At 41.6% G+C, this 144,179-nt stretch overlaps 2 protein-coding genes across 4 annotated transcripts in view; both read left to right on the top strand.

Annotated features, from left to right (window-relative positions):
* The first annotated feature begins 43,694 nt into the window (after positions 1-43,694).
* MINDY3 (MINDY lysine 48 deubiquitinase 3) lies at positions 43,695-121,824 on the top strand. 3 transcript variants are annotated; one of them, XM_024208855.3, is made up of 15 exons: positions 43,695-43,993; positions 49,575-49,654; positions 52,522-52,579; positions 53,010-53,183; positions 57,682-57,733; positions 59,781-59,895; positions 64,344-64,417; positions 64,939-65,018; positions 74,845-74,915; positions 77,314-77,394; positions 110,610-110,682; positions 111,804-111,876; positions 116,176-116,263; positions 118,700-118,771; positions 120,750-121,824. In XM_024208855.3, exons 1-15 carry the CDS (start codon positions 43,897-43,899, stop codon positions 120,897-120,899), a joined length of 1,338 nt encoding a protein of 445 aa, XP_024064623.1. In that variant the 5' UTR covers positions 43,695-43,896; the 3' UTR covers positions 120,900-121,824. The 3 variants fall into 3 exon arrangements, with proteins under 3 accessions (XP_024064623.1, XP_024064625.1, XP_024064624.1); XM_024208857.3 differs by lacking the exons at positions 43,695-43,993; positions 53,010-53,183; positions 57,682-57,733 and having other exon boundaries at positions 49,638-49,654; XM_024208856.3 differs by lacking the exons at positions 43,695-43,993; positions 49,575-49,654; positions 52,522-52,579; positions 57,682-57,733 and having other exon boundaries at positions 53,100-53,183.
* Positions 121,825-143,947: 22,123 nt separating this feature from the next.
* ITGA8 (integrin subunit alpha 8) overlaps positions 143,948-144,179 on the top strand; it is a 170,758-nt gene continuing 170,526 nt past the window's right edge. The window contains exon 1 of the mRNA XM_024208854.3: positions 143,948-144,179. This exon is cut by the window's right edge and continues 21 nt beyond it. Within this exon, the coding sequence (XP_024064622.1) occupies positions 144,022-144,179 (158 nt within the window). The 5' untranslated portion in view covers positions 143,948-144,021.

The raw sequence follows: 144,179 nt of genomic DNA, 5'->3' as shown, positions 1-144,179 counted from the left end.
TTTACACTGCCTGAGTGATGCAAAGGGAATGAAACAGAGCAGAAAATCTGTCCCAAAACAGTGATCACGGCCCCAGGATGGTTTTGAAATATGGTCAGGGCCGGCTCCAGGCACCAGCTTGGCAAGCAGGTGCTTGGGGCGGCCACTACAGAGAGGGGCGGCAGGTCCAGCTATTCGGCGGCAATTCGGCAGACGGTCCTTCACTCCCGCTCGGAGCGAAGGACCTTCCGCCGAATTGCCGCCGCAGATCGCGATCGCAGCTTTTTTTTTTTTTTTTGGCTGCTTGGAGCGGCCAAAACCCTGGAGCCGGCCCTGAATATGGTCAACCCTCAGGCTGAAATGGTTGGATACCACTGATATAGGGCATCTGCTCTCCAGCCTCTCTCCCTTCCTATCACCAACCGCCTTCTCTTGCCCAACTCACCGACCCTCAAATGCACAGAATGGCTGCAGAGGTACTTCAAATGGCATCTGGGGAGGGGAGAGCATGCTGCAGTGGTAGCTCTACCTCCTTCTGCTCTTCCCAGCTCCTTTTTTGTCCCCTTCCGCAGCTCAGAGTGGAGGGGAATGGATACCCCATAATACTGAGTTTGTGGCATTGCATTTCCATGGCAACAGACTTTTGTTATATCACAAACACAGGCTTATGATTTCAGAGGGGGACAAAGCTGAAGGAAAAGCTGGCCTGAAAGAAAAGCAGCTCTTCTCAAATGCAGAAAATAAGGGAAAGGAATATGGCTAAATAAATAGCTGCTTTTACAAATGCTCTTTTTCTTTCAAGTGTGCTTCAGTGTGAAAGTCCCTCTTTAAAAGACTCAGTATTCTGGGTAATGGAGAATTTATTCAGAATCGACTCTTTCTAGTTCATTCCTTCTGGCACCTCTGAAGTGCAAGGTTGGATAACACAAAATAGAAATTCTTATGAGCATGTTCAGCAGTAACAGATGGTTATAATAATGGTCCGAAACTCAGTAATACAGTTATTCTATGATATTGGGGTTTTCCTGGCATTAAAGGGATTAAGCTGCTCTCTTAACATTGAGAGCTTCATGTGAACCTATCAAAAGTGTACCTGTAATGCGGTTTCTTAACAATTATTTAAGATGCATCCAGAACTCTCAATTTAAAAGAAAAATGTAAACAAAAAAAATTGCTGTGTTAAACAACTTCAGGGCATGTTAATCAGAAGGCTCAGTTTTGGTTCACTGTTGCTTAAAAGAACTTTAGAGGCAACTAAAAGGAATTTTCCACCTTATCTACACTAAATGAGAGGACAAAAGGGAGGATTGTCCAGAGTACAAACGATGACCTATAAGATTAAAAAGAAGTCTCTTTGTTGCAATTTTATCATCACTTGTAAGTGACAAAGTACCAAAAGACAGGGTTGTGGCAGCAGCAATATATTTTCTTCAGGGCAGTAAAATCATCAGCGAGGTGGCTGTATATGTGTAGCACTGCTTGAATATGAAAGCAATTTTCTGTAGCCCTGTGGCTTAATTCTGTTGTTTTCGTCAGGAACGAATATTCTGGATCTCAATTTGCAATGACTGATAATAATGGTCATGACTTGACAAATGGATGAGCAAGCTCCCCAAATGATTGCTGGTCAAGGCTCCAGTACCATCGACAGCAATATTTGCATTTATCTAAAAAGAGATTAAATGCTAACGTGGCTTCAGTACATTTGTCTGCCTGGCATCTGTGCATGGCTTTCCCATTAAATTAAAGGTGGGGGTGGGGAAGATGGGGTAGGACAGTATGGGAAGGGAATAAAAAGAAGATGAAGAAAAAAAGGAAGGCATATTGCATACAGAATGCAACTTTAACCTCCCATTTTCTAAAGACATGCACTATAGGGTAATGTCAACTGGAGGTACAGGAGTACAAATAGCAATATATCTGCACTATCAAATTATTCCTGGGTAATGCAAATCACTGAATGTTCTGCTACTAATCTACTAACATATCTTTAAAAAAAATCAGATTTTGCACCCACCTAGTATCCATTCTTAATATCTCCTGAAAACCTCTTCCCATATGTGGCGGTAGGTTTTCTTGCAGCAAGATCAAACCTTCTAGCATTGGAGGGCAGCATAAATTGTAGGCAGCTTTAATTACACAATTCCATCCATCCTTGGCTAGATCCTTCATAACCTTCATATTGAGAACTTGCACTGACTTTTAAAGAAGACTTGCATGTACAGGATTGGGCCCCACATAAAAGCTTAGAAGAATTCCATTTTAATTGGCAAATGCAGCTAGTTGTTGATGTCTGCCTCCACCCAAAATCAGCCAAAGAAAATTGCCATTGTTGTTCCAGAGATAGGATGCTAATTAAAAATATGGACATATTCATCACTTAAGAGCTAATAAGAGTGTATGAGTTTAATCCTGCTCCCACTGAAGTCAATGGCAAAAGTCCCATTAATTTAAATAAGAACACGAATGGACCATTTTTGAGTGTCTGACTTGATGCAAGAATTCAGCATTTGGGTCTTGATTTGCAAGGTGCTTAAACTTAACTCATGTTCATGCTTAACTTTAAGCGTATATGTAATCTCATTAAGATCATGGCATTTTCTTTGGCTGGTTTTGGTAGAGGCAGATGTCAAAGCAGTGAGAGACAACATGGTGCAAATTTATGGTGAAGTCAACTGGACGACTCACATGTTGGAAGGTAGGCCCTTAGCATCTAGCTTAATCAGGCTTCTATGATATCTGATAATTATTTAAAATGAAATTGTAAGGGATTAATATGATGCAATATGATTAGCAAATATTATGATTCTGTATCTGATTCTGTTGTCAATCTTGATTTCAACAGACATTATATTTGGAATAAAAAGCAATTAGGGTGTGTGTGTGTGTGTGTGTGTTATTTATTTCCTGCTACTGCAAAAAAATGTAAACTGCTGAAAACAAATCAGGGAAATGTTCTTGGAAGTAAATGTCAATATTATTCAACAACATTTTTTTAAAAAATGTGAATCCTTCCAAGTCTAATAATATGTGCCTGGTTGATAGATCTGTTGTGTTGCAGGAACGCTTCTCTGCTGGAGTTGAAGATTGTCGCTTATTGGGAAACTGCAAAAAGATTGCATACTTGGGGCCAAATTCTACCCTTGGTTATGCACTTGCTACTCTCATCCATAGAGTTCAATAGAAGATGCCAATTCTTACCCAAGGAGGATTTGCCGATAGTTCTCTGTTAGTGCTTTCCTTGAGTAACAAACTGTCACCACTGTTAGTTATCAATGGGGATGATATACAGGATCTTTTGCAACAAATAGGCAAGCTGTTATTTTTTGAGCTGAAAGAGAACTCCACTGGCTATGAGAAGACAGCAGGCTGGATAGTTATTGGAAGGAGACATGATCTAGGCCACCAAGTATATGAGACTTGTTGGCTAATATAAGAAATCCTCTTGCCTGACCTCCATGAGTGAGCATTATATTCTGTCCCCTATGCCCACACTAGAAATGTATAAATAACAAATAGCTGAAAACAACTATCACAAACAAAGCTGTTAGTCAGACCAAATATAACAGAGGAAACTGACTAAACAAGACCCCAGTCCTGCACATTGGTCCGTGTGGGAGGATACCCCTATTTAAAATCAAGGCATCATATAGGCAGAAAGTGCATTTTTGCTGATCAACGTGCAGAATCAGTGCCTAACTGACCAACTGCCTGTATGAGGTAAATAGTGAAACTTCTCATGCACAAAGTAAACAAATGGAAAGAAATGACACATTTTTTCCTCTAATTCCTATCAGTTACAGTAATCTCTGATACTGCTTGTAATAATAGTAGTCTTAAAAAATTACAGAACTGATTTTCATGTTGACATTGTCCCTGAAAGTATGAAAATGAATAATGAATCAGCCCAGTATTTCTGTTGTTTATTTTTATTCTGAATTCAATTTACAGTAGAATCTCAGAATTATGAATCCCAGAGCTACGAACTGACCAGTCCACCAAACACCTGATTTGGAACCGGAAGCACACAATCGGGCAGCAGCAGAGACAAATACAGAACAGTACTGTGTTAAGCGTAAACTATTAAAACTATAATGGAAAGTTTAAAAAAAAAAGATTTGACAAGGTAAGGAAATTTTCTGTGCTTGTTTCATTTAAATTAAGAAGTTAAAAGCAGCATTTTTCTTCTGCATAGTAAAGTTTCAAGGCTGTATTAAGTCAATGTTCAGTTGTAAACTTTTGAAAGAACAACCAGAACGTTTTGCTCGGAGTTACGAACATTTCAGACTTACGAACAACCTCCATTCCCGAGGCATTCGTAACTCTGAGGTTATGCTGGCTGTGAAGGGACACGTCCTCACTCAGGCAGATAGGAGACTAACAGGCTCCTCTGGGCCTATTCAACGCCAACTAGGTGCACCTGCACAGCTTGTTCTGCCTGGAGAGGGGAAGCTTAAAAGGGAAAACCTGCCATAGGAGGGGTGGTGAACAGGAAGAGGGCTGCCTCAGGCAGCTGAGACAGGCCCACTGAGAGGGAGATAGCAACAAGTCTCACTGCTTCCGAAGCCGCAAGACCCAGCCTCAGAGCAGTATGCCCCACGAGGAGGGGCTGGAGGTAGAACCCAATTTAGACTAAGGCCAAAGGGCTGACCCAGCAAGCCTGCCTGGTATCCAGGTCACCCTTACCTCTCTTGATTTTCCTATGGACTCCCCTCTCCCATAAAGGAAGTAAGAGGGGGAGAGGACTTTTCTTTTTTTGTTTTCCCTAAGAACCCTGTGGGCATCTGCTGAGGGGGGAGAGAAAGGCATTATAAAGGAACTGAAATGGGGGTCTGGAGGACACTGAGCATTGGCCTGGAGGACACTGAGCATTGGCCTGCTAAACCCAGGGTTGTGAGTTTAATCCTTGAGGGGGCCATTTAGGGAACTGGGGTACAAATCTGTCTGGGGATTAGTCCTGCTTTGAGCAGGGGGTTGAACTAGATGACCTCCTGAGGTCCCTTCCAACCCTGAGAATCTATGGCACCCCACTGATCCATTCATTCATTTATTTTATGATGACTCTAAGCTGTCTGTGGGCCACAGATTATTGTAAAGGTAATGCATACCTGTATTTAGAATTTAGCAGGGAAGTTGAAAGTCCAGATGGGGGGTTGGCACCAGTTAAGACATGGGAGGCAGTTTGGGACTGAGGGATACGCACACTAGATGGATGTTCTGCTATAATGCTGAGCAGTGCAATAGTTAACAGTTGACATTTATTTAAATTGACATCACTAGGCTTCAGGATTAGCTCATTGAGATGTACGGTGGCATTTCATATCTCTTTTAGTAGTTAGAGCTGGTCAAAAATGGGGATTTTTTTCAGGAACAAATTTCAAAAAAGTATCTGTTTTTTGTGGGGAAAAAATCAAAAGCAGCTCTAGTTAGAGCTTTAGTTAAAGGCTGCGTGCAGACCCAGACTACATTGCATACATTCAGTTCTCATATGGAAGTTTTCTTTACAACTATAAGGATTAAAACTATTTTTTTTAAAGGAAAACTTAAGGTTCTGTAGTACAACAATGCAGCAAAGGATTCATTTTGCAGCAAATTCTACTGCCATCCAATCGCAGAATATACTGGCCCCTATATATACTCATGTCCTTATCTGACTACTTACATTTCTTAAATTTCCTCACAGGTGACTTCCTCCATGAGGAAATATAGCTAGCCATAACCCAAACCCATTACTAGATTATCCAGATAAGTCTCAGTAAGACCAGAGATTCTAGGAAGGAGTTCCAGAAAGTTCAGACTATAAGCAAGAAAAATAAGTCCATTATTCACCAAGATATTGGCAGTCTGTCTCTTCATTCAACTAATTGAACACTGCACACAAAAACTACAGTACTGAAAATATACTGTATCAGGGATGGCATATAGATCTATGAACAATTTGTCCCTTCTGTCATTGCCAGAAGAAACCTCACCGCAGAACACAAAAACACCAACAAAAAAGCCTTGCTAAAATATCACCTCAAGCAGGAGCAGCTTTAACTCACAATCCTCAATATTATGGGCAAAACTTTCAGAACTAAGCAAATTCAAAATGGTGTATACACAAGCTGCATATGAAAATATACTGTGCACATACAAATCAGGCATTTGTGCATGCACTTGGCCAGTTAGTCACTTCAGTAGCCATACGCACTTGCATTACGGTATTTAATAAATATTATTGAAATAATCATATTTATTACAGTAGTGTCTGAGGTCAAACAAAAATGGGGCCCATGGGCAGTTACAGGCAGAATTGCTTTCTTTTAGGGAAAGACATGTAAATTCCCAACGATTTCAAGTTGGCCCTTGAATCTTTAAGATTGTGGAGCTTCTCATCTGTCTTCTCTGAGAAGAGCATAGGACAGGGGTTGGCAACCTTCGGCATGTGGCCTATCAGGATAATCCGCTGGCGGGCCGCAAGACATTTTGTTTACATTTTCCCTCTGCGGGTACGGCCCCCCGCAGCTCCTAGTGGCCACAGTTCACCACTCCTGGCCAATGGGAACTGCGGGAAGTGGCACGAGCCACAGGGACGTCCTGGCCCCACCCTCTTCTCAACAGAGCTGACATAGCAAGTGAGGCCCCATCCTGCAGAGACTGGCAAATGTATTTAACGTCATGCACTCTGAGCAGTTCCACTGACTCCAATGGCACTCCTCATGTGTAAAGTTTAGAATGTAAATCTGTGCAGGATCAGGGCCCTACAGTCCCAAACTCATCTGTGATTCTGATGGGAAGCTATGCACTGCAGTGATTAGTAAATAATCTCTTCAATGAATTGTGCATTCAGGAACGTTTTTCATACACTAAGGTATTTCTTTATTCCCCCAAATAATCAGCACACACTTTCCTTGAATTCTCAATAAAAACAGTGGTCCAGATCCTCAGTTGGTGTAAACTGGCATAGCTCCGTTGACCTCAATTGAATTGTACCAATTTTCACCAGCTGAGAATCGTGTCCCGGTATGTATTGTATTGTGTTTACTACACTGCAAATTAGGCCATCTGCTCTCCTAGACACTCGTAACACTCAGAAAATGCCCTGGCTGAGGTGGTGAGCACTGTCATTGGTGGAGAGGGAAAGAGAGAATTTACCAAGACAGACAGAGAAATGGAAACAAGACTTTTTAAAAAAAGTATTTGGGTACAGATTTTAAATGCTTTCCTTGCAGTGGCTGGGGACTGCTTTCTGTCCATTGTAACCTCGTGTGGCTTGTGGGCTTACACAATCTATTTTACACTTTAAGTTTTGCCAAATTATGAGGGGTTTTTATTTCAGATTCTTTTGTGATTTTATAGTTCCAAAGCTGAGTCTTAACCTTTCAATCTGCTTATTAATACCCATGTCATGGCTCTTGTTGAGAAAAAGGTTTAGTGTCACTGTCCTCAATCAGTGTCCTTTCATTAAGAACCATGTTTTCCTGACAAAGGATAACAAATGGACACTGTTGGTCCCTAATGTGCTTTTTGACTACAGAGCCTATACCATTTCTCTGAAGCAATGGCAATTATTTGTCATTTTAATATGACTTGGCAAGGAGATCCAAAACCACAGGACCATTATTCATCAATATGTATATTTTGTGCTTGCATTAATATTAGAATATCATTATTATTATCCTGACATTGTATGGGCTAGATACAATTACCTCTTGTAAAAAAATGTATTAAACTATGTTCAGCTATATTCATATAGCAAGGCAAAAGCAATTTAAAGACCTATAACATTTCTGTGTTGAATGCTGCAATTTATTATGATTAGTGGTAGAGCACCTTTACCTTTTGTACTAATACAATTTATATCAATATTTCTCCACCACTAATTGGAAGTAGTATAACTATATGTTACAACCACCATCAAAAGGTACACCAGAGTTTCATCCATTCTCTTAGTTCCTAAAATGTTGTGACATCTAATATTTCTATCATTCTACAGATTAAATTAACATGTGATAAAACAGCAATTTTTATTAATATTGGAGCATTAACAAAATGCCACGTATCTGCAGTCTCTCTCCTGTGCAAGAATTTCTGACCTGGGTTTCTGAGTAGTACTTGGGTTCAGGGGTGTGGAAGTTGCTCATTATTCTTCTAGCTGATGCATTGTGCTTATTTAGCAGGATTTAGTTTAGAAATTTATTACATATAGCCATGGAGGAGCAGCTATTGTTCTACTTCTATGTAGAGAATTGTATGAAAAATAGTGGGGAAAACTTTCCAATTCTATTTTATACCCTTTCTTTATCACCCTTTTTTATCACTCCCTGAAAAGCAACATTAGCCTTCCCTACCCTAGAAAGGGTGGCAATGTAGTCTAGGGGCTAGAATTCTGGAAACGGAGTCAGGAGTAATGGGTTCTATTCCTAACTCTGCTACAGGGGAAGTCTTCTTTACAGAGTTAACTCGAGTTACTCCTCTTCAGTTAGTCAAGCTCAAGTGAGAGTAACCAAATGGTGAAATAACACTTGAGCTGCTGTGTCCACATTGGTATTGCAATCATTTGTCTATAATGCTAAAAGTCCTGGGACACATCCCATGGTTCTTAGTACTGCAGTAAGTTGAGCTATTCTCTGAATTCTTCCCAGTGAATTGTTAGAGAACTTAACTGTCCTTCCTGGACACATGATGTGAGTTGTGAGAAGCACACTGGAGGACTAGCAGCATTTTAGTGGAGCTAGTTTGCATCCACACTATGGAGTGGGTTTCTTAGCCGCTGATGTGTTGTGTTCACTTGAGTTTTAGCCTATACCCACTCTCAGGCCAGCCAGCTCGAGGTAAAAGCACCCCCACACTTGAGTGATGGGTTTGTGTGTGGCACTCAAGTTAGAGGCAACACTTGAGTTATAACTCAAGTTAACTCTGCAGTGAAGCCAAACCCACAGATTTACTGTGTGAGCGTGTGGCCCCTTAACTTCTCTGTGCCTCAGTTTCTGACTCACTAAACTCAGGATAACACCCACTTTGTGATCCTTAGAAGAAAGGAGCTGTTCAAATGCAAAGTATTATTATTAAGGCTAAGATTTTGTCATGGATATTCTTAGTAACAGTCACGGACAGGTCATGGGCAATAAAGAAAAATTAATGGAAGCCTGTGACCTGTCCCTGACTGTTACTAAAAATATCCATGACAAAATGGGGAGCTCAGCTATGGGGTCCCATACCCACCCATGGTGGCCAGGAGCTGCAGAGTCCCCCCGACGCCTGCAGCAGCTTGGGGCTCAGGGGCCCCGCGCCACCCGTGGTAGCCGGGAGCTGCTCCGCTCAGAGCCCCCGGCCACCTGTGGCTGCTGGGAGCTGCGGAGTCCCCCCGCCGCCTGCAGCGGCCAGGAACTGCAGGGTCCCGCCGCTGCTTGCAGTGGCTCGAAGCTCCTGGGGGCCCATGCCGCCTCAGGCAGTGGAGGTAACCCACAGCTCCCGGCTGCCACGAGCGGCAGGGCTCCCTACAGATCTCAGCTACCGCTGGCTGAAGTTACGGACGTCTCTGGAAGTCACGGATGCCGTGACTTCTGCTATCTCTGTGACAAAATTGTAACCTTAATTATTATTAATTATTTGGGTGGGTTTTCCTCCCCTTTGCTCTTTTCTCTTTCAACGAAAAATTAATATTCCCTTTTTCTGCACACCCTGGAGCAGCATCGCCTCCCCGTGTGTGTGTCTCTCCTGTTCGCTGTCCCACTTCCCCTGTCCTCCCTCATCTGATGTTGGGGAAACACTGTTCACGCTTCTCACATGACGCCAGTCTGCTCCTCAGCCTCTGGTTTGTTTGTTTGTTTATTCACACCTAACCCAAGCTCTAGTGACATTACCAAAGTTATAATGAGTAATTTGTGTAGATTCCCCAGATCAGGCTTACACACAGAGCACATACTCCATGCCTTACAGTAAATAATCTTTACCCCATCCCTTACTCAGATTAACCTCTGCTCTCGCAAAACCCCTGAAGCTACTCTAAGTTGCAGTGGGGATTTGAGGGGGCAAGGGAGAAGGAGGAGGCAGAAAGCTACCTTTGTTCCCACCCCTCAGGTGCACCAAGTGCGGCTCTGGTAAACATGAGGATCAGGCCCTTGGAATTTAGCAACCAAAATAATTAAGGCTCTGGAAGAACTGACTTATGAGGAAAAATTCAAAAGGACTACAGTCTGAGCAGTATGCATAAAGATTTGGAGGTGCTGATCATTGCTAGGTGCTCTGTATCTGCCTACAGTATACCCATTGAGATGCACTTATAACACTCTGTTGAGCTTGGGTTGCCATTCTTTGGCAGGAAGAAGGGTATGAGAGAGAACTTTACATATTGAGGTGTAAACAGACTTGCTGTCGCCTCAACCCCATCTGGAGATAATCTTCAAAGAGGGGAGAATGGTATAAGAATAGATAGATAACACACACAAGACAAATTACCCCTCTCTCCTGCTATCCTCTCTGCTCACTGCAGCAACAACACCTGAAGAAACACAGAACATGGGGAGTGGTCCTGGCCTGAAGGCTTCCAGCCAGTAAACACAGTAAAGAGCATTTGGTGAGAAAAACCTTTGCTGGCTAATTGGGTATTAATTTCCGTTTTATCTTTTTATTTTTCTTTGTAACCAATTCTGACTTTTATGCCTCATTGCTTGTAATCACTTAAAATCTATCTTTCTGTTTTATTGTTTTACCTAAACCATTGTGTTTGGATTGAAGTGTTTGGGAACTTCCACCTGAGATAACAGGATTTGTGCATATCATTTTCCATTGATGAAATGATGAACTTTCTATGAACTTGCATTGTCCAGGAAGGTGCTGGGCAGTACAAGACACATTTTCTGGGCATAAATCTGGGACTGGGAGATTGCTGGTTTCACCCTGTATGTTAATTCATGAATGACTGACCAGAGCATTCATGTAATTCATCTGGGAGTGATTTTATATGTTAGAGGCTGTGTGTGAGCAGGACCATGAGTGGTTGCTCTTACAGTGAAGCAGTGTAAAAGGCACACCAGGTTGGAGATCTGAGGGAACACAGCTGTTCATCTGTCCAGATTATACCTTGGGTAATGTTACAGATGTATAACACAATACATCTGTAAGCCAGCTGCTAAAGAACTGAATGTGAAGTGCTCATACAGATTTCAAATTGATGTGGTGAGATGAGACTTCTGCTTTTATGCTAAACTCTGCTCATTTTATTGTTAACTTACCCCATCGACAAATAATAACTCTGTTTGCCTGTTTTGTCTCTTACATCCAGCCTGACACCTAAATTTTGAGCTCTCTGGTACAAAGGGTGTCTTCTTTACTTGTTTATAAAGTGCCTAGCATAGTGGGACTCTGATCTTTGATTAGGGTTTCTAGGCACTACCATAAAAGAAATAAAATGTACTATTATTATTTTGCAGTGGCATGAAAAGCTTTTTACAGCTGCAGAGGATTCCATTTAAGATCATTTCTCTGTTTGGGTTTTTTCTTTTTCAAGTTGCAGTGTAAATATTTATATCTTTGGAGGTCAATGACTGGCAAAATAGAAATGAAATCTGCCACACCTGTAAAACTCAAATACATACTGCTGCATTGAGAACATCTTCAAACTTGCTAGCCAAAGTACATTCACTGTCCTCGACCTCCACATTCCCTGGGGAAGAGAGAGAGAATTCTGTTTTTAGCTTTTCTAAACAGCAGCAAAGTCTAATCAAACTGACTTACTTCATTTTATAGTGTGTGTTGCCTTATGATGAGGTCTGCTGTCCACTGGGAGCTTAACCCAAATCGAGGATATTTCCCATAGAATTTCTGATGGTGCTGAAATCTCAGCTCCAGTGGAAGTCCATGTCAAATAATTTTTAGCTGAACTGTGGCCCTCCAGATCTTCAAAGAAATGCAGTCACCTGTCAATCAGAACAGCCTGGCAGAATGGGAAATTTTCCAACCATAATCGGAAAGATTTTTTTTAAAGGGTCCTAATATCTATTTAAAAAAAGATATTGTTTATTGCATAAGAATGATCTTTATGTGCTTTCCATTATGTAAAAAGGAAAAAAAACTCTACAGTTCTTTTGTCAACAAAACTCCTGGTGTTCGCTCCCATTTACTTGCATGAGGACAAGTTTGGGCCTGATTTTAACACACAATTTTCTGGAGGACTCTTAAGTTATTTAGAGATGCTAGGGCGATTGCCAAAGATTGCTGCTTGCGATTATGACCAAGGACACCTTGTTTTCTTCCTGGTGGAAATCAAATAATTACAATCCACTCCACGGTTACTCTGCTACTATAATAGTTGCTTGTTGAGTTTCCCTCTTCAGTTCCAGATACTGTATTTTTAATTAATCTTACAGACTTCTAGACCATCATCAAGGATATGAAGTTGAGTTCTAACAGGTATGGAACCCTGTTGTCTAAGGAGGAAACATCCAAACCACATAGGCTTTCAATTTTATATATTTTATTACCTAAACAAAATTAAGTAAAACTATACAATTAGCTGGTTGATTAAATCATATCAAATAAACCAACAGTCCCTTAGAAGCTCTATGTAATAATCTGAGAAGGCAATAGTCTTGTTTAGCCATCAGCCCCAAGTCTCAATGCTAACCCATATATTTAGGTTCCAGCCAAACAGCTGATACAGAGAGGGTCAAATCACTTCCAGGTTGAAGCCAATGTTGAGACTACAGCTCTGTGCTAAGAAAGGTAACCTGTCCAAACTGCTGGTGATAGTGAATCTCTTCTCTCCCAACATAGGGTTACAATGAAACATTTCATTACAGCTCTAGATGATGAGGCTTCTTTCACTTCATATTCAAATGATGAAGTTAGGTGAAAATAATAGGAACTCTCAGGATCAAACATACAACTCCTAATCCATCAGATATATGCATGTGATGTTTTAGACAGCAAGTTTGTTTAACCTATGGCTGTCTTATGTATTTGGGAAACAATTCTATAGGTTTCAGAGGGGTAGCCGTGTTAGTCTGTATCAGCAAAAATGAGGAGTCCTTGTGGCACCTTAGAGACTAACAAATTTATTTGGGCATAAGCTTTTGTGGGCTATAACCCACTTCATCAGATGCATGGAGTGAAAAATACAGTAGGCAGGTATAAATATACAGCACATGAAAAGATGGGAGTTGCCTTACCAAGTGGGGGGGTCAGTGCTAACGAGGCCAATTCAATTAGGGTGGATATGACCCATTCCCAACAGTTGACAAGAAGGGGTGAATATCAACAGAGGGAAAAGTACTTTTTGTAGTGCTAATGAGGTCAATTCAATCAGGGTGGATGTGGCCCATTCGCAACCCATCTTTTCATGTGCTGTATATTTATACCTGCTTACTGTATTTTTCACTCCGTGCATCTGATGAAGTGGGTTATAGCCCACGAAAGCTTATGCCCAAATAAATTTGTTAATTCTATAGGTGCCATTCTAAATTCTGTGGATTTTAGCCAAACACAGACGTGCATGCTCTCGCTACCAGCCATCTGTTAAATGTTAAAAATAAGTGCAAGAATGCTGAGGTAGAGGTATCCCTGTACTAACAAAGATCCGAAAACAAAACCCTATAGGCTGACACTTATGCAGGATGGTTATTGTGATGCTTGTGGCTTCATTCAGCTTCAGGAAGCTGGTATGTGGTTGAAAAGATAAGCCAGTGATTGGCTCTGATGTTTAACACTGAAGATTTGCTGAGTGGCTAGAGGTTACTTCCTTGTAGATGTCAAAGTAGAGACACATGTTGTTGGAGTCCTTTACCTCGGTGGCCAGGCAGAAGGGTGCAGGAAACATAGGCTTCCTTGTCAGGCATGCTGGCATTGCATAGTCAGAGACCAGCAGCCAAGGGCCATAGGAGCAGCCACTGCAGGCAAACAAGCCAGAAGCAAGCTTCTTCCTTTCAGTTTTTGAAGATCGGAGGCTGGTTGGTTCCCCCCCCCCCCCTTTGGAAGGCCTCTCATGATCTTCTTGTGAAATCAGAATGGGGCTGCTATTTTCTGAGGTCACTGGCATCACCAATTGGCGTCCAATTAGGTCACCTTTATGCAAATAAAGAACTTCACCATCCCAGTAACTTTGGGCTCAGAAATTCCATGGATCCAACAATATACCCAATCAGCAGATCCATAGGTATTTGGAGACATTTGAAGTCATGGATCACTCTTCCGGCATTATTCCAACCCCCTAAAAAGTCCAAATTAAAAAATAATACTAAAAATGCACAGCTAGCAAAAAGCTGGAATTGAAATCTTAAGAAAACCCCAATCTGACATTCACTCAGCTATGCCCAGAAATGGACAGTACCTGTTTTACAGACATAGACTTATAATTTCCCCTTTATATTTGGGTACTCAGCAGCTCAACTTTGAACAGTATTTTTGACACACACAATCTGGGAGAAAGGTTAAGACTTAAATTCAGTCACAGTAAAAAATATTTTCCTCCTGAAATCACAATTTTGGTGTTCAGTTTTTATATGCAGTCCTATGTGCCTCACAGTGATAAAAGTGCCAGATCCTAAGCAGCTGCTAGGGGTCAAACCCTCCACTATTCAGTCTTAGGAAGACAACATATGTACTTAAGAGTTTTGCTTAAGTAAGGAATGAAAGCCTGATCCTGTTCCCATTAGAGTTGATGGGGATTTCACTATTAATTTTAGAGATCAACCACTGAGTAAGGGATGAAGTACTGGACCTGGAGGTGTGCAGCATATTTGTACTAAAATGCAAAATACAGGCAACTCAAGGGCTTCTACATTTTATTAATTGCAATACAGACCCTTTTCTAAGAAAACCCTTTCACTAAGGCATGCAAATGGTTTCAATCTGAAATAGGTCATTTTCCTCTGAATTTTTCAAGCCAAAATTAGGTCATTTTAAAAGCAAGGAAGTCCATTCTTTAAGAAAAGATGCGTCTTACTTTTGCAACATGCAAACATTCATATTTTTGGTGAAAAAAGATGAATCAAAATAACAAAGTGCAATCTGAAGGTATAAAAGCACAAAACCCAAACTGTAAATTTAACGCTGCCTCAGTATTCACCTCTATGTTTAGTAGTATTAAATCAGTTTCTTAGAACAGGAGAATTTCTTTCATTAGCTCTCCTGTTTAACTGGGCAGGTGGATTAGCTATGGTGGATTGATCTAGCGGACAGCACATAAGAACAACTTCTACTGAAGTAAGTGAAAGGGTTGCCTGTCTTACTGTAGTCAGTATTCCAAGTCATCTTCTTAATTCCCATTTTAAAACAATTGGTGAAATCTGGGCTCCACTGTAGTCAACAGGAGTTTGGCCATTGATTTCAATAGAGCCAGAACTTCTGATATATCTGAATTTGTTGAACTGTTTAAATTGTATACTGGAAATAAAGAACTAGGAATGCAAGCATTAGTGAAATCTACCCCCAGTTTAGATGGTGTAATTAGACAAGTGTGGGCTACTTGTCATTTTTCTGTAAATAAGATCAAGATATAAACTGTTTAACACAAATCACTGAAATACATTTCAGACTTTAAAGATGAAGGGGTGTAAACACTTCTAAGAAAAAACCTCTAACTATGACAAATTTACACATACAAAGTCATAGTCGAAATTATTTTCAGGAATATTTTGTGTAGTTGAGGATAAAGTTTCTTTTAAAGGAATTGTCAATACTTTCTAAAATGGACCATAAAAATAACATAGACCTCCTTTTGATCCTCACGAGTATACTTTATTTGTCCTTGAAAAAATATATCCAATGTACCTTTCAAAATGATTTATTATGTGTTATTGTTACAGTGTTCAATATTGTTCAATACTGAACTATTGTACTGATTACCACTCTCCCACTCTGCTTTAGTTCTATCATGTGCTTTTATTTACCTCCTGAGGCAAAAACATTTTAATTGGTTTAGTGAAGCTTGAACTCTCTTTTATCAATGACAGGTTTCATCAAAATGGAACTAACCCAGGAGCTGTATGTATTCTCCAAGTGTTGAAAAACAATGATTTGTTTGGGGGTTTTAAGGTTTAAAACTGAACTTTTGTAGTGTAGATTACTTAACAATCACTTAAATAACAAACAATCTCTCTCTTTTTTAATTCGGAGAATGCTTCTCCTAAATATCCTGGGCTAACTTCTCTGTGGTTTAACTTCATTGAAAACAAGTAAATTTGGCAAACTGAGCATACAAATTCATACTGCGATGTGTACCAAAATTCCAGAATGCATTGCAAAATGGTTTATAGTTTTGAAACTTATAAAAGGAATGAATAATTTATGCATTTTCTCCTAGTTTAATGGGCTTCTTTCCAAATTATCATTAAACAAAACGTACAGAGCACTGTGATCTGATATGCAATAATGTACTATTATTTACTATGGTAAAAACTCTTCTCACACAAAAATGTATCCTTTTAAAAGGCATCTGATTTTCATAAGGGCTTATTTCTTAGGACTCAAGTGACTTATGAACAATAGAAACTGTCTCCAGTCCTCCTATATGATTAAAATTGTTTGGGTAGGCCTGTACGACACCTGCAGGTCCTCTTTGTGAATCTTAACTTTAGAAAAAGAAGTACAAAACAGCAAGACCTAATTCCAAAGTATGTGTATTATTGTAACATATATTTTAAATATAACATTAAAACAAGGCAACAATCTGGGTGTTGGGGAGAAGAGAATTTATACTCCCAATCTGAGGGCAGGTCACGGGGTGACATAGCAGCACTACTGCACTCTCTGTTTGCTCCACAGAGTCTGCAGCTCTTTCCTCAGTCCAATCCAAGCTTCCTATCTCCTCCCTGGTTTAAAGTGATCCAGTGAGCAGCCCTTCTTCATCACACAAGGGAGAGACTGTCAATATCTGTCTGAGACACCATTTGCGGATGATATATAAAACCCCATGTGCACTATTTAAAAGTTCCCAGTCCTCAAATATGTTTTGCAATTGGTTCTTGAAAACCATTCCACATCACCGTGTTTTGTTGGCAGGTGCTGGGCTATGTAAATAAGAAAAAACATCTTTCAAATGGTTCTTGTAAACCATTTAAACCTTAGGTTTTGGGCTTAACCTGACTCATTATTATTTGTATTTGGCACATGTCCTACCATCCAGTGTTAAATACAGGAGAGGAAGATATTTTACTTATTAATGAGAACCATACTGGCCAGTAAGAGCTAATGAAGTGTCTATTGGAAATGTTAAAAAAAAAAAAAAAAAAAAAAAAAAAGCTGTAGCATTTTAGTTGAAAAATGCTCCAAAATACACATGAACAAAGCACACATGCACATCACTGGAAAGTATCCAGATGCAGTGAAAAGGGCCAGGTTTGCTTACACCCATTTCTGAGCTATAACCTAGTGTGACGGAATACACCTTTGTGTTCACACCCTACATGCTAGTGTAATAATTTCTACAAGGTATGCCTTCTAAGGCATCATTTGAAAACTCATAATTTGCTGGTCAGTATTGTCTGATTAAAATACGTGTGGTAACATTGTATGTAAAGTTATAAGAGTCCTCTGTATGATGTTATTAACACGTTCCAAACCCCACAGCCCTGCCCAAATAGAAGTCAGCAAACAGGTCTGTCCCAAAAAAAGGAATGTGTGCTTGCCTTAATTTGCATTTAAGCAGTAAACAGAGTCATCAAGCAGAAAGGAAAAACAAAAGAAGCTCAAACAGGTGGAAAAAAACAGTCGGGTATATCCTTCCACATACACTCTTTGTCTCATGGTTTTCAGCGGGAAATGTTTTTCAAGAGGGAGATTAAAACTATACAAAGGAGGAGCGAACACCCCAAAGCACCCCTGTTTTGCTCCCTGCCCACCTCATTCTCCACACCTGAGAAGACAAAAGGAAACAGCTGTTGGACTCTGGGGGAGGGGTCCTGACTTGAAAGTTTGGTCAGTAATCTGCTGGAGTATGTGGTGAGAAACTTTGCTTGAATCTAATATAGTTCAGTTAGGCACCAGAGAGCATTTTATCTTTATTTTTCTTGTAGCTATTTCTGACTTTTATGCCTCATTATTTGTACTCATTTAAAATGTATATCTTTGTAATTAATAAACTTGTTTTATCTAATCCAGTGTGTTTAAATTGAAGTGTCTAGATAACTCCATTTTAGGTAATAAGATAGTATATTATTCCCTTAAAGGAATAATGGACTTAATATATTTGTATTTATATAGGTTCTATCCAGGAGAAGGCAGGGAAGTACAGGACATACATTTCTGGGGGGAAATCTAGGACTGGGAATGTGTTGTGGTCACCCTTCAGGATAACTAACGCTTGTGAGAATCAGAGTGTAACCCAGAGTGTGACTGGCAGGCTGCAGTTACACAAACACCTCTGGGAGTGACCTGCATGCTTGTGGCTGTCTGTGAGCAGTCCAGGTTGGAGGCTACAGCAGCAAGGCATTGCAAGGCATCCTACATTAAAGGGCCGGGGTGACACAGCCCCCTTCCACCCACCCCCTGCCTGGTCTGGATTGTACCCCAGTGTGTCACTGCTATGTACACCATTTCTAAATTAGATGATGATTCCAGTTTACTACTGGTCTGCTCCTGTTTCCATCAAAGTCAAAGTCAAAAATTTACATCAGACCCTAATTCTGTTTGGAAGTCTAGAACATTAGTTTGTAACTGGGATGATATCAGAATTTAGCATGTGCTTAGGTCCATCTCTCTTCAGCAAAGCACTTAAGCGTGTGTTTATGTCCCACCAAAGTCAATGGAACTTAAGCATATTAAACTTAACCATGTTCTTAAGTGCTTTATAATAGGGACAGACTCATGCATGTGCTTTGCTGAATTGGGGCCTTGGAACCTAAACCAAAAATGAAGCTCAAAATAGAAAACTGTGCAAAAAAAAAATATCCTTTTTATTTCATGAAATCTGATGCTACAGGCCAAATTTCAGTACTTTATTGCCAACTAAGCTCCTTTCTTTAATGACAAACAGATTCTACCCTAACCCTAAGACTCGTATTCTAGATAGGCACCACGATTCCTTATAAAAATAATAGCTTGCTTTGATCTCATAGCACCAAAAAAAGTGGAAACCAATTTAGACATTATGATTTAAAGTGGTTTTTTTTTCAATTTTATTCACTATGTTGAATTATTTATATATAAAATATTCATTTCTTGATTTATTTTTTTGAAATGGTATACTATTTCTGAAATTCTTTTCTCCTTTCTTTCTATTTGTTTATTGGTTGCAATAAATTCTTATCCTTTCTCTTTTCTTAGTTTACAAGGTAAAAAATTTACTTAATGCCTTATCTTATGGGCAAAATAAATGGAAGTTGATGGAGTATATTACTGTAATTTATATGTCTTCACTCGGGACTATGCTTGTGAATGTAGTCCCCTTGCGAGACTATAATGTTTTTTATAACTATCATTTATTTCTGAATAAAATTATATGAAAAAAAGAAATATATAACCTTGAAAAAGAGAGCTCCCCAAACAGCAAAACAAGAAAGTTAAATGCTTCTCTCCTATCTATGGAGGCAGTAATTCTGTCTGGAATCAGACTTTAACATGGAGGATACATACTGGTACATACCAGGGAACTACAGGCCAGTCAGCCTCACCTCAGTCCCTGGAAAAATCATGGAGCAGGTCCTCAAGGAATCAATTCTGAAGCACTTAGAGGAGAGGAAAGTGATCAGGAACAGTCAGCTTGGATTCACCAAGGGCAAGTCATGCATGACTAACCTAATTGCCTTCTATGAGGAGATAACGGGCTCTGTGAATGAGGGGAAAGCAGTGGATGTGTTATTCCTTGACTTTAGCAAAGCTTTTGATACGGTGTCCCACAGTATTCTTGCCGGCAAGTTAAAGTAGTATGGGCTGGATGAATGGACTATAAGGTGGATAGAAAGCTGGCTAGATCGTCTGGCTCAACGGGTAGTGATCAATGGCTCCTTGTCTAGTTGGCAGCCGGTATCAAGCGGAGTGCCCCAAGGGTCGGTCCTGGGGCCAGTTTTGTTCAATATCTTCCTTAATGATCTGGAGGGTGGCATGGACTGCACTCTCAGCAAGTTTGCAGATGACACTAAACTGGGAGGAGTGGTAGATACGCTGAAGGGTAGGGATAGGATATAGAGGGACCTAGACAAATTAGAGGATTGGGCCAAAAGAAACCTGATGAGGTTCAACAAGGACAAGTGCAGAGTCCTGCACTTAGGATGGAAGAATCCCATGCACTGTTACGGACTAGGGACCGAATGGCTAGGCAGCAGCTATGCAGAAAAGGACCTAGGGGTTACAGTAGACGAGAAGCTGGATATGAGTCAACAGTGTGCTCTTGCTGCCAAGAAGGCTAACGGCATTTTGGGCTGTATAAGTAGGGGCATTGCCAGCAGATTGAGGGACGTGATCACTACCCTCTATTCGACATTGGTGAGGCCTCATCTGGAGTATTGTGTCCAGTTTTGGGCCCCACACTACAAGAAGGATGTGGAAAAATTGGAAAGAGTCCAGCGGAGGGCAACAAAAATGATTAGGGGGCTGGAACACATGACTTATGAGGAGAGGCTGAGGGAACTGGGATTGTTTAGTCTGCAGAAGAGAAGAATGAGGTGGGATTTGATAGCTGCTTTCAACTACCTGAAAGGGGGTTCCAAAGAGGATGGATCTAGACTGTTCTCAGTGGTGCCAGATGACAGAACAAGGAGTAATGGTCTCAAATTGCAGTGTGGGAGGTTTAGGTTGGATAGTAGGGAAAACTTTTTCACTAGGAGGGTGGTGAAGCACTGGAATGGGTTACCTAGGGAGGTGGTGGAATCTCCTTCCTTAGAGGTTTTTAAGGTCAGGCTTGACAAAGCCCTGGCTGGGATGATTTAGTTGGGAATTGGTCCTGCTTTGAACAGGGGGTTGGACTAGATGACCTCCTGAGGTCCCTTCCAACCCTGATAGTCTATATTCTATGAAATTTCTGTCTCAGGGCTTGCCTTCACTGTAGTGTTAGCTCAGCCTATAACTCGAGTGTTGCCTCTAAGCAGGCTCCAGTCCACACATACACATCTCTATTTCAAGTGAAGTGGTGCTTTAAACTTGAGCTAGCTAGCCTGTCAGGGGGTATGGGTTAGATCTCAAATGCTGCTGACACTCTAGCTAGTAGTAATGCAGTGGGGATGAAGCTACAGGCTTGAGTTAGCACAATTCATCAGCTGCTACACCACTTACTCTGTGCTGCTATTCAAATCTCACGGTGTAGCTCCAGTGTTGTTTCACAGGGTGGTCACTCTCATTTGAGCTAGGCTATTTCAAGTAGAGTAACTCGAACTAAATGCTGCAATGAAGACAAGCTCTCAAAAAACACTGACACCAAACTTTCTTCAGTAGCGGGAATAATTAGATACCAGAGACAGCTGAATGTAGGGTAATATGCTTATTAGTATAGGAAGACAATCCAGGCACCGACAACAGGATTGACATAATTTCTATATATTGCCCCTACAAGGCTAAACATTAACTGAGATAGATGGACATAATGCATAACTCTTTCACAGACTGGCCTACAGACTTATGCATCAGTTGAATGATTCTGATTAGATTGTCCAAATGAGATAAAAGGCTTGAGATTAACATATGGTTGGAGTAACCCAAGAGCAGGTGAGACAACAGGAAGGATTCCACATTTTTATCTATATTGGAAGGTACAAAACAGAATAAGGGTCAAAAGAAATGTCCAGCAGATAAGGAGGAGGAAGAGAGATGAACATGAGGAAGGAGCTGAACAAAACATTTTCTTATTTTGAGAGACCATGTATTGTCCATATGCTGACAAGTCTGTGTTGACTTCCTTTCCGAGAGACTATCTAGAGCTGGTCAGAGAAACTTCAATGGAACCATATTCCACTGGAATACATAGTTCTCTAAAAATCAAAAAACCGCATAGAACTGGGTCAATTTTGCCAGAATTTCATTTAGAAAAGAAACAGTGGGGAGTGGGGTCAGGGAAGAGTTCCAATGATGTCAAACATGCTATTTTGATATTTTTTTGAATGAAATATTTTGATTTTTCATTTTGAAATGACTTTTCATTTTGAATTTTATTTTATATTCTAAGTCAAAATCAAAACTAAACATTTCAAATTTGTGAAATGGTCTTAGATGACCTGAAACAAACTTTTTTTTTTTTAATTTTCCTTCACAGAGAATTTCAAAATTTTCAGTTTTCACTCTGATATAGAACAAAGTCAAATTTCAAAATCTCAAAATTCTTCATGAACTGGAACTTCCATCCTCTGCACAGCTCTGATAATATCCATTTCTTCTCAGTCTCCTCCATTTCTCTAGGTGCCATGACCTTTATATTGCAGGCTTTGAGGGCCATATTCTCTGACCTGCTCTTTTCCTTTTGTACAGCTTCAGAAATGCAAAGGGGGCAGTATCTAGACCTAAATGTCCCCTGCTGGGTACACTCACAGCACATGGCAGTCCCTAGCTGGGGTAGAGCTGGCTCCTACACTCCCCCTCCTCACAGTCTGCAATGCAGGGGATGTGTTGATGGCAAGGAGAGGGCATGTCAAGAGTGAGAAGGAGTTGCTGGAGCACATTGCACTCTGTCCATACTTGGCTAGCAAATAGTCTCTTGGGGATTGTTGCCAGGTGGTGCAAATTTGAGCAGGCCCCAGGGCAGAGATCTGGGAAGCCATAACCGGTTCCTTGATGGACCCTACTCCTGCTGAGCACAGCAGAGAATCTGGCCTTGAGTATTTATTCCCACACACATGCTCTGTTTTGGGGGGGAGAGCGGGGAGAGTGCATGTTCCAAAAGATGCTACACAGTGCAGACATATTGCTGAACTGCAAAGAAGACTCAAAAGATTAATTTGTTTTGTCAGTATGTCATTTATGCAGCTACTACAAACGCAGCACCTTAAAGATGCAAAACTTAGGGTGAATATTATAACTAATTACAATATGAAGGATCAGGCTTGTATGATGCAGTAAACCTGGTATGTCCAAAATTTATAAACAGATATTCTTTTTATAGCACTACATGAGAAAGGAGCTATGGAGAGAGCATGCATGAGTGATATTGTAGCACAAAAGCATGTCCACAAGCAGCTATTGACAGGCATTTGTTTTTCCTCTACAACTATCCTTGTTTAGAGTGAAATTGTGTAGTGGGGAGAGAGGAAAGAAGGAGGACATAGCTGGAAGCTTTATTTCTTATAGATTTTGCTGCCCAACACGTGGCTGGGGAATACAGTGAACCCACCCTAGGCACTTTGTAAAAAGCTGATGCCACTGAAAGTATGTTAATATAAATCAAGGCAACACCCTTGTCTCTATGTTTTTGTTAGAGTTAATGGTTAAGAAGGAGAGATAGATGGAGTTTGAAATTCATCCCTAAACTTCCCATTCTATACTAAGTGTTGTAGAATACTATTCTAGGATGCATAGGTCAAAATACAATACAATCTGTGATGCACTTCACTGCCACTCAGTCTCATACTATTCAATAGAAGGTATTTCAGCTCCAGCTATTTCCAGTCACCCAACGGAGTGTCTGAATGTCAGGCTCTTTCTCATCTGGTCTCCAAAGGACAGCTATCTCGGGGAAAGATTGCCATAATGTCTGAGTTTTGTCTTTTCACTCTTTTTCCTTTAGAATAGTGTTTGCAGTGGTAGCTCTGCAGTTACAGTTGAATAGACACTTTCCTTATAAGCCTCAGTTTCCAGGTGCTTCGACAGTTCTGAAAAAAAAAATTACCCTTTGGGCTGAAATTTCTCATGCTTGCTCTCAAACCAATGATGATTTCATTTGGAATGTCTGGTAAAACTCTGCTTGGTTGTGACACATGGTGTTTCACATTCTAAGATCACTTTGATTCTTTAAAATAGTTCAAATGTTTCAATAAACTCTTTTCACCCTTTAATCATTAATAATAGAATAGTAGAAACTGTCTGGGGGGCAGACTTTTATCCTGATTAAGAGTGAAGTACTCTGGAATTTGCTTTTATACAGTGTCCTTTATTTGAAGATGTCAAAATGTTTTTCAAACATCAGTTAAGCCACATAAAACACCAGAGTTCAGTAGAGAGCGGGATGTCTGTGGATCACTTCACCCACAAGTGAAACGTACTTCCCACTAGGGTGGAACCTGATTGTTGTTGTGTTATTGTGTTGCTATTAAATAACTATGAGCAACAGTCTGGAACAGGAGGTGAAGAACAACATATTCAGTTGAAACTTCAGGAGAAATGCAGGTAGACAGAATATATATGAATACAATGGAATTTTACACAAGACCCCTAGTTGTATTAAAACTGTTGTGGAGAGGGAGGTGATATGATTTTTAGACATACATTTTCAGAGAAATGAACTTGCATTTGTGTGTCTAATTGGCAGAGCATTACTGTCCTTATTCACACAGAGTAATTGTGATGGCTGTGACTTCAAGTCTAAATTAGACATAAAATTGCATACACAGTTTTTGAAAGTTTCTGCCTGAGTGATCACAAGTGATTAGCTTTGTCTCATTTGAAAGATGGATTTGACAATAGAAAACACACTGGATACAAATGAGGAAACTAGGAGTCTGGGTATCCTTAGTGCTAAACTCTATTATATTGTCTTTAAAGCAAGGTATACTGGATATTGGACATTGAATAAGGTTGGTCACATTAGAGTTACGGAAGAAAAGGAAAGAAGTTAATCACATACAGAAAATATTGAAACTAGTATTCTAATGTCTTTATAAAATGCCAATACGTGTGTATTGCATGTTACAAAATACATAGCTTAGAGAGGTCCCTGCCCATAAGAAATTTACAATCTACATAGATTGTAGATAGATAGATACAATACAGACAACAAAAAGAAGAGGCATGACAATAGAAGCTAACAAAATCGTAGTAAATAGGTATAGAAAACTAGGCAAAAACATGGGTTAATTGACTGATTTGAAGGAGAAGAGGGATGATATTTGCTTCACAAGACAGAGGCTGTTCCATGCATAGTGGGCACCATGAAAAAAAGTCTAGGAGTCTAGTGGGAAATGGTATAGGGTACTAAGCAGATAGGTCTGGGCAGAGCTTAGGGCCAGAGAATAGATAAAGGAGCAATATAAGTAGGATAGCAGTGTTCAGGTTGTAAATTGAAGTGTGTTCCCCTTTCATTGCAGTTCTAGGGTATCCTTCCCTGAAAAGCTTTTTCCCAAGAATACCTGATACTCTGTGAAGTCCAGTGTATTTCAAATGGCAGGAGAGCAGTGCGGAGAAAGAAAATCTCTTTCAGAAGCATTTTAATGAGGCCCAGGGCTATGCCGTCTCTGGCAGAGATGATTTTTCTGTATTCAAAGACGTGAACTCTATTGAAGGACATCATCACACTCCCTTTGGTCCAATGGCAGAATTTTAACCATGGTCCCCCACAAGAGACCCTTCTCCAGTACATCCTGTAAGGGGCCCCACTAAAAAGGCCTGATGCTAGTCTTAGACTTAGTCTATGCTGCTACCAAGTTTTGCAGGCATAGTTATGGTGGTTAGGAGTACGAAAAAATCACACACACCCAGCCAACATAGCTATGCCAGCAAAGCCCCTGGTGTAGACGCATCGATGCCAACAAAAGAGTGCAACAAAAAAGTACTCTTTTGTTGGCTTAGCTAATGTCATTTGGGGTGAACTCCTTATCTTATCTCCCAAACTCCTTATCTTAACTATCACAATGCAACCTAGGAATAAAGGTGAGTCCCTGTCTATTCAGGGCTTTATAGATCATAACCAGAACCTTGATGCCCACAAGCACACAGGTAGCTAATGCAGAACACAGGAGGGAAGGGGGTTGTTGTGGGTTTTTTTAAAGAAAGAAAACTAAAGACGAAAAAAACCATGTAAGCATAACATTATAGTTGGGGAATTTAAAAGTACCAAAGTGAGGACATTCAAAGCCACTGTAGCGCAGCCACATTGTCCGTGCAGTGCTACGTATATTAAAGGATAAAACTTATCAGCATATATGCAAACAGTATGTGCAAAGAAGCCAAGTCACAGCTGCTGTGGGAAGTCAGAACTTTGAAATTCTTTAATTTCTACATTTCAAATCAGATGCTATAAATTGACATAGCTTCCTGATCCTTAATTTCTTAACCACCAGATTGTGTTAAGAGAGACTTTTGCCCCGAACTAAATTAAATAGTATTGTTAAGGACACCTATACTAAGAACTACAACTCCCTCTACTGGGCAGAAAATTCTGACATGAAGAGGGGAAAATTCAGCTAATTTGGATGATCTGAAGTTACTGCTAATTGCACTGTTTTCAAAATGTCAAGTTTTAAGGTGTGACAGGCAAAATTACTGTCATATAAACTATGATAATGCATGTTCATAAAATACTGTGAGTGAGTTTATTTTTCTTGTGGGGTGATGATATTCCCCTTGGTGATTCAGCTCAGGATGGATAAAGATCAAAATGTTCTAACTGAAAAATGTCCAAAAATGAACCTTCTTTGCATGGCAGTCCCTTAGCTATCACCTCCTTCTCCACAACAGGTTCTCACTTTATGACTCCTTCCTTCCTGTGAACCACTCTAACTGGCTCATCATAATTAGGGCCCTACCAAATTCATGGTCCATTTGGGTCAGTTTCATGGTCATAGGATTTTTTAAATAATTAATTTCATGATTTCAGGTATTTAAATCTGAAATTTCACAGTGTTGTAATTGTAGGGGTCCTGACCCAAAACAGAGTTGTGGGGGGATCGCAATGTTATTGTAGCGGCGGGGGGGAGGGTTGCACTACTGCTACCCTTACTTCTGAGCTGCTGCTGATGGTGGCACTGCCTTCAGAGCTGGGCAGATGGAGAGCAGCGGCTGCTGGCTGGGATCCCAGCTCTGAAGGCAGAGCCACCAGCAGCAGCAGCGCACAAGTAGGGATGGCCTGGTATGGTATTGCCACCCTTCTTTCTGCACTGCTGCCTGCAGAGCTGGGCCCTCAGTCAGCAGCCACCACTCTCTGGCTGCCCAGCTCTGAAGGCAGCAGTGCAGAAGTACAGGTGGCATGGTACAGTATTGCCACCCTTACTTCTGCGCTGCTGCTGGCAGGGCACTGCCCTCAGAGCAGGGCACCCGGGCAACAGCCACCACTCTCTGGCTGCACAGCTATGAAGGCCGCGCAGAAGTAAGGGTGGCAATACTGCGACCCCTCTAAAATAAACTTGCAACCCCCATGCTACTCCCTTTTGGGTCAGGACCCCCAATTTAAGAAACGCTGGTGTCCTCTGTGAAATTTGTATAGTATAAGGTAAAAGCATGCAAAATACCAGATTTCACAGGGGGAGATCAGATTTCACAGTCCGTGATGTGTTTTTCATGGCCGTGAATTTGGTAGGGCCCTAATCATAATCCACCCTGTGGACTTCTCCCCCATAAATTATTATTTATTTACATTTTGGGTGTCATTGGGAAGGTTAGATGAATGAAATGGGTTTTAGGATAGATTTGAAGGAGGAAAGGTAGGATGTCCATCATATAGAAAGAGAGAGGCTATTCCAAGGTTAGGGAACAGTGTGACATAGGTACAGATTGACAGTGATGAAGGAGACAAAAAGATTGTTCCAAAGAGAGATTTGCACAGAATGTAAAGCACATGAGGTGCAGGAAGTGTCGGAGAAAACAAGAGCTGATCTGTAATTAAAACAAATGCTGAAAGCACAGAGTTTCCCATGATACAGAAATTCTCACTCCTGCACAGCTGTAATCAAGAGATTCCCTGCACCCCAAACACTAACCGAGGCCACTGTCTCTCCAGAGCCCCATTCTACACCTTTGATTCTCCTTGACAGAGTTCTAGTTTTTCATAGCTCACGTGCTCTGGCACTCCAATAACTTTGCTCTCACCCTCCTGGCAAGCTCCTTTCTCCACATTATCCTCCCTCCTGATGAACTTGCCTGAAAGAGTCCCAGCTCTCCATGATACAGTCACCTTATTACCTTCACAGATAGAATTCCAGCACTACATGAGCTACCTTAAAGTTATAGGCTCCTGAGTCCTGACTATTCAAGCCTGCTTTCCCCCCCCCCCGCCCCTTTGCAGACTTCCCACTGCTCTTGATCTTTCTCACAAACACCTCCAATGGGCTCCCCAAAAACCTCCAAGGTCCTGTAGCACTTCACATGGCCTCCCTGAAATGTTACCACAGTTTGTCTTCCCTCCCTATAAGTGCCCCCAAATGATTCCAGGCCCCTGTAATACTCCCTCTATGACTTTCACGCATTGCTATGACACATCTTCAATAAGCTCCCATGTTCTCCTACCTGTTCTCAGGCTTCCAGACCGCACAAAAAGAAGAGAAAGTAAAACTTTGATTATGAAAATATTCACTTCTCACTTAGCTTCATAAGAAAACGATACCAGAACCCCAAGTAGTTTTTAATGAGTTAAACTATATTCCAGGAAGTCTCTGGTTCTATTTGTATAGGGAAGCAACAGTAATCTTGGAAGAAACCTGGTGACATCAGTTATCACTTAGATATTCAACTTCATGCTACATAGACATTCATTTTAAAATTAAAATCAAATAAAATACTCTATATAGTACTAGTAACATTAAGATATATAGAACTGGAATGATTCATAATTCATTCTTATGAGAGAATTTGGCATGATTGCTTGCTCTCTTTATTTTTTCTTCAATGCAGAGTTACTGCAGGTAACTGGTGCAATTTGCTGAAGAGTATTGCATGCACATGAAGTTATTAGTTGATTCAACATCTACTAGACCTAAAACTTTGTCTAAGCCACCTGTAGTCAATGAAGCTGAACACACAATATTAATATTATTGGTTATACATACATTTAATTCTTGACATTCTTAACAATCAAAATTTTTACTTTTTTGGCAGTTATATTGTCAGTTTCTTTATCTTACCGTTCACAAGAATTGCAGTCCATAACCCAGGGCAATATCCGGAGTAACCATGTGACTGTATGATAAAAACTGACTCTAGAATATAATTTCATTTTAATTTAGTGACAGGACATCTCAACCTATGACTTTAAAACAAGATGAAGCAGCACTAAAAACAAAAAAACAAAATCCAAACCATAAGAAATCAAGGAACTGAAAACTCCATGCTTGATAACTGAAAAAAAATGTACAGCAAGTCTCTCATACATATGTCCACTTTCTTGTTTTCAGTGCCATATTTTTTTCCCTTTCTAGCGAGACATCTTGTATCATTCCCTCTGGTAATCCTCAGCATACCTGCGAGATTTTCATGTATCTGCTACTGTACAAATAGGGATATTAATTCTTGTCAATGTTTCTGCAAATGATGGAACTATAGTTGGTAGGAATCAATTTCAATCAGTGGTGCTGTAGTTTAAACTAAACCATTGTTGTTAAAATATGCACACACAAAAAAGCTGGCATTCCTACTTGGTTTGCAATTAAAATTATTAACTTTAATAGAAACTGAGCTATGAATCATATGTCAACATTTAGGAGTACTTCCCCCATCTGTGAGAAGGATGACTACCACTAATGATAATAGCCAATATACACATGCATCAAGGGAAATCAATAGGTTGTTTTATCTCCTTGATAGGTAACACAATTATAATTAAAATACTGGTGTATGGGTTAATTTTATACTATTTCCTATATTAAAAACAATTATTTTCACACAAAAAAGATTGCCTGTTGTGCTCTTTTGGTTTCCGCTAGACCAGCAGTTATCAAATTGTGGATACACATATAATGGTGCAATCAAGTGGAAAAAGAGTTGATTTTTCAAAGTAAGAATCCATTATAATTACACTGATTAAAATTATGAAGGTGATACTGCAGGTAAATTATGAAGGTGATACTGCAGGTATTTTTTAGGTTTTAGATATGGTACACTAAGTTTTCAAGTGTGAGAATTGCTGATCTATGTGTAGCACAAAAAATCTTTGCAATTATATTGAACACTCTTATCTTATTGTTCTCCCAGCTTCCAAAAGCACAGTCCATCTAGAAAGAGCTTGTCATTTACCTGAAATACTATTTTTTCTTAAATATACATTACTTAAATTTAAGAGGATGGAGAGATATGGTCTATCTTGCAGCCAGGGAACCAAGAGAGGTGATCAGATAATTACTTGCTGTCCAAAAGAGAATTGGGATCTCTACAGGGTAAATGGTGGGAACAATACATGAGGCGATTGAAAAGGAAGTGTTGAAACTGTATGAGATCTTGCATTGGGGGAAACATGGTAGTATGTGTATGTTTGTAGCATTACTAAGGCAGAAACAGATGCTACTAAATAGTCTCTACAGAGGAATAGTTGGATGAGGGTACTGGAGGAATTTCTACAGGGTGATTGTGGGATGAGAACATGAGGTGAGTTCAGAAGAAAATCAGAGAATCGCCCCAGAGTTTGAAAGAGAAGGCCAAGCATATTCCAATGGCATCAGCTATCTCCTGTAGCAATGTTCTTCCTACTGTATTTGGCACAATAATGAATGTACCAAGTGCTATGTCCTGTTCTTAGCTTTGAGACATTTGTGTATCTTTCATTTCCACATGCTTACCATCAGCAATTTTACAAATAAGTCCTTAAATCACTATATGTTATTTTAGTTTCATATTCTAGTGGTCCAGATAGCCAGTGGCCCTCATGCCACAGCACAGGTGAGTCAGAGGACATTAAGGCCCATCCTCTCCTTACACATCCCCATTCCGTGCATTGCCTGTCTGGATTTCAAGTCCAAGGGTGGGGGAGATAGGCTCCATGGGGCTACTACTCTCCTGTCTGTGAGCAAGTGGGTAGAGAGGGGCAGGGTGTCCACAGAGTGTAGGCTCTGCCCCTCCCTCCCATGGCAGCCATTAGAATTCGCCTGACGCAAGTGAGGAAGTAAACTGCACCTTATGAAAAGGTGATGTAGATCACTCCCCACCACTCCCCTGAAAGCAAAGGTAAAGCAGGGGAGAATTTGCCACTAAAACACCATTCCTTCCCAAGAGTGGTGCAGCTACACCCTACACACTCAGCTAGGAACAAAGGCCCAATCTAGCCCGGTAGCATTACTGTGCCACATTGAACTTCTAAACAATGTATTCTCAGTATAGACTTGGTCGACATTTTCTACTTCTTTTCCCTAGATAACCAAAGCTATGAAGAGAGTAAATAGGAATGGGGAACCATAGAAACCTTGCTTTGGAAAGTCGAACAATATAATACTTTATAGCTCCCCACCAATACTAGAGCAGCTGGCTACACAAGTGTGATTCCCTTCTCTGCTGTATGCACTGAGCAGCTTGGCATTTTCTTCATTATTATTATGATATTTATTTATGTATTACCAGAGCCAGGGAATGCATTTTAAAGACAAATAAGACAACACAATCTCTGCTCTCAGGGACCTGATCCTGTGAGGTGCGAAGTGCCCTTAACTCCTATTGAATGCCGGGGCCGTAACTAGGGCGGGGCAAGTGTGGCGGGGTGGAAAAATGGGGCTGAAAAATGCCACTCCCCCCAGCAGGGGGCGCAAATATGATTGCTCGCCCTGGGTGCTAAAATGTCTAGTTACAGCTCTGTTGAACGCCCCTGGGAGTTGACAGCCCTCAGCAGTTCACAGGATTGGGACATTAGATAATGCAAGCACTTTTCAGGATTAGGCCTTTAATTAGTCAGAAAAAGCAAAGGGAAGAGGACGTACACATACAGAAAGTATAAATTGTTTATGTTTTTCATCCATTTCTTATTTACTGTGAGGTAATTTTTGGTTTTTAAATGATCAGAGGTGAATACAGAAATATAAAGTAGTACAGAGAGGTTAATGGGGGAAAAGCAGATTGAACGAAGTGAGTTTGGAGTAGAGATTTAAAGGGGGAGAGTGGCTGTTTCTGTGTCCTTCTAAAAAAACAAAAGAGAATTAAAAAGCAATTAACTGTATCTTACTGGCAAAGAAAAAATAAGTTGAATAGAATTTTGTGTATTATATAGAAAGGAAAATAGAAAAATTGTGTATATTGAAAAGCAGCAGGTACATTGTAAATTAACAAGGCAAACAGCCACATGATGGCAGCATAGAATAAAAAACGGGAAACAGCTCCTATGCATTTAATAAAGAAATAGGCAAAAACAACTCAGATTGTCACCATAAAGATCCATCCTTTGTTAAGAAGACTAAATGTGCATGTTAATTTGGAGATATTCAAGCAATGCTCCAGAGTAACAAAATGGCATTTATTTCCACATTTAACTGTCCCGTTCTTAAATTATATTTCCCATGCTGAGTCACACCTTTTACACAGAGCAGAGGTCAGATTCATATTATATACAGAGATGTTCTATTTGTGTGAAGCAGTATACAGTTATCATTATAACATGCAGAGCAGTTGGCATACTAAAATTAAGTGAAGTATTAGCTTCTGCACTGGACTTCAGAAGTGCCAATCAGTATTCAAACGGGAAAAATAAAAGTACTGGTACATTCTTAACTCCAAAACAGAGTAATAGATTCCTACTCACCACCTAATCCCTTTGTCCACCAAGTCCAACCTCACTCCCTCCAGTAAATTTGCACACACTCACACACACACACCTCCTACTCCTCCATCTAAGTTGTAAATGCCAGTGAACAACCAAGACATCGTTCACTTAGCATATATTTGGATTCTTTGAATTTGGTATCAACCTTATTGCCCCACTCTATTAAAGGCAACAATATATTTTCTGAGTATCTTGACCTGTATTGCATAAAGTGGCATAAATCTTCTAAAATGCATGTGTCATTTTAGCCCCGTGTGACTATGCAAACACAACCAAGTGTGCACACAGCCCCATCACATTTATGCAGGCACTGGAATTTGTGAGTGCACACTTTTTAAGATAGGAATCAGTAATCCTTAGGCAGGCTAACTCAAATGACTTAGACAGCCAAGGCCTCACCGCTTTTATTTTGTATTCTGTGCTGTTGTTAATACAACCTACTATACTGATTGCCTTTTTTCATTGTTGTTACTGATACTGTGCACTGGCCTGATGATGTTTCCACAATAATTCCCTGATGCTTTCCCTGGCCAGTGTACTGGTTGATTGTTCTATTTGGCACATATTCCCTAGATTGGTTTCTTGCTCCCAGACTAATTATTTTGTATTTGTCTACAATGAACTCCATTTGCCATATACCAGCCTCTTCCTCTGCATTCCATGCACTAAATCAGACAAATTGGGGAGCACTCCTGTGATCATCCTTCTCTCACCCTTATGTCCAGCTTGAAACATTTCCCTCTATGCCTACTCTTTGCCCCCTCCTCTAAAAACTGTTTTTAATCCTACAGTCTATTATACTTGTTATTCCATGACCACAGGCACTTGAAAATTGTAAGGAAAGTGCATTACAATTGCAGGGAATTATCTATTTTGTGTAACATTGTAAAGCACCTCATACACTATGCATCATTGATTCAAAATGGAAAAAAATTGCAGAACAAGAAGGAAAAGACCAATTATTGTAAGAAATATGGGGTCTGATTCTGTTCTTATATTGCTCTTACAACAGTTTAATTCCATTAAGCTCCCTGGAGTTACTCCTGATTTACGTTAGTATAAGAACAAAATTAGGCCAATACTGTCAAGACACACAATGCCAATGCAGACAGGGAATTTGCCTCAGTTAAGCACCTTATGCAGTTATTCTGTGTAGAAAGACACTGATGAAATATCTTATTAATGTACCCAAACCAATATCAGAACTCAATGGAAATGTGGAAATGGCACTGTGCTGGAAAACTCGGACACTTGTTACTATAGCAGAAAGAAGTACAGCAGTGCCACCTGCTGATCACTCCTCAGTACTTGCACCCAAAAGAGAAAAATTCCAGCAAGCGGCTGCTGTACTGGTAAAACCAGAATAGTGGCAGGCTTGCAAAAGACACATAGGCTAAGCACACCTAGACTATCAATAAAACATTCAGTAGTAGTACTGGGTGATGACAAATTAGACAAGTAAAATATTACAACCCCATCTTGTCTGTCATCTATAAGCAGAACTTACATTGAAGTTTCTGTGGTAGGTCCATCCACAGAATGGTTAGAAAACTGGGCCCTTTAGTTTTAGCTTTTACAGAAGGAAGACAGTGTTATCAGAACAGTTTTGTTACCCAGGAATATAAATGATTTAGATTAACAGACTATAAAGCCAGAAGATAGCATTATCTTCTTTATGACACAGGCCATTGGTTTTCCCTGAATTAATTCTTGTTTGACCCAGAACATTTATAGAAAAAAAATCTGTCTTGATTAACAAATTTCCAGTGATAGAGACTCCACCACAAAACTAGTTTAAAACTAGATTGATTTTATTAAAGAATAAAACTATCAGCATATTGGTAAATTTAGACAATTAAAAAACGTGTCTCAAACAGAAGAGACACTGTTATTAATTTCAATAAAATCATGTAGGTCTTTTCATTTTCATGCACCCATAATAGTACAAAAAGGGTGCTTCCCAGCAAAAGAATAGTTCTGAAAATATTTTCAACAGTTTATATGAATAACCTAAGGAAGACCAAAATATTTTGCTAACAGTCCCTAAAATATATGCTGCACAAAGAGGTTAACAAGCATTCCATTTTGAAATTCCAGTGCTTCAGCCCTGTAAGGTTCTAGTAGTTAGGAAGGCTTTTTGAAATTTTCAGATCAGCTGATACAGTATACATAGAGTGTTCTTAACATTATTAGTGTGTTAACTTTTTCCTTATTTCGCAATTGGTGTTCTGGTATTTGCAGGTCTGAACTTCTTAACATTCTTCCTCTCATACTTTGTATTAAGTGCTGCATAGGTGCACCTCGCGTACCTTCAACCAAGCTTTGTGTGTTCTTTGTGAGCATACTTGGATCAATACCACTTTTTTATTCCATCACAGATCCTTGTAATAGTGGACTGAAGAATGTTAGGGAGAACCCTATCTTTAGAAGTATAGCTATCATTAAAGACTGCTTTTCTGAGTCACAACATTATCCCAAAATTAAAGCAATTGATCCTCAATTTCTGTGGAATGGTAGCTTTCTGACAAAGCGTGTGTGACAGGGTCTAGGCCCTGCTGTTTTCCAGCCAGCAGAGAGTCCACTCCCTGCTTACCCCTCACAGAGATATATAGCATGAACAAAGCACGGCTGGGGACTAAAGGTCTGATCCAAAGTCCACTGAAGTCAATAGGAGTTTTTCCATTGATTTCAGTGGGCTTTGGATCAGGCCTTAATGCCCTAAGGCAGAGGTCCCCAAACTTTTGAGGGTCGCACCCTCCTTACCCCTGTCTGCGCCCCCTCCCCCCTGCCCCTCTCCAGAGCCAGGGATCAGGAATGGGCAGGGATAAGGGGGCCAAGGCTGGGGCTACAGCTGGGGGTGGAAGGCTACAGCTGGGGATGGGCCTGGGTCTTGGAATGGGGCCAAGGCCAGGGGCTGAAGCAGGGGGCGGGAGCGGAGCCACAGCCGGGCTGTGGTGGGGGCCGGCAACTGGGGCCGTGACCAGGTACGGCTCTGCTCCCGGCCCTGGCCCCAGGCTCAGCCCCCGGGCCGGGAACAGAGCTGCTGCCAGTGGCCGAGGCGGGGGCAGGCATGGGGCCGAGAACGTGGCTGGGGGTGGGACGGGAGCAGAGCTGGGAGTGGAGAGGGGCTGGATGGTGCTCCCTCTGCAGCCCCCATGGGGGCTAGCCCAGGCCTCGCCATGCCCCCCAGATGTTCATCCACACCTCCTTAGGGGGAAGCACCCCACAGTTTGGGGACCTCTGCCCTATGGGAATACAGAAACACAGTAAGAACCATAGAAATGTAAGGCTGGAAGGGACCTTGAAAGGTTATCCAGTCCAGCTCCATGCGCTGAGGCAGGACCAATTAAACCTAGGCCATCCCTAGGTGTTTGTCCAATCTGTTCTTAAAATCATCCAATGATGAGGATTCCAAAACTTCCCTTGGAAGCCTATTCCAGAGTTTAACTACCCTTATAGTTAGAAAGTTTTCCTAATATCGAACCTAAATCTCCCTTGCTGCCAATTAAGCCCATTACTTCTTGTCCTACCTCCAGTGAACACGGGGGAAAAAAATTATCACAATCCTCTTCATAACAGGCCTTAACATATTTGAAGACTGTTACCCCCTCCCCCCCGTGTCTTCTTTTCTCAAAACTAAACATGCCCAGAGTTTTTAACCTTTCCTCATAGAGCAGATTTTCTAAACTTTTATCATTTTTGTTGCTCTCCTCTGGACTCTTTTCAATTTGTCCACATCTTCCCTAAAGTGTGGTGCCCAGAATTAAGACACAGTACTCCATATGAAGACCTCACCAGTGTTGAGTAGAGCAGGGCAATTACCTCCAATGTGTTACGTACAACACTCCTGTTAATACGCTCCAGAATATTAGCTTTTTTTGCAACTGCATCACATTGTTAACTCATATTCAATTTGTGATCCACTTATAGCCCCCTGTTCCTTGTCAGCAGTACTGCCACGTAGGTAGTTATTCCCTGATTTGTAGATGTGCATTTGATTTTTCCTTCCTAAGTACTTTGCACTTGTCTTTATTAAATTTCACCTTGTTGATTCTAGACCAATTCTCTAATTTGTCAAGTTCATGTACAGCTACTTGGTAATCAGAAGTGGGAAAGGCCTTTAAGAAATTAGGTGAGACTGGATTATGCTCCAAATTGAAGATCTTTATGTTTATTTTCTGTTTCCGTTAAATCAGTTTCTTTCTTTTTATGTGCATCATCCTTGCATCCTCAGAACAACACCTTCATTAAAAACCCTTTTTTTGTTTTGTTTTTTGCTGCTGAACTGTAGATTCTCTTTACAGTTGATGGCAATATGTATGGTTTGTTTTATTCATCTGCATACATCTCTATAATAAGCTAATGAGCTAAGACTTAAAATGTAAATCCTGAAGAGATCACCAACTGTCCAAGGAAGACAGACTATCCTTGTTGGGGATTCAATACTCAGAAGAATTGAAAGAACATTCTGCAAGGGATAGGTGGATAAAAGGATGGTGTGCTTCCTGGATCCAAGACAAGTACCATCACTCTAAGATTGGATAGGCTTCTGAAGTCAACGGGCAAGGATGCATTGGTGATGGTTCATATCAGTACTAATGACACTGTGTTGTGGGATATCTCACAGATAATAGATTACTTCAGGGAACTAGGAAGCGTGCTGAACAAGAAGGATGTCCAAGCAAACTTCTCAGACATCCTTCCTGTCCCACGAGCAAAGGAAGACAGAAGGCAGAAGATTCTGGAAGTGAACTGATGGTTTGGTAAGTGGTGGAGGATTTTGGTTTTGTGGAACATTGGTCCACCTTCTATGTGGAGAGGGGGCTGTGTAGTTGGATTGCCTCCACTTCAGCAGAATGGGAACCAATTTCCTCAGGGATAGTCTGGCTAGAATAGTCATGAGGGTGTTAAACTAATAACGAAATGGGAGGGTAAAAAGAGGAAAGATAGGAGCACTCATTTAGCACAATATCAAGACGTTGAGAACAAAATTAATCATGGAACCAAAGGACATGTAAAGAAGAAATTCTTGAATTGCTGATAAACCAATGCTAGGAGCCTGGGTAAAAAACAAGAGGAATTGGAATTGCTCATTTATGAGCATAAATTTGATCCAGTTGATATTTACTGAAACCCAGTGGAATGTTAAAATCAGTGGTTATAAACTATTTAGAAAGGATTGAGTGGGCAAAAAGGGAGGGGTAGTGGCACTCTATATCAAAAATGGCATTACTTATTTTTGAGTTACTGACAACTTTGAAGAAAATGATCTTGAATCATTACGGATCAAGGTCCTAACCTTGATAAACCACAAGATGGGGTATAAGTTGGTGACTACTACAGACCGTCAAATTGCACTAGCAAGCAGGGTGACTGGCTCCTTAAGCACCTATATATAGCATGTAGGAAAAAAACCCTGCATGACTATGGGGCACTTCAGTTTGAGTGACACAAGCTGGAGGTCTCATGATGCCAGTACTAAAACATCTTCTGAATTTCCAGATATGATAGATGACAATTTCCTAACCCAAAATGTGTTCCATCCAACATGCAGGAATTATATACACTTGTCCCCCTATATAACGCTGTCCTTGGGAGCCAAAAAATCTTACCGTGTTATAGGTGAAACCGCGTTATATCGAACTTGCTTTAATCCGCCGGAGTGCGCAGCCCCGCCCCCCCGGAGCACTGCTTGACAGATAGAGGACTTGATCACAGAACTAAACATTAATGGTAATTTAGGTGCAAGTGATTATGACAATTACATTTTTAATGTGCAAACAGAATAAAGTCCAAACCAGTAACATAAAAGGCCATTTCCACAAAGCTGAACACAATTATGAGCCAATTCAGCCAGGCTGAATTTAATCAGAAAAATATGTATGATCATTGGGAATTATTTAAGAACATTTACTAGATGCCCAAAATGCCACAATCCCCCCAAAAAGAAAGAAAGCCATACTGGTTAAAAAACTAACCTGGTTTAGAGGAGAAGTGAAGGCAGCTATAAAAAAATAATGTATAACAAATGGAAGAAAGGGGAGTTGATAGTCATGAATATAAATCAAAAGTTATGAACTGTAGAAAATTGATAAGGGAAACAAGGGACACAAAGAAATAAGGCCAAAAGAGGTAAAGATAATAAGAAGGTGTTTTAAAAGTATATTAGGAACAAAAAGAATCCTAACAATGGTATTGGTATTCTACTAGACGGAAATGGAAGAATTATCTATAATAATGCAGAAAAGGCAGAATTATTTAATAAATATTTCTGTTCTGTAGTCGGGAGAAAAAACAGATGATGTAGTACTATTATATAATGATGACACCCTTTCCATTCCAGTAGTATCTCTGGACGATGTTAAGCAGCAGCTACTACAGTTAAGTATCAGAGGGGTAGCTGTGTTAGTCTGGATCTGTAAAAAGCAACAAAGAGTCCTGTGGCACCTTAGGCCTGGTCTACACTAACCCGCCCACTTCGGACTAAGGTACGCAAATTCAGCTACGTTAATAACGTAGCTGAATTCGAAGTACCTTAGTCCGAACTTACCGCGGTCCAGACGCGGCAGGAAGGCTCCCCCGTCGATGCTGCGTACTCCGCTCGCTGAGCTGGAGTACCAGCGTCGACGGCGAGCACTTCTGGGATCGATCCGGGGCACTTCCGGGATCGATCCGGGACCGATTTATCGCGTCTTAACCAGACGCGATAAATCGAACTCAGAAAACCGATTGCTTACATCCGGACCCGGATGTAAGTGAAGACGTACCCTTGTAGACTAACAGACGTATTGGAGCATAAGCTTTCGTGGGTGAATACCCACTTCGTCTACTAAAGTTAGGTATTTTTAAATCAGCAGGTCCAGAAAACTTGCATTTAAAAGAGATGGCTGGACCATAAATGTTGATTTTCAGTAAGTCTTGAAACACTGGGGAAGTTCCAGATTACCAGAAGAAAGCTAATGTTTAAATTTACTTTAAAAGCGTAAATAGGAATGACCCAGATAATTATAGACCTACTAGTCTGTCATTGATACCAGACAAAATAATGGAGTGGTTGATATGGGATTTGACTAATAAAGAATTCAAGGAGAGTAATATAATTAATGTCAATTAGCATGGGTTTATGGAAAATAGATCCTGTGAAAGTAATCTCTCTTTTCTTGGTAAGATTCCAAGTTTAGTTGATAAAAGTAATAGTGTTGATGTAATTTACTTGGACTTCTGTAAGGCATTTGACTTGGTACCACATAACATTTAGATTAAAAAACTAGAACGGTACAAGATTAATATGGCACACATTAAATGGATTAAAAACTGGCTAACTGGTCTCAAAATGTAATTGTAAATGGGGTATCAGCACCATAAAGCAAGTTTGTTTGTTTCTATTGGGGGCCTGCACACATCAGGTCATGGTCCTATGCTATTTAACATTTTTATCAATAATAGGGAACAAAACATAATACCATCCCGGATAAAGTTGCTAAATGACTCAAAGATTGGGTGAGTGGTAAATAACGAAGAGCACACGTCTGCGATACAGAGCGATCTGAACCACTTATGCTGCATGCAAACAATACACATTTTAATAAGGCCAACCATAAAGTTATACATTTAGCAACAAAGAACGTAGGCCATAGTTACAGGATGTAGGACTCTATCCTAGGAAGCAATGACTCTTGAAGAAGAGTTGGGAGTCATAGTGGATAATCAGATGAACACAAGCTCCCGTTACAATATTGTGGCCAAAAGGGTTAATATAATTTTTGAATGTATAAACAGGGAAATCTTGAATAGGATCACGGAGGCTATATTACGTCTGTGTTTAGCACTGGTGTAACCACTGTTGAAATACTATGACTGGTTCTGGTGTCCACAATTCAAGAAGGATGTTGATAAACTGGAGAGGGTTCCAAGAAGAGCCACGAGAATGATTAAAGGATTAGAAAGCATGTCTTATAGTGATAGACTCAAGGAGCTCAATTTATTTGTCTGTCTCATCTGTTTATCTGTGACTCAGGAGAAGGCTAGGTAGTGACTAGATCACAGTTTATAAATACACGTGGAACAAATATTTGATAATGCACTCTTCAGTTTAGCAGCGAAAGCTATAATACAATTCTATGGCTGGAAGAGAAAGCTAGACAAATTCAGACTTCAAATAAAACATAATTTTAAAACAATTTAATTAACTATTGGAACAATTTACCAAGGGTCGTATTGGGTTCTCCACCACTGGCAATTTTAAAATCAAGACTGGATATTTTTCTAAAAGTTATGTTCTAGTAATTATTCTGCAGAAGTTCTAATGCCTGTGTTATACAGAAGGTCAGATTAGATGACCACAATGGTCCCTTCTGGCCTTTGAAGCTGAGTGATAATATCTTTACAGAACAGACTACAACCTTGTGACTAGATGTAAATTTTAAAAAAACATTCCTAGCCACAGCTTTTATTTGATCCTGTAAAAGCAACTTGGGCTCTACCAGCAAGTTACACACTCAAATAACAAATGGTGGGCACATTCCTTCAAACAGTGATTGGTATACAATAATCTGTACCTTATCACTGGTTGCTTCTTACAACCAAGTATCATTATGTCAGTTTTGGGTGAATTGAGCCTCAACCAGTTTACTTGCAGTCTTCCCCCAATCTCATCCACACATTGGGAAAGAGAGTCGCCTTCACTCTTTGGATAACTATTCCAGAATAAATCCAGATGTGGACACTCTTAATCTGGAATTAGTTTACTCCACTTTGAAAGTGCCTTAAAATAAACCAGAAAAAGGCACTCTTATTGTGGAATAATAGTGTTCACACAGGGAAGTATTCCAGAATAGATACTCTGCTTTAAATTCACACCCTATCTTACTCTGGAATAACTTTCAAATGTACACAAACCCTAAGAGAAAGCAATGGGCAGCCTTTTATCTTTCTCCATCCACAGCTGCCAAACTCCTCCCATGCTCTTTCCCATAATCCCTCCAAAACAGGTCTCCAAGTCTAGGCCATGTCTGCTTTTCACTTTTATCAGACCACAGTTAACACTGAAGCCCAATTATCACAATTTGAACTGCTGTATTAAAGCACTGCTGATTATTTTAGTAGAAATGTCCCGCTTTTGGGGAGTGAGCTGTGGGACAAGCATGGGCAGATTACCATCTCTTCCCTCCTTTGGCCCCAGACAGCCAGAGTACATAGAATAGTAGGCCACAAGTCCCCACAGCAACACGACCGGCAGCAATAGCTCTGTGATGTGGTAGCTGCTCCTGCTTGTCTCTGGGGTTGTTAACTCAGCCCTTTTCAAGGCACCCTGTCACCCAATCATGGCTATTCTGGGCTGGCAGGAGACCTCTGTTCCGATGGTTGGGGAGTAAGTCCTTCCTCCTAAGGCCTGGGCAGGGAGCCTGGGTACAGAGAGGAACAAGGCCCCAGCCTGCCCCTGGACTAGGACACTATACAAACTCAGAAAAGACAGCACCTGCCTCAAACAGATAACAATCTAAGTATGAGACAACGGATGGATAGACAGACTGATAGGGGAGTACAAGGAAATAGGACAATATTGGTCAGCAAGGCTGTGGTCTCAGTATACCAGGAGCCATATCGTTATCAAGTTTTTCAGAAGCATCACAGCAAAGTATAATTTTAGGAAGGGGTTTAAAGGAGGATAATGAGTTAGTTTTATGGACACTTAGGGGAACTCCTTCCAAGTGTGAGGGGCAATATGGTAGGTGTTTGGTGAGGGGCAATATGATAAGTGAGCAATGGAGATGGCAGGAATTGACCTTTTGACACTAAATGAAAGATGTCAGGGCTGTGAAGGGCCTTGAACATGAAGCTTGTTTGACATGATACAGAAGAGGGAGCCCATGGAAGGATGCAAAGAGTGGGGTGACGTGGCCAAAGTGACAAGCTAGGACAATGATCTTTGCAACGGCATTCAGAATGGATGGGGGGGGTAGGGGGAGGGGCAAGATTGTTTTTGTCAATGCCAAAGAGAAAGATGTTGCAATAACCATGGCAAGAGGTGATGAGAGCCTGGCCAAGTTTTAGCAGCGTGGCTGCATAGGAAAGTCTGTCAAGTGTAGCCGTGTTAGTCTGTATCCACAAAAACAATGAGGAGTCCGGTGGCACCTTAAAGACTAACAGATTTATTTGGGCATAAGCTTTCCTGGGTAAAAAACCCACTTCTTCAGATGCATCTTAAGGCTGAAAGGCTGTATCTTAAGAGATGTTATGCAGAGAGCATCTGCAAGATTTAGACATAGCCTGGATATGAGGACATAGAGACAGGATCAAGTCAAAGATGATGCCCAGGCTGTGGACTTGAGTGCCCAGCAGGATGGTGGTGGCCTCTACAGTGATCAGAGGAGGTAACTTTTTTGTTGTTGTTTTTTTGGGTGGTGGTGGGGTAGATTAAGAACGCTGTTCCAGCCACATTGATCTTGAGCTGGTAGCTAGACATCCACAAGGCACTGTCAAAGGGAGAGGCTGAGATTTGAGTTTGGGCAGGAGGCAGGTCTGGCACACTGGGAGATCTGTGAAGCACCTGCACAGGAATGGCAGTGGAATCTGTGGTGAAGATTATCCAAGGAAGGGTTAGAGGCAGGGTGATGCCCCGTTGTGCAAGTGGCCCCACAAGGGGTTATGCCTGGGCTGCCTCAGCCTGGCCAGGAGAGGGGCTCGGCCCCCAAGGGGGCTGTGTCTGGGACCTAGATCCGCTGCATCACAACCCCTTCCTGGGCCCACACAGCCCGAGCCGCCAGGGCCCACAGGCGCGGTCTCAGATGTATCTTCGGCTTCGCCGGCGCCTCTGACTAGACTCCGCACCAGCAGCCTCGCCCAGCCCGCGAGGAACGAGGCGCCGCGCGGGAGAACACAACACTTCCAACGGCTGCTCTCAGCCTCGCGCTTTCGAGCCCTGCTGCATCCAGGGCACGAGCTGGGTCCACCGCCCAGCGCGAGACAACCCGCGGAAGGACTGCAGCGGACTGCAGAGAGAGGGCCGTGGCAACAGCGAAGGTTACTGGGCATGCTCAGTTCGGGTGAGCATGCTCAGTGCACCCAAAGTCGGGCATTGGGAGCGGGACCTGTTTGTGTCGTTACAGCGGCGTCATAGCAGCCTGAGAGGAGGGCACTGGGATTGGTGCTGAGCTGCGCTTCCCCTTCCGGTTCACCCGGGAGAGGAACCGGAAGTTTCTTGGGGAGGCGACTCCGCTGAGTGAAACCTAACAGAGCCGGCAGTGGCGGTTCCTCCTACCTTCTCTGTAAGCGGCTGTTTGCTGGACCGCCCCCCCGGCCGCCGCTTCCGATCCGGCCCCTTCCCATGTTCAGGGAAAGCGGGTTGGTAGCAGCCCCGTCTCGTTCCAGCGCTAGGTGCCGCCGTCTCCGCCCGGCCCGAGAGCCGCCGCCGCGTCATGTCTGAGCTGAGCCAGGAGCTCGTCCACCTGGTGTGGGGCAAGAAAGCCGGGCCCGGCGGGCTCGCTGACACCATCTTCTGCCGCTGGGCGCAAGGTAGCCGCCCCTCTCCACGCACTCTGCCCTGATTCCTCCGCGCGCGTCGTTCTCCCCCTCCTCCCCTCCCCCTTCTCTCGCTCCTCCCCATCTCTCTGCCCCTTCTTCTTCTCTCCCCCTTCCTCCTCGCCACCCTCGTGCCCTGCACTTTGCCCCTCCCCACTCCTTGCCTCTCTCAGCTGCCCCTTATTTCTCTGTGCCCTCCTCTTCTTCTCCACCCTCTCAGTCTTGCCCCACATTCTCCTTCTTCATTGGCTCCTCCCTGCCCTTTACTCCTCCTTACTCTCTCTTCCTGTGCCTCACTTACCTCTCTGCTCTGTTCACCCCTTCTGCGAAGTCCACCCCCTCACTTGCTTTCTCCTCCTCCGATCAGGAACTCAGACTTGTCTCCTTCTGAATGAGTTCTTTTCCCTTTAGTCTTCTGTCTCTGATTTAATTCTTCCCAGTTCAGCCTCCCGGTTAGTTTTACTCAAAGCTAAATCTTCCCTTTATCAACCCTCTACTTTATCTTTTGTTGTCTTGTCAGTACCAGTCCATGGGGTTTTGTTGCTCCTAAAAAAAGGGGGGTGCATAAATTGGGAAATAGCATGCTTGGGGGTACACTATATACAGTAATGATGTTTTGCACATGTGAACTTGGTTTATTTTGCTACTAGATCGTTTGTGGCCTATGACTACATGATGAAGCAATTTCACAGCTAAAATATTTTTTGGGTTATCTGGCAATCTCTTTAAGATACTGAAAGGGAATTACAAGAGAAATGGAGGAAATGTACTTATCAAACTGAATCCATACAGCAGTATATAGACGTTTTACATGATCTAGGCTTTTGTTTCCACAATCAGTTTTCCAGTGTTCGCTGCTTATTCTTATGTGACTACATAGAAGCACTGGGATCATAAGTAGTTTTGCCAAAACTGGATACAGACTTGGGCCCAATCTTGCATAGGTTTTTGCACTTGCTCAGTTTCAAACTCTCATGCATACAGGGCTGGATTAACTCTCCTGTGGGCCTGGGGCTATTAGATTTTGTGTGGCACTGTATACAAGTCTCTTTCCTAATTTATAACAAAATGATCACAATTATGGCATCAAGGCTATTAACACTAGTAAACTTGCCTTTTAATTAACATAAAGCTGTTCTGTGGTTACATTTCAGTCTTAAAACATATAGAATATAGTTAAGTTAATTCAGAATAGCCTATTTCTTACCTTAGAACAGCTGTTATATTAGTTTCTTTAACAGAGAGAGTTTGGGTGCAGGAGGGGATTCTGACCTGGGGCAGGAGGTTGGGGTGCAGGAGGCGGTATGAGGTGCAGGCTCCAGCCGTCAGCGCAGCAGGGCTCAGGTAGGCTGCCTGCCTGCGTGCTATAGCCCTACGCCGCTCCAGGAAGTGGACAGCTTCTGGCACATCTCTGGGTGCCTCTGGGGGGAGGGGGACAGTGTGTTTCTGTGTGCTGCCTGTGCACGCAAGAACCGCCCCCGCAGCTCCCATTGACCAGTTCCTGACCAGTGGGAGCTGCAGGGATGGTGCTGGGGGCGGGGGCAGTGTGCGGAGCCGCCTCCCCCCATCCTTCCCACCAGGGGCCGCAGAGCCATGCCAGCAGCCAGCCACTTCCGGGACTGGCGTGGGGCCACGGCATGCAAGCATGTCTGAACCCTGCAGCACCCCGTGGGGCCCCCTTTAGCCCAGGGCCCTGGGCAGCAGCCTCTAAAGTCCTTGCATTAATCAGGTTGACTTAATCAGGTGCAAACATCTGTGCAGGACTGGTGCTTCTTCATAGGAAAACAAGTAATGATAACCATGGAATCTGAGATCTATACTATATTATATCTATACTATATGCAGATTTTGTGCAAGTTATTGTTAATAATTTTGTAGAGAATCTTATTTGGGAACTGAAATTGTAAAGTTGGACCCAGATATTTATTTGGTGAAAATAATGAATAAGGAATGAGAAGAAGTTGAAATGTTTCATCTGACTTGATGACTGATATGACAGAGAGAAATATGAATCTCTCAACTAGGCAATTTTAAAAGGAACATGCTTTTAAATTGGGGGGTGCATGTGTAGGACTGAATTTTGAAAAGCATCAGACAGATAAATCAGCAGGGGCATAGAATACTTTGTTTTCACTAGTAAAAAGCGGGGTTTTGGTGAGGGTGGTGGTATTAGACTGAAGTGAGCAGAATCCAGATATAAAAGATTCAAAGGAGAGAACTTGGAAGAATGGAATTTTGCTGCTCTAAAGGAATTGAATTGTAGTTAAATAGATCTGAGTGTTTTTTTCAGATAACTGGAAACAAAGGTGAATGCAGAAGGGAAATGATTAATGAAGAATGGGATTGGATTGGGAGGATGGTCATAGAACTAGGTGAGGAAAGGTGGGAGAGTGTTGGTGATTATAAAATGTTGTGTTAGTTGTTTAGAGGTAAGTAATCATCGTGTACATGGATGAAAGGAAGACAGGCAAGCCAGGTTTTTTGATATAGGGGAAGAAAGATGAGCTCCCATAGGATAGTATTAGTCTTGCCTTTGAAGAGCATAGCTATATCTTGGATAGAGGGAGACGGAAGGAAGCTGGGTGTTAGGTTTTGACTTCTTAAAGTTGACAGTACATAAAGACTATGTTGGCTGAGGAAGACTACTTCTGGGTTTCAACAAGTTGTTAAGAAAGAAGTAGTGCATTAGATTTCTGTATTGTTAAAATTATTATAGAAATTCCCCAAGAAGAGATTACTTGTGGGGAGTAAAAGGAGGAAGGGAAGCCAAAGGGGTCAGTAGATAAGGTAGGTGGACTAGACTTCAAAAAACCCTTAGACTTGGTTTGGTCTAACTGAATTATCCTTCTGGAATTTGACGAAGGGCCAAAAAGTAGATGAAATCCTAAAGGGCATCATACAATAAGCAGGTCTTAGCCAAAGTTCAAATGAACATTTGCTATAGGCATTATGTAAAAATAAAAAAATCCAGAGACTTATAATTTTTGGAAAGGCTAAAATTATAGTACTCAGAGTATCCATACTAAGGAATATCAGATGTACAAATAATACTTTTGGGGGAATTCTGCACCACTGCATGCACGCATAATGTGCCGTGCATATTTTTAATTTTTTGAGCAGAAAACAGCTTCTGCTTGAAAGTTGCTGCAGTTCTGCCTTTTGCCCACCAGAGGATGCTGTGGCAATAGACCAGAGCTGCAGCTTCCCGGCAGCTAGGGAAGTCAGAGCCCTGCCTTCTTCACAGCGCCTGTTGGGCTAGGTCAGGAGACGGAATATGGGGAGAAAGACAACATGGGGCTGCTGGGGGGGTCACAGATGGGCTCCTAAGGGCTAGTGGCGAAGGACAGACTGAGGCAGGGGCTGAATGGGAGTGGAGGTGCAGGGAGAGGGATGCAAGGCCCTATGGGGGAGAGGGGTGGTTGAGTATGGGCACAGAGACATATGGGCACGGGGGAGGGGGTGCAGGGACACATGGGGATAGGTGAAGGGGGCTGGTTGAGGGAGTGCAAGGACACATGGGAACGGGAAAGGGGGTGCAGGGCCACATGAGGAACTACTCAGAGTTCTGTATTAATATGCCTAGTAAGGAATCTATTTGTGTCAAAACATTTCTTGAATTTTTGTTGTTGTTTGTATTGTTACATACATACTTGCTGACAGGTATTTTGAAATAAATTACCAAAAATAATTGAAACTGGTGTGATTATATTGCGTTATTTTGACAAATAAAATGTGCAGAATTTTAAAATATTGTGTGCAAAATTCGTGATTTTTTTTTTGTTGCAGAATTTTTAAATTTTTTGACGCAGAATTCCCCCAGGAGTTAAATAACTTTCATATGTCATTACATGTACAGTATTGATTCAGTATCCATTCACCATAATGCTGTTAATACTCAAGATTGCCAGCAAAGCAAATATAATAATAATATTAACAGAACTAAATGGCAGCTATGACTTTAGTTTAAATGATATAATTGTACTCTACCAACTTAAATAAACATTTGCCAAATATTCCTTTAGTATGGTATGTCTCCTTAGGGCAGACTAAACTAGTTTGGCAAATCTGACCTGACATTTTTAGGTCACACAGTTGAAAAACGATATAATATAGTAAACAAAAAAGATTCAAGCTCTCTAGCAAACCCCTGAAGAATGTGAAACAAATGCAAGGTTTCTTGTGTGTGGTGGGATGGTACCCCATACTTTTTTTTTTCATTGCAATTACTGAATCATCAGAACAACTGAATACTACCCTGTACTTTTGAGAACACTGCAAAGGTACTCTTTTTTTTTAAAGTTAAAGGAAAATTGTAGTCTATATTGGCTCATCCAGGTCAGAAGCTATCTCAGATTGTACATATGAATGCCAGTAGGCTATGGGATGTTCCTAGCTCATAGCATTGGTGGCAATCTATATCATTAGGTCATTTACACCAGGTGAATGAAATGACATCAATGAAACGTTTGGCAGCACTACGGAGTAATAGAGATTTTGGTTCAAACTAAGGGAATCTAAGTAGGTATAAGTTGTGTATACTGGTATGTAAATTATATCAGTGTAGACTCAGATCATCTTGAACTAACACCCAGTTAGTAACAGGTCAGTTACACACTATTATGCATCACCTCTGGGTTTGGCTGACAGACTAAGGAAGATGTAATTTTCATTTCTAGTGAAGGAATGGTCTAATTTACTTAGTGAAGGGTGCCATAAATTACATAATTTTAGACTGGCCTATAAATGTAGTTCATTGTATAAAGACTATTAGCTGAATATTGTTTGGTGCTTGGAATACGCTAGTCCACCCTAACTTAAATTTTTGTGTGGCAAATTGGGCTTTGATGTTTCCATTTTAAGATTTTACCATGGATATGGAAGAGGAAAACTTTCAGATGTCCTGTCCAGGATCATCTTGAACGTGTCTAGCTCATGGACAATTAACATTCCACCATTCCAAAAGGGCTTTCTGTGTTGAAAGCAGATAGTTGCTCAAAAAGGCATTGCATGCCTTAAAAAAGATAAAAATCCTTAATTGTGGCCCAGTAGTGCCTCCTGTGATGTCAGTGGGAGATTTACCATGGACTTCAGTGGAAGCAGAAATGGATTATTTACAGAGAGTGAATATTCAGTAAAAAGAAGCTCAAAAATCAGCTTTTACAGTAAGATACGGTGTCTCAAGTTTCTAAACAGGATTTATATGGAGCTATATTCTTACTGAATCAGAATGAGTACGGTAGAGTGTTGGAAGTCACATTCTGATGAACATCTTAATTTTGTTCACTACTTTACATGTTACTAATTCAAAACTCTAGGGACTAGCCCTTTTTGGCCATGTGTCATTGCTGATATAAGTAATATTGTGAAATGTAATCTGCCCCCTTGTACTCCATACATTTTTGATTTTCATGTGTTATAAATTAGACTTGTTTGCTCTGTAAAAATGGTATTTTCTGGTCTACAAAACTAACTTGATCTTGGTGAATAAAGTGAGTGGCATTCCTGTCAAGGAGAATATATGTAATAAGTATGCATGCTTAAGTACATCATTAACCATGCTCTTTTTCATTGTCAGGGTTTGTATATAGTGAATCTGAATCAACTGCATTAGAACAATTTGAAGGTGGCCCTTGTGCGGTGATTGCACCCGTTCAGGTAAAGTGCACTGGTTACAGAAATGGTTTAAACTTAACAGGCACAAAATTTCACCAGCTCTTACATAATTTATATGGTACCATAGCTGAATAAAAAAATCAAGCCAAAGATAGAGAGGGATCCCCAGCCAGTTGAATTTACAACATCTGATAAATACAATACATGAGACAACAGTCTAACAACAAGAAGGGACAAAAATAGTCTATCAACATAGAGACTTTGCGAAAGTGGTATTTTCCTTCTGGGAAATAAGAGAGACGAATTCAACCCTGGGTAGCTTAAAAGAAGGTATAGAGCAGAGGCTGAGCGGGATAAAAGAGCAATTAAAAATGTAGCAAGTGAAAAGAAAGCACAGATGAGATGTAAGCAAGACTGATACGAAATTAAAATTACATAATCCTTTTTACCTCAAATTCACCAATGCTTTTCTTAAAAGTATTGCCTTCACCACAGCAGTCACAGGCACCACTGCAATAGGTAATTCTGTTCAAAAAATTTAGAGCATTTGAGTTTCAAGTGGTTACTGAATAAACAAGTGGAAATAATAAACTTTCATAGTCCCAAATCACTGGGACTGAAATCTGTGAAGTCAATATAATTAAGACATTAAATTTATCATTGCCGTTCTTGGGACTCCTATACTGGAAACTTTATATGGATTGCAGTACCCTTGATTGCCTGTGATGATGATTTTCAAACTTTCATAGTGTGGGTTACGTTAGTATCTTGTAGCCAATCCCAATGTGAATTAACATACCTGTGATAATTTAAGCAATTGCTTAAATGGCAAAGTAATAATAGGAAAGTATTTAGTTTGTTTTTTTAGCTCTTTCTAATGTAGCTTCCATTGCAGTTTATGGTCCATAGTTTGGGAGCCACTGTTCCATGACATAGGCATTATAATACAATTAAGTCCTCCTAATTTGGGAGAAAAGAACACAGGTCAGTCAGCTGCCTATAAATCTAAATAAATGGAAGGGGTATGCCAATGGTTCGAAATCTATGAGACTGTTCTCATTTCAGTGTATATAGATTCAATCCCCTTGTCCTTCAATTTGTCTTTTAAAAAATTATTTTAAAAATGTATGGGTGAGTTAAATGGGTTTTGATTGGGGGAGCAGGAAGGAAGGGCTCAAACAAGGAGTAAGGAGAGAACCTGGAGTAGCTGCTGCTAGCACTGGATGGCTAAAGGAAGAAAGCTGGCTAAAGAGCCCCGATAGGAGAATCTCTTGGATAAGTGAGCCTGGTGCAAGGAAAGGGAGACTATGGGAGTGCTGTAACACTCTGAAATACTATGTGGTATGAGTATTAATTAGAGCAGGAGCATATAAATGTGTGTTTACTTTTGCATTGTAAGTGGCAAAAAGAACATCATTTTACATATTTGGTTTTGAAGTTGGTAGTTTGATACCTGATTTTTATTTTTATTATTATTTTTTTTTAAATCACAGGGATTTATAGAAAACCTAGCAGATCTCTAGAACTGCGATATGTTTTCAGACTGATATGGGGAAACATTACCCAGGCACCCTTTTAAAAGAAAAATGTAGCTTGCAAGCTGCTGAGCTTGTTAACTGCTGAAAATGTTTAGTTTGGTCTCTGCATGGAAGGAGGTTAGGGTAGTCTTCTATGTAACTTAGTATGTAGAATTATGACGTGGTGGTGTACCTTCACTTAAGCAAGAGTCCCATGGGGTAGTAATCCTTAGTTCGGTATACAATTTGGCATACAGGTATGAACTCTGGTAGGCAGTATGGGTATACTTCACACTTGAGGTTTATACTTAAAACTAGAGAAACTTATTCTGAAGCCACTGATGTAATAGGACTGAGTAGGGAAACCAGAGAACAAATGAAGCTCTGGCATGCTTTCATAGTTTGAGCTCAAATATCTGACATTTTAACTGTATATTATTGCTGTCTTTTTAATATAAATATAATGTGAAATGTAGAATTGAATTGATGTAGAGTAAAAATTGATTACCACATATACTCGTTCATAAGCCGAAATTTTTAGTAAAAAAGGAAAGCACCAGAGAAGGAGGTCGGCATATGAACGGGTATAGAGAGGGAGAGGTGGGACACAGTCCCTCCGCCCAACAGAGGGAGCAAGGAGAGGCAGCACAGCCAGCAGACCCAGAAGGAAAGAGGTGGGGCCAGAGTCTCTCCGCTTCTGGCCACGCTGCTCTCCCCCCAGCCTCCGAAGCAGCTGCAGCTCTGGGGCTGGCAAGGTGCAGCTGTGCCACTCGGCCCCACCCCCCAGAGCAGGCTGTGGCTGCTGCGTCCGTGCCACCCGGCCCAGCGCGCTAGAACATACTGCGGCCACGCCGCCCGATCTGGCCCACCGGAGCAGGCTGCGGCCGCGCTGCCCAGCCTGCCGGAGCAGTTCCAGCCAGGCCAGAGACATTCTCCCCTGGACCTCCCCAGATAAGGTGGGAAGGGATGGGGAGATTGTGGGGGTCCCCGGCTAGGGGGGGGGTCAGGGGGGGGGGAGTCCCAGGTTACTGCCCTGCCTCCCAGCTTCTCCCCCCCCCCCCCCCAAACATTTCCCCACCAGTTGCTGTCCCGGCCCATCAGGGTAAGCAGCTAGCACGCCGGGACACTTTGTTTATTTAGGTTTACCTCCGTGCCTGCAGACGCTCGAGGTAAACAAACCATCTTGTCCCGCCAGTGGCTTATCCTGATAGCCCAGGAGCCAAAGTTTGCTGACCCCTGAATTATAGGGTTGGTTTATGAATGGGTCATAAAAAATTTCCATTTTTACTTATTCATCTTGAGGGGGTCGGCTTATAAACGAACTGGCTTATGATCGATTATATACGGTACTTCATCTTGTAGTCTAATGCTTGTTTCTTTCATTACATAAAGGCATTCCTTTTGAAGAAGCTTTTCACCTGTGAGAAGTCTGCTTGGAGAGAGTGTCAAGGTAATTAGGACCTGTTTTCATATTTTTTTTATTCTAGTAATTTGCATTACAAAGAGGTTTATAAATATTTGTACATTTGCCTAACTGTGCTGCCATGCTGTCTTCATAGTGGGGAAAAATGATACTTATACTTCACATGGCACTAACTTGCTAATTTTCATACTTCAATGCCAGTCTACAATATTTTTGATCACATTGGTGGACATCACTGATTGAATCATTCATCTTGGATTAGTTTAAATTCTTATAAACAAAACTGAAAGTGAGTAACAGAAATCTTATTGAGATGTACCTTTGGAGGGCTGGTTTTAAATTTCTGTACTCTGACAGCTGCCAACGTTAATAAGTGGGTGCATACATTCAATGCTATTAGCATACTTAAGATAGTGATAAACAGTAATTGAACTCATGCAGGATTCTGATCTTTCAGAAGAAGAACAGAAGAACCTTCTCTGTCATACGTTATGTGACATTTTAGAGATGGCTTGCTCTGATAATTCTGAATCGTACTCTTTGGCAACATGGATAAGAGGAAAAACAACTGAAGAGACTGCTAGTATTTCTGGGAGTCCTGTCGAGTCAAGTCATCAGGAGGAACAACCCTGTAAGATGTATTTCTCTCTAAATTAATTGTTTTGTCTCCTGAGCAATAGTTCATTCTTTTAGAGAACCCTCAATAGCTATGTCGGTGGACAAAGTTCTCCTGCCAACCTAGCGTTATCTACACCAGCGCTTAGGTCAGTGTAACTTACATCGCTCAAAGGGGGTGGCTTTTTCACTCCCCTGAGCGACGTAAGTTATATCGCAGTAAGTGCTAGTGTAGACAGATGGTGTGAGGAAGGGTGCACCATCAAGATGATAGTCATACATTATTTATTTCAAATTTTGTTGTACATGAGTGTACTTGTTTTCTGTAGGCAATATTGCAAGAGAAAGCTTTTAAGAATAGATAAATCGGATGACAGTATTGAGTAGAGTTTGGATCATAAGCTCTTTTTGGTAAGGATTGTCTTTATTAACCTCTGGTAAGTGCCTAGGATGCTTTGGAATGCTCAGATAATAGTAGTTAAACATACTTGTTCCTAGAAGCTGCTTAATTAACAAAGTTCTACCTCACCATATAGTGGCTACTAGAAAGATTATAAGTCTCTCAGAGAGGATCACTTATGGAATTTCTGCCCGTTTTTGTTCAACAAACATGTTTTTCCACTTAAGACATAATGTGCATAAAGTTGTATTGGCAACTTATTTCTAGGGATTGGTAAATTCCTTCTTTGAAAGATTATTGTAACCAGGGAATAGCAATATCTGCGTAAAATATTTTCTGTATGGTTTCCTGTTTGTCATGAACATCATCTTTGTGCTGTGAAATTTGTCTTGTAAGAGATTGGAGCAGATTCTGGTTGCCGCAAGGCTTTTCCAAACCGACTCTCCTTGTTAAAATACTGACCTGAGCACTATGTGAACATGAAAAGTGGGCTTGCTTACCACAAAAAAAACCTCTCCCTTTCCCCTGCCGCAGCTTTGATATTGGCAGCCCGGCCACTTTGGGCTTCTCTTCACTGCATTGTCAACTTGGGCTCAACCAGACTCCTGTCCCCCCACACACAAATATCTAGCTCAAGTTCAGTAGTACTTTAACCTCCACCTAGCTAGCCCATAAAGGAGGGTGGTTTAGAGCAGAGCGCTGCTAAAGCTGGAGCTAGTAATGGAGAGGGGATGTAGCAACTCCACTTTCAACTACGCCGCTGATAATCCAATCACTCTAGCTCAAAGTGTTCAGTAGTGTGGTCACTCTCACTACAGCTAGGCTACTTGGAATGTATGAGCTAACTGTTGTAGTGAACTAATCTGTCCCAACTTATTCCTATATATTTTTTAATGTTGCTGTACCAGTTTGGGAGTTGTGGTTGACTTTGCCCTTTATAAATGGGATGTGATATCACATCCCAGCATTAGTCAAATTTTCCTTCTGTTATGAAGAGCCTGTACTTTAAAGGAAGAACAGGGAACTTTAATGGTGAACCTCCCTTGTCTGTCTCTCTCTGCTCTTGGGCATTGAACAGCTCATCTCTTACTTGTACTCTGGAGTTCAAGAAGTATTTTGATTTTTACTTCCCTCCTGGTCTCAAGATTTTTTTTCTCCTGTCCTCATTTTCTCCCATTGTAGCTATAGGGGGGCTTCCAAGTCCTTATCTGGCCAGGCTGTGGACAAAGAGATGGGTACCAAGGAACTGATGGCAGTGCAAAGTTTCAGCACTGGCAGGGTTAAGATATAGATTGAAATTTCCTGCCTTTGCTGCTGTGACCAAATGAACATTCAAACTTTGCCTTTTCATTTTTCAAGACTTTTGATGTTGCGGAGGACAGGATGGTTTCACAGATGGCAGTCAGTTTGACAGTCAGGCTGCTGCTTTTGGGAGTCTAATTACATACTTCCAATGGAATAAAAGCTGAAGTATATTTATAATGTTGTAAACATTTCTACTTCTGGCTTAATACATTAATACTATAAAATAATTCCAAATATTGTAAATATAATATTTTTTTTAAACTCAGCTTTTCTCTAATCACCTTTTTTCTTATATGGATTTTTTTTTTATTTCATCTGTTCTTTCCTCTCCTCTTTTTCTCCCAACTAAATGTTGTTTGTGTGATCTCATCTGAATTATGCCTGTCTCCACTATTTTTTTAGCGCTACCCCTTCTCTTCCAGGCCCCTCATCTGTTGTCTGCCTGTTTCCTGCTTTTGTTCCAAATGTTAAGTTTCTGCTATTCCACTCCAAGTAGTATCAGAGTGAAATGGTCTAAAATACTATTCTTAGAACTGTCAACAAAGTAGATTCAAACACACATACAGAATGCTCACATTTGTTTCATCTGCTTTTGTGGTGTACACTAATGACTTGTTGGCCATGCACTTCATTATAATCATGCAAGCTCTTGGGTTCAAATGTTGATTTGTATGTATAATCTCTCTAACTTTTTTCCTTTCTTTTTTTTTGTTTTTTTTTGTTTTAAAAAACTTAGTCTCTTTAGCTACAATAGCAGTTATGACGACTTCTTTAAAGTTACAATAATTTTCATTATGAACTACTGTTCATGTGTTTTCCAAAATACATTTTTGTGCGGGAATGTAACATGCATGATTTCTGCCCCAAAATAATTTTTTTAGACTGTGTAAAGTTTTTTAGCCATTAAGTTGGAAGGGTTAAATGATCATTCCCCTTTTTCAAAAAATATTCTGGTCCCGTCACTTTTTATGGGGTTAACTTGGCAATTTCTATCTTGATATGTGAGTGGTCCACTGACTAGAGAAACAAGCTTGTAAGTCATAAAACAAATATACCTCTACCCCGATATAACGCGACCCGATATAACACGAATTCTGATATAATGTGGTAAAGCAGTGCTCCGGGGGGGGCGGGGCTGCACACTCCGGCGGATCAAAGCAAGTTCGATATAACGCGATTTCACCTATAACGGTAAGATTTTTTGGCTCCCAAGGACAGCGTTATATTGAGGTAGAGGTGTAGCTCTGAATTTTTTTTACTTATTTTAAAAAGGAAATCTATTAAGACAAGGATCCACAGGTAACTTAACCATTTCAGGATTGATTTTAAGGTTCTAACTATTATCTGGCCACATTGCACATTTGTCGTATCTTCTGTTCTAGTTCAAGTATTTGTCTTCATATTTCTCCAAAATGCATATGGTAGGACATAAGACTTACAAAAAGATCACGTTCTTCTTATAAATATAACTTTTGCAATTCCTGACTGCTTGTGATTTTTAAAACCATTAATATGTAGGTGACAGTGCTGAGGATACTGAAAGCATGGTCCAAAAACCCCTCATTAGCCATTGCAAAAGTCACCTCTTCACTGAAGAGAGAAGCATATTGTGTATTGCAGGCAAACTAAAAAGACCCTTCAAAATACAACTTTGATATTCAATTAAGCCATTCCTCTACAGATAAATGAGATACTTTGAGGAATGCTTAATGCTTTGTGAACCTTCATACTGGATCAGTAGTGTTTCTTATGACAGGTACACGTGTAATTGATACAGGGCACAATCATGCATTCATTGAAGCAAACGGAATCACTGCTACTGACTTCTGTGCCTTCAGGATCAAATAGCTATTCAGAAATTCATTGTTCAGTTTTAATTGAAAGTGGAAGCATCTGTTGTATCTATTATACACAAGGAATAAGATAAAACATTCAGGAATATTGGTGGAGTCCAAGCCTGTTAATGATGCTGCTTTTTGAGTGTCTCTTGTAATCTTAGATACTTGTTTTACACATTTTACAAGTATCAAAAAGATTTTAGAGCGTAATTATTTAAAAGCAAGGGAAAGTCAAGAAAAACATTTTCTCTCCGTTTCAAAAGCTTTTATGAGGGACCAAAAGGTCTACACTGAACCTGGGACAACACTACATGCTGTATTTTTTTTTTCCCCCTTTAGCTGTAGATATATTTGAGGAATGTCTGAGGAGAGAGTTAGTTTAGAGTTATGAAAACTTGTTGCAGGAACAGTGTGCCTAAAACTATCTGGAACCATTCTAATTTGTTTACAGAAACAAATGTTTCTTAAACATTTGAAAAAAAGTACAGCTTTCTTACATTGACACTGCTCTAAAACTATTCAAATAATCATGCTTGCTTTCCTCTAGAAAATAATACTTGCAGTTGACTTGCAAAATTATTTGTAGCATGCTTCTGCTTGGTGACTAACAAACATCATCACTTTTGCAAAATCAACAGTTTATATTTTTACAAATTTTCAAGGCTACAAACTAGGGGCTGTGTAATCTTGATTTTTTTGTTTTTGTTTTTTGTTTTGTTTTTTTAAATTTTAAGATACAAATCCGTGAATGCACCACTATTTAGATTACAGAGAAGTATGGTGAAGAACCCATATTGTTACAGTGAAGAAGATTACATCAGTTAGATACAAAAATTGAAAATAAAATTGAAAATTTCAAAAGGAGGGGAAATTAAAAATATAATTGATGCTTGAAAGTATACTAGCTTGCTGTGCGTATCTTGTGTCATTTTTTGCCATGTGTAGTGCTGAAAAGTGTCTCTTGTGTATAGCTGCCTTGGCTGCCGAAGAGCTTGGCTTTGAGCGATTTCATGCATTAATTCAGTAAGTAACATGTTGGAACATTTAAAATACATTATTTTACAATCTCACTAATATTCAAAATCAGATATATGGCAAAGTGTTGTAAGAGTTGGTCAAACTTGGAGTTTAAAACTTTGTTTTCACGCTGTGTATTTATAATTCAAAAAGGAAGCAATAATTGGTTCAAGATTTTTAAAAATTATCTAAAATGTCAGATTAGCACACTTTGCACATAATTATGTGCATCTCCTTGCAGTTAATTAAAAGGCATGTTTAATAAATTTGAGTGTAAAGGATATGAATAATTACATTTGTTGTGATATAGTCTTCACAGATTATGCTCATTTTTAAAAAAACAATGCTTGTTTGACCTGTACTGCAAGAAACAGCTTACCTCACCTGATATCTTTCTATAACTTAGACAGGCCAGGAAACTTTTTAAAGAAATGTTTGTTTATTTATATATATATAAAAAATATAAAACGTGTAGTGACCTTTAGATTATTATAGTGGTATCTTTTATTTTATCCAAAATATGTCTCTGATGGTAATAAATAAAAAAAAAAAAAGTTATACCTTTACAGGAATAAAATGTAAGGAACAAAACAAGAATAGTAATAAAAGTTTAAGAATATTTTGGATAAAATAAAAGTTACCAGTATAATAACCCAAAGTTATTATTTAGGTAATAATATAATTTAGGTAACCTAAACACTACAAGTTTTTATCACCTTCAAGAGTACTTACAATAGTCTCTACCAATCAGTTTTCAAAACATCCTTTTGTGTGATGGAGAGAGGAGGAAAAAAAATAACATGTTGCCTGACCTTATAATCAACTCTTGTCTCTTCCTTGGTCCTGTCGTAGGTCCCCAGATGTTTCCCCATCACAGCTTCTCACAAAACACCTCACTGGGAGTGGACATCCTTTCCCATGCCCTGTTGACCAAATTCATTTGGCGGGTTAGGTTTCTGAATTTTCTGTGCCTCCTGTACCTCTTTCAAGGTTGCAGGATGCCTTTTGTTACCAAGAATGGCTTGGGTGAACCTTCCCCCTCACAAGCAAATTTGCACCATTGCAATATAAATTTAACATTAAATAAGTTTTATTAAAAACAGAAAAAAGTGGAGTAAAAACAATGGCTTGTTTAGTATATTTAGATTTACACTTAGCATAACATACATTAGGTAAGGCTTTCTCAGCTTAAGTGACAGAAAAGAAACAATGCGTACGTATTCTTAAAAGAAATTTATGGTTGTGATCCCATGCTGTCCCAAGAGAAAGCAATCACGTCACTTACCTGCATTCAGAGATTTCTTCTACTTCTGACTTTCATTTAAGACCTGTCTGCTTGTCCAGATATGCCTCCCATCATTTAGATTAGCCACCTTATTTTCCATACCAGTTTTTCCCATTACACCCATCCACACACAAGTTGAGGACTTTTTGCTTTCACTAAGGCTTTGTCTAAGAGGTGGCCCATTGAGGCTATGTCCTTTTAACAGCAGTCTTTCAAAGGCTTAATGATTCTTTGAGGGGCAAGCTGGTCTTTAAAATGAAGTCTCAGAGAGGAAAGTGGTTTATAATAGGTCCTACACATTGTTCATTGAAGGAAAATAGTTTCACTTGATTGGGTAGAGTTTTTCTTAAGATATAACTCTCCCCTCTTCCTTCCTTTCATTATTAATTACTGTACCGACAGACCTATTCAGTCTACTGCAACTTCAGATTTGAAAAACTTGTTAATTATTTATTCTAGCCACTTTGCGCTATTTCAGATGTACATAATTTATACTAAAATATTTGCATATCAGTAAAAATATAATACTGTAACCAGCTTCTCTAAAGAAACCATTTATTTGCTCCTCTGATAAGTAAATACTAATAGTTGTGGCAGGTATATTAACTGCAGAGATTGCTGTTTAACTGTCTCAGCATGCAGTAACACTGATGTTACTCTGTTTACTTGGACAGCTTAATGTTAGGACCTAATATCCTCTTTACTTTTTACACTATTCTAATGCTACATCTAAATTATTTCTCCTTTTTCTTTTCTTTTTGTCTTCAGCAAGCAATCATTCCAAAGCTTTCCAGAACTAAAGGATGCCATGTGGGATCAGTATTCAGTGTGGACAAATAAATTTGGAGTATTGCTCTTTCTGTATTCTGTGATATTGACAAAGGTTTGTTTTTAAAAGAAAAGATTTGATCATTATCCTTTTACTTAAAGGTGAGCAGCAAGCTCAGAAATTAAAATTGAGTTAATTCCAGGTTTATGGGTAGGATGGGCTCCTTATTCATGTTGTAGTGGGGCATCCAGCACAGAAATAAATTTGTAAATAGTTTATTTTTAAGAAAATTCCTTTCTGAACTTCACATGGTATTTTACAGGGGAGTAGGTGGAAAAGAATCTTTTTATAGAGTTAAAATGTATTTCTGTGTTGACTGCCATCCCATCCCTGCCTGTTAAGTAGGAACATTAGGCCCATAAATCTACTGTAGCTCCATTTTCATTTTAGTCTTTAGTTCAGCTGGTAGCAGTGAAATCCTGAGGAAGGGGGAAAGTCAGAGGATCTCCTTGCAGTGTTCCCCCATTGATTAACTGTGAGTAGAGTGTTCCTTATCCCATAGACTTTAAGGTCAGAAGGGACCATCATGATCATCTAGTCTGACCTCCTGCACATTGCAGGCCACAGAATCTCACCCATCCACTCCTGTAACAGACCCCTAATCTCTGGCTGAGTTACTGAAGTCCTCAAATCATGGTTTAAAGACGTCAAGTTACAGAGAATTCACCATTTACACTAGTTTAAACCTGCAAGTGACCCATGCCCCATGCTGCAGAGGAAGGTGAGAAAACCCCAGGGGGTCTGCTATATTTAGGATCAGAATGACAATCAGTTAGACCCTGAGCAGAGCATATGGGCAAGACCTACCAGCCAGACACCCGGGCAAGAATTCTCTGTAGTAACTCAGAGCCCTCCCCATCTTAGTGTTCCATCACCAGCCGTTGGTGATATTTACTGCTGGCAGTCGCAGATCAACTACATGCCATTGTAGGCAGTCTCATCATACCACCCTTTCCATAATCTTACCAAGCCAGTTACGTTTTTTGTCCATCCATCCGTTCCCCATCTCAATCCTTGGCAGGCTGTTCCAGAACTTCACTCCTTTGATGGTTAGAAACCTTTGCCTAATTTCAAGCCTAGACTTGTTAATGGCCAGTTTATGTCCATTTGTTCTTCTGTCCACATTGGTACTTAAATACCAGGGAGGGAGAGAAGTTATTTAAGTTATCCCCCAATGATATATAGAGAGCAATCATATCTCCCCTCAGCCTTATTTTGGTTAGGCTAAACAAGCCAATCTCTTTGAGTCTCCTCTCATAAGGTAAGTTTTTCATTCCTCAAATCATCCTAGGAGCTCTTCTCTGCACGTGTTCCAGTTTAAATTAATATTTCTTAAACATGGAAACCAGAATTGTGCACAGTATTCCAGATGAGGTCTCACCAGTGCCTTGTATAACAGTACTAACACTTCCCGCTCTCTGCTGGAAATACTGTACCTTATGAATGCTAGGACTGCATTAGCCTTCGTCACATCTACATCACATTGGCGGCTCATAGTCATCCCGTGATCAACCAATACGCCCCAGTCTTTCTCCTCTTCTGTCACTTCCCACTGACATGTCCCCAGCTTATAGCAAGAATTCTTGTTAGTCCTTAAATGCATGACCTTACACTTTGCACTATTAAATTTCATTCCATTTTTTCTATTCCAGTTAACAAAGTCATCCAGATCTTCTTGTCTGGTCCTCCTCCATATTGGCAATACCTCCCAACATTGTGTCATCCACTAATTTTATTAGCGCACTCTCCCTTTTTTTTGCCAATGTCAGTAATAAAAATGTTAAATAAGATTGGTCCCAAGACTGGTCCTTGAGGAGCTCCACTAGTAACCTCCCTTTAGCCTTAGATTTCACCTTTTTAGTATGGCCCGGTATAGTCTCCCCTTTAATCAGTTCCTTATCCATCTTGCAATTCTCATATTAATCCCTACCTTCACTAATTTAATTAATAATTTCCCATGTGGAACTGTATAAAATGCTTTACTGAAATCCAGGTAGATTAGATCTCTACTACATTTCCTTCACTAAAAAAATCCATTATCTTCTCAAAGAAGGAGATTAAGTTGGTCTGGCACAATATACCTTTTTTAAAACCATATATTTTTATCCCAATTGTTAACCTCTATGTCCTTAACTACTTTCTCTTTCAAAATTTGTTCCAAGACCTTGCATGCAATTGAGGTCAAACTAACAGGCCTTTAGTTTTCTAGATCACTTTTTTTCCCCTTTGTTAAAAATAGAATCTGTATTAGCAATTCTCTAGTCAGAGGGTGCGACCCCCCCCCCCCCCAAGTTTACAGATTCATTAAAAAGCCTTGCTAGTGGGCTTACAGTTTCATGTGCCAGTTCCTTTAATATTCGTGGATGGAGATTACCTGGGCTGCTTTTAGTCCCATTAAGCTATTTGTGTTTGATTTCACCTTGGATGTGGTAATTTCTACCTCCATATCCTCATTCCCATTAGTCACCCTGTCACTACCCCAAGCTCTTCATTAGCCTCATTAAAAACTGAGGCAAAGTATTTGTTTAGGTGTTGGGCCATGCCTAGATAATCTTTAACCTCCACCCCATCCTCAGTGCTTAGCGGTCCCACTTCTTCTTTTCTTGTTTTCTTATTTATATGGCTATAGAACCTTTTACTGTTCTAATTCCCTTTGCAAAATCCAACTCTGCTTGCCTTTTGGTATTTCTCATTTTATCCCTCCACTTTCTGACCTCCAAGAGGTAGCTTCCCTTGCTGATCCCTCCCTCTTCCATTCCTTGTAGGCTGTCTGCTTTCTCTTAGTCACCTGCCTAAGATGCTTTCTCATCCAGCTTAGTCTGCAGCCCTTCCTTATGAATTTTTTCCCCTTGCTTGGGATGCAGGCTTCAAATAGTTTCTACAACTTTGACTTAAAGTAATTCCAAGTCTCTTCCACATTCAGATTTTTGAGTTCTTCAGTCTAGTTCACTTTCCTAACTAATTCCCTGAATTTTTTTAAAGTTAACCGTTTTGAAATCAAGGACCCTAGTTGCAGATATGTTTTTTTGTATATCCTTCCATTTAGTTAAACTGAATTAGCTCATGGTCACTTGAACTAAGGTTGTCCTCTATAACCAGCTCTTCTATTTGGTCCTCACTATGTATCAATATTAGGGCTGTTGATTAATTTCAGTCAACTCACGTGATTAATTCAAAAAAATTAATCGCGATTAATTGCATTGCACTGTTAAACAATAGAATACCAATTGAAATGTATTTAATATTTTGGATGTTTTTCTACATTTTCATATACATTGTATTCTGTGTTGTAATTGAAATCAAAGTGTATATTTTTGATTACAAATATTTTCACTGTAAAAATAATAAAAGAAATAGTAGTTTTCAATTCACCTCATACAAGTACTATAGTGCAATCTCTTTGTCATGAAAGTGCAACTTACAAATGTAGATTTTTTTTTTTTTTTTGGTTACGTATCTGCACTCAAAAACAAAACAATGTAAAACTTTAAAGCCTACAAGACCACTCAGTCCTACTTCTTATTCAGCCAATCGCTAAGACAAACAAGTTTGTTTACATTTATAGGAGGTAATGCTGCCCTCTTCTTATTAACAGTGTCACCAGAAAGTGAGAACAGGTATTTGTAAAGCACTTTTGTAGCCGGCATTGCAATGTATTTATGTGCCAGATATGGTAAACATTCGTATGCCTCTTCATGCTTCAGCCACCATTCCAGAGGGCATACTTCCATGCTGATGACACTCATTTAAAACAAAAACAAAAAAACACGTTAATTACATTTGTGACTGAACTCTTGGGGGAGAATTATATGTCCCTGCTCTGTTTTACCCACATTCTGCCATATATTTCATGTTACAGCAGTCTCGGATGATGACCCAGCACATGTTACTCATTTTAAGAACACTTTCACTGCAGATCTGACAAAACGCAAAGAAGGTACCAATGTGAGATTTCTAAAGATAGCTACGGCACTCGACCCAAGGTTTAAGAATCTGAAGTGCTTTCCAAATCTGAGAGGGACGGGGTGTGGAGCATGTTTTCAGAAGTCTTAAAAAAACAACACTCAGATGCGGAAACTACAGAACCCAAACCACCAAAAAAGATCAACCTTCTGCTGGTGGCATCTGACTCAGAGGATGAAAATGAACATGCATTGGTCTGCACTGCTTTGGATTGTTATCAAGCAGAACCCATCATCAGCATGGACGCAAGTCCCCTGAAATAGTGGTTGAAGCATGAAAGGACATATGAATCTTTAGCGCATCTGGCACGTAAATATCTTGCGACGCCGGCTACAACAGTGCCATGAGACTGCCTGTTCTCACTTTCAGGTGACACTGCACTTAGTGTCTCTTCTGTCCGTTGCTAGGGCAGCCAACCTTGATATGTTTTATTGTCTGATTGTTTTATTTTGTATCTGCTAGCTTTAAGCTTGTCTTCATTCTTTAACAACATTAATTTTTTATAAATACTCCAATGAGTGCTTCTGCTTTTTCTCTAGGGTATCGAAAACATAAAAAATGAAATTGAAGATTCCACAGAGCCATTGATAGATCCTGTTTATGGCCATGGGAGGTAAGTTGTAAATAGTAATTTTAGTGAGATGTATTTGCAGCTTTTTTTATATTTTCACTAGAATAGCCAGATTATTCAATAGTCTCCGTAGAGTGGACTAACACACTTTCCCATGTTTCTACGAGTGATTATTCTTTTAGAAATAGTTGCTGAAAAGAATTCAGTTGCTATTCTACAATAGATAAAAGCAACAACTATTGCAGTAACTTTCTACTTGAATTCTTGGAACCCCTTTGTTCACACGGTTCGCTGCGATTTGGAACAAACTCTTTTTTAATACTGAATTTCCAGAGGAAGTATTCAATCTCTTAAAATGGCGATAAATTGGCAAACTTGTGTTAAAAATGTTAGTTTTAAACTATTTTGGGTGTCATTGAGATATATATTTAAACTGAATTCAAAGTGTTTAGACAGCAAATGCTTGCTAAGATATGAGTTTTCTCCTTTATTCAGGAATAATTAGATTTGCAGAAATAAATTGCATATCACTTTTTAATAAGGCATATCTTTCCATTACATAGCCAAAGCTTAATTAACCTCTTGTTGACGGGGCATGCAGTTTCTAATGTGTGGGACGGAGATAGAGAATGCTCAGGAATGAGTAAGTTGCTTCCAATTTATAATTTTTTGTTTTTACACAGCATAACTGTTTGGTGCTAGAAACTTGAGTTGAACAGTGTTCCTGGTTCAGTAGGTGAGGTGCTATTTCGCTGTCCTTAGCTTCAATGTAGGCATCAAGTGAAAGTAATATTTAATCCTCCCAAAATCTTTGAGGCTGGTATTGATTAATCCTCAAAATCCTTGTGAGGTTAGTGTTTAATCAGCCAATATTTATACAGCACTCAGGGATGTAAGGCTATACCTTTATCCTTCAGTTATATTTTCTATGATACATCTCTGCACCCAACTATTCCTGGGGAAGAAAATATCTAAATTCCTAAGTGTATGGGGGAAGTAAAGGGAGTGCTTGCATGTATCCCAAAACTCTTCAGATTACGTGGGATGGATAGTCACGTGTAATTGCGTAGTAAACATATTTTGGTTGGTTACATTCCACAGTATTAAGAAAAGCTGAGTTACAGCATTGGGAACACAACTATGCTTTTCCCTTCTCCCTCGCTATCTTTGTCCTCTCTCCTCCTTTTTTTCCTCCTTTGGTCTGTTCACTGTCTTCCTCTGCTGTCTTATCACATTTCTTCTTTAGTCAGTCTCTTCAGGGTTGGCAACAGTCAATCTGTAGCTTCCTCACGTAGAAGGCCTGCACAAGTAAAATGCAAGGACTTTGTCTGGTCCTACATGACTCTTTGAAGTTGACTCCATAGGTATTTTCCTACTATGATTACTAGCCAGTTGCCTAAGCTGCTTCTAGGCAGTAACTACCAGTCAGAGCTGGACAGGGTACTCCATGTATAGCTGATATCCAATGCCTTTTGGACATCCTATGCATTTGCACAGTGGTTGAGGGATACTGGTTATGTCAACAGTTCTATTTACCAGTTGCATGTGTTGCTTGACCCTTTTAATAGGTTAATAATCATTGTAAAGACAATTGATATGACCGTGATAAGATTCTTGTCCCAAAATCAGGCTACACAGAACTAAAACCAATAAGTCCAGTATCTTGTCGGGAGCCTCAGGGTGGATGGCAAGGACACTCACACTGAGGGCAAATTAAAACCTTAGAGACCTTTATTAAAATAATGAATAAAGCCAGAAAAGATCCAAGCCACATAAAAAGATAGAGATAATACAGTATTGGGGATATCTGTGGTATCCTTCTTTGCATAAGCTCTTAGATTTGCATACTCGCACCCTTCTTTGAGGACCTGGTGATAAGAGACAAAGGACCAGCCCTGTCTCTGGCATGGCAATGAGTCCAATGGTCCAGGTTCCTGAATGAGTTGAAGGGTCAAATGGGGAAAAGCAGAAAAGCCTAGAAGAAAGAACTAACGCCACATTGTGGGTTGCCCTATTATAGGCCGTAACCTAATATCGAACCCACTATGGCCAAATCTAACTTCCTTACCCGCATAGTGTTAAAGTGTACTTATTCTATAGGTTAACATGTTGATACGTGTTAATACCATTTTAGCTCATTATCATACCCATCACTTCTTGCTTAAGCAGAATTGCAGCTATTACTTCCAAGTTCCTTGCAGTTACCATTTACTGTTAAGTTCCAACTTCTACCGTTGAGCAAGCTCTCCTTAGTTCCCAAAATCTAAAGGTAACCATTAACCTATTTAACCACGCTTATGCTAACTTGTTTAAGCTAATGTCTTACAAGATACAGGCCTGTAGATTCCTTACAGCTGAATATAATAAAGGCAAGCCAGCCCTGTGGGCTACATGTGGTGAGATTAATCTGTGGAAGGACTACCTTAGATATGATAAATTAAATATTGAAAGCACATACAGTTTAAATTAGACACTTGCATAACTTCTGAATAAAAGTGCACATTTGCATTTTGCAGATATTTTAATGATCTCTGGTTCAGTTGTTTGATATAATTTTTAAAAGGAGCTGCCTGGCCACAAACTGATGACAAATTTTAAAATATAGTAGTAACAGAGTACATCATTTTTTAATCTCTAGGTTTAGAAATAATGTCTCTTGTACCAGAATTATCTAGTCACAGGTCTTAAGTTTATAAGATGAAGCAGATGCAAACAATGCACATGTTAAATTTATCCCAGTAGACTGATCATCTATCTCTTTTCAGTCTCTCAAATGACAGAGAAACTTAAACTTCATAGCATTTCTAATGCTCTACTCTTCTGAACCCTTCCATTGATTCTGCCTCCTGCATTTATGTTCTAATATATCATTGAGCCTGGATAATAAAAGCTATCCACTGATCCTAGAATAATCTTTTTTGGATGCAATACTGTTAAGGTGTGCTTATTTTAAAGATTCAAAAACCTAAGTTGGTGGTGGTCTGATGTTATTTAATATTAGTTTATTGTACACATTTACTGTGTATAAATTAAGACAAAATAAATATCTTAACAGTTGGTATAATTGTGATTTGGTTTCCGTTAACTTGTTTTTGACACCTAGTATCTTGATTAGTTTCAGTGGGAAAAGGCTGAAGTCCTAAATCTTAACACTTTCATTTTTTATTTCAGATTTTTAATCAAATTCATGCTTTTGGTTAGTTATTGAAAAAGATCAAATTACAATATTCAAAACTGTTCTGCAGATGGTATACAGCACTGACTTGTGAAATTCCATAAGCATCCAAGTGCCATATGGGAATATTAAGTAACTGTTTTCCTACCCATTTCATGCCAAGTCAGATTGCCCTTTGTTTTAAAATTGTTTGAACCAGTTCCACTTTACCTTTTTGACTTCCTATCCGCTTACTTCCCACGCTTGCTCTGTTCCTCTAGTCTTCTCTCTTCCATCCTATATTCCTGCATAGTTGGAAGATGCCATTCAGTTGTGAGTACTAACTTTGAGATTCACAGAGTAGTTACAAAATAAACTATCTTAACTTGCTTGATTTCTTTATGAAGCATTTTTGTGGTAGACTTTACCAATTTTAATACCAGTTCCTTTTTGTTGGCTCAAATGCTGTGATCTAGAAAGTAGTAATTCTTCTTCGAGTGCTGTCCCTGTGGGTGCTCCACTTTAGGTGTTTGTGCATCCTGGCGCCACTGATCGGAGATTTTTGGTAGCAGTGCCTGGTTGGGACGCGCATGCACAGTAGCTGCCTTGTGGTACTCTTGGCACTTGCGCATCCTGACCCCCTCAGTTCTTTCTCAGCTGTCTTGGGCTGCAGATGGAGCTCCAACAGCGGTCTCTTAAAACGACCTAAAATAGAGAAATAGAACAATTTAGACAGCAATTAGAGTTTAGTTAGTTATAGTTAGTCAATAGTGTAGCAATAGTCTTAAACTTCAGTTTATAACTATTTAGACTTGCAAAAAAAAAAAACCTCGGGGAGATCCCTCTCCTTCTTTATTTCTGTTTAATTAGAAAATTAGATAAAGACCATGCCAGGCTCGCCTGTATTCAAAAGATGCACTTTTTCAAAGGACACGATGCCCGTCTCAGACGGCCACTCACAGTGCGTCCGTTGCTTAGAGGAGGCACACATTCCCCAGAAATGTGCCCACTGCAACAATCTCAAAGTCAGAGCAAGGAGAAAGAGTGATCTTAGGATAATTTTTAGTCTAACGGAAAAATCCCTTACTCCTCCATCGGATGCTAGAAAGCCCCCAGGAAGGGACTCCCCAGGCACCTCCTCCCTGGATAGAGCAAGTACCCTTTCCTCCAAAAAATCGAGGAAAAGGGAAACATCACCGACTCGGGGAGAACTGTTAAAGAGAAAACGGTCTCCAGCGAGATTACTACTCTCGGTGCCGATGGCCAGCAGGGTGAGCGCATTCGATGCTCCAGGCACCTCCGGCACCGCCCGCATGGGGAGTATGAACGGTAAAGGCAAGGAGTTCAAGTGGTAGGCATAAGACAGCCTCCTCCTCCACGGCACCGACCACTCCCAGGAAGGACACGGTGCTGACAGCACCGAAAACGACAATGCCACCCCGGTACAGACTCCTAGGGAGCTAGTACCTGCAAGACCTAAACTGACAACATCAGCACCGACCAAAGCCACTCACAAGAAGGTGGCACCAATGCTGGTGCCTGAACATATCTACTCGGCACTGACGACCTCGGCTCCAGACATGCCGATAACCTCCACACCAGGGTCTCCTATTCCTGGCACCGAAAAACTAGGACTCAGTGTCTGTGTCGCACTTCTCAAGCGATGAGAAGGACGACATGGAGGAGGGAGTATTCTACTCTGGACACTCCTCCCCTTCCGGTACTGAACCCCAACCATCCCACACAGGTACCAGGGACCATCCTCACAGAGACCTACCCCCATGACTGGCTAACCCATGGATGTGCCCACCCTTTCCATTCCCGATGCAATGGGCACACTGGGACCCATGGTCGGCATACAGATCACAACTGCAAAGGATTCACACATCTCAAAGAAAGCAGATACGACCCCCTACGGAGACGGCCACAGAACCCTCAGAGGCACCTGAGGACACAATAATGGAGTTGGAAGACACCACACAGGATCTCTCACCAGAACATAACTCCTCTTCATCCCCAGATGAGTCTTCCCCACACCTGCCCACAGTAGCAGACGACTCAAAACAATTCCAAGAATTGTTTAGAAGGGTAGCACAAAGCCAAAACCTCACACTCGAAGAGGTGACTGAGAATCAACACCAACTATTAAAGATTCTACACCCAGCATTCACAACAAAAATAGCAGTACCAGTGAACAACACATCGATGGAACCCATGGAAATGATATGGCAAACACCAGCCATACCACCTCTGAGCAAAATAACCAACACAATATTATGTCCCCAACAAAGGCATAGACTTTTTATTCTTCCACCCACAACCAAATTCATTGGTGGTGGACGCCATAAATCAGGGGGGTAAATTTAAGAACACATCTCAAGACAAAGAAGCCAAGAGATTAATCTTTTTGGCTTAAAAGTATACTCGTCTGCGACACTCCGCACGGCGAACTGTACCTCCCCCTATTGGTGAAGTACGACCACGACAACTACCAAAAACTCAGCGAGTTCCTACTAAATATTCTGGAGGAAAAGAAAGAAGCTGTTCCAAGCCATCATGATGGAGGGACAACTAGCAGCCTGAACAGCACTACAAGCTTCCCTTGATACAGCAGACACAGCAACCCATACAACAGCTACTGCCATAGTCATGAGGAGAGCCTCCTGGCTACAAGCCTCAGGAATCCCATGGGAACTGCAAACCACAGTAAAGGATCTCCCTTTTGACAGGGAGAAATTTATTTTAATCAAAAACTGATGATATCCTGCACTCAATGAAGGACTCCCGTGCCACACTCCGTACTTGGCCAAATATACACACCCAAATAGACGCAGACAATTCCAACCGTATAACAGGAACCTTGACAACCTGAACCAACTACCACAATGTCCATTCGACAGCTCCAGGCCTTGCCACCAAGCACAGAGATGTCGGCTACCACAAAACCAGGCCTCATGGTAGTCCCCATGTCCTACAGTGGGGACTACCAGACAGACCTGTTCGCAACAACAAAAAACCGCACATGCCGAAGCTTTTGCTTGTGAGCAGGACTAGGACCACACTCCCTAGGAGATGCCTTCCTCATCCAATGGAATGCTCCCCTTCTGTACACATTCCCGCTATTATCCAAAGTAATACACAAGATACAGACAGAGCTGGGATCATACTGATTGCCCTGACATGGTCCAGACAGACATGGTTCCCATACCTGAACCACCTAATATGGTGCCCGCCATACAACCTTCCCATTCGACAGGATCTCCTGTCTCAGGACAAGGGTCGAATCTTTCATCCAAATCTACCAAAACTCCACCCGAAGGCCTGGCTCCTTGATGGCTCCAATGCGACAGACTAGCCTGTTCAGAAGAGGTTAAAGGTTAAAAATGTATTACTAAACAGCAGGAAAATCACCAAACGCACTACTTACCTGCATAAATGGAAGAGGTTCACTTCGTAGCGTCATGACAAACACAGACCTGCACTTACAACACCAATCCATGAGATCCTTGAGTACTTGCTATACTTGAAACACTCAGGGCTGTCCATTAGTTCACTCAAGGTACACCTCACGGCCATATCCGCCTTCCACCATAAGATTGACAGTTTCACAGCCTTCATGCATCCAATTACAAAACACTTTCTTGCAGGAATTCAGAACATGAAGTCCGCATGGGATCTAAACTTAATCCTCGGAGGATTTACCAGAGCCACCTTCGAGCCCCTTACTACCTGTTCACTACTACACCTATCAATGAAGGTAGCATTCCTAGTTGCGATCACCTCAGCACATGGAGTGGGTGAGATTGGGGCCCTCATGGCCCAACTATGTGACCACACCCTAAATTCGTACCAAAGGTACCCTTATCATTCCATGTCAGTCAACTTACACATCTCCCTGCGTTCTACCTAAACAACTATGCAATAACGAAAAGCTCTGAGAATGATGCAATACTCGGCCTTATGATATCATCAACTGTGCAACCTACTCCGGAACCCAACCTTCCATAACTGGGTACTGCTCTATAGTCACCTAAAGTGGAGCACCCACAGGGACAGCACTCTTAAGAAGAGGAGAAGGTTATTCACCTTGTGCAGTAACAGAGATTCTTCGAGATGTGTGTCCCTGTGGATGCTCCACTACCCAGCCTCCTCCCCTCTACAGAGTTCTCTATATGAGCTTTACATAGAGAAGGAATTGAGTGGATCGGGATGAGTGAGCACCAATGGTACCACAAGGAGGCCACTGTGCACGCACGTCCCAACCAGGCACTGCTACCAAAAGTCTCCGATAAGCAGCGCCAGGACGCACCAACACCTAAAGTGGAGCACCCACAGGGGGACACATCTTGAAGAACCTCAGTTACTGTACAAGGTGAGTAACCTCCTCTTTCATCTGAATGAAGCAGCTGCAAAGAGAGAAAATACATGTTATTAGTATATACAATGCTGTGCCTTTTCGAAAACAATCTGTGTAATGTCAGAACTTCTGCATTATTTCATATGAACACAAGGTGGCATTTAAGTTACATTAAGCTTGAAGTAGCACCACTAGGTATAGCACAATAAAGGACAGAAAAAAGTGCTCTTATAAAAGTTGCAGTGCACTAAAAACTAACTACCCAATAAAGTAATTCCAAAAATTCTTTTAGCAAAGGACTAATTTTCTGACAAGAAGCCCGAGTCAGCATAGCAGGTTACGTGAAAGCCCTCAACTATCAGAGGATCTCTTCTGTTTCCTTTCTGACATAATGTCTCAAAATAGTAGGCAGTTCTCTGTCCTGCACTGGACCTTTCACTCAATGCTTGTTTCAGGCATTTACTTTATAAAATCAGCTTCTCTCTAGATTCGGGTGACCAGATGTCCCGATTTTATAGGGACAGTCCCAATATTTGGGGCTTTTTCTTATGTAGGTGCCTATTACCCCCCCCCCCACCCCCCATCCCGATTTTTCACACTTTCTATCTGGTCACCCTACTCTAGATACTATATTGAAGCTGGAAGGGAAAAAATCTCTGCCTGAAAAATGTAGTTATCCTTAATCACCCACTAGTAGAGAAGCAAGATACACTGCATTTCAAAAAGCCCTTATCTGATGGACTGTTATAAGACTGATTTCAGTGTAAATTAATTTTTTTTTCACAAAGGGAATTTGATATATGGTATTAACTGGGATTATTGTAGTGATATGACCTTTTGATAGGCTAGATATTTACCTCTGTTTGCTTAGGGTCTAATTCAGCTAAAATTATCTGATGCATGGAAGCTTTTTAGCTCTAAAGAGAGGCTACACACCTTCTATTAGATTTTGGACTTGCCACTTTTACTTCTTCCCAAGGAAAGTGTGATTCTGCTCAGTATATTGCCATATATAGCAATGGGGCTGTAAGTGAATAAGTATGCTGCCTGAGCTCCAAAATGTACCAGTGCATGAGCAAGTTCTTTCCTGTCTGGCTGAATGTCAGCCTGGAAAGAATTTTAACAGCCTGTGGTCCAAAGGTACCTCCAAAATAGAGGTTAATCAGAAAGATCCTTTAGTGATAAACTTTTGATTCTACAAGGTGTAGTATCTTCAGAATACATTTCTTGGGCAACTCGGAGCAAAGAAGTCTGTTTGTAGACAACATTGGGAAAGGAAGATCGTGCATAATAACCAGCTTATATGAATGAAACACACATCATGCCAAACTTACCCAATATCTTCTTTTTTTGACTTATTGGAATGGATAGATAAAGGAAATGCATGGAAAAACTAACACTTCTTTCATGCAATTCCTGTAGTCAGTTTACTGCACAGGTGTTGAATTCAAGTTCTTGAAAATGCATTGCACATGGTGTCCCAAGTAAATAAGAGAGCATACAGTGCTGTCATAAAATGCGGGATTGAGTCTAATTGAAACATTATAAAAAAAGTTCATTTTCTTTCTCTTCAGAATGTTTCCCAGTGTTACCCCAGAACTTGGCCTGTAGGTAAATGCATCACAGTTTGTAATCATAACATGAGTTACTATTACTAACAAATATATATTTAAGAGCTACAGTTCCCCAAAATCAAAGTAGCTTCAGTGAAATTCTCTGAAAAGTGACTTTGGATATGTCTACACAGCAGTTAAACACTGGCCGCTGACTCGGGCTTGTGGGGCTGTAAAATTGCAGTGTAGATGTTTGGGCTCAGACGGGAGCCTGGGCTCTGAGACCCTCCCCCCTTGCAGGGTTCCAGAGCTTGGGCTCCAGCTTGAGCCCAAATGCATACACCACAATTTTACAGCCTTGCAGCCTGAGCCTCCCGAGCCCAAGCCAGCTGAATCAGGCCAGCTGCGGATGTTTGTTTGCTGTGTAGACGTTACCTTAAAGACTTTACCAAACAGATCTGCTCACTGTATGTTCAGACATATGCTTGCTTTAGTGTCACAAATGTTTATTGCTTTTATTCATGTTAGAGTGAAAGCTGGATTCTACTCCTTTTGATCTACAGATTTGTTTACTAAATTTTAATCAGACCTGTGTAAACCTAGGGATGTTGTATTTTTGTCTGCAGAATGTTTATTACTGGTGGTTATTCTTGAGTAGAAAAGAACTCAGCTTGACTTTCAGATCCAAGAGAATGTCCAGCTCAGGCAAATAGTTTCCTATTCAGAGTGGAACTACATTTCTAAAGATGCTGAAGTCCAAGTTTTAGTTCTATATAGATTATACTTCTCAAAGATTCATCGGCTTTGGTATTTTTCATTCTTATTGTGAGGCTTTCTTTAAAAATAGTACGTCTTCAGATGATTAGTACTGATACTTGAGTGCTGGTACTGGTGGTTGCTCGCAATGTAATTTAAAAATGAAGTTCTCCACAGGGAAATGAAATGATGAGAGAGTCATTTATTAATAACTAATATTTTGAAACCAGTTGATTTTTGCATTGTCCACAGTGTCAATATGATTAGAGAAAAGTGGAAATTTTTGCTCCTATCATTTTCCAAAACGGCAGTTTCGGGATGTTATTTTTTCTAGAGCACACTGGAATACTTCAGAAGAATTTGCTTTATTGTAAATCTAAACTTTTTTAAAAGGACTGTCAACAGCAGACTTCTAGTAAAATTAACTATTCATTTCGGTTGTATTCATTTATGGAAAAAACAATTTGGGATTTGGCTAAAGTCATCCTGGAATTTTTTTTAAAGCTTCCAGTTGACCTGACCTCATTGCTTTTTCAACGCTTGTTTAAGTTGTATGTCTTTGTAAAATAAGGTATCTTATACCATGTCATTTTTGAAAAAATAGAAAATAACTTGTCTAATAAAATGTTTGGGTTTTGTTTTTAAACAGAACTACTTGGTATACGTAAACAGACAACTGTAGGTTTTTTGACATTAATGGAATCTCTAAGATACTGTAAGGTAAGCTGCCTTTTTCCCCATCATTTTTAAAATGTGCTTTCTCTTGTGAGTTGCTCCTTAGCAGTATTCCATTAACACATCATCTTCTTCTGAAAATATTGCATGTAGGCACTTCATCCTAAATTGTTGAAGAGTACAGTCTAAGAGTTATTGGTTTGTAGTATTTCTAGCCTCAAAAAATGAAACCAAGGCTAAAAGTCTGTAATAAAATAACATTCTCTTTTTTGTTAGGCATGTAAATACATGTCTTGTGATGAGTAAACATTAAGAATGAACAGTTCATGCTCTTCATTAATAAAATAATTAATTTATGTATTTTTGCCCTTTTCTTAGCCAAAAGAATGTTTAAATCTGAGATTCCAACCTTGCTCAAAAATACCATGCATTTTATAAAGTCCTGAACGCTTTAATTTGTACCAGAATTATAAGAAAAAGAAAAAAGTAGATACTAGCTACCCCGTTTGTTAAATTAAAAAAATCCCATATTTCAGTCATATGGAAAGTAAAGACAAAAACGGAATAGCCAAAATGTGTAATTTTGGCAGATGTAGCATTTTAGTGACGTATTTTAAAGCTACATTGGTGTGGTTCATTATTTGTGCATTGGTAGGAAGCTCTTAGATTTGCTTTTTATAAAGGAACTGCTTTGCAGCAAATTTAATGTAAGTAGAAGCTGGCACTGTTTTATACTTTAAATTTAAATCCAAGTTGACTTATGATTTTATGTATTGTAACTTCCTTGTTCCAGTCTGTGCTGTGACTCCTAGATTATAAAAAAAAAAAAAAAAAAAAAAAAAGTGCTTGGATATTTACTTATTACTATTTCTCTGTGCCAAAAACATTGACATCCAAGGGCAGGATGCTAACTTCATGTGTGCATCACTGCATATATCAAAATCTACTTAACTGCAAACTGGCTATTTTGATATGTGGTGATACAGAAAATAAGTCTTCAACACTAAGATTTTATTTAAGGGGCATTAGTATGCTTTTCACTACACTTGTAATATTTTGGATGCTTTGTTAATGTTTTCTGTTTATTTGGCATGCACTCTTGTTCTGGTAACATTTGTCAAAGGCTGGCTTCTTGGTGTTTGTTTTCATACTACACTGAATCCTTTTGACTTGGCTAATGCTGTATAGAGAATTGTATAGAATTTGCATATATTTAAAAGAATATTGACTACAAACCATGAACGTCTCTTCAAAGTTTAATCACTCAAATAAAAATAGATTAAAAAGATGCAGTGGTAGACTAAGGGAAGCATAAGTGCACCCCATGTAGTGCATGTGGTGGTGTAGGGAGAGCTTTCACTTCTGAAGTGAGGGACCATCATGTTAGGTTGGCTTAATAAGGATAAAGAAATGCACCTGATTGGTCTGTTTTATTTTTGTCAGGTGACATAAATGAGTTTATAATCACAGGATCCACAGCCAAGTGCATAAACCAAATGGACTTCTACCTTAAGGGCCTGAATATACAAGCAAACACAAGAGTACAGTTACTTGCATGAACATTTGAAGGATTAGTCTCTAAGATTGTAAGATGGGATATTGCTGCCTTCTCCAACTGACACTTTCCCTTATTGAAATCTGCTCCCAATGTGCCAGGAGCAGCTATATTGTTTTCCAAATTACGCAGTGGAGTTTTGACATCCTGAGTATCCGATACTACTTTTTCCAGGACAGTTTGGAGTAGGGTGTTTGAGCAGTACAATCTCTGGAGATGAAACTGCCACATCTATTAAATTGGGCCAAATTGTGTGACACATTCTCTGAGGGGGCAAGTTTAAAAACTCATTTAATATGCCACCTAAGATGTAGAATTATGATGTCTACAAACAAATTATTTTGCATTAATCAACTTAAACACCTAACCCTTTCTTGTCACTTAATCCTCCTTTTTCAAAACAAGTTGGTAATTGTAGCTTTAAAAAAAAAAAAAAAAGGTTCTCCTAAAAAGGTTCTTTTCATATTAAAAAAACCCCCTTCCATTTTTTAACCCTCTTTTTCCCTTGCTTTCCCCCCTTCCCCCCCCCCCCCCCCCTTTCCCCCCCCCCCCCCCCAAGCATAAACAGTGACTTAGGCCTCAGAGTTACAGCATATCACCAGCTCTTGACTTCAGTGGTGGTTGAAGGCACTTGGCACTACACAGGATTGGGCCTAGTGCCATCTAATTTCCACTGATGGTTGGATTTACATGGCTAAATCACAGATCACCAATTATTAAATGGGGGATATGGTAATCAAAAACAGATTTAGTAAAGTTTTTAAATACTACCTTCAAATTGTGACTGAATGTTAATTTTTTAATATTACAAATTGGGGGGGGGGTAATTGGGGCTTCACTATAGCTGTAAGCTAGTTTGTTTATTTGTTTTTACTGCATCTTTTCTAGGTTGGCTCCTACTTGAAATCTCCAAAGTTTCCTATTTGGATACTTGGCAGTGAAACACATCTCACAGTCTTTTTTGCCAAGGTATGATAGCTTTGGTTTTTGTTATATGACCCCAGGCAGATAAATACCATATAAGTCCAAAGTTCAGATCTTGCTACAGTGTGAGTTTCAGCTGCCTTTAATACAAAAATTGAATCACTGAACATTTAAAACAAGCCCTTCCCTTAAAAACAAGTTTCACAGTTTGTGCTATCTTTATAGTGTCTTCAAGCTTAAACTTGCATTTTAAAAAAGAGAGGTTGTTTAAGCTACTAATATATTTTAGGCTTTACAGTGCTATAGATGTTATGTCTGAGATGTTAAATTGCTATAGTTGTGAGGAGGTTTGTTTGAATAAAATGTATGGGGTTTCTTTGCAACTCCACCTGTTTGGGAATATTTTTACCCATTTTTAAACCATATGAGGTACAGAAATCTGTACTGTAAGCTCGAGTATACATACACCTCTACCCCAATATAATGCGACCCGATATAACACGAATTCGGATATAACGCAGTAAAGCAGTGCTCCGGGGTGGAAGGGCTGCGCACTCCAGCGTATCAAAGCAAGTTCGATAGAACGCGGTTTCACCTATAACGCGGTAAGATTTTTTGGCTCCCGAGGATAGCGTTATATCGGGGTAGAGGTATACTAAATGTTTAGAATTAGTACATCATATCAGGAAAACTTTAATGTTTAGGATTTAAGCTTTAACTATAAACCATTACACTTAAAGTATAAAACATTTGAGTTAACAGTTCCTAATGAACTCGTAAATCATATGTTGAATTTTCTCTAGACACATATTTCCATAGTTGTGGTTGAGACATTGTCCCTTGTAAGTCAAACTTTTTACCTCCTTCTCTGAAAAGCTGCTTTCTGCATAAGTGAATCTTTGATTTTAGGAAATGGCTTTTAATTTGTGGAAAGCTTTTTTGCAGTTTTGCCCATTCCTAATTCAACACCTTACAATGAAGTCTTCTTTTAGATCGTAATTCTGAAACAAGGGACAAAGTTTAAGTACAGAATTCTTTAGCTATTAAAAAATGGTCTCTGTATTATAGTTTCCAGGAGAGTTCTGTCTGCTCTCTGCTCAATCTTTGTGTTCAAATCCTCCTAAAAACTCAATTGTGATGTGAAGCCTGCATGAGGTGAAGGGCAGAATAGCCAACTTGTCAATAAATAAGAAGCTGGTTTATCAAGATATGTAGAAGTGCCATTCTGACCAGCTAAATGATCTTTTTTTCATCTTGCCTTTGGTCTCCCTCTTTATCTGCTCTCTATTTGACCTTCACTTGTCATTACACATGTGATTTTTGTGAACTTAGAAACAGGGACTCTTTGCTTGTTTGAGGAGTCTCATGTTGTTGGGCATTCATAAAAGTACTACTTCCGTTAAACTATCATAAATTTTTCCTAAATTAGAATAATAAAAACATAGGACTGGAAGGGACCTCAATAGGTCATCTAATCCAGTCCCCTTCACTGAGGCAGAACTAAGTATTATCTAAACCAGGGGTTCTCAAACTTCATTTCACTGTGACCCCCTTCTGACAATAAATTATTACATGACCCCAGGAGGGGGGACTGAAGCCTGAGCCTGCCTGAGTCCCACTGCCCCAGGGAGGGGGGCGGGCGGGACAAAGCCAAAGCCTGAGCCCCACTGCCCCAGGTGGGGAAGGGGTTAAAGGTAAAGGATTCTGCCCCAGCTAGGGGGCCTGTAACCTGAGCCCTCTTTCAACACATCTGCCTCCCACTTCTGTCTCAACCTACAAGTTTATAAATCTTTGCTATACAAGGCAACTCCTCCTCCCTTTTTTCCCTGTTGACCTTCCATAGCAAATGTAGGTATTATACTTATTCTGAAGATCTAATATGTGTAGCCCTTGTGATTTCATCATAAGTAATGTAATTTTGGCCCCTGCTGGAGCCATTCTTGTGTTGAGACTAGACACTTCAGCCTTCATGTGAATTTCAGCCCTGTGTGTGGTAAAACAGCTGATTGCCTTCTCCCACTTCCCTGTTTCCTGGGGGAAAGCAGCCAATGAAGAAGCAAGCAGTCCCTCTCTTCCCCCACCCATGACTGAGATGAGTTTGTGGGGCTGGGGAGCAGGAACAGGTTGGCTCTGCACCTTCCTGTCCACACCACTCCTGTGACAAATGAGTCTGCTCCTCTTGGCTCCTTCCCCTCCCATCCCTTCATCCCTGTAACACTTGGTGTGGAAAAGGTGGTGAAGACCCCCTGGATTGGGGGAGGGAGGGCACAGGGGTGGCGGTAATGAAGGAAAAGGGTGTTCACAGCTTCAAGAATTCGCTCCTGTTGGCATACCCCTGGGAGAGGGGGAAGAGGACCCTGCTGTAGCTGCTCCCCAGGCCTAAGAGGGGTGAAGGTGAAGATCCCCTGGAGCTGCAGGAGGAGCAGAATTTCACTATGTGGCTTAGGGCAGACTTGATGTGAGGGTGGAGGGTGCATGATTAATTGATGAGCTTTAAGACAGGCAGATCTGAGCACAGAAGGGGACATAACTATTTTGGAGTTTGGGGAGAAGCTGTAAGATTTACTTCATCAGGCAGCCAGTGAGAGTGTCTGTAGTGGGGACCAAAATCGCATTATTCTATGAATTTGGGAGAGTTGGCACCACTTACTGCTGCATGCACACTGGGAGTTGACGGGGGAGTTAAATCAAGATAGACCCAAAACCAAACATTTAAAAAAAAAAAAAGATTTTTGGGAGGTCTGAGTGATGACTTTTGAACTCTGGGGGTTGGCAGTACTGGGGTCTTGACTCCTTGGTATGAGATTGAGGAAACTTTAGTAGCTCATAGAGTTTTTTAACTCTTGAAACCACAAGCAGAAAAGTAGAGTATGGTCCAAGTCCCTATTCACATTCATGAAGTGCCTTGAAATTAAGAAAAAGAATCTTGAACCTGAAGCAGTAGAAAAAGGAGTCATTGGAAGGATTTATAGACAGGGAAGATGGGAACAGAGCCATAGGCAAAAACGACTATCACAACTTCATTTTGTATGGGCTGAAGTGGGTGATATGTGGATGTTTAGGAGGCTGGAGAGGAGAATCTAGGGTCTGGATGAGAGGGACAGAAAGAAAAGATCTTGTGAAAGTGTCAGGATTAAGATGCTGAGTGGATGTGAGAGAAGAGGTAAAAATTGGCTGATACTCGAAATCAGAGACATGAGAGACAGGTATGTTGAGCACTGGCAGAGAATCGTGGGAGTTTTGTAGAAAGATCATGAGGAGTTTTAGCTGTTGGTAGTATTCAGAACTTCTACTAACAAGTTTGAATTGGATCAGGCTACTGAGGCACTTGCTACCTCTTGCAAACTTTACAAGTCCCCTGTTCGGATCAGAAGTAGGCAGGGCTTCATGAGGGATCACTGTCTAGGTATATGAAGAGGAAATACTGTCTCCAGCATTCTGAAGCATTCTTAATCAAGATTTACAAACTTCAACACAGAGGTCATTAAACTGAACAGGTACTACATATTTTACTTATGAATCTTTGTGGCATTTGCACTTAAAGAGAATCAAGTCAACATGGTGAAAATATTTCTAACTGGTTTCAGAAATCAAAAACAAAGCTGTTGTGAATATTTGTAAGTTTTCTAAGGTTGCTAACTAACCTTATCACAAAGTGCACACTGTAAGTATAAACATCTAAGATTATTGTTCATGGTTGGGTGATGTAGACCAGGATTCTCAACCTTTTTCTTTGAGGCCCCCCGTAACATGCTATAGAAACTCCAGGGCCCAGCAGGGAGGTGGGCCTCAGGGCTCCACTGGATGCTGGGGCTTCATCCCCGTAGTTCCACTCCTGGCTTCAGCCCTGCCAGGGCTCGGGGTTTCAGCCCTGTGGGGGGCCACAGAGCCCTGGTTGAGAACGGCTGATGTAGACCATGAAAATGTAACTGTATATATGCCCTTAGGAGAATAAGCAAATTATTATTTCTATTTACAAAAAGATTTCTTATCCATTTTCTTTTGAAGATGGATTTTAGTTGTTATACTTAAAGTTCCAACTTCCTGGAAGTCCAAACCAGACCTTAGAGGTGTGTTACATATCGTCACATGGCACATGTTAACACTGAATGGCACTGGATACAGCACAGCACTTGTCAAAGAACTCACCCATTTCAAGATCAAAATCGCTGACATCACAGGACCATCTGTTGCAAAGTGATTAAGTTACTGTGGAAGGATCAACCTTTCTCCACTCCAGTGGTCCACACTGAATTCAGGGTGTGGTGTTTTGTTAGAGGTTGTCAGACCGCTTTAAGCACACGGAACCCCATCTCTCCACACTTACTCTACGCTTGGCTCCAACATTGTCGTGGACACCTATCCGTCATTATGGCCTTCCCACCATCAGAAGGAGCATTACCTGCGGAAAAGGATGCATTCTACCACCAGCTAGCAGCAAAGCCAGTCAACTCTGCTAGTGCTCGGAGACTTCAATGCTGTGACTGGCTGTAAATTAAATGGGTGTGAAACTGTGCCAGCGCCCTTCAGTTCAGGTTCCCCAAATGCCAATACCATCCAGCTTTTTGACATTGTGTGCCCATGAGGGCTTGTCTGTCATGGGTTTCTGGTTTAGGCACCTTAACCTTCACTGGCCTTGATTTTCAAACAATGGATGTGCCATGAAGGAAATTAATCACATCCTCATCAGAAACCACTCCATAGGGAAATCTCCCTAGGTCTAGAAGCACCAGCAAACTCAGACCATAGACTACTTGTGCAGCTCACTGCATTTTCCAACTCCTCACAAGCCAGATGTCCACCAACAGTACAACATCCAACATCTATCTGAGGATCCTGTTGAAGCAGCGAAATACACAAGGCCATCGAGGATCACATATGTAACCTCAGTACCCTATCAGATGATGTGGAGATCATCTGGACTTGGTTTACCTAATGCTGTATTACATGCCGTGGCTGGAAAAATCAATGTCAGACACTTGTGCAAGAAACCTTGGCTTTCTGAAGAGGCCTCTGATATATTAGCAAAGAAGACGGGAGCATGCAAGCAAGAAGATGTCTAGGAAAGTAAAAGGCTGAAAGGCATTTTCTGGGCCATGGCCACATGTGACCATGAGATCCACATCAACTACCTGGCTGATGAAGCAGAGGACAGCCTAAAGTACAACAATCTGCCTCCTGCTTTCAGAGCCATTGCATCTGTCTGGCAGCCATAAACAGCCTTCTGATATACCCATCCCAAAACCAAATGGCTGTTCCTGCTCATTGATGGGCAAGGTCCTGGACAGAGAGAAAACACATTATGAAAGTGTGCTGACCCACACACCTGCTCACAACTGTCCAGAGCTATGTGATCTAGCAAACAGTGTGGCTGCAGACTTGGGACAAACACTGATACTCCATCACCTGAAGTAGGCTATCCAAAAGTTATGGAATAGACATGCTACTGGACTTGATATTCGATTCAAGCTGCTCAAAGATGCCTTGGAATCAGTGCACATGTGCCTGCATCAACTGCTTTTAAAACTGGGCATGAGGCAAAATGCCAGCAGAATGGAAAGATGGAAAAAATCTTGCACCGAATGTAGCAGCTGCAGGCTGATCTCATTGTTGTCAGTTCCCGGAAAGATTTTTGCTCATGTTCTGCTTGGTAGGATGCAGCCACTCCTTAACAAACATTATCCACAGCAATCAGATTTCATTGTTGAGCAGTCCACAATGGAAGCTGTCCTTACCCTTTGGCTTCTGGCTGAGCTGCACTGAGAATTTAACCACACACTTTCTGTGGTACACCTCTACCTCGATATAACGCGACCTGATATAACACGAATTCGGATATAACGCGGTAAAGCAGTGCTCCGGGGGGGTGGGGGGCGGGGCTGCACGCTCCAGTGGATCAAACAAGTTCAATATAACACGGTTTCACCTATAACGCGGTAAGATTTTTTGGCTCCCGAGGACAACGTTATATCAAGGTAGAGGTGTATATAGCAACATCAAAGTGGTATTTGAATCAGTCTACAGGTTAGCACTTTGTCTCACGCAGAGCCGACTTGGCATTCCAGATGTGCATAATCTTCACACCAGTACTGACAAGAGTTTGCATTGGTACATGGCTTTGTCTGTGTTTCTATCCAACCTCGGGTGTGCATGCATTCTCGCCCCGGCATTATTTTGTCAAGCTATCAGCTAGATATTAGGATTTGCTGCTCCACATGTCCAAATCTAGGTTGCCCAAGAAGTGTTCACTGACCAAGATTATGCCAACAACGCAAACGTGCTTATGGAGAGAATTTTTAATGCTTATTATAGAATTTCAGCCCTGCCCACCAGGGTCTCAGAGTCTGCCCACACTATCGGGTTGAACATCTCATGGCAGAAGGCCAACGTCCAGAACCTTGGAACTGGGCCACCAGAACCCCAGTGCAAATTGGCTCAGGTATGGGTTCAGGTACCATGGAGTATTGACACATTCATCTACCTACTCTGCAAGCGGAGTTCAAACAGTCTCAGAAAACTGGACATTCTTTGACAAATAGGTCTCACCGCCTCCTGCACAAAGTTCATGTCTTTGCATTGAGACAAAGTTCAAGACCTATCAAACCTGTGTACTTCCCATATTGCTAATAGACATCAGAAACCTGGACACTCTCTTACAGGCAGACTTGGCAGCTAGAAACATTCCATGTGTGCTGTCAGCACCAAATCCAGACCATAAAATGGCTTGATTTTGTACAAAATCTCATAATCTCAGAGATCTGACTATCCTTCTATCACTCATTATGGTCAAAAGTGGTGTGGCATACTTTTCAGCCTTGTCGCCAGGATGGACACACAACACCCTAACACACTGCTCTCAAACTCTCCATTGATGCGTGAAGAGGTGCACGCACTGTCCCTACCTGGTGCCACCTGCGGGGCTGCCCCAGAGATTTGTTGATTTGATGGATTGAGCCAGATCTGGGAACTTCACTAACCTACTACGACACCATCAACTGTGGTCACTCTGGCTGTCACAGAAGTCCTCGGTAGACTTGATTTGATGACTTGAAGTGGTTAATTACAAATGAAATGAATTGCATTCATTGATTTTGGGGGATGGGAGAGTAGTGCTTTGATTAAATCACTTGTCTTTCATGTGTGCAAGTTCAAGATGCCTTTAAAGAATAAGATTTTTGGATCTTTACTTGGATTCCTTCTCCAAAGCTGTACATTTTAGTACAGTCACACTGAGCTAGAATAGAGATGGAATATCCCTTTTACTGTATCTTCCCACAGCCTTTCCAAGCCTAGATGAAAAGGCTTGTAAATAAAGTCAAAATATACCAGATTTCCCCCCACCCCCCAGCTGTTCCTATTTGATCTTCACAGGAACAAAGTTCATTCTAAAAATTCTAATTAAAACTTTTGCTCCAGTTTGTATTGTACGAGGCCCTTTCCAAAATAAATAAACAAACAAAACACCCTTTATAGATGAAACAAGATAATTTCCCATGACAAGCTAAACATTCAAGTAAATATAATTGAGGCACTTTAGAAATTTTCCAAAGTTATAGGGAAAATGCAATTAAGTGTGTGCTGAAATGTAACCACCTATTTTAACATTTTAGTCTATTTAAAATCTGGCTAGAAAAGTGACTACAAAAATCTTTTTTTTTTTTCTTTTTCTTTAATTCAGTGTGGGTGCTCTGTCTTCAAATCATATTCTCTACTTAACTGTCGTCATTACATATATTCTGCATTTTCCAAAGCAACAAAATAGTAATTTTCAATTCAAGTTTTTATTGGTGATACATGAAGGAGAGCATAGTTTAATTTCAGATCAGTTAACAGTGTAGCCAGTTAAAAATACATCTTCTGACTTGTAAAATGGGCAAATTTGATATTGAAGTACATTGAGAATAAATATTGGAACTCCACAATGTAATTTATGGTCTTCTCGGACTATAACTACAAGATTAATTGGCACATTCTGTTATTTTATGGTTTGGTGTAATTTTTAACTTCAAAAGGTTGTAGTAATAAGAAATATATAAAATCACTTTGTCATGACAAATTTAGCCACCATATAAAATGGAATATTTGAATAAAAATCATTGATGCCAAATTTTTAATGGAAGTTTCTGCACATTTCTAAGCAAAGCATTATTGAATATTTATTTTAATCTTTGGACTTACTACATTGGACTCATTCATAAATCCAATCTCATTCTGTGCAAAAGACATCAGAAGTATTCAGTTGTCTTAATAATTAATTTTAATGTAACTTTAATAGGACATCTGAGGGTTTTTTGCAGAGAATGAGGTAAGATGATTTATGAATGAGTCCACTGTAATTTGAAGTATTTGGCATGGCCCACTTCTAGTGGATGAGCAGCATACAATACCTCTATATACCTGACATCTGAGATGTTGATTTATAAAAACATTTCAGCTTTCTCACTTTTTTTTGTAGAGTACACAGAATGGCTTGCAAGTACTGAACACATCAAATGCACTGCTAAATATACCTTTCTTACTTTGTAAGTCACTGTGTACAGTATATTAGCCTACCACATAGAAGAGAAGGCTGTGAACATCATTGTATCATTCTGTATCCTTTTTTAGGTGTCAAACCAATGTTCGTTCCAGCCATGTTTGGTACAATAGAAGACATTGGGCCTGACTCATCACATGACGGGTAGATATTTTGCTTTTCAAAGTTGGAAGAATAAACATCCCAATTGACTGAAAATTGATGGGTTAAATGATAGTTCTAGCTTAAAATTGATATTTATAGAAACTCAGCACATAAATGTAAACCAATTGTTCTTTGTTTCTGCAAATTTGTGCCCCATAAAGTGGAGAAGCAAAGCCACTCTTCTGCAAGGCTCCTTTCCCCAATGGTATGTCTGAGTCTTGATTGTCAGTGTGGTACTTTCAGTTTAAGTGCTATGGACTTGTGGGTCTTTCTGAATATTTTACAAAACTCCATCTTGCTACTCTAGCCACTGTTTCAGTTTTTCTCTGAGCATGACTAAGGGCTTGGTATTTTAAAGAAAAATCTGATTTTTTTTTTAAATGACTTTTAGGATTCATTTACCATTCTGTTTTTAATACTTTTTTGGTGGTTCTCCTTAGCTCCATTAAAGGCTTTCTCCACTCCTAAAAGCTTTCTTGTGTATAGGGATAAAATGATTTTTTTAAAGGCAAAATGGAAACTCAGTCTTTGAAAGCTGCTTTGATGACTGTCCTTCAGAGATGCAAATCTAAAATGGTAGCCAAGATCTCATGTGAGACTATAAAATCCTTTAGCTCAACTGTTGCCTGCTTCAGTTTCTTTGTAGCACAAAGTAGTAACACAATGAGCTTACAAGCCTCAAGCTAATCAAGGCATAAGGCCAAAGCCTTAGTGTAAGCAGCTAACCAGGAGTAACCAATAGATCATAAGAGATCCAAAGATATCATAAGATATCAAAGATAGAATGCTGTAATGATTAAACTACTCACAGGTAAACACAAGATGCTAGTTTATACCAGCTTGGAATATTTTAAGTTAGGAACATCAGCAGATGTCCAACCACAAGAATAACATAGTAACTAATTGACATATAAGATAATAAACTTTAAGTAAACAGATTAGTAACCTATGGGAGAAGGGCACCCCAACATTTGTAGGGTGAGGAAATACAAATAAGGAAAAGGGGATGAAACACCTACAGAATATTCATTAGACATAGTGGTGTTAATGTAACACATTATAAAAGCTGTATACCACTCTGCGTGCTTTGGGAAAAGCCAGGATGACAATCGCTGGTGATGGTGACGAGGAAGATGACGATTGATGAGATAATCAATATAATTCATACAAAATCAATAGATTGGGCCAACATGATGTCACTGTAATCCACTTAATCTTCAGTATATTTTTTCTATACTTGAGATTAGTCTCCATCTGTGGCAGCAGCTAGCATCACTGCAAACCCCCCAAGCAGAGGTACAAAAGCCATGACTTGCACCAGCTGAGTTTACCTAATTTTAGTGCACAAATGCAGCAACATTGATTGCAGATCACTGTATACCAAGCATAGATAAGGCCTTAGTTCTTGTAAATATTAATCTGGTTTTAAGTGAGTGGAAGGCAAGGAAGAGTTGGTTTAAGAAGACATTGTAACAATCACTTCTTTACCTACTAAATTTGAGCAATAGAACAGTTCATCTTTCAGAGATAGGTCTAAATGAATGTCCTTGTACTTGTGAAAAGATAAGAGGGAGAAGAGAGAAGCTGTGTTAGACTGTTTCAATGAAGAGGCTATCTCAGCACTCATAGCTAACCTTTTCTCTATTTATCATGCATGGTCTTTCAACAAGCTTTTGAACTATCATGAGTCTGTAAACTTCATCTAGACCAGGGATCGGCAACCTTTGGCACGCGGCCCATCAGGGAAATCCGCTGGCGGGCCGGGATGGTTTGCTTACCTGCAACATCCGCAGGTTTGGCCGATCACAGCTCCCACTGGCCACGGTTCGCCGTTCCAGTACTTATGCTGCTATATGTATAGTGATTGGTGCTGTTCGTTAGATTTATTTCAAATTAGCAAAAATACGTTTTAGAAGAGTAAGACTTATTCAAACATTCCCTCACGATATGTACTTTTCAAGAGATCTTAGAAGTATAACTCACTGTCAACTCCAAAATACTGTTTTAAATATTTGCTGCTGTTAACAGGAGAGACTGAGATGCCTAGGGTGTGATAGACTACAATGTCACTTCTTTCCATTTCCCATATTTAATATAAAGTAAAATGCATACACTATAGGTTCTCAAACTGTCCTAGGCCTGGTCTACACTAGGCTTTTATGTCGAATTTAGCGCCGTTATATCGAATTAACCCTGCACCCGTCCACACCAGGAAGCCATTTAGTTCGACATAGAGCTCTCTTTAAATCGATTTCTGTAATCCTCCCCAACGAGAGGAGTAGCGCTAAATTCGACATGGCCATGTCGAATTAGGCTAGGTGTGGATGGAAATCGACGCTAATAGCTCCGGGAGCTATCCCACAGTGCACCACTCTGTTGACGCTCTGGACAGCAGTCCGAGCTCGGATGCTCTGACCAGCCACTCCCCCGGGAAAATTTGAATTCCTTTTCCTGTCTGGGCAGTTTGAAGCGCAGTTTCTGTTTGGACACCGTGGTGAGCTCAGCAGCAGTGGCAACGATGCAGAGCTCTCCAGCAGAGATGGCCGTGCAATCCAATAGAAAGAGGGCCCCAGCATGGACGGATCGGGAAGTCTTGGATCTCATCGCAGTGTGGGGCGATGAGTCCGTGCTTTCAGAGCTGCGCTCCAAAAGACGGAATGCAAAGATCTATGAGAAGATCTCTAAAGCCATGGCAGAGAGAGGCTACAGCCGGGATGCAACGCAGTGCCGCGTGAAAATCAAGGAGCTGAGACAAGGCTACCAGAAGACCAAAGAGGCAAACGGACGCTCTGGATCCCAGCCCCACACATCCCGTTTCTACGAGGCACTGCATTCCATCCTAGGTGCGGCCGCCACCACTACCCCACCAGTGACCGTGGACTCTGAGGATGGGATATTGTCCGCGACCGGTTCCTCAGCGGACGGGGAAGAGGAGGAAGGAGATGAGGAGGACGAGGCAGTAGACAGCGCTTACAACGCTGATTTGCCCGACAGCCAGGAGCTCTTCATCACCCTGACAGAGATCCCCTACCAACCCTCCCCAGCCGTTACCCCAGACACAGATTCAGGGGAAGGATCAAGCTGTAAGTGTTTTAAATATCTAAATATTTATTTACAACATAACTGGCGTATTTAAAATATTAACATTAGCTAAAGTGCTTTAAAACATGTAAACATTTATTTGCAACAAAACAGGAAGATTGAAAATATGAACAGTGGGTAAAGTGCTTCAAAACATGTAAACAGGAAAGTCAAACAAAAGGGGAATCAGTGCAAAGTGTATCATGATTTGTCTTTTTTTGGGCGCCTCAATATATAGTCCGAACCATTTTCAAAAAATTGCACAATGTCCGCTTCATGATTATAGTGCCCAAAACCCTGCAGTCATTTGTCCCTCCAAGGGCACCTAAGCCAGGAACTGGTCAATGTAACCGGGGATAGAGGCGAGATCCTCCGGGGAGAACTCCTCATACACCTCCTGCAGGTGTTTTTCCAGCCTCATCAGCAGGTTCCTGGGCAGGGAGAGCTTATTAGGCCCCCCGTGGTAGGACACGTTTCCCTGCCACAACGCCAGCAGGTACTCCGGGATCATGGCCTTGCACAGCAGTGCAGCAAATGGCCCCGGTTTCTGCAGGCTGTCCCGTAGCATCTTCTCCTTCTGGCTCTCGGAGACCTTCAGGAGGGTGATGTCAGGCATGACTCCCTGCTGTGAATTAGGTAGGGGAAAGTTAGTATTGGGACTGCTTGCTCGTCCCTTTACAGAACTGCAACCGCCGGTTTACAGCCACGCGGTTTACAGCCGCGAGGGGGTGGGACAGGGCCAGAGTTCATGCTTGCAGGATTGCTGCCAGCAGAGACTCGCATTGCTTTCTATGTGAAAGGAGGCCAGTGCCACTCTTAAAGTTTTAAGCGGCCACAAGTCTACGGCTTACCATGTTTGCCATCTAGACAAAGTCCGGTGTCCTGCCCTGCTCCTCAGCTCGCCACAGCAAGACCGCAGGCACTGTAGGCGAGGGCCGAAAATTCGACCTTGTCCTCAGTGCGCGTGTGATAGGTGCTCTGCATGGTCTTGTTCACAGAGAAAGACTATGTTCTCTGTTCACAGATACATTGCTCTGTCTCAGGAATTCACTCCCTTTTTCCAATTCCCACAGCCACATCTGCCCAGAGGCTAGCGCACATTAGGAGGAGGAAGAAGAGAACACGGGAAGACATGTTTGCTGAACTAATGGAATGCTCCCGAGCACAGGCAGCCCAGCAGACACAGTGGAGGGAGAACTTGTCCCAAATGCACCGGGCAAACATGGAACGGGAGGAGAGGTGGCGACAGGAGGACAGGCAGGCTACTCAAACGCTGCTTGGACTAATGAGGGAGCAAACGGACACGCTCCGCCGCCTTGTGGATGTTCTGCAGGACCGGAGGCAGGAGGAGAGAGCCCCGCTGCAGTCTCTCTGTAACTGCCCTGCCCCGCCACCAAGTCCCATACCCCCCTCACCCAAAGTCCAAACACGGAGGGGTGGAAGGGGCCGTGAAAAATTTCACTCCACCCCTGCGGACTGCTCTACCACTAGAAGGCTCTCATTCCCCAAAATTTGAAAAGTCCTTTCCTACCCGCCTCACACAAGACCCCGTCCAAGTTTCACCCCCCCGTTCCATGTGCGGTTGTTAATAAAGAATACGTTTCTGTTCATTTCTGTTTCCATCCTCTTCTTTTGGAGGGGAGTCTGTCTGAAGGGGGGGGAAGGGGCTTGGTCATTGGACAGGACAGTCACCTTTAGCAGGGGGCAGGTGCAGCAGCAGGGCACATATACAGTGCAGTGACTAGTTATCCTGGTTAGTCTGGGAGGTGGTTTTCATGTTTTGTGTGGTGGGGGCGGTGGTGTTGCTCTCTGACTTGGTGGCGGGGGAGGGCAGTTATAGATCTTATGCAGCGGTCCTTACCCTGCATCACAGAGCCGCGCAGCAGGGGATCTGTAACCCTCCTCCCCCTGCAAGACAGTCACATAGGCGACATATACACGCAGTCCCGGCCAGGAGGGCTGGCAGGCTCCGTTGAAACAACCAGTCCACCACCGCGGAGCCTGTCATTCCTGGAGTTTAGAAGCATCATTTGCATCACAACCCTAAACCCGCCCCCCGCCACAGTCTGCGTCCCAGGTTTAAAACATTCCCGCGAAAACAGTAATAAAGACAACGGTGTCCATGAACAAAACAGAACAGATTTTATTTTTTGGGAAGGGGGCGAAGGGGGTATGTAAGTGGAGAGGATAGTCGACGGCAACTGGGTAAAGAAACGGGGGCAAGTTCTGCCTCTGTGTCCACAAACTTAAAAGTCACTGGGTACCCTGCTCAGCCTTGAAACTGGCTTTCAAAGCCTCCCGGATGCACAGCGCGTCCCGCTGGGCTCTTCTAATCGCCCGGCTGTCTGGCTGGGCGTAATCAGCAGCCAGGCTATTTGCCTCAACCTCCCACCCCGCCATAAAGGTCTCCCCCTTGCTCTCACACAGATTGTGGAGCACACAGCAAGCTGCAATAACGATGGGGATATTGGTTTCGCTGAGATCACAGCGAGTGAGTAAGCTTCTCCATCTCCCTTTGAGACGGCCAAAAGCACACTCCACCACCATTCTGCACTTGCTCAGCCGGTAGTTGAACAGTTCTTTTTCTGTGTCCAGGGCGCCAGTATAGGGCTTCATGAGCCAGGGCATTAGCGGGTAGGCTGGGTCCCCGAGGATCACTGTAGGCATCTCCACATCCCCAACAGTTATCTTGTGGTCCGGGAAGTAAATACCTTCCTGCAGCCGTCTAAACAGACCAGAGTTCCTGAACACGCGAGCGTCATGAACCTTGCCCGGCCATCCGACGTAGATGTTTGTAAACCGTCCCCGATGGTCCACCAGTGCTTGCAGCACCATTGAAAAGTAGCCCTTTCTATTGATGTACTGGCTGGCCTGGTGGCCCGGTCCCAGGATAGGGATGTGAGTCCCATCTATAGCCCCACCGCAGTTTGGGAATCCCATCGCGGCGAAGCCATCTATGATGGCCTGCGCGTTTCCCAGAGTCACTACCTTTGACAGCAGTACCTTGACGATTGCCTTGGCTACTTGCATGACAACAACCCCCACGGTAGATTTGCCCACGCCAAAGTGGTTCGCGACTGACCGGTAGCTGTCCGGCGTTGCAAGCTTCCAGAGGGCTATGGCCACTCGCTTCTGGACAGTCAGGGCTGCTCGCATGCGGGTGTCCTTGCGCTTCAGGGCAGGGGACAGCAAGTCACAAAGTTCCAGGAAAGTCCCCTTCCGCATGCGAAAGTTTCGCAGCCACTGGGATTCATCCCAGACCTGAAGCACTATGCGGTCCCACCAGTCCGTGCTTGTTTCCCGGGCCCAGAATCGCCGTTCAACAAAATCCACATGCCCCATTGCCACCGTGATGTCCTGGGCGCTGGGGCTCGTGGTTTCTGACAGCTCTGTGCTACTCTCCGACTTCAGGCCCTCACGGCGGTGCCGTAGCCTCCTCGCCTGATTTCTCTGCATCTGCCTGTGGGAAAGGTGTATGATAAGGTGCGAGGCGTTGAGAACGGCCACAACTGCAGCGATGGTCGCAGCGGGATCCATGATCGCAGTGCTGTGGCGTCCGCGCTGTCACTGATCAAAAAGTGCGCGAACTGATTTCCCGCCGGCGCTTTCAGGGAGGGAGGCAGGGCGGTAGTGACTGACGGATGACGACAGTTACCCAAAAGCACCCTCGCCACATTTTTTTACCCAGAAGGCATTGGGGGCTCGACCCAGAATTCCAATGGGCAGCGGGGACTGCGGGAACTGTGGGATAGCTGCCCACAGTGCACTGCTTCCAATGTCGACGCTTTCCCTGGTAGTGTGGACTGACAAAGTCGAATTACTGTCCTTAGTGTAGACACACACGTTCGACTTTCTAATATCGATTGCACATATTCGATTTAACTAAAATCGAACTACTCTCGTAGTGTAGACATACCCCTAGTGTGGGGAACACCCCTAACATTCCAAATCGCATACGCCACCTCCCCTCTTACTTTGCGATCCTTATGGCAGCTGTTTACATGATAGTGCTATTAGGAGGTTTACCAGTCTCTTAAAGTGACTTAACAGTTGGAAATGAAGAGAACCAACACTGTGTGACCAGCTAACTCTGTCTGGATTAGTTTGAGAACTGATGGCACAAACTCCCTTTATTGCTTTTCATTTAGAAAATGAGTGCTGGCTAATGATTCTCAGTTGGGGAGTGCTGACTATTGGTAGAAGATTGTCCTAAATTTTTTTTTTTTAAATTACAAAATGAAATGGGACACATCCATCAAAGGTGTCTTCCCTCCACTTAGCTGGAAGTCATAAATGTAGTGTACAGTTCCAAAAATAAAAGCCTTTGGAATATAATTACTGAATGTCCATGAGTAGTAATTTGAAGTGAGAATTTATTGGTTTTCAGAATATAAAGAGTTAATCTTTAGGGTCTGTCTACACTGCAATAAAAAACTCGTGGCACCAATTTTCAGAGCCTGGGTCAGCTGACTTGGACCTATGGACTTCAGGCTGCGGGGCTAAAAATTGCAGTGTAAACATTTGGGCTTGGCCTGGAACCCAGGCTCAGTAACCCTCCCCCCTTGCAGTGTCTGAGTCCAGGCTCCAGCCTGAGCCTGAATATCTACACTGCAATTTTTAGCCCCCCAGCCCAAGCCCTGCAAGCCCAAGTAAGCTGAGCCAGGCCAGCTCTGGCCATGCTGCAGGTCTCTTTTTGCAGTTTAAACATGCCCTTTTGACCACTTACTGCGCCTGTGAACTTCTTCAAATGTCTGTGCACAGTTCTGATATATTTCATATCTAGCCTATTACCTCATTTTGTCTTTTCTCTTCTTGATCTCCCCTTCTGGCAAAGGAAGGCAGTAGACATTTTCCTGAGCAGGTCAGTGTTTCTCCTTGGTTAACTGGAGGAGGTAGTGTGAGGTGACATTCCTTGTTCCTGGCTGCCCTCTCTGAGGCTAAGCCTGCTATGTCTGCATTACTCAAACATTGCTGGACTAGAAGCAAGGGAATAAGCTCAGAAAACTAACTTTGACCCCCAACATGGCAGTATACAATTCAGTGACAAATCTTTTTTTTAAATCGTAACAAAGGTAGTCTTGGACTGAAGCTTTATGCCAAGCTCTGTCCCAAATTCTCTCCTAGTTATAAACTCCTAAACATGTATCCAATGGAAATGCAGAAACACTATGGACACTGGTGCAATTGTATGCATGGCAAGAACCTGACACAAATCAATTTGTCTTTTGGCTGTTGTTTGATCATGAAAACCGTAATGCATGTGACAGCTGTTAAATCCACAGAAACATTAGCAAAAACCCATATACAGCATCTAATTTCATCCTTTACAAGTGCAGTGACTAATACCCTTGGAAATCCATTTCAGACTCTTTTGAAGTGGTGGGAAACGAGTTTTACATACCCTTCGTTGTCCCCTTTCATGGTGATAGGGACGTTCATGTGTATAGAATAACACCTTTGACCTCTTCTGATTAAGCAGTTTCACTTTCAGGTGAGGGCACATGAGGGAACACATTGAAAGCCTAAACTTTTTTTTAAAAAATTGTAAAGAAAACAGTCTTTAGTGGTGCAGGAAGCTCTTAACCCTCCCTGGGTAAATTGGCAGTGTACATAGTGATATCTGTTACTGAGACCAGATTGGTATTGATGCCTTACATGGCAGATGTCTTTATTTCTTCCCTCCAAGTAACATTAGAAGTCACATTTAATCAAACATCTTTTTGTGTGCCTGCATATCTAAGATTATATTCCTGAATTAAAATAACTTTTTAAAAATTTTTCAATGGTAAATATGGATTTATTTTGAATGTTATACATGAAGTCTGCAAACTGTTCAGTTTAAAAGTTTTATCAATGACATTTTGATACCATGCATTCTACCAATACAGAAAAAATTGTTAGTGGAGATAGTCCTTAAACTCTGCAAGCATATGTACTGGCTAATTTAGAAAACACATACTCTGAATACTTTGTATTGTTAAGATCATGAGTGTAAGACATGTATGACCTGAATACACTTCATGGTCCAGGACCACAAAAGCAATGGCTGGCATATTTAGAAAATAATAATTTCAAGGGCCTATACAACCAAGAAAACAACTGTGTCCAGAGCACAAATGTTAAAAAGTTCACTAATACAGCATTAAGGCTGGAAAACTGAACTTACAAGGAAGTTTTACATGTAATACAGTATTAGCATACTTTTCTTTCTTTCAAAGAAAGGAATTCAAAAGTAAACAGGGAGTGGGAGTGGAGAGAGAAGGGAAGTAGCTCAACAGAACAGGGAGTTTCATAATGCACCCCTACAGAGTTAAGCATCTGGTGTGCTGTAGGCAATTACAGAATTGAAAATCTAAAATTTTTGCTGTAATGTGAAAATGAATTCTTAATCACATAGCTGTTTTTAAAATATTTGTTCACAGTTGCCTGATACTTTGTCTTTGAGGGCAAGCTGTACATAAGTTTTAAAATAAGCAGTAGCTCTAACCAGGCTCTACATTTGTGCTTAAGAAGCAACTTTTTCCTGCTTGAGTAGTTTGAATACCTGACTTAGAATCACAGAATTATAGAAATGTAGAGCTGGAAGGGACCTCAAGTCGTCATCAAGTCCAGGATCCTGCACTGTGGCAGGACTAAGTAAACCTAGACCACCCCTGACAGGTGTTTGTTCAACATATTTTTAAAAATCTCCAAATGTGGGGATTCCCTTGGAAGCCTGTTCCAGATCTTAACAACTCTTACCATTACAAAGTTTTTCCTACTGTCTAACCTAAATCTCCCTTGCTTCAGATTAAGCTCATTATGTCCTACTTTCAGTGGATATGGAGAACAATTGATCCCTGTCCTCTTATAACGGCTGTTCACATATCTGAAAACTGTGATTAGGTCCCTACCTCCCTCTTCCCTTCTCTCCCCCTCCCGCATTGTCTTTTCTCAAGACTTAAACATGCCCATTTTTTTAACCATTTCTCAGACATCTGTTTTTTTAAACCTTTTATCATTTTTGTTCTCCTGTGGACCCGCTCCAATTTGTCCACATCTTTCCTAAAATGTGGTGCCCAGAATTCCATCTGAGGCCTCACCACTGCCAAGTGGGACAGCTACATCCCGGGTCTTTTATACAATACTCCTGTTAATATACCCCAGAAGGATATTAGCCTTTTTCACAACGGCATCCCATTGTTGACTCTCATTCAATTTGTGATCCACTATAACCCCCAGATCTTTTTTCAGTGGTACTACCACCTAGCAAAGTTATTCCCCATTTTGTAGTAGTGGATTTGATTTTTCCTTCCTAGATCAAGTATTTTGCACTTGACCTTATTGAACTTCATCTTGTTGAATTCAGACCAATTCTCCAGTTTGTCAAGGTCGTGTGGAATCCTAATCCTGCCTTCCAAAATACTTGCAACCCCCCCATCTACTTGGAGTCATCTGCAGATTTTATAAGCATAGTCTGCACTCCATTATCCAAGTCATTAATGAAAATATTGAATAGTACCAGACACAGGACTGACCCCCTCAGGCCCCATTAGATAGGCCCTCCCAGTTTGACACGAGCAATTGGTAATTACTCTGAGTATGGTCTCAACCAGTTGTGCAACCATCTTATAATAATTTCATCTAGATCACATTTCCCTACTTTGCTTATGAGAATGTCATGTGGAACTTTTGATTTTAGTGAGGTTTTTGACAGTTCTATCACACCTACTGCTTCCCCCCTATGCAATGGGCCAGTAACCCTGTCAAAAAAGATTTGGTCCTTTTCCAAAAAAACGCTTCATCTTTCTGGATTGAAACAAAGCAGAGTTTTTAATCCAAAAAGATGAATTGTAAATTACAAGCAAGTGGAAAATTGGGTTATGCTGGAAGTTGAATTGCAACCTTAAATATAACTTTCATTACCATGAAAGTTGTAATGTAACATAGGCACAGCTGGATTCAAAATGGCTTTGATTTCTGCCATATATTTTCATTTACTTTGAACTCTGCTCACACACGATGTGTTCTTGTCACACTTGTTCCACCCCCTCCTGCTTAATGCAGGCTCACAAAATAGATGAACATGTCATACCCAGCATGTACTGTGTATCTGATCATGTGTGGTTGTGTAATCAATTTTATAGGTTGAAATGGTATTAATATCCTGTTACTCTTTACGTCTTCAAACCCTGTGAAGGAGCTTCCGTGGCATCAAAGCCACTGTTTATTCTGAGTGAAGTATCCCTCAGAAGTATCTGCAACCTGGGGACCAAAGAATCTGCCCAACACTTTGTTTTGTTTGCAAAAATTTACTTTCAAAGTCAAAGGCTTGCCCCAGGTGGATAAAGAGCATCTACTTAGTAGCTGGCAAACAAAATCTAAAACAATACAATACCCCCCCCCACCCCGACTTTCTAAAAGTCTCTTTAATCTGTCCTCCAAAGAAGGAAATATGGAAATGAAGAGCCATCCTTCTGACAGTCCAGCAAATGAATTGTTGCCTTTGATATTGGTTGGATATAAAATATTAGATGACTTTAACATCGCCACAGATGTTAATGTGTTGATGTATTCATTGTAGTTTAGGTCTCTTCAAAAGTTGTGCAATTGAGTGGATGTTTTGCTGGCTCTTTAGTTAAACCATCCCTCCAGAATAGAAGATATATTGTGATTTCTGTAATTGTGTAGAGTGCCTGTTAAGAGCATTACTTCCCCGATGGATACTCGGGCATATTATTCACTGCAGATTACTTTATTATGAAGTCTTGCTCTGTTTTGTTTTGATTTTTTTCTCTTGGGCTGGGGATGTAGGTTGTAATGGATTGTGGCTACTACTTCTGTCATTTCTTTATTAGGACTAAAGAACTGTAGGAATGTCTTTTTGTACAGTAAATCCCAGTATGAAGGGGAGGAGGGTATAGCACCTTGGTGGGAGTAGTTTTAAACATGCTCACATTTTAAATTGTACTTTACTCTGAAAATTATGTATGTAAAACTGACAGTATTTTACTTAATGGATCTGTTTCATGTTTCCATTGAGTCCTGACTGCTTGCTTTAGTCACTAAAGCCTCATGTTAGCCTCTCCTCTGAAGAACCCGTAGGAGCGGACAGTAGTATTAATTTAGATGACATATATGGGCCTGAAGTCAGTTATTAACATAACCTGGTCACTGTCCAACATTAAACAGTTTAAACAAGGTTTTGTGGTTTGGTATACAGAGACTTCAGCTTAGTACCATAGCAAACACATCATTCAAAATCCTTTTAACCTTTTATTAAAGATACAAAAAAGAAGGAAAAATAATTAAAGCATTTGAAATGTAAAGTATTAAGTAAAGCTTTCATTTTAGCAACATAGCAACGTTGCTTTTTCCCTTTCCCTTTAGTTGAAGGGATTTTTTAGGAAGAAATGCCATTTGACAGTCTCTTAGATACTGTAACTGTCTCTTAGATGGTGTAATAAGTATCTGGTTTGGGGGGAAGAGAAGAAGTTAGTTGAAATGTGATGGTGCTGCTGTTGCTGCTGTTAGTCAGATTCCATTTCCTAGAAGACAAAACAAGGCACACACAAGAAGGAAGAGAAAAGAACAGCAAAAATTAGAAAATGCAGCTTCTGTCTCTGATGTTGACTTTCATTTGCAGCTTTATGGTTGGCACAGCACACAATCTTATCAGCCACTCGGAGACCTGGCAAAATTGTACTAGCATTGGGCTTTTAGGACATTGCTTTTAGCTGCCTCTTTTGGTCACAGCCATACAGCAGTGTTGCAAAATATAGATTCTTGACTGTCTATTCCAGACCCTTATTAGATGGAAGGTAATAGGGGAGAAAGATAGCAAAGAGAAGAAATAATGTGAGGAAGAAAAAGGAGTGGGAGTAACAGGCTCACATCTCAGTGTTTGGGATTCAGCCAGAGTTATTCGAGGTGGTGATGACTGGGTCCCTCTCTATGGCCTGGTCTGGTCAGTACATTTCTCAGGATCAAGATGATGAATGTCCAGTGTTCCAGGAGATGGTGGCGGTGGCAGCCATGATGGTGAAACTGACACCTTCCCCTTCTCTTGTCTTTCAGTCAGCCAGCTTCATGGTAGCTACCTTTTCCTCCCAAAATCTGTGAAGACCCCAAAGGGAAGTGATTTATGGAATAGCCTGTTCACTCAATTAAGCTTAGTTTCCAACACACCAATTTTGGTTAATTGATTTCTAGTCTCCCACTGTTCTGTTTACCAGGCATGATCTTAATACAGTCCTTGAATTATAGCAGTAGGCCTTTTTGTTTGGGCTAATTCAGTCTTCCTTCTTTTTTTCCCCCCACGTTTTTCTCACCAATATTTGTTGTAGGTTATTGTGAAATTTTGTTAACTTTCACTCACTCTTCACAGTTGAGCTCATAATTGGGGGTACATTTTAGGCCCAATTATTACAACAGAATTTACCAGGAGAGCCTTCATGAGGCGTCAAGATTTTTGCCACCCCACACCCATTTTATTAGGCTATGTACCCACCCCTCCAAATGTGGTGATCAATAGAGAGGCCCTATGCCTCTATAACTAACTCTGACATCTGATGTTGCACCCTGAGTCCCTCATACCCTGGTAGTCTGTTATGGGACGAGTCAAAACTAGTAGTCTAGGGCTTGTCTACATAGAGAAGTTACTATAGAGTAGCTAGTGTGCTAAATTCACATCCTCACGTGCTGTGCGCTAACTTCCTCTATAGATAAGCCCTAGGATTATGCACTGCTGGGTCCATTTCTAGGAGAGCACTTTGCAGTCAGGACAGCACTAATATTAATTAATGTAGTTTCTTTATGCTCTATAAGGAACAGAATGTTGTGGATCAGAAATTCATCTCCAGGCTGAATAAATGAGACTGTAATTTGACTCCTCAATCATAATTGTAGTGGAGAGTTTTGGCCTTTCTTAAGCACTAGTATAGTTAATTGCATTAAGATTTTTTTTATCCTCTTAAGGTAACTAGTTCTTGTGACTTTATTAGGAGTAATAGTAATGAATGTATTTTGTAGATCTCTTTTACTTGGTGGTCCTTTTATTCAAAAGTGCTGAGATTGAATGTCATAATTATTATTAGTGTTAAGTTATAGGGAGGCACTGTTGAAGAATAACTTTTCAGAAAGTTCTTTCAATAAGCAACAATGCTAATATATCAAATACAGTGATACTGGATTGGTTTACTTGTTTGGTGTTTGCATTCTTTCACTTATTGGTTACAGAACAGATTATTTTATCATTACAAATGTAACTTATGTTGATGCTCAGTGAAGGTAAGAAAGATGAAAACTAATGAATTGGCTAGGAAACCTTTGACTTCGCAGGGAGGAAGTACTAAAGCCAACCCTGTGTATGTTTCTGATCAGTTTGTACAAAGCATGAACACTTACATCTTGATATGACTATAGGATATGGATATTAGCATGTTTTGCCCTATTGAAGCAGACTTGTGGAAGTCTGAACAGATGTAGAACCCCAGGATGCCACCTTAGCCACTTCTGAGTAGAACTGCACGTAAAAGGGGATCCCACGCAAATTAAATGAATTACATGAATGCACTCAGTTACTCTTAACACTCTCTCTTGAGTTTCCCTGGTAGGTTCTTGTGTCTTCTTATTTCTTATGTTTTGCTTATAAATTGGTTCTCCTGTGTGTACTGTGCTTTACAGTAGAACCTCAACGTTACAAACACCTCGGGCATGGAGGTTGTTTGTATCACTGAAATGTTCGTAACTTTGAACAAAATGTTATGGTTATTCTTTCAAAAATTTACAACTAAACATTGACTTAATACAGCTTTGAAACTTTTCTATGAAGAAGAAAAATGCTGCTTTTCCTTTTTTTTTAGTAGTAGTTTACATTTAACGCAGTACTGTACTACATTTGCCTTTTTGGGGGTAGGGTCTCTGCTGCTGCCTGATTGTGTACTTCCGGTTCCAAATGAGGTGTGTTGACTGGTCAGTTCGTAGCTCTGGTGTTTATAACTCTGAGGTTCTACTGTATTTCCTTTGTGGCAGATGGTCTCTCCATTCCTTTTCTTTTTCAAATAAGAACCCCCAAAATAGGCGAATATTTCACAGTATAGTACGGCTTTTTTCCAAAGACTAATCTCTAGATTACGTTTCTGAATCTCTCTTCTGTCATTTCCCTCCAGAGTGCAACTTTCTCACTGGAAAATGCATCATCTCTGTAATAGTGCCTCTGCTCCTACATGGTATGTTTTCCAGTGACATCAGCAACATTTTGAAACCGGTATCACAGGCCTGTGCTGTGGCATATCCAGGAAAGTGCAATTGTGTATTGCAGAACAAAAGATTTTGTTGCTTTACAACACATTTACTTTTGCAGATTGTTAACCAAGTAGAAAGTAGTGAGTAAAATGCAGGCTCCCGGCTGTCTGTGATCCCCGCTAGAGCTCTTTCAGTAGCAGACCCTTGTGTCAGACCTTGATCTAGTTACTCAACTTCCACCTTTAAGCAAAACTCACGTACATGGGCAACAATATGGAGCAACTTTGAATTCAGTATTAAGATTAGTCAAATGTGATAATTCATCTTTATTGGACGTGGAGATATATTTGAAACTGGGATCAGCTGTGACATGGTCCAAGGTGGAGCTATTGAGTAAAATTACCAGACATTTCTGAAGAATAGAGAACACTGTTGTTTCAACTTACCTGTTTTTAAAATGTCTAGAATCTCTATTTTTTCTGCCTGCTTTTTTTGTGTGACAGTAGTATTGTAAAATACTGGCTACTGTGCTGGTGTATAAAAGCTGCTTTGTTTTTTAATGTGTATTGATGCACGTAAACAGCAGAATATCTGCAATAAGAGGTAAATCAGAGCAGAAAGATCGTGGGTAGTGAATTGCTTATCTATCTAGCCAGTGAATTGAAGGCTAGTATTTTCAGTAGTTATTTAAGAGCAGCTAATGTTGCTACTTTATAAAAAGGCGTAGTGTAGATAGCTTTTAAACATACTGATGACCGAGCTACAACTCTTCGGCATTGAAGAGGTTTTTATTTCAGCGGTTTTATGATTACAGGAAATTAATTCTATCTGGTTTTAGTTTAAATGTGTGAATTAGTCTTTATTTGAATTTTACCAAAGCAAATTTGAAATGACATGGTTAGTCTAAAAAGTTCCCCAGTCAGTAAGAAACCTCTCTACTTAAATTGTTTTATCAAAAAGGTTTAAGACTTGGAGACAATCAATCCTGATGTCCTTACACTAAAGGACATCAACTTCCTGATGACCTTACACTAAAGATTTTAAAAGGCAGGCTTTTAAATAAAAATCATATAATTAAGCATATTTAATCATTACATTACTTTTTAAAATCTTGAGCAGTTAGTTGCTAAAGTATTCTGCCAACAAGGTAAAACACCGTCTTATAGAACTGAGTGTTGCATTTGAGTTTCAAAATCTCATTACCAGAAATAAAACATAGATTTACCATGTACACACTTTCACAAGCTAGTATCACCTTTTTTTCACTAATATAAGATTACTTTCTTTATTTTTAATGGGGGAATTTCATACCAAAGCAGAATTGAAAACAGGATTATTTAACCAAAAATCCCCCTTGTTTGTGTTGCATTTTCTGCTACTGAACGTTTGTGTTTCAATAAACATTTTTCCTCTCATAGTCCAGCTTCTCTTGTCTTATCCTGCTGTGAAATCACAGTCCTGTTCTTACACACTGGTCTGTTGCTATGGAAACAATTGAGCTGACATTGATTCAGCATTGACTTCGCTATAAGGTTAAATAGAAATGGGCTCAGAGCGTTAGTTAAACAGAAACAGTAATATTGGCTATAAACTTTTTTTTGAAAGTGAGAAACATATAAAGTATGTTTGAACTATATGCTTCTCTGTATCAAATAAGGTGCGGGTTTGAATGCTACTGATCTGTTACTGGTGAACACATTTTTATATGTAATGCAAATCAACCACATAAAAATAACGTTAACTCTTATAGGTACAACAGTGAACTACAGCTAGTAGACAGGAATTGGCCTTAACTTTCTGTGTATTGGCAATTGGTGCCATAACTGAACTGATTACATGTAAGCTTTTCTGGGTGACCCAGTCTTTTAATGGTAGGGTAACTTGTTACCAGGTAAGGGGATCAATTTGAGCTTCATACTTCACTCAGAAGATGGTGAAGCACTAGCAGGGATTGACAGCAATCCATCCAGCCCATTCGGTAGTGGCTTGATAGGCTTCACTGGGTATTGTCTTATTTCCCAGCCAATCATTTTAATATAGGTCTATAGCAAGTCGCTGAAAGACCTTAAGGATTTGGGAGAAGGAAAGAAATTCTTGAAATGAGAAGAGCCTAGAACAAACATATTCTATTTCCTTCAATACTATACTGAAAAACAAATCACTCCTTTCTTGAATGGTTGTAAACTACATCTGCCTGGCTAAAGTCCTTTAAGGAGAATGCAAGCATGGTGGGAACTCCTCCCTCAAAGCCACCTTCTACCTTTAACTTGCAGTAGTTTCAACTGCCAATTTTTAATACGATCTTTAAGTTTAGACTTATCTCTGCACGCTTTGTGGGCTCGCAGATCAACCAAGTACTTCTGTTTTGTGTTAAAACACTGTTTCTACTAAAATATACTTTGTATATCATACCAATATTTCATGTTATTTACTTTGTATTCATATTTTGATATATAAAAGGACACTAAACAAAAACTTAGAAAATCTAGATCTTGCGTTTTTTGTGATGCAATGAGTTCTATCTTTGGAGGTGAAAGGTCTAGTGCATCTAATTAAAATCATTCTTTGGTTACACATGATGATCACTTTTAGTCTGCCTAGTTTGTCTGTCCATATCGCAAAAGCACTGCATGCTTGGTATTCTATACTATGGTGTTGCCCCGAACTGGAGTAGCATGGCGTCACTGGTCAGTATTGTGCTGAATTGACAGAATTTTGTGTGTAAGCTTGTACTGAGTGTGCTTTGAGGTATTGTTGTTGATGTCATCGTGATATGCTGGGTATTTAGCGCTCTTGAAAATTAGACTGCTTCGGAGCCTAACTTTTTGGAATCCATTTTTTTAAAACAATCTTAGCATCTGTGTCCTTCAAGTGGGAAGACTTGCTGTATTGTATTTTAGAAGTAACAATTATCAATTTATTGAATGTAGTGAGATGAAAGTTGGTGTGAACTACAAAAAAGATGGCCTTTGTAATACTTTAGGAATGGTGTAAATCTACAGATTAGCTTGGAATAGTTATAAAAAAATTAATGTAATCTTTATCAAACTTAGGCACTTCTTACATATATTGATGTTTTAACTTGAAATTAGGCAAACAATGTAGAAAAATATTTTACAAGATATTTTAATAGTAATAAAGTATTACTGTAAGTCATGTACTTACTGTAGTATGTATAGAACTTCTAAATATTTCATATCCAAGTGGGCTTGAATTAAAAGGATAATAGGTCCTTCAATGAAGAGTGTTGTAAAAAACTCAAAACAGGTATGTCATCACAGTTTATTCATTATAGCAATTCTTATGAGCTGTTTTGGATTTGCAGGACAAACTTCTGGAATGTTTTCATTAGAACTTACTAAGAATATATTTTGCCTCTAAGAATAAACATGAGATCTTAAAATAACTGGTATTATTGAAGAGAACTTTTGAAAGTTGTAAAAATGGCTATTTGTATATCACCAGAGCCACAGGGTGAAATATGATTTTCTTGCCTCTTGGGACATGGGGTACTTTAAAAGTGTTGAATAAGTGTTATGATAATCTGTTAATGAGATTTCCTTGTATGGAAGTTTCAATGTGTGGAATGTTATCAAATGCAGTTCACAAGGCTGGAGGTTTGTTTTTCATATTTTGGCAGAAATGATGGAATTTCAATTTGGGCAGTTGAAGTACATTTTTGTTAGATGTTTGCCACATTTTTAAGCTTTACTGACTGAAGTTCATATTTTCCATTTATTTTCATTGCAGAAACATTGGAGAAGGGTAGTCAATTTATTTTTTTGTCAAGGTCCAAATTTCTTGGTCAAAGGTATAGTCAAGGGCCAGCATCCAGAGAAAATAATAATAAAAAACAAACAATAATAAGTAAATAAAAAGATTTGGAGGTCCATTCAAAAGTGTCTGGTGGTCCAGATTTGGCCCACATTCTGCCTATTGACTATCCCTGCCGTAGGGAATGCGGGTCATAGACGTATGAAGGTGTTTTAATTTGTTTTTACTTGCTATCATAGCACAATATTCCATCTGAAGTCTAAAGTTACTATGAACTTTAGGGTTTTTTCACACTTTTAAAAAAAGTACAAGTTTATTTTCTTGGCACTTCTCTGTGGTAGCTAATGGTGCTTTTCTGATCTTGCTATTTTAAACAATGAAAACTGTAGTGTAGAGTTAAAGCTTCATGTAAAGCAAATTATGTAATCTCTTCTTGAATGACTTACATAGAACATCAAAATTCCATACTTTAAAAATTTAATGCATAACAAATAGCTGGCTTTATTCCAATTTAGCATTTGGCTTAAAATTGTAGCCATTTACTGTACAAGCATACAATTTACTTCAGATGCCAATTAATGAATAGAAAGACTGATTCCTTGTGTTCCTCCGTGGTCACGCATATTGAAACGAGAAGATAGGCATGTGCGTGGCCCAACACAAATTATGAATATTTACATTATTTCAGTTTTGTTACCAAATGAAGACCATTAAACAAGTAATCAAGTCATATCTATGGGAATTTGTTGGAGATATTTTGAGAATGGGAACTCTTCTTCCGTATCCTGTGGAATTGTAAAAAGTTAAACAAGTACAAGATCATATTGTGACAGGTTAAAGGGACCTAAAAATAGCCTCTCCAATCCTTAGTCTATCATTCGCCTGGAAAGAAGCCAGCAGCTCCTCAGTCCACTTGCCTTGACAAAAGTTTCTGTTAGACCAAGTGAAGAGTCTTTCAGGCCCTGTATAAAATTAGGAAGGAGTTGTGTTCGAAAGGTTCCAGCCTGAGTGTCTTTTTGTCTTGTCCTCCACCCCCAAATACAGTTCTATTAAACTTAATCAGAGCATTCTGGATATTCATTATTGCTGCAATGTTTCATTTTCTTCGTACTTAAAGTTCTTAAGATTGTTTTTTTTAACTTTTTCAAATATTATTTATTTGTATTACTGTAGTGCCTATGGGCCATAGTCATAGACCAGGACCCCATTGTACTAGGTACTGTACAAATACAGAACAAAAAGACAGCCACTGCCTCAAGGGTTTTATAATCTGATAAGAGACAACAGATGGATATAGACAGATGAGGGAGTACAAGTAAACAATGAAATAATATTGGTCATGATAGGCACATGAGCAGCCTAACCGTTGTAAAGTTTTTTGTAGGCTTCGTGGCAAAGGAGAGATTTGAAGGTGGGTAATCAAGTCAGTAGCTTTGTAGACGTTTATAGGGAGTGCCTTCCAAGCCTATGGGTCAGCATGGGAGAAAGCAATGAAGGTGTGTTACAAAATTGAACAAGTGGGCAGTGGAGGCTGGCATCACAGGTCAATAGGAGATGAGTGTCAACAGCAAAATAGTGAATGAGAGATGATTGATAGGGTGGGAATTGGCTGAATGGCCTTGGAAGTGAATATGAGCAGCTTGTTTGATGTAGAAATGGGGGGCAAGTAGAGGGATTCAAAGAGGGATAATGCGATCAAAGCAATGCCCTAGGAAAATATTTGCAATAGTGTTCTGACTGGATATGAGTGGGGCAAGTTTGCATTTGTCAAGGCTAGAGAGAAGGTGTGGATAAAGTAAATAAGGAAGTGTTATTTACTCCTTCTCACAACACAAGAACTAGGGGTCACCAAATGAAATTAATAGGCAACAGGTTTAAAACAAACAGAAGGAAGTATTTCTTCACACAATGCAGTCAGTCTGTGGAACTCTTTGTCAAAGGATGTTATGAAGGTCAAGACTATAACGGTTCAAAAAAGAACTAGATAAATTCATGAAGGATAGGTGCATCAATGGCTATTAGCCAGGATGGGGAGAGATGGTGTCCCTAGCCTCTGCTTTCCAGAAATGGATGACGGGATGGATCACTTGATGATTATCTGTTCTGTTTATTCCCTCTGAAGCATCTGGCATGGGCCACTGTTGGAAGATGGGATACTGGGTTAGAATGACCTTAGGTCTGACCCAATATGGTCGTTCTTATGTTAAGGATGTTGCAGTAACGGAGATGCAAGATAAAAAGCTAATTTTGTTCCCTCCATCAAACTTCTGTTACAACCTTTGGTTGGAAGTATTATTATCTTTTAATCCTATCGTTTGGTAGTGTAACAGTTTGGGGTTTTTTTGCAAAACTTACAGTTGGGAAAGGGGCTCAGATAAAGTATATAAACATGAGAATGTACTACTAAAAGTATTGAGGTTCTATAACATTGTTCTAGTTATCAAACTTATTACAGTGCCTTTTTATTAGTTTTCCTTAAATAGGAATGCCATTTATTTTAAGTTGTACAAATTGTTCATCACATATGGGGATTCCTAATATGTCATTGTATGCCAATTTAGCATCGTAAAGAAGTAAATCGTTACATATACTTTCAATGAATTATGAGAGCAAGGTTACAAACTTACCTTCCCATTCAGGGAGGTATTTAAGCACATGCCAACGTTAAAGTTAAGCATATTTTTAAATATCTTGCTCATTTGGAGCGTTTGCAATTGAGACCTAATATAAGAATGAAATTCTGGTTGAATGCATTTCACTTCTATTTTTCCCTGAAGTAGCTTTTTCTTCCTTTAATCTAATATGTGGGTCACTGTACTAAAATAACATACTTTATGTAGATGCATGGCTTCCGTTTATGTCTACTCAGTTAAATTGAACAATAGTACAGGCCTGCACAATCCAGACTAAAACCATTTATCTCATACTGAAATCTGCTGACTGAAAGTATTGTCTTTGATTTTCTGCTTTAAGAAAATGAAAATAAATTAGAAAAAAATGTTTTGTACTCTGTGGGTCATTTTAAATAGGTAGGGTAACTTTTTTTTTTTTTTTTAAACTTGTAACAAATTATTTAGGTTTAGTGCAATGTAAACATAAGACTGGAAAGGACTTCCTGGGTCATTGAGTCCAGTCTCTTGCTGTTGCCGTCAGCCCTGTCATATAATCCAATTGATAAATTTATCCAGATCAATCTTAAAACTATAGTTAGGTTGTTTGCCCCCACTACTCTCCTCTTATGATTAGAAACCTTCTAATTTCCAACCTAAATGTATTCATGGCCAGTTTATGCCCATTTGTTCTTGTGCCAACATTGTCCTTTACTTTAAATAGCTCTTCTCCCTCCCTGATGTTTTACCCCTTGCCCCCCAATGCATTTACAGAGAGCAATCTTATCCCCCCCTCATCCTTCATTTTGCAAGGCTAAATAAGCCAAGGTCTTTCCTCTAGTAGGATAGGCTCTGCAGTCCTCTGGTCGTCCTAATATCCCTTCTCTGCATCTGTTTCAGTTTTAATTCATCTTTCTGGTTACATGGGTAACCAGAATTTTACACAGTATTCCAGATGAGGTCTTATCAGTGCCTTGTGCAACGATATAAATACTTCTCTAGCTCTACTGGAAATACCTCACCAGATATATCCTAGGATCGCATTTGCCTTTTTTTACAGCCACATCACATTGGTGGCTCAGTCATCCTGTGATCAACAAATGCACCTAGGTCTGTCTTTCTCCTGTCATTTCCAAAGATAAGTTCCAGCTTATCACAGAAATTCTTATATGTCTAGGAACAAAGAATGTAGGCCATACTTACAATGTGGAGGACTCTATTCTGGTAATCAGTGATTCTGAAAAAGATTTGGGAGTGGATAATCTCCTGAACTTGAGCTCCCAGTGTGCTTTGGCCAAAAGGGCTGATATGATCCTGGAACGCATAAACAGGAATCTCGAGTAAGAGTAGAGATGTTATTTTTATCTATGTGTTGGGCACTGATGTGACTGCTACTGGAATACTGTGTCCAGTACTTGTTTCCACAGTTCAAGAAGCAAGTCAATAAACTGGAGATAGTTCAGAGGAGAGCCATGAAAACGATGGAAGGATTTATAAAACATGATACTCAGTTTAGCTTAACAAAGACTTGATTAGTCTATAAGTACCTACATGGGGAACAAGTATTTGATAATGGGCTCTTCAGTCTAGCAAAGAAAGGTATAACATGTTCTAATGGCTGGAAGGTGAAGCTAGACAAATTCAGACAGGAAATAAGGTGTAAATTTTTAAATGAAGATAGATAATCATTGGAACAATTTACCAAGGGTCATGATGGATTCTCCATCACTGGCAACTTTTAAATCAAGATTGGATGTTTTTCTGAAAGATCTACTATAGGAATTATTTTGGGAACGCTCTATAGCGTGTTATACAGGAGATCAGACTAGATGATCCCAATGGTCTCTTCTGGCCTTGGAATCTCTGAAAGTCATACAATTCTTCCTGTATAATATTCCTATGCTTTTCTGTATTGACAATGACTCCCAACTTTGTCCTCAGCAAATTTCCTTAGTACACTAAGGCAAATATTAATTTAGATTGTTTCCAAAAACAGTCCTTGAGGAGCTCCACTAGTGACCTCTCTCCAGCCTCATAGTTCTTTCAGCATAACCCAATAGTGGGCAACCTCTGGCCCGCCGCTTTCCGCAGCTCCCATTGGCCGGTAGCGGCAAACTGCGGCCACTGGTATCTGCGGGGGGCCATGCCTGTGGACAGTCAATGTCAGCAAAATGTCTCGTGGCCCGCAATCAGATTACCCTGATCGCAGGTTGACCACCACTGGCATAACCTATTGTCTTCTTCCCTTTAGCTAATTCCTTACCCACCTAACAATTCTTTTATTAATTTCCTTTTTTTTTCCATTTTAACTAATCTCCATATCAAATTTCTTACTGAAGTCCAGATTAGATTCATTGCATTTCCCTTGTCTAAAGAACTCAGTTATTTTTTCAAAGAAAGTTATTGGGCTAGTTTGGCATGATCTATCTCTGGTATACCCATCTGCATTTTACCGACTTTTCTGGTTTTTTCCATGTCTTTAATTATTCTTGTCTTAAAACATTTATTTTAAAGAGTATTTAACTTTGATTTAAAGTGTATGGCTTTTTAGATTCAAAAGGATTTAGTTGCCAATATAAGCATCCCAATTATAACACTTTTTGCTCTTGGAATCAGCTATTTCTGTGCCATGACATCTGCATGACAAGCTATATCCATACCAGGATAGTTGTCTGGAAAGCCATCTAAATAAACCGTAACGCATTCTTAACGCAACCTTTTTGAACACCACCAATGTGTGGAATTAACTTGAAGCTAATGCTTACCTCTGCCATTATACTTTTTCTTCATTAATTTAAGGTTTGAAATTTTTCAGTATGGTCATGTATTTTCATAGTGAAACAATATGTATTGGTCTGAAATAATGAATCTTGTGGAACTTTCTTGTTTAGGATTTGGCCCTTGTTGCCCCTGAAGCTCCTTCAGAACAAGCCAGAAGAGTTTTTCAAACGTATGACCCAGAAGGTAAGGCTGCTTTTTTTATTCTTTTAAAGCTTTGGGTTGAAATCTTTATATTAACTTTCTGGAAAAATAGGGCAACAGTTTTACAATATATGCAAAACATTGCACCTCCAGTAGTACAGTCCCCTGCATTGTAAGGCACACTGCTCATGATAAGGCTTAATATTGATTCACAGGGTATGTGTACACTACTGCTGGAAGGTGTAAATTCCAGCTTGGGAGACATACCTGCACGATCTCTGATTTAGTGAGCTAGTGTGCTATAAATCATACATGGCTGCCCTGTGTATGATCTCATCCAAGACCATAGGTATGTACTTGGCACAGCTAGCCCCTCCCGTTGCTTGCACTGCCATGGCTACACTGCTATTTTTAATGAGCTAGCACAATCAGAGCTAGTTACAGATATGTCTCCTCAGGCTGGAATTCACATCTTCCAGCTCTTGTGTAGACGGACATACCCATAGGGAAGTGTGCTACCTCCTGATTAACCAACAAATCACAAAGTGTTGCTGTTTATCAACCTAGTAATAAAATGGACAAGCCTCTTGAAAACTACAGAGCATGAGGAAGTCAAATATAGCAATAGTAGGAAGTAGAGTTCTTACTGTAAACTTTTCAACACTGGGGACTTTGTATGTTTCTTTGTATGTGACCCACCACTTTCCCTAATCTTACATTTTCGAAAAATGTAAGACTTTCATACCTGATCCATTGTGTTCTGAGCGGTATGACAAGAACTGAAAAATTCCTTAGTTTCATTTTAGAAATCAGAAGTTGCCTGATATTCACATTTTATTTTAATTAGAAACAAGTTTAGAAACATTCTCTCACCATTTTAAGGTGGCATGATATGTCTATTAGTAAAAAATTGTTTTAAGTTTAATAAGGTTCACATTTTCAAATGTTTTAGAAAAATGGCATTTTTAAGACCTGTAGGCCTGCAGTTTTTTAATTGATGAAATATGTATGGAAATCATGAGTTCTAAGACATCTTTTAACTTTACAGTGCGCTCTCAAATTCTAAGATGTGGGTTTGATTACCAGTATTTTGGGTAAAATCCATAATCTTGAAGTGTTTTCAGTTTATTTTCCCCTAATGAGAAAATTTGTCCCATTTGTAGATAATGGATTTATACCTGATACCCTTCTAGAAGATGTAATGAAGGCTTTGGACCTTGTATCAGATCCTGAATAGTAAGTATAATTTGTGTAGCTAAATTTTCATTTAACAGATTAGTTATGGGTTGGTTTTATCTTGAATTGTTAGTACAGGTCTGTCTCATCTTACGCGGGGGTTCCGTTCCGCAGTTAGCGCGTAAAGCGAAAACCGCGTATAGCCAAAATCCCATTGAGTTCAATGGCAGGCGAAATTGCCCGCACTACAGGTATAGTATTAAAACTGTTGTTTTTCTCTCTTTTTTTGTTTGTTTGTTTTTGTTTTTGCCGACCGCGTAAAGTTGAAATCGCGCATGTTAAATGCGTGTAAGATGTGACAGACCTGTACATCTAATTCTGTGTAGTGTCCTACGGACAATGTCTCAAAATATTGAGTCAGTTGTAAATGAAAGAAAAAAGGCCTAAAGATAATATTCAAAATAATTTTTGATTTAGAAAGAAGAGTCTTTCCTAGCTCCCAGTTATTGGCTATTTGTGACCCACGTTTCTGTAAGTGCATGTATTTGCCTATGACAACCCAATACTGCAAGGTGAATCTGTGTGCTAGAAAAACAAGGTCTCTCAACAGCAGACCACCATGTTACAGGAAGATTTAATACCATCCTAGAGCTCAAAGTTCAAACTGCTTTTCAGATTGATTGTGTTTCTGTATGGTTGCATTTTATGTAGTTGTACTTAGCTCTATGTGAAACATATTTTCCCTTCCAGAGGGGAACAGAATTTTGCAAATTCTAGGGAAAGAGCCTGATTTGGGAGGCTTGGAAAGGCTGCTTTTGTTCTACTGCCTCTAAAAAATCTGCTTTGGAAAAGGGAAAAATCCTCCTTCCAAATCCAGCTCTTTCAGAAATGGCTGCTTGCGTTTTAGGATATTTGTGGCATAATCATGACCTCTTATTGCACATGGAACATCAGGTGTTGTATGGTCAAGAATCTTTCACAAGAAAGGCATACCCTATTAAAAAGACTCCTTGCTGCAGATCAAGCTGTGGAATTTCTCCGTATCCATAGTCTGCAATATTTTCTCTGTTAAAGCAATAGTATTATAGAGTAGGTTCTGACCTATGTAGGTTCACCACATTTTTCAGCTGACATCTAAGTCTTTGTGTTTAGGGTCTCCAATCCATGAAATATGGAACAAACTTAAATAACGTAAAGAGTATTTGGATTCTTAATGCCTTATATGTTGTCATGCTGTTTTCTTTAAGATAAAAATCAAACGTGGTGGTTGCAAATGTGGTGTTCTTCAAAGCAAATAACATCTAAATTATGTATTTTTATATATATATATATATATATATATATATATATAGTTTCCTATAAGCTTCTACATCAGGCTGTGATCTCTTCAGATCTCAAAACCTAACCATCCTCAGACCTGCTCAGTATTTGGGAGGTGTGCAAGGAAAACCATTTGTGGTCGGATAGTTATGCTGGTGACTCAGTAGATGGAATTATTCTATTTCAGTTCTGAACGAATTCCTGCAACATGGCATTGAGGGCACTATTGCTGAAGGTGTCATCTTTAATTAGAGATGAAATGAAATTCTGCTAATTTGTGATTATTAAAGATCCTATGATACTCTTTAAAAGATTAGCCCTGTTTAGAATTTAGTTGTTTAGCCCTGTTTAGAATTTAGTTGTTTAGCCCTGTTTAGAATTTGATGGTTACATTTTCCCTAACTTCCATCTATATTTTCAGTTGGTTAATGTTTACTTTCTATATAAGAACGGCCAGTCTGGAGTCAGACCAATGGTCTGTGTAGCCCAGTATCCTGTCTTCTGACAGTGGCCAATGCCAGATGCTTCAAAAGGAATGAACAGAACCGGGCAATTATCAAGTCATCCATTCCCTGTCATCCAGTCCCAGCATCTGGTAGTCAGAGGCTTAGGGACACCAAGAGCATGGGGTTGCATCCCTGACCATCTTAACTAATTCTTTTTTAAATCCAGTTACAGTTTTGTCCTTCACAACATCCCCTGGTAATAAATTCCACAGGTTGACTGCATTATGTGAAGAAGTACTTTCCTTTGTTTGTTTTAAACCTGCAGCCTATTAATTTTATTGGGTGACTCCTAGATCTTGTGTTAGGTGAAGGGGTAAATAACACATTCACATTGTCCATATCATTCATGAATTTATAGACCGCTATCATATCCCCTTTCAGTAGTCTCTCTTCTGAATAGTCCCAGTCTTTATAATCTCTCCTCATATGGAAGCTGTTCCATACCCCCTAAATATTTTTGTTGCCCTTCTCTATACCTTTTTCCATATCTAAAATCTCATTTGAAATGGGGTAACCAGACCTGCCCACAGCATTCAAAGTGTGGGCACACCATGGATTTATATAGTGGCATTACGATATTTATATTTTATTATATATCCCGTTCCTAACATTCTCATAGCTTATTTGACTTCTTCCGCGCATTGAGCAGATGTTTTCAGAGAACTATCCACAATGACTCCAAGATCTTTCTTGAGTGATAACAGCTAATTTAGACCTCAACATTTTGTATGTACAGTTGGGATTATGCTTTCCAATGTGCATTATTTTGCATTTATCAACACTGAATTTCATCTGCCATTTTGTTGCCCAGTCACCCAGTTTTGTGAGATCCCTCTGTAACTCTTCACAGTCAGCTTTGGACTTAATTATCTTGAGTAATTTTGTATCATTTGCACCCTTTGCCACCTCACTATTTATCCCTTTTTGCAGATCATTTATGAATATGTTGAACAGCACAGATCCCAGTACTGATCCTTGGGAGATACTGCTATTTACCTTTCTCTGTTCTGGAAACTGACCATTTATGCCTATGCTTTGTTTCCTATCTTTTTTAACCAGTTACTGATCCATGGGAGGACTATCTTTTATCCCATGACTGCTTAAAACTAGACTTCAAACTTAGTGTGGCTGAGAGGTTTTTAAACAGTTGCTGTATTATTTTCTAGAGATGTATTTCAGTTAGTAAAGGGGTTTCTCTATATTCATTAGGTTAATTGCAGAGCATTTGAAACGTGGTATACGCTTGTGGGCTTATCTACAAAGTGAAATAATGCACCTTACAGGGGTGTGATTTCTAATGCACACTAATGTGTTGCGTGTTGATTGATCCGTGTACCCTGCTGCACTTTACCATAGCTCTGTCTGAAACAGTACTATGTTAAAGTGAGCTGTGGAAACAGTAGTGTGCACCAGCGGGCTCTACATGGACCAGTTTAATGCACAATATGTTAGTGCGCATTAGAAATCACACCCTCATACTGCATGTTGCTGCTCCATGTAAACAAGCCCTAAATATTCCTCATGTGCATTCTATCCACTAATCCATCATGCCTAGAACCTGTTCTAACATTCCAAAACTGAGCAGTTTTCAGACTACTTTGAAAAAAAATAATTAAAATGTTAAACACACCAAAGGTGTGGCTTGCTAGCAGAATGGTAAATATTCTGTCATGGACCAGTGACCAGTTTAAAATTGATGTTAAAATTCTGCTTGATTTACAGGAGTACTTAGATACTGTGTGAATTCTAAAATTTCTCATTCAGAAGCCTATCCTGGTAAACTTTTAGAACTAGACTGAGAGCTATGAAAAATATGAATACTTTTTAAAGCTCTGCTAAATAGTGTCTGTAAAATATATTGCATAAATAGAAATGTAAATGTTTTATCAACACTCATTTAGAACGGCTTGCACAAATCCCACATTACTGCCAATAAAGCTTTTATACTACTCCATGTATATTCTCATTTTCTCTGTTTTTGTATGTATAATATCAAAATAAATGTTAAGTGGTTTGGGCTACTTTAATATGAAAGGCACTATGTAAATATACTATGATAAACATGGGACCTTAGTTCAATTAAATTTATTCTTATCAACTTAATTTTAAAAATCTCTGAAATGTATTCATTGGTGGCTTTTCAAATCCCTATTTAAAAACAGGTTGTTTGGTCAGAGGTCTTCAAAGGATGACTGGTTTGTGTGTTTAAGATGTGGAATGCTTGCAGAATACAGTAAAATGTCTTCTGGGCTAAAGTGTAGGTTTTAGTCTGCCTGACTTTCAACTGACTTTACCTAATAAGGCAATCTTTCAAAATTATAACTACTTCAATTTTAAATAACAGATTACTTTAGTTTAAAAATAACTGCATTTTCTCAAATCTGGTGCCGTTCTGGTGCGTTTGTCATTTAAGAGTCTAGATCAAAAAACCTCAATATATTTGGCAGTCAGAGAGTTGTAGTACCACATAACATAGTCATGCAAGAATAAAAATGTGCAACTCATATTTTTGTATCCAATGTTCTTGTTTTAGTGTAAATCTCATGAAGACCAAATTAGACCCAGAAGGACTAGGAATCATATTACTGGGTCCCTTTCTGCAAGAATTTTTCCCTGAGCAGGTAACGTAGATGTTTTTTTCTACTTCTTATGCCATAGAACATTTTGTATTTCACTAAATAGGATTCTTCAGTGATGCGTTAAACATTCATACCTCTAATGTGCATTTTTGCAAAAGTATTTAGGCTAATAAATATTGCATTTTTTTGATACTTCGGGTCAGCAGGTAACTCTTTGCACTGTTCAGTTCAATATAACTGTCCCACATGATTAGCATTCCAAAATGTTTAAATGAAAAAGTATTCTAATTTGTAGCCTTCACACCAAAAAGCACTCACCGCTGAAGCTGCCAAGTGTCAGATAAGTAGAGCCCTGTGCAGATGCATCCGATCCGCTATCCACAAAAATTATCTGTGGATATCCGCGGATTTGCAGGGCTCTACACTGGGGGCCAGGCTGAGGCTCCAAGGCATCCCCCACGCCTGAGCCCAGTCGTGGAGAGCCTTGGGGAGCCCAGGCGAAGTCGCAGATCCTCCACCTGCCCTCGGCCGGGCGGGGAGTCTGGGGGGCGGGGACACAGCCAGGGGCTGTTCTCAGCCTCCCTTCCCTCCCGCACTGCGGGCAGGTGGTGGGTCCACTGCAGCTCCCCGGCTCGGTTCCACACTGGCCTGGGAGGGGTGAGACCTGTGGAGATGCCCTGGAGCTGCTCGAGCCCTCTGCCCAGGGCAGGTGGAGGGTCCGCCACAGCTCCCCACAGCTGCCTGCCCGACTGTTATCGTGGCTGGGCTGCAGCTCAGAGCTGCCCCTCTCCCCGGCCGGAGCCAGGTCGGAGAGAGTCACACTGGTAGCTGTGGGGAGCCGCAGCGGACCCTCCACCTGCCCTGGGTAGAGGTCCTGAGCAGCCCCCTGCAGGTGGAGAGACCCAGGCTCCCCACAGCTGCCAACGCAGCTCTCCTGGACCCAGCTCTGGCCGGGGGGGGCAGCGTGGAGCCGCCCGCCCGGCCACGGTAAGAGCCAAGCAGGCCCCCCGCCCAGTGTCCGTGCTCCCCAGGACCCCCGCCCAAGGCAGGTGGAGGATCCGTGCCGTGGTTCCTCACAGTTACCCGCCCGGCTCTTACCATCAGAGCCCTGCGCGGATACAAAATTTGTATCCGCATCCACGCTGCTATCTGCAGAAATGGTCCACAGATATAAAGCAGATACCCACGGACTTGCAGGTCTCTACAGATAAGAAGACAAAGTCAGATAAGGAGAAATTGTCATCAAGTATTTTAGATCTAAAATGCCGTTTCTCTTGCCTGGGAATTGGAAATCAGTTTTATTTTAATCTTTTGTGAGAATGAAATGGCCACAATGTTATGTACCAGTCTTGCAGCCTTTGTAGCAGCAGTTAGCTAACAAATATTATTCCCAGATTTTGCTGACCTAATCGATGCTAGGGCCCAAACAAATCTTTACACATCTCACTATATAACTTGAAGCTATAGTTAGTAAACAAAATAGCCTTATTAATTTCAGCCATGTTTGAAATACAAGAAAATCAGCATTTGTTTAAAAAAAAAAAAAAAAAAGTTATGAAAAATTTATTTTAAAGATAACAAGTGTTACTAAGGAAAAGTGAAACACCCACTACTATTTTAAAAGTATACTTGGCAATGCACCTTTTAAAGATGTAATATAGATCAGAAAAATGTACCGTTACAAAACAATACTGCAATGTGAAACACTAACACAACAATGATTCAAAAGCACTTCTAGAGCTTTGCTGCCAAAGATGGTAAGGACTGAATACATTAAGAGATGATTCAATGTCTGGAGGAAAAGTGTAAGCTGCAGCTTTCATTTTCTTAGGATTGAAAGGTCCAGAGCTGTGGAACCACTAGAAAGCTTTTTTTTAATTAAATTTTATTTCATACAAAAACTGATGTGTTGCAATTATTGACAAGTCTGGAAGCAATATACCACTGACAAAGTGGAATTAGTTGTTTTATTAAATTTAAATATCACTCTTTTTAACTCCAGACATGATTCTTCTGCACTTTTTGGTAAGTGAAGAAGGAATTCTTTCTTGGAAAGAATTTATTAAACCTTTTACTGAGTACTTAAGCATTCTAACTGTATCAGACTTAACAGTTTTAAGTAGCTAGTATTTTTGGGTGTTGAACATGAGTCACTTCGGAGGCCCAATTTTCAGAGTGTATATGCTCAACATTTTTTTTTTTTTTAAATCATTCCACTTCAAGATATTCAGTTGGGCACTGAATCATTAGTCTCTTTAGGCAACCCAAAATGTTCATCTATTAACAGGTTGTGGAACTGATTGACTGGGTGTTGTATTTTTCTCCTATGAGGGGCCTGGAAAATCTTCTGTATCTTGACTCACCTTTTTTTTCTGACCTACTTGCCCCTTTCCCATCAAGCAAAGTAATTGTAAAGAGAAAAAGGGTGCATGGTAAGCTGATTTTATGATATAAAATGAACTGTCTTGTTTATACCAGGACTCCAGTGTTCCAGAGTCATTCACTGTATATCACTACAATGGATTGAAGCAGTCTAATTATAATGAAAAGGTATGATGATCTGAGAGAAAATGAATTGGAACCTGCTTAGGAGAAACCAATAATCATGACCATGTGATAGCAGTTCACTGTCTTATGTGAAATGAGTTGATGTCAGTGCCATTCCTTGTGTCCATATTGCAGAACTGTCACCACATTTGACACTGAACAGTTGGCCAGGTCAAAATTTTTCAATAGAAACTTGTTTTGCAAAAATTCTCTGCTTTCCACAGAAAATTGATTTTTTTTCCCGTTCCGAAAACCAGAAATATTTCAGTTTGGAAATGCTACCTCATACTCCACTTCTCTTCTATATACCATTGTCATAACTATAAAGGGAAGAGTAACAGCTCTCCTGTGTACAGTACTATAAAATCCCTCCTGGCCAGAGACTCCAAAATCCTTTTACCTGTAAAGGGTTAAGAAGCCCAGGTAACCTGGCTGACACCTGACCCAAAGGACCAATAAGGGGACAAGATACTTTCAAATCTTGGAGAGGGGGGGAAAGGCTTTTGTTTGTGCTCTTTGTTTTGGGGGTTGATCGCTGTTGGGACTAAGAGGGACCAGACATCAATCCAGGCTCTCCACATCTTTCTGAACAAGTCTCTCATATTTCAAACTTGTAAGTAAACAGCCAGGCAAGGCGTGTTAGTTTACCTTTGTTTTCTCAACGTGTAAATGTACCTTTTACTAGAGTGTTTATCTCTGTTTGCTGTACTTTGAACCTAAGGCTAGAGGGGGGTCCTCTGAGCTCTTTAAGTTTGATTACCCTGTAAAGTTATTTTCCATCCTGATTTTACAGAGATGATTTTTACCTTTTTCTTTAATTAAAAGCCTTCTTTTTAAGAACCTGGTTGATTTTTCCTTGTTTTTAGATCCAAGGGGGTTGGATCTTGATCCACCAGGAGTTGGTGGGAGGAAGGAGGGGGGATGGTTAATTTCTCCTTGTTTTAAGATCCAAAGGGTTTGGATCTGTATTCACCAGGGAATTGGTGAAGAGTTTCTCAAGGCTTCCCAGGGAAGGGAATTAGCTTTGGGAATGGTGGCAGCGGACCAGATCTAAGCTGGTAGTTAAGCTTAGAAGTTTTCATGCAGGCCCCCACATTTGTACCCTAAAGTTCAGAGTGGGGAAGCAGCCTTGACAACCATGCTCTCTGGTCAAACCATATTTACTGTGGTACACCAGTCACACTCTTCCAGAGAGGAGGCAATGCATCATGGGAGATGTAGTCGGACCCAGAGAGGAGAATGGGGTTATGAGACAGATTAATTTAAACTCCCATAAATCACCACAGCAGCATTTCAAAATCAAAATTTCTGGTTATGGCCAAAAAAAGTGATATTCAAATTTCTGTCAAATCAAAGATTTGCATTTGAATTAAAAATATTCAGATCGTTTATAGTAACATTTACCTATATGAGCAAATTTCAGTGCTATAACTTTAGTGTTTCCATATATAGAAATGCAGACTTTGGTGCACTGAAAGCATTCTGCTTCAAAACTATACTATTACTCATCTGAAAATTTGGTCAAAACATGATTTCTGACTTTCTTGTAAGACTCATGCTATACTATAAGGAAAGATTTGTACGTGTTTTGCCTGTTGTGCTTTTTCATCTTTTTCTTATCTAAAGCAAATTGAGTTTGTTCAGTGAATGGCCTATTGCCTCAGACTTTTTGCATCATTTAAGTTCTCTATTTTATTTTTCTGCTTTGGCCTTTACTGTCAGTACGTGAACTGCATGAATAATCTATGCCCTGAATAGACGTTTCAGGCATCAACACCTACCAGTTAGATACTCTGGATCTCCTATTTCAATAAATGTGAACTACTTGTATAAAACCTTTAATTTGATTTGAGTTTTTCCTTTTGTTATGACAAGCGTGCTTTGTGACAAGTGGCTTCCTACACTGGGAAAACAACAGTCTATGTCTACCTTTAAAGGAATTTCAGGAAATATACTGAAGTAGATGGTTTTATTTTGACAGGTCATGTATGTAGAAGGCACAGCAGTTATTATGGGCTTTGAAGATCCAATGCTACAGACTGATGATACTCCAATAAAGCGCTGTTTGCAAACCAAATGGCCATATATAGAATTACTCTGGACCACAGATCGATCTCCTTCATTAAATTGATGTGTTTAGAAGAAATACTATACTACTATCTAATGCTTTACTGGGGGATTAAGAATTGGCATTTGCTGAAAGCAGTATACTTGACTGTATGAAGCTGTACACTGGTATCATTGATAAATTGTAAATAATGATTACAAACACTTCTCAGTGTTAATTGAAATATTTAATTTTTTTAATCAGATTGATTTCTCTTTATAATAGTTTGTCAATTTTGGCCATTGTGGTAGTATTGTGAGTTCTGTTCTTAAAAAAGCCTACTTATATCATCTAAATTTGCCATCTCATAAAGATTTGAAAAATGTCTAATACTGCAGTATCTGCATGTTAGGTATCAAATTAATCTTTCAACTGTAAAAACATTCTCTGTTTGCTTCTTCTTGAATCTTTTGGGCACGTTTTGTTATTTAAATTATACTGGCTTACATTACAGTATCATAATTTGCGGTCTGGACTGGCCTTGCACTGAATGTTTAAATGAGCTTAAACTCTCTGCAATTTTTTCTAAAATTTGGCTCTAACTAAACAACTTTTACAAAAATGGTAAAATTAGAAATAATTTCTAGGCTCTTACTACATAATATAAACTATAAAAGCCGTTTCGAGGCGGTTGTATATTGCTATGGCTTAGCTATCTGGCATGTTAAAAGTGAAGACAGAGTATGAGGAAAAATAAATGTATTAATATTTATTCAAAGTTGTATAAAGGAAATGTAAAAAATCAACAGCAGGAAGAATTTGTTCTATAATCTTTAAATTGTTCAGATTTATAGTATTGCCAAATACCTCTTCTCAATTTGTCCAAACAACAATGTAAGCCAGCTTTATTGTATGTGTTAAGTGCATGAGAACATCTGTTATTACATGAGTATATGCCTTTATTTATTATCTAGTTGTTAGCCCTAAATAAAACCTTTTCCCTGAACTATGACCTAGTACTTGCAAGTTTGTTTTTTCAATCTGACCTGTTTACTTCCTCTTCAATTTCTTTGTATTGAAAAAAATAACTGGATAGTAGAGGAGCTAAAAATGGACAATTTTTGAAGTAGAGTGATCTCTTGAGGATATAAACACAAGTTAAAGATAACTAAAGGATCACTTTCGTGCAGTTAATCCACTTAAACTTGCTGTTCACAGACCATAAATGCATAGTGTATATTAATATCAAGAGGGCTAAGAATTCATGTTTAGAAATGTATTTTCTCTACAATGTTTAGGTGGGGATACTTTCTTTTTATGTATAAATAACAGCATGAATTAGCTTGTTTCCCCATTAAGCAGACCTGTGTTGTTTGAATTGTCAAAACAAAATCTAACAAAACACCTGTATATTGCAGTATTTTCAGTGTAAGTTATGTAGTAATCGTAGAGAGAAATAACAAGCTTGCCTGCATGGCATTTTCAGTTATAGCCTCTGTATAAGCATAGAACCAGCTACAAATTTACATCTGGAAAACGTCAGCAGTGAAGTGCTACTCTTGGCTACATCCACATATTCATTCCGAACACTTAACTGTGTAATTAACACTGCTCCTGAGTGCAAAATTGACAGCACCGAGTATCTCAGTTTCAAAAACCAAGGAAATAAGGCAGAATTATATTTTCCTGAAAAATTATCTTCTCATGGTCAGTAACAATTTGAGAACTTTTTAAAAAATAGCCTTTCATGTATCTAGACCCAAGGTTAAAATGTCCATTTATCTGATTCAAATTAGAACATGAATATTTTTCACATGTTAACCTGATCACATAAATGGGAATAGCTGTAATGCATGCCCTCTCTAGCCGTGAAGCCATCTTGCACCCAGCTTAAGTGGTCTGTCACACCCCGGCTTTCTGTGCCCCTACCCTGAACCAGGCGGAGTGCCACTACTTCATGCCATCTAAGGGTACGGACTTCTTGTTTAACCCCCCCCCCCCCCCCCCCCCCCCCCTTCCCCCCCCCGACCGAGTGAGCCTGACAGCAACACCTCAAGACCACCCCTCCTGATCAGGTGATGAAGAAATTTGACCTTCTGGGCTGCAAGGTCTACTCCTCTTCAGGCCTCCAGTTATTCATTGGCAGCTACCAGACCATCCTGGTGAAGTACGACTTCCTCATTAATCCAAGTTGGTGGAGTTCCAGGCCTTTCTCCCGCCAGTGCAACAGCAGGCTTTTCAGGCCCTACTGGATGAGGTCAAGCTAGTTGCCAAAGTGGCCCTCCAAGCCGCAGTTGACACTGTGTCACGCGCTCTGGCATCCGGGATGGTGCTCCACCAGGATTCCTGGCTTCAATCCTCCAGCTTTCCCAAGGAGGTCCAGACCACCCTAAACCTCCCCTTTGACAGCCACAAACTTCAGTGATGAAACGGACAAGTTCCCTCCACTCTCTTAAGGACTCCTGTGCCGCCCTCCGGTCGCTCAGAATCTACACCCTGGCCCCAACATGCCAGCAGCAGTGGTCGTCCTTCTGACCCCGCCCTCACACTGCCCACCAGCCCTACCCTCAACACCTGCAAGATCCATCTCGCCGACGCCCATGCACATAGTGACCTCGCTACTCTGCCGCTGCCACCACATCCACCTTCCCGCAATGTCCATCCCAACAGTCCTTTTGATTCTTCCCCCAAGAGCCAAGCCACTCCACCCCTTCTGCAGCACCTCATATTGTTTTGGGGTGAAGTCTTGCCCTGTTTGCCCACATTTGGAGCAAGATCACCACTGGGTGCTGGATGTTGTTCACCAATTGAGTTCCTCTGTGTTGCCCACCCCATGGTGGCCCTGGGGATCCTTCCCAATGCGATCTCCGAGAGGAAGCGGACACCCTCCCCTAGAAGGGTGCCATAGAATGCGTCCTGCACTACCATGGCAGTGGCTTCTACTCCCCTTATTTCCTTGTGCAAAGAAGAGGGGTGGCCACTGTCCCATTCTGGATGTCTGGTCGCTGAACAAATTCGTATGCAAGTTCCACTTTTGGATGATCATGCTCCCCCTCATAATCCTGTCTCTCCCCCATCGAGGCTGGTTCTCAGCTCTTGATATGAAGGATGCATATTTTCATATAGACATCCACCCCACTCATTGCAACTTCCTCCGCTTCATGGTGGGACGCTCCCACTACCAGTTTTGCGTCCTCCCCTTTGGGACCGCCACTGCTCCCTGCATCTTCGTGGTCGCAGTGGCCTACATGCGCTCTCTAGACCACTCACTATGCCCCTACCTAGATGACTGGCTCCTCATTGCACCATTTCATGACCGCCTCCTCGCCACTGTCCAGACCCTCTGCGACCTCCTTGCCAGCCTGGGGATCTGCATCAATAACGACAGGTAGGTTCTTGTCCCTACCCGCAATCTCACCTTCATAGGGGCACATCTGGACTCCCTTGCATCCCGAGCCTTTCTCCTATCAGATCAATTCACCATGCTCACCGCGCAACTACACCGCCATCTGCATATTCACATCCTGCAGTGCCTCTCCCTCCTTGGCCACATAGCAGTCTGCACCTTGGGCACACCGTATGCCCGCCTGCATATGCACTGCCTCCACCTGTCTCCAGTCGGTCTACAACCCAGTTGGAGCACCTGGACAAGCCAGCCCTCATCTTCATCTCCATCCTGGCTTCCCTCCCCTGCTGGTGGAACCCATCCATGATCCTGGCCGGCACTCCATTCACTCCCCCTATGTCCCACACCACTTTCACCAGGGATGCCTCCCTCATGGGGTGGGGCACCCACCTGGAGGGCCACACAGCCCAGGGCCTCTGGTCGCCCAGGGAAGTACGGATGCATATCAACATCCTGGAACTGCAGGCCACCTTTACTGTCTGCCACAAAGACAAGGTCTCCCTGTGCCTGCCCCCCCAAATTTCTCCCCATGGTGGCCTCCCCGTTCCACCTCAATCAGTGCATATACCTCCCAATCTTTTACCCTAAACCGCATGCATCCCCCAGGGCATGCCTGTTGCACTCTTTCAATGTCCGTCTGGCGCTGGGCTTTTATCTCCAATGCACCTGCGCCTTCTGTGCCTTGCCCCAGCTCTTCCTCGACAGAGCGCTGAAAGAGCCATGCAGTCTCTCTAAATGGATCTTCTGTTGTATTGAGGAAAGCTACGCTCTCTCATTTCCCCCCACCCTCCGGAGTCACGGCCCACTCCATGTGGTTGCATGCTGCCACATCGGCCTCCCTTGCAGACATACCATGGCAGGACATTTGTAGGATGGCCACGTGGTCCTCTGTCCACACCTTTTCTGCTCACTATGCCATCACCTCTATGGCAGTGGCAAATGTAGCAGTAGGCTGCACTGTCCTACAGACTGTGGCTTCTTGCATGTCCTTGCAACCACACCCCATGCTGAGCTCTGCTCGCTACTTTCCCATGTCTGGAATCTATATAGGGACCATCACTCGAAGAAGAGGAGGTTACTTACTGCAACTGGAGGTTCTTTGAGATGTGTGGTTCATATTTGGATTCCAATACCTGCCCTCCATTCCCCTGCTGCGGACTCTATCACTTGCTGGTAAGAGGGACCTGGAGCAGCGCCGACCCGCACAGCCTCTTAAAACCTCGGATGCATCACGTGGCCGATGCATGTGCGGGTCAACAGACGCTATTACGATCAGTTCTGGTGCATGGCGCACATGTGCACCCAGGTCTGGAATCCAGATAGGGGCCACACATCTCAAAGAACCTCCAGTTACAATAAGTAATCTACTCTTCTTGCTTAGCCATGCAGACCTTAACCACCTATTTTTGTTTTGTTCCATTTGTTCAGCTATCAAAGAGCATATTCCTGCTTCAGAATAAAATTGTGGTATGGTGGGAGAGGGGTAGGATTGGGGAGCTCACACATGTCCAAACACAGCCCCACTGAGGTTCCCAATACCCAAGTCAATAGCAGGGTTAGGGGAGATGGTATAGCTGATGGATCTCTGTGGAGCCCTGTAGATTCATCAGTCCATGTCTATACTTACTGGTAAATCAGCAGTGCTGCGATTGATGCAGCGGGTGTCAATTTAGCAGGTCTGGTGAAGACTCGCTAAGTCAATGTCAGAGCGCTCTCCCGTCGATTCTAGTACTCCAGCTCCCTGAGAAGAGTAAGGTAAATTGGTGGGATAGCATCTCCCATTGACACAGCGTGGTGTAGACACCGCAGTAAGTTGACCTAAGCTACATCTACTTCAGTTAACGTTATTCACATAACTGAAGTAGCGTAACTTCAGGTTGACTTACCGCAGTAGTGTAGACCAGACCTCAGTTATCCCCACAAATGCTACCAGGTACAAAGGGGGAATGTAGCAGCAACAAGAGCTACTGCTGATCACCTAGAGATTCCTTCCCTCCATATCACAACCCATTATTTGTCCTGGCTAATGGTGTAGTTTACCTTGTAAACTTTGAGGTTAAACTGTAGTCCAGCTCTATATTTTTGGAATAAAGAAGCAAGCTAGCACAACTTCTAATAAAACATAGCCCTTCCCTCCAGCCTGTCTTGGATACTCAGCAATGTTTAGGGAAAAAGCAAAAGCAAGATTAACCTGTTTTTAATAATTTTCCCTAGGCATAAAGAAGGATCTGGGAGTATTATGGACGGAGGAAGCGGGAAAGTTTTCATAGAGTGGTTCTGCCCTAGATTGTTAGGAACATTGTATAATATTTGGAGGATTACTGTATTTGTATTTTTGGCTCCTTATATTACCTAGAACAATAAAGGTGCTTTTATAATTAAATAAAATTTGAATAGAATCCTGTTATAGGTGCTATTTATAAAAGTAGCATATGTAAATTGCAACACACAGGTCAGTGATTAGTCACTATTTAATACCAATGACCTTATGAATTAAAATATATTCTGTAACAAATCAGAACAAACTAGTGGTGGTAAACTGTAAAAGGGCTTATATATTAAAAGAGCAGGAAGTTAACTAACAGTGGGTTCTTCTTCGAGTGCTTGCTCATATCCATTCCAGTTAGGTGTGTGCGCGCCGCGTGCACGATCGTCGGAAGATTTTTACCCTAGCAACACCCGGTGGGTCGGCTGTGGAGCCCCCTAGAGTGGCGCCGTTATGGCGCTGGATATATACCCCAGCCGACCCAGCGCCCCCTCAGTTCCTTCTTACCGCCCCTGACGGTCGTTGGAACTGTGGAGCGCGGCTTAGCTGATCTCCACACTCCCTAGCTTCTCTTTGCTCTTGTTGTATTTAGTTATATAGATAGTTGTTCAAGTTAGTTAGTAGTTAGTTATAGTGTATATATATATAGTTATAAGTTGTTATCGGGGGTTTAGGGGGTGTTTTTCCCCTTTTCCCCCCGGCGCGCAGCCGGGCCCATGCCCAAGGCTCCTGGCTTTAAGCCGTGCGCGTCCTGCGGGAAGCACATGCCAACTAGCGACCCGCATAGCTCCTGCTTGAAGTGCCTGGGAGAGACTCATCCAGCAGATAAGTGCCCTATCTGCAAGGCCTTCAAGCCGAGGACAAGGAAGGAGCGGGACTTTAGGCTCCGACAGCTCCTCATGGAGGCGGCGCTGAGTCCGGATCCTCCCTCGGCGCGCCCTGTCCCGGCACCGAGCGCTTCGGTGCGCAGCGCCCCGGCGGGCCCGACCGGTGCGGCAGAAAAGACTGTCCGGCACCGACCGACGTCGGCACCGCGCCCGCCCAAAGAGCCTCGGCACCGATCCATCTCGCCGGGCCATAAGAGGACCGCTAAGACACGGGACGCTGCTGCCGCGAAGATACAGGCTCCCCCGGTGCCGGGGGTAGAGCCGCGTCCGCAGCTGGACCGCCAAAGACAGGCGGCCACACCGTCGACTCCGGCACCGAGGCCGTTGAGTCCGGTGCGGACTGTTTCACCACCAAGGCTGGTGGTGGAACCTTGTCTCCCTTCCACCCCGGAGACCTTTGCCACGGCGAGAGACCTGATCGCCCTCACGGAGCCGGCGCCGTCGCAACTCCCGGCACCGGTGGCTCCACGCGTGCTGCAGTCCAGAGGCAAGCCTGCCCTGGTGCGCCCACCGTCGCCAGCACGAGTCTCTCGGCACCGCTCCAGATCCCGAAGCAGGTCCCGACGCCGCTCGGAGTCCCGGCGCCGAGGGTCACCTCGGCACCGGTCGTACTCGCGGCCCAGATCTTCCTCGCGGCGCCGTTCAACATCCCGGCACCGCCGTGACGACCGGCACCGATCGGGGTCGAGGCGCAGCTCCCGGCACCGGTATGAGCGCCGCTCGGGCTCGAGAGGCCGCTCCCGGTACCACGCCTCCTCCAGATCGTCGTCACTTTCCAGATCGGGATCCCGGCACCGGAGGGACTATCGGCACCGGTCCAGGTCCCGGCACCGTTCGCCGGAACAACGCAGGGACAGGTCCCCTTACGGTCGGCACCGATCGGCACCGTACCATCCGGTGCCGACGGCATCGGGTTCGGCACCGCCGTGGCCGTCGAGATCGGCGTCCCGGTCATCTGAGACGGTGGAGCCCGGCCACCTGCAGGAGACCGAGGACCCGATGCAAGGGCCTGCGCATTGGTCCTTTTGGACTCCTTGGGCCTACCACCAAGCTCAGGGAGCTCCCCTGTCGGCTTCCCGCTCTGGCCGTTCGGACACCAGGGCCCCGGAGTCTACCATCTCCCGCCCTCCTCCAAGGGACGTGGAGGCTCCAGTGCCCGCACCTGCAGAGGCCCCTGACCAGGGGGCAGGAGATGCCCAACACCAGGAGCACCTGGAGCAGGACCAACCATTGGACCCCTTGCCACCGGGGGCATCTTCCTCGTCCTCTCCTGATGAGGCCGTAGCGGGCACGTCGTCCATCGGGCCGCCCCCGATAGACCTTCGGGCCCACCAGGACCTACTGCGGCGCATGGCTCGCAATCTGGACCTCCAGGTGGAGGAGGTTGCGGAGGTCCATGACCCGATAGTGCAGATCATCTCAGCGGATGCTCCATCCAGGGTGGCATTACCGCTGGTCCGCACCATCCAGGCCAACGCCACTACTATCTGGCAGACCCCGGCCTCTATTCCACCCACGGCCAGAGGGGTTGAGAGAAAATACTTTGTCCCATCAAAGGATCATGAGTATCTGTACATTCACCCCCAACCGTGCTCACTGGTGGTTTCCTCAGTGAATGCACGGGAGCGCCATGGCCAGCAGGCCGCTGCGCCCAAATCGAAGGACGCTAAGCGCTTCGATTTGTTCGGACGCAAGGTGTATTCGGCTGGCGGACTGCAATTGCGGGCAGCGAACCAGCAGGCGCTACTGAGCCGCTACGGCTTCAATATGTGGTCCTCGATGGGGAAATTTAAAGAACTGGTTCCCCAGGACTCGAGGGACGAGTTTGGGGCCCTGGTAGAGGAGGGCAAGCGGGTGGCATGCACCTCCCTACAGGCGTCCCTCGATATAGCGGACTCGGCCGCTAGGACCCTGGCGTCGGGGATAGCAATGCGCCGAATCTCCTGGCTCCAGGTGTCGGGCTTGCCTCCGGAACTGCAGCAGACCCTGCAGGATCTACCGTTTGAGGGCCAGGGCCTCTTTTCGGAGAAAACAGACTCGAGGCTCCAAAACCTCAAAGACTCCCGGACAATGATGCGCTCCCTGGGGATGCATGTCCCAGGGCCTCAGCGCAGGCCCTTCAGGCCGCAGCCTCAGCGGTTCTACCCTCCCCCGCCTCGTCCAAGACAGGACTTTGCTAGGAGGCGGGGTCGAGGTGGTAGGAGAAGGTCGACCGGCCCTCAACCCGGTCAGAACCAGGGCCAGTCTAGGCCACCTTCAGGGCCTAGACAAGCCTTTTGAAGGTGCGGTCGAGGACGGCACCACGACCGGTACCCAGGATCCGACTCCCCCTTTCCGGGACCACCTCTCCCGCTTCCACCGTGCTTGGTCCCGTATAACCTCGGACCGTTGGGTCCTTCGCACGGTGGAAAGGGGATACGCCCTCCAGTTTTCCTCGCCCCCCCCTCCCACTCCCCCTCCCCGTCCCTCTTCAGGGACCCTTCTCACGAGCAACTCCTTACACAGGAGGTTTTTGGGCTCCTCGCTATGGGGGCCATAGAGGAGGTTCCATCGGAGCTAAGGGGCAGGGGGTTTTACTCCCGCTACTTCCTGATACCCAAGTCAAAAGGGGGTCTAAGGCCCATCTTAGACTTGCGCGGGCTCAACAAATTCATAGTAAAGTTGAAGTTCCGCATGGTATCATTGGGGACCATCATCCCTTCACTGGATCCTGGAGACTGGTTCGCCGCCCTCGACATGAAGGACGCTTATTTCCACATAGCGATTTATCCGCCTCACAGGCGCTTCCTGCGATTTGTAGTAAACAGGGTGCACTACCAATTCGCAGTCCTTCCCTTCGGCTTGTCCTCGGCTCCCAGGGTGTTCACAAAGTGTCTGGCAGTCGTCGCGGCCTTCCTTCGTCGACAAGGGATACAGCTGTTCCCGTACTTGGACGACTGGCTGGTACGCGGCCGCACCAGAGACCAAGTGCAGGCCCATGTCCACATAGTGACACGCACTTTCCACGAGCTGGGCATTCTACTCAACAGAGAGAAGTCCACTCTAGTACCAACTCAAAGAATAGAGTTCATTGGAGCAATCCTGGACTCCAGACATGCCCGAGCCATCCTGCCAGACAGCCGCTTTCATACCATTTCAAGCGCCATTCAAGGACTCAGGGCCTTTCCAACTACCACCGTAAGGACATGCCTTGCCCTCTTGGGCCACATGGCCTCGTGCACCTACGTAACCAGGCACGCCAGACTGCGACTTCGCCCATTGCAGACTTGGGTGTCATCGGTTTACCGTCCTCATCGAGACGACCTGAGCGTAGTGGTCACGGTTCCGACCGCAGTCTTGGCCTCCCTCACATGGTGGACGGATCGCACTGCGGTCTGTGCAGGAGTACCCTTTCACGCCCCACAGCCCTCCCTCCACCTAGTTACGGACGCTTCATCTCTAGGATGGGGCGCTCACCTGGGGGAGCATCATACCCAAGGCCTGTGGTCGGCGTCCCAACTAGCCCTGCACATCAACGTCCGAGAGCTGATGGCAGTGCGCCTGGCTTGCCAGGCTTTCCTCAACTTCCTACAGGGCCGTTGCGTGCTGATTCTCACCGACAACACCACGGCCATGTTTTACATCAACAAGCAAGGCGGAGCCCGCTCATCTCCCCTATGCCAAGAGGCCATTCGCCTGTGGGACTTTTGCATCGCCCACTCGATACATCTCACGGCGTCATTCCTGCCTGGAGTCCAGAATACGCTGGCAGACCGTCTCAGCAGGTCCTTCCAAACGCACGAGTGGTCGATTCGCCCGGACATCATCTATTCCGTTTTCCAGAGGTGGGGGTTTCCCCAGATCGACCTGTTCGCATCTCGGGCCAACAGGAAGTGCCAGGCATTCTGCTCCCTACACGGTCGAGCCCCGGGCTCTCGGTCGGACGCCTTCCTCATGGCATGGAAAGACCATCTGTTCTACGCCTTTCCCCCATTCCCGCTGGTCCACAGGGTGCTGCTCAAGATCCGCAGGGACCATGCACGGGTAATTCTGGTCGCTCCCGCTTGGCCGAGACAGCACTGGTACACCACACTTCTAGAGCTGTCAGTACAGAGGCCGATCACGCTCCCCTTGAGTCGGGATCTCATCTCTCAGGACCACGGCCGGCTGTGTCACCCCGACGTGCAGTCGCTCCACCTCACGGCGTGGATGCTTCATGGTTGAGTCGCTCAGAGCGGCAATGCTCGCAGGCCGTCCAACAGGTCCTGCTGGGAAGTAGAAAGCCCTCTACGCGGACCACGTATTTAGCCAAGTGGAAGAGGTTCTCCTGCTGGTGTGAGCAACGAGCTACGTCTCCCTCGCAGGCTCCTATCCCCTTGATACTGGAATACCTCCTGTCCCTCAGACAGCAAGGCTTGGCAACATCCTCAATTAGGGTTCACCTCGCCGCTATTTCCGCTTTCCACCCAGGGGAACTCACGTCCTCGGTCTTCTCGAACCCGATGGTCGTTAGATTCCTCAAGGGCTTAGACCGGCTGTACCCACAGCAGCGACAGCCGGTTCCAACGTGGGACCTCAACCTCGTCCTCTCCAGGCTCACAGGGCCTCCGTTTGAACCTTTGGCTACCTGCTCGCTCCTGTATTTATCTTGGAAGACAGCCTTCCTGGTAGCCATCACCTCAGCACGACGCGTCTCGGAACTCAGGGCGCTGACATCCGAGCCCCCTTACACGGTGTTCCACAAGGACAAGGTGCAGCTTCGCCCCCATCCTGCCTTTCTGCCAAAGGTGGTGTCACCTTTCCACGTGAACCAGGATATTTTCCTCCCGGTCTTCCATCCGAAACCTCACGCTACTCGTCAAGACCAGCGTTTACACTCTTTGGACGTACGCAGGGCCCTGGCTTTCTATATTGACCGTACAAAGCCATTTAGGAAGACGACGCAACTCTTCGTTGCGGTGGCCGACCGGATGAAAGGCTCACCGGTCTCTTCTCAGTGCCTATCCACTTGGATCACGTCCTGTATTCGTGCTTGCTACGACCTGGCCGGTGTACCGACGCCACGCCTCACCGCTCATTCCACGAGGGCCCAGGCCTCCTCGACTGCCTTCCTGGCTCAAGTACCGATCCAGGACATTTGTAGAGCTGCAGTGTGGTCATCGGTCCACACATTTGCTACTCACTATGCGCTGGTGCAACAATCCAGAGACGACGCTGCTTTCGGGTCAGCGGTTCTGCACACAGCAATGTCTCACTCCGACCCCGCCACCTAGGTGGGGCTTGGGAGTCACCTAACTGGAATGGATATGAGCAAGCACTCGAAGAAGAAAAGACGGTTACTCACCGTTGTAACTGTTGTTCTTCGAGATGTGTTGCTCATATCCATTCCAAACCCGCCCCCCTTCCCCACTGTCGGAGTAGCCGGCAAGAAGGAACTGAGGGGGCGCTGGGTCGGCTGGGGTATATATCCAGCGCCATAACGGCGCCACTCTAGGGGGCTCCACAGCCGACCCACCGGGTGTTGCTAGGGTAAAAATCTTCCGACGATCGTGCACGCGGCGCGCACACACCTAACTGGAATGGATATGAGCAACACATCTCGAAGAACAACAGTTACAACGGTGAGTAACCGTCTTTTTAGTTGGGTTTAATGCCAAAAAATATCACACAGTGAGTAGGATTAATTTACAGGTAAAAGTTTCAGCATAATCCAGGGAGGAAATCTAAGTGCCCAAATGGCGATCTGACCTAGTGCCCACTGCTGGACCATGCTGTGATCTTGGGGCAATTACTGCACCTCTGAGCCCTTTGTTCCCGCTCCCATTCCTTGTCTTACCTATTTACAGTGTAAGCTCTTCAAGGCAGAGGACTGTTAATATATAGGTGTATTATGCCTAGCACAATGAGGCCCCTACATCAGATGAGGCTTCCAGGCACTGCTCTAATACACATCATTTTAGCCTTGCTATGTGTTCAGAAAATAGTTGCAATTTAACTGCCATAATTAATGAGAGGAGAGAGGAATACTGCAGTCAGTCTGATCTCTTATAATAAACCACTGGGATTAACATTGTTCCAAAAAATTCCTTTTGTTGTGTTTTGCTTTCTTGGGACCTGAAACATGTTAAGTATCCAGTGTAACTCCCACCGAATGCCTGTAAATATGCATATTTTACTCTACTGGGACCACACTCTCCCATGTACAGTAAATCCTATGTTTAAATCTACCTGGCCAGCTTGAAGGCTTCCTAAATTTCAACCAATTTAACATAGCCCTCTTTAGTTTTGACCCGCTCTCCACTACTTCTCTTAATTGGGAAGGCGAATTTAGAGCTTGGAAAAATTAGTAGGGTCTGGGCATATAGCAGTGTAAAAATAAACCTCTATGACTGCATTTCAATCCTGACCCATAATGCTATCGCAATCTTTGGGGTGTTTTAAGCAAAAACTGTTATTAGTCAGTCCAAGTTTACGTGAGGGTATAGGATGGCTCTGGAGGACGGGTTTTTTGTTTTGCTTTGGCATTGATTTTGTTTATAAATGCCAAATACAGCTTCATCAGACACAATAGCATTTGCATGCAACGTTAATCTAAAAGAAACACGAGAGACTGCAAACTTAAGTTACTGGAGAACTTTATCTGCTCCTTCTCAAGAGTCTGTATTTTTCACGTGAATTATCTTCTATTAAGACTTTCAATTTAGACAACATTCTTATGCAGGGAGAAGTGTAAAGAGGAAAAGTGAATCGTGGACTCGTTTTGTTGGCATGGCATCCTGACCTCAGTTCCCAGGCAGGATCTTGCTGCAGCAGAATTGCAGCTAGGGTATAAAGTAAAAGGCTAAAGGATCTTGTTAAGAGGTTAGAGTCATGGGGCGTTGGTGAAAAAGCTCAGTACATAACCTAATGAGTTCTCACTTTTTTCTTAATTGAGATAGCATGAGCAACAAATTGCAGAATTTTTTTTTTTTTGCTTCAATCCAGGGGTGCCAGAGCAGCTGCCCCTCTAAAGAAGTAGGGAGATTGCTAATGTGACCCAAGATGCAGTAGACCAAGCTCTCTTATGGAGGAAATGCAATTTAGGTAGAGCTCCTTGTACAAAATAAATGCTCTTCATACTTCTTCCCCATCTAAAAGCTGTCAACTTGAGGCTAGCTGTCTGTATGCTCTATTATGGGGGAGTCACAAAGATTCAGGATGCTTAGTATGAACATTAATGCGAACATGCAATTTTTAGCAGCTGTTACATTGCTAGTAAAGTATGGTTTTCTCCTCTTCTCTCACTGCTTCATGATTGTCGTGTTTCCAAGACAAAATACTGCATGTTCAATTGCTCCAATTAGAGACTCCCAAAAGACTTCATTACTATAGAAATCCCTTTAACTATTAAATAAATAACTGAGGGAAATGGTAAACTTATCAAGGTGGATGGACACCTGGAGTGCACTTTCAAAGTGCGGTGAAAGGGTTTAGCAGCACAACTGCCATCAACATTAATAGGAATTATGCAGTTAAAACCCTGTGCAGTGCTTTGAAATATTTGTCCTCCTGATGCTAATAGTTAGATTATGACACTAATTATACAAATAGTAAGATTAAAGCATTGTTAAAGACCTTTTATGAGAAATTTAGTCTTTAGTCCTTAGGCAAAAACTCCACTGGAAGTTTTAATAGACTTTAGGGCCAGAGGGACCATTACAAAATCATGTGATCTCCTGCGTAACATAAGACCCTGAATATCACCAGTGATTCCTGCATTTTGCCTGAGTGAGGACCGCAGGATTTGGCTCATTCAATCGAACCTTCCAAACAGCTTTTTTGATCATGTAAGCAGACACTGTTGGACTTTTAAAAGCAGTTTGGCTTTATGTTCTTCAGATTCAGCTTTCCCTCCTCTGGCTCTGTTTCTAATGTCAGTTTAAGGCTTTTTTCCTAATCATCAAAGCAATTAATGGATCAAGCCTCAGATACGCTAAAGACCAAATTTGAAACTGTCAGCTACCAAGCCAGCTGTCCTCTTCTGAGACCATGCAGATCGCAAAACCCAGGATGAAGCAGGAAAGGAAGCATTCTTCATTGTTCCATAGCCAGATTTCTTCAGACTTCCACAGCAGATGAGTTGAATCTGGAGTTTGACTGTCTTTGCAAAACCTTCTTCACAAAGGCCTTTCCCCATACAAAGGATGCTGACAACACTAATGCCCTTTTCTACCACAAAAAAACAAACATGAAACAAAGAAACCTTAAAAAAAATTTTTTTTGTTTTAAACCAAACTACTGCAAGTCTACCAGCAACTCCACTGTTGCTAGTGCTTTTATGTGGAAGGCTACTAGGGTGATGGGCAGTAATATATAAAACCATAAAATAAGAGATTAACCCATCTTTGTGAGTTGTACCTACTTCATCCCTACATGTGCAGCTGCGTCAGCAGTATAGCAGATGGATACATTCCAAGGCATACATTTCCTATAAATTGAACATGCATTTTCATCACAAGCACATGTTTTTGCATGGCAAACACCTGTCTCCTATGTGATTATGTGTAGAAGATTAAGGACACAAATATCAGGTATTTCATGTCACACAAAATGACTCACGACATGTACCACAACAAAGTGAACTACACGTGACCAGTTAATGAATCATAAAGCAGTAGGAAAAGAAGAAATAGTAATACAAACACAATTTTTTACTAGCCTGCCCCCATACTCCCCAGGGTAATACATGTGATTTTAATAAGGTTTCATTTTTGTAAACGTGTAGGCCACTGCAAAGAAAATCACAATAGCAGATGAAGTGCAGGAAGTTGGCTTAAAAAAAAAAAACGAGCTCCAAAATGGAATCAAAAAGTACTAAGTCAAAGTGAAACTCTTAGGGACAAATTTTCCCCTTAGGTCAATGGATTTGGTGTAAGTAATTTTTCTCTCTCTCAAAATCAGTGCCATTCACTCAATCTCAGAGCACAGAGATAAGTGACATCATAGTGACACAACTATGTTCATGGACTTAAAACATTCATGGCTGTGATGAATGTCATGGTTGATTGGTTGGTTTACTTACATGGGATTGAACACCGCAATCATGTGTGATAATATTGTCTCTTCTTTCTCTCAGACCACATCTCCCCTCTTTCCTGTCTACTCAATCTCATCAGCAGCATTTTGTATATAATCTTCCCCTATTTCCTTCCTGCACCTTCCTCCCCCAGAACTCCCACTTTTCTCATGCATCAAGTTCATGGCTTGACTTCCATTCAAGGCTTTGCTCCACTCCAGCCCCACCTCCGGCTCATCCCTAACCTCCCACTAAATCCTGCCTGCTCAGCCACAGCTTCTCTCTTGACTATGTCTTTGCTCATTCACAGCATCTATCTTGCTTTTATGTCACACTTTATGCTTGGAACAGGCACCAGTTAATATTGACCACTTGTTCTCTATCCTCTCCTCCAGAACTCACCTATTATGTAAAGCATTCTAGCTTCAAAGAGCACACTTCACTCTGTGTGTGAGCTTACAGTTGAAGCGGCATGCGTGGGTGCAATACAGAATGCATACACAGTGAGGGACCATTAGGTGTTGTGTACATTTCTCTCATTTGAACCCCTGCAGTAATGTAGACTCATTGCTATGGCCTCAGATTTACACTGTATGTCTCTGAAATGTAAGGTGAGCTGAACTTTTGAGAAGCTACAAGCAGCCCTCCTGTTCAGGCTACAATAAACTGATATTCCATCCTCAAAAAACAGTCAGATCCAGATATCCTCTGCTGTGGTCTAGTTTGGCCCATTTTGGTCATTTATAGCAAAAAGCTTGTTATGTGATTCCATCTGAAACAGTGATACTCAGCCCTCAGTGGGTCAGGAGCCAAATTAGAGATCAACATTACCCAAAAGAGCCACAGTAGTGTGAATTCATAGTTTCATTCTCTCTCTCTAAAATATATATATATATATATATATATATATATATATATATATAGTGCCACTGACGAGAACTGCACTGCTGGCCTTGGCATACAGTTGTCAATGGTAATAATACATATATATATATTAATTGAATAATGTATATAAAATATATATATATATATATACATATAGAGAGAGAGAATACTCACAGCAAAATGACTGTGCAAGATATTATTATATCAACTACAGTTGGTTAATAACATAGTAAAAGCATCCTGATTGGTTAATAACCTAGATTGGTTAATAATTAAATCACACAATGTTTTAACATCATGAGCTGCGAAGAGCCATAGGAGACACATTAAGGAGCCACATGTGGCTCTGTAGCCTCAGTCTGAGTATCACTGATCCAAAACAAGCAGATCATAAGCCAATTTAGTGTAAGTAAGCTATAAAGCCACAAATGGAGAATATCATTGCTGAGGAACAGACCGGCTTTCGTGCTGGAAGAAGTACCACAGAACAGATTTTCATCCTTCGTGTTCTATGTGAGAAGTATTTACAACACCAGCAGGACATCTACCACGTCTTCGTTGACTTCAAGAAGGTGTTTGACAGAGTATGGCACGAAGCTCTCTGGGCAACCATGAAGAAGTACAATGTTAGTTGTAAGCTTTTTCTTACCATTAAACAACTGTATGCCAAGGCCAGCAGTGCAGTTCTCGTCAATGGCACAATAGGAGAGTGGTTTCGCACCACTATTGGAGTCTGGCAAGGCTACCTTCTTTCGCCCACACTGTTCAACATCTGCTTGGAGCGCATAATGACTGATGCCCTAGAAGATCACATATGCACAGTCAGTATTGGGGGGCGAGCAATCTCAAATCTTCGGTTCACTGATGAAATTGATGGCCTGGCAGGCAGTGAAGATGAACTTGCCAACCTTGTGAAATGATTGGATGAAACCTCTGCAAAATACGGCATGGAAATCAGTGCAGAGAAAACCAAGCTGATGACAAACAAACGTGATGGCATCAGCTCACATATCACTGTCAGTGGACAAGAGCTGGAGACAGTGAAACAGTTCAAGTATTTGGGGGCAATCATCACTGATAAAGGATCAAAGGCAGAAATTTTGGCAAGAATTGCACCAGCAGCAGCAGCAGTGGCACAGCTAAAACCAATTTGGTGGAATAAAAACATCTCCTTGGAATCCAAACTGAAACTGCTGCATGTACTGGTCATCTCCATTTTTCTGTATGCGTACGAGACCCTTACAGCAGAACTTGAATGGAAAATACAGGTAGTAGAGATGAGATACTTCCATAAAATCCTGGGCATCTCCTACTTTGACCATGTCACTAGTGAAGAGGTCCGCAACATCATCACCCAACGTGCTGGGTCATATGAAGACCTCCTGATGATCGTGAAGAAGCGCAAGCTGAAGTGGTACGGCCATGTAACAAGATCATCTGGCTTATCCAAGATCATTCTCCAAGGGACAGTACAGGGGAAGAGAAGAAGAGGTAGACAGAAGAAGAGATGGATTGACAACAAAAGAGTGGACAGGAATGGACTTTGTGGAGACTCAAGCACTGACACACAATCGTCAGGGGTGGAAACAATTGGTTGATTGCTCATCAGTGATGATGGTGCCCCAATGACCAATGCAGTTATGGGAGTTATGATGATGATGATGAAGTTATAAATGACCTAGAAATATTAGCTGACACTCTTGCACTCTGTCATATATATATATATATATATATATATATATATATATATATATATATATATATATAGCTAGTAGTGAGTTTTCTGCCTACAGAGTTTTTATCAGTCTTTGAGTAGACCAAAGCTCTAATTGAAACACTTATCACTCAGGAACAGCCTGTGAATTTCTGACACTCCTTGAAGAGTTTGGGATCTAGAATCTAATGCATGGCTTACAATTAATTCTTAATATAGCTTTTTCATCTGCCATAGGTATATTATTAATACTAATTTTACTTAAATGTTTCAAAACACCAACTGAGACAACACAACTAGATGGAAATTTCTTTTACACAATGTGAACAGGACATGGTGGTAGTGTCTTGTAACAGATGGCATGTCTCCCAGTGAAGTGAATATCCTATCACATGGCTCTATTTCCTCTTGGTATGCCTCACTGAAAAGGCAATATGTAACATGTTTTTCACTTCACTAAGATTCGATGCATGCTACAAAATGCTGCAACTCTACTGCAAAATAGCACTAAGGTATAGTCTGTGACTACAATATCTGGACAATGTTTTTATGGCTTAGCTTGTAAGCTCTTTGGGGAAGGAACTGTTTTGCTCTCTGTACAGTGCCTAGCACAGTGGGGCTAGGGCTTTTTGGCAGTACTGCAATACAAATAATTATTTTATTATTCTAATGGTCATATGGGTTTGGGGAGAATATATTGTGTGTGTGTTCTTTTTCTGGTTTCTGGTTATTAAGCAACCTGGTCTAAATCTGCAGCGTCCAATAATGGTCTATTCCTTATAGTCCTTCTGGCCTCAACCACAGCACGCTTGAATCCAAAATCAAACATGAAAAGCAACATTGATACACATCATTATTAGAGATGAGCCCGAACAAAGCCCATCTCTGTACACCTCCAATTTGGGGGTGGGTCAGAATCTGAATCTAGCTCTGGATCCAAATTTCACAACAAACCCCTTTCTCTCCTAGAAGCTGACACAAATCCCAGATTTGAATGTCTATTCTATGTTAAGATGCAAGCCCATTGTGGATATTTACTAGGTGACTCACTACTTCATTTAAATTTGTAAAAGAACTTGTGGGATTGGGTATACAGCTGTCATGGTGCTCCACAGATAGGACCCTACATCCTCGACGTATCCTGACCCAATACTCCTGGGGAAAGTACCCAATGAGCAGACATTACTGTGGAGCTTTTGGAGTTAAATCCCAGCAGAGCTCTGTAGATTCCCAGCAGGGAGTGCCTATGAGCTGAGATAATCAAGTGCAGCTGAGCTTAGTTCTGAAGAGGGGAGACTGGGATGGACGCAGGGAAATGGGTTGGAGGGGGAAGTACTGTAGGCAGAAAAACTGTTTTATTTGTGTTTTTAGATGGGTCCTGCTTTTTGGAGTTTAAGGGCATAAGATGTATGATAAGGATATGGCCAAACACTGTGCTGAGCATTTTGGTTTTGTTTATTTGTTCTTCTGCGTGGGCAAGAACCTTGTAAAGTAACTCTAGACCCCTGGAGAGTGTTCTATTTTGGTTGTTCTGTGTCTCCTGCAGAGTTTCTCTCCAGCTGTGGAGACTCTGGCCCTGCTGCCACTGGATTTATCAAAGGGAGAAAGGTTAAATGTTGTGTTGGTGGTCTAATTTTTAAACAATAAGGAGCTTTAACTATTTATCTACTTTTTAAATGCAACAACTAGTGCTTGAATTTGAAGGGGGGGGGATAGGTTATGACATCCAGTTCTATCTGCTGCTGGATTATTTGAAAGAAAAATAAAAAAGGAAGGAGATAATTTCAACATACTAGCACATTGGGGGCAAGGAGCGCATGACACAGCTTCCCATCTTTCTGATCCTTATCCTTCCCAACCCTCCCCTCTGCCACCAGTTTGAGCAATTTTATAATTACTAGACTACTGTAAATTGGCCCATATAAGGCAGGGTTGCTAGTGAATAGAGCATTGGAATGGGTTTTGTGAGACCTGGGTTTCAATCTGGGCTCTGCTGCTGCCTTGCTGGATGATCTGGGGCAAGTGATGTCGCTCTGTGCCTCAGTTTCCCCATCTGTAAAATTATGATAATGATACTGATCTCTGTTGTAAATCACTTTAAGATCTACTGATGAAAAGCCCTACAAAAGAGTCGGGTACTTATAGAGTCCAAGGTCAGAAGGGACCAATGTATTACTGTTATGTAGTACAACTAAATGTTTCCAAAAAGTTGAATTCCTATTCATTTAGGAGTTTGGTGTAAAATTTTCTAAAGCCTCTAATGCACTTAGGAGCCTGTTACTTTTGAAAATAGGACTTTGGCTCTTATATCATTGAAGTACATTTTGGTCCTTATCACCAGAAATACTTGTTCATCCTAAAATAACTAAGTAATGGCTATTATTTGGTTTCATCCAAATTGGAACAATAGAAACTCATATGTTCTACAAACTGAGGTGTGGGAGTCAGTGATGACAGCTTAGGGCAATTATTCCGAACTTTAAAAATAAACACACTATTTGGTTATAGTGACTGGGAATATCAGAGTAACTCTAGCCACAAAGCACTTAATCTGCTGCTATAGTAGGTACACTCAAAATGTAGCAAGTGTGATCTTAAATATGACTTTGTTTGGAATGTTTACAATTCTTCAAGGTTTCTTTCTCCAGTATTTCCTTGATACACATTTGCATTGTAAATGCTAGAAGGACTTATCTCTTTTTCAGAGAGAAGAATGGCTTTTTAGAGGATTAAGTAGTATTTTTAAAAGATTTTTCTACTTTGTTTCTGACTTGGCAGGGGGGAGGGGAGAGGTTGAGCGATTTAAAAATGAAACATGCTGCCCCCTTCTGCCAGGTTTTGGAGTGTTGATCCAGGCAGGGAAGGGTCGAATTTCAAGCAGATGCTGCCTATTTTAATATAGTCGTAAACAAAACATCTAAAACACAGTTATGGGAGTGGAGAATCCCACAAGAGGGTGTTATGGATTAAAATTGGAGCGGGAGGGAAGTAATTCTGAGAGGGACATTTCTGTTTTCTGCATTGAATGAGGTTGTCATGTAGCTTATGGGCCAGTCTGCATTCCTTTGTCAGGGGAGAGATTTGACACCTCCTCTTGTATAATAGTTATAGTAACTACATATAGTGATTTTTCTCTTTATGTGAATTTAAGTTACTCCCTTAGGCATAGTTAAAGTTTATATAGTCAATGTAGCAGTAATAGTGAAATTTACAAAGAAATAGGCCTCCTGATGTGTTCCGAAGTGTGGTTGGTTTTTATATCTTTCCTGTGGTTAAAATGTCTTTTGAAAACAAGAAAAGGCCTCTTCTTTTAAACAATAGCATTTTAGTGATCATTATAATGAGCTGTTGAGTGTCCAATTCCTTGGAGTAGCTTTTCCATGTCCTTTTATCTCATAAAAGGCTCTTTCAAAATATAAGAATCTTCAGTGGATGAAATAATTTAAGATCTCATGGGGGGGGGGGGGAGGAAGGGAGGAGAAGGAAGTTATTCAGCTAGAAGCTACTGAAACTTCATCCCTACTATATACATGGGTAGAGCAGGATGAATTTGTCTGCAGATCATGTCCCAGTGTTGATGCTTGCTTAAATCTTGCTTCGGATAGAGGCCAAATCGGGCTTATGATGGAAACTCCTTAGAGCTGGATTGTGCAAGTGGACCTATACGGGGGACTCCTGTAACCTGTAAGAGCCCCATTAAAATAAATGAGGCTCCATACAGGCACAGGGGCCCTTCACACAGACGCAGTTGCAGGAACAGTAACCACTGCTCTGTAGTTGTCATAGGCGCCTCTTAGGGTCAAATTCTGATTTCAGGTTCCCTAGTGCAAATCCCAGTAATGCCACTGGCTTCCGTGAGATTACTCTGGATGATATGCTCAGAATTTGGCCCTAAATTTTTCTAGATCGGGAGGGGGGACAGGTGCGATCGCACACCTTTGCAGCTATTTTTTGGAAACAGTTTTCTGTAAGGCTGGGGCAGCAGTGCGTCGTTGGTGTTGCCATATCAATCGTTTTAAAGAAAAAAATGAACGTAATGCCACAGTTTTATTTTTTAAATTTAGCTCAGCGCTGTTTCTCATTGAGGATTAGTTGTGGGCTAAATTGGCAGACAGCAGCTGTTTTTATAGTTAGAGCCAAAATCGTAAATGTGTGGGTTAGATCACACACACACGGCTCACAAACAGCTTGGAACCACGGGTTCCACCTTTCCCAAAAATCCCACCTGTCCGTTTCAGCCCCGAACTCGGGACATTTGCAGTCCAAAAAAGAGTTAGAAAAGACTTGTCCTTCCCAGTGTCTCGGCGGAGGAGGGCGCTGCACACCTGTGTTTGCCCCAGCGCCAGGGTGCCACCAGTGGGTGCCACACTACACACTTCGGGGGAAACTTTGCCCTGGGGCTGCTGCTGCGCGTTATGTACTGGCTTGTACTTTCGTGCTTTAATTGCCCTCCTCTAATTTAGCAAAGCAGCTGAACCTCCGCCTGACTTGTTGGCTACGCGGGGAAGGCTCAGATTCTACCTTTCAGACGATAAGGCAAAAATCTGCTTGCTTTTAAAGTGGGGGTGACTAGATCTCCTCGGATCCTATTCCAGGGGGCATCAGGCAACCCCCAGCGAGTAGATCCCCTCGTGTATCTCTCACACACAGCGTGGGGAAGAGAGAAAGTTCAGAGTCAGGGAGTTCAGGGCTTTGTCGCGGTCCCCGGCCACCCACCAGCGCGCCCGCTGCCCTGCGGAGCGCTCAGCCTGTGCCCCAGCGGCCGGCCACCAGGGGGAGCCCCGGAGTCAGCCGGCGGCCACTAGAGGCATGAGCGAGCGGCTGCCTCACTCGCCGCCGCGCGGAGATGCTTGTGGGCGCCGGGCGAGAGGCGGCGCGGAGCGGGGCTGCGGGTCCGAGCCGAGCCGGTGCGGGTCCCTACGCACTAGCCGCCTCTCTGCTGCGCCCCGCGCCCCGCCAGGCTGCCCCCGCCGCGCTGCCCCGGGAGCGGGAGGTTCCACGGCTGAGGAGCAGGATGGCGGCCCCGGGGCGCCGCTGGGAGCCCCTTGCCCCGGTGCTGCTGCTGCTGTCGGGGATGCTCCGGCCGCCGGGGCTGGCGGCGTTCAACATGGACGAGGAGAAGCTGACCGTGTACAGCGGCCCCGAGAGCAGCTACTTCGGCTACGCGGTGGA

This window comes from Terrapene carolina, unplaced genomic scaffold (assembly GCF_002925995.2).
Source record: "Terrapene carolina triunguis isolate 2854851 unplaced genomic scaffold, T_m_triunguis-2.0 Scaffold84, whole genome shotgun sequence".
Taxonomy (NCBI): Eukaryota; Metazoa; Chordata; order Testudines; family Emydidae; genus Terrapene; species Terrapene triunguis.
This window is presented reverse-complemented; position numbering and strand designations above follow the sequence as displayed.

Excerpts from the sequence above, each read along its gene's own strand:
- MINDY3 (XM_024208855.3), top strand. The coding sequence starts at position 43,897 with ATGTCTGAGCTGAGCCAGGAGCTCGTCCACCTGGTGTGGGGCAAGAAA. Across the intron at positions 49,655-52,521 it reads CGGTGATTGCACCCGTTCAG|GCATTCCTTTTGAAGAAGCT; the intron begins GTAAAGTGCACT and ends CATTACATAAAG. Across the intron at positions 111,877-116,175 it reads CTTGTATCAGATCCTGAATA|TGTAAATCTCATGAAGACCA; the intron begins GTAAGTATAATT and ends TTCTTGTTTTAG.